The 132,196-nt window shown below is 46.2% G+C and overlaps 4 protein-coding genes across 6 annotated transcripts; 1 reads left to right on the top strand and 3 right to left on the bottom strand.

Moving 5' to 3' along the window:
- Positions 1-29,117: 29,117 nt before the first annotated feature.
- Positions 29,118-71,064, top strand: MACROH2A2 (macroH2A.2 histone). 2 transcript variants are annotated; one of them, XM_079793992.1, is made up of 9 exons: positions 29,123-29,391; positions 51,772-52,002; positions 60,638-60,744; positions 62,937-63,134; positions 64,131-64,241; positions 65,894-65,993; positions 67,288-67,377; positions 69,085-69,259; positions 70,365-71,064. In XM_079793992.1, the coding sequence occupies exons 2-9, from the start codon at positions 51,831-51,833 to the stop codon at positions 70,528-70,530; spliced, it is 1,119 nt and encodes a 372-aa protein (XP_079650118.1). In that variant the 5' UTR covers positions 29,123-29,391; positions 51,772-51,830; the 3' UTR covers positions 70,531-71,064. The 2 variants fall into 2 exon arrangements, with proteins under 2 accessions (XP_079650117.1, XP_079650118.1); XM_079793991.1 differs by lacking the exons at positions 69,085-69,259; positions 70,365-71,064 and having other exon boundaries at positions 29,118-29,391; positions 67,288-67,998.
- A 114-nt stretch (positions 71,065-71,178) lies between these two features.
- Positions 71,179-89,020, bottom strand: AIFM2 (AIF family member 2). 2 transcript variants are annotated; one of them, XM_079793993.1, is made up of 9 exons: positions 88,736-89,020; positions 80,548-80,737; positions 80,075-80,190; positions 78,659-78,778; positions 77,813-77,905; positions 75,873-75,981; positions 74,760-74,912; positions 73,393-73,593; positions 71,180-72,734 (listed from the first exon to the last, which is right to left on the bottom strand). In XM_079793993.1, exons 2-9 carry the CDS (start codon positions 80,723-80,725, stop codon positions 72,583-72,585), a joined length of 1,122 nt encoding a protein of 373 aa, XP_079650119.1. In that variant the 5' UTR covers positions 80,726-80,737; positions 88,736-89,020; the 3' UTR covers positions 71,180-72,582. The 2 variants fall into 2 exon arrangements, with proteins under 2 accessions (XP_079650120.1, XP_079650119.1); XM_079793994.1 differs by lacking the exon at positions 88,736-89,020 and having other exon boundaries at positions 71,179-72,734; positions 80,548-80,734.
- Positions 89,021-90,899: 1,879 nt separating this feature from the next.
- TYSND1 (trypsin like peroxisomal matrix peptidase 1) lies at positions 90,900-99,744 on the bottom strand. Its single transcript, XM_079794241.1, has 4 exons — positions 98,467-99,744; positions 96,460-96,590; positions 95,290-95,475; positions 90,900-92,701 (listed from the first exon to the last, which is right to left on the bottom strand). The coding sequence occupies exons 1-4, from the start codon at positions 99,630-99,632 to the stop codon at positions 92,484-92,486; spliced, it is 1,701 nt and encodes a 566-aa protein (XP_079650367.1). The 5' UTR covers positions 99,633-99,744; the 3' UTR covers positions 90,900-92,483.
- A 3,051-nt stretch (positions 99,745-102,795) lies between these two features.
- SAR1A (secretion associated Ras related GTPase 1A) lies at positions 102,796-120,283 on the bottom strand. The gene is made up of 7 exons (XM_079794242.1): positions 120,159-120,283; positions 114,968-115,041; positions 114,733-114,852; positions 113,803-113,868; positions 110,430-110,533; positions 106,729-106,860; positions 102,796-105,344 (listed from the first exon to the last, which is right to left on the bottom strand). Exons 2-7 carry the CDS (start codon positions 115,023-115,025, stop codon positions 105,228-105,230), a joined length of 597 nt encoding a protein of 198 aa, XP_079650368.1. The 5' UTR covers positions 115,026-115,041; positions 120,159-120,283; the 3' UTR covers positions 102,796-105,227.
- Between the last annotated feature and the right edge of the window lie 11,913 nt (positions 120,284-132,196).

The following is a 132,196-nucleotide window of genomic DNA, read 5'->3' as shown; positions in this document are numbered from 1 at the left end:
GATTGTCTGTACCCACCTCGTCTTGTACAGAAGCGTCTGAGAACTTTCGTGAGTCAGCCAAGATCACGCAACATCATGTTTCCTCCAGCTCATGAGAAAAGCAGCTAGGGACAGCGGGAGGGCGCTGGATCTACAGGTCCTTCTCTGGAGCTGGTCCCTCCCTCTCTTCCTGCTGTTCAAGACGGTGCTCATGGTGGGCAGGTGAAAGGGAACTTGCGTTCATCTTCAGTCACCTACGGCCGCTGTCTTCAGATTAAGGCATCAGAAATACAGTCATTGCATCGGACAGTTTGGAGTCTGGCTGGGGGTATATGGAGCAAAAGCAGAGAGGACTTTTTGGACACTTTAGACAAAACAATATGGAGTCACTGTCAGCCATGACCATTGTCAAGTACTAGGTCTTGACATGGGAACACCTTAGTAGAGGCCCAAAACCACAAGTCTGGACACTTGGATAAGGACTCCCCCTGGACCCTGTATGAGTGGGACCTCCACCCCTTCTGGGCTGTAAGAACTCAGAGCTCTTGACCACACAACACTTGAGCTTGGCTGTACCAGGGGTCACTCTTGGATTCCTGCCGGACCTACACTCCACTGGGCGCATGCCACCACTGTAGCCACCTGGCTTGAGGGGGACACCTACCTGTCCACCTGCGGATGCCGCCAATGACTGGAGCTCACTCGGCTCACGTCTATCCCGTAAGCTCCCCCTCTCTGTGTGTGACTCAGTTGGCTTACTGGGCCGGTCTCCCCCGATAAAGTTGGCTGTGGGAAGACATAAACATGTGTGAGTGACTGCTTCCCGGGACACTTTCTTGCTCACAACAGGAGGGCTTCTAAAAGTTAAGGCTTCTCTCTCCGCTCCTCTTTTTCTGAAGAAAAGGGCAGACCAGGAAATATGGATGCCAGGTCTGGGTCTGCCATGAACTGTGCCATTTCCTGTCCTGAAATGCCTGCACCGGGGTGAGATATATAAAGAGCCTCTTCTGTTTCCAGTTTCCGACGTTTTCTGTCCCACTGCCCTCTCCTACCGCCACCAACTTCTCTCAGCGCCTGGATGCACATTTGGCTCAACAGGTAAGTACTTTAGATTTGTAGGCCTGTGATTTTTAAATCAACAAACCCAACAGTGCTGAAAACAGCATCAAAAAAGAAAAATAAAGGCCTCGGCTGTGTTTTGTTTTAAATGACTGATGTTTAAAAGTTCCAGGGAAGGAATCTCCAGAGCGATGACCTGCAGAACCAGACCTCAGAAAAACAGGGAAGAGGAGAGTGGCTGAACTTTTCCACAAACAACCAAGCTCAGAGAATTTTGTGTTAAAAGATACTGTCAGGCCCGGCCGGTGTGGCTCAGTGGTTGAACCAGGAGGTCATGGTTTGATTCCCAGTCAGGGCACATGCCCAGGTTGCAGCCTCGATCCCCAGTTGAGGCGTGCAGGAGGTGGTCAATCAATGATTCTCTCTCATCATTGAGTTTGCTATCTCTCTCTCCCTCCCTCTCCCTTCCTCTCTGAAATCAATAAAAATATATTTTTTAAAACACACACACAAAGAAAACCATAGAAAATTATGTTTAAAAAGAAATATACTCGTCAGGAAAAGGTAAAAATCTTGACTCTCATGTAGATATAAAAATTAACCCATTTTAAATATTTTATTTGACTCACATGATGAGGGAACATTTACTAGCATATTGTATGAGTTGAAAATGTTTTAACCAGTCCAGGGGAAAAGTCAAAAAAGCACAAATTTATATAGAGTAAAGGCATGTTGAAAGACTTACAAATAGAACAAAGTCAATGATCACTATCACCCAGGATGGAATTTACATATCTACCACTTACCTACAACTTACAAAGCATTGTAAAATAGCTCGGAGACGATGAACAGATCTAGAATCGGACACGCCAGAAGGATCCGCTATAGATGAGGCATAGTTTTCCATTGAAACAGAAGAATATTTTCTACAATTATACAGCAATGCTCTGCTTTATTTAATTCCCAGACCTAGTCCACAGACATGAAAGCCCATCATCATTTTCAACTCATACATTATGCTCGTAAATGTGTAACCAGGAAAACCCTTGAGCAGATATTGATGGAGCCCTGTATCTGAGTATTAACCTTCTGACCCCTGTGAGCTCAGTGCCCTTCCCCTCTCTCTGTTCACTGTCTCTTCACCCCACCCCACCCCCACTTTGCTTGGGGCTAAGAACTCTTGACATAAATAACTAACTCTGCAGAGCTTATCAAAAGCAGATGTAGTGAAGGATGTTGACCCTGGATCTCATAACACTCATCGCTGGAAGAGCAATAAATCTCTACGATTATATGGCTAGAGTCTTACCTCTGAATTAGAGACCCCTGACCCCTCACATTTGTGGCTGTTAACTGGGAAGAACCTCTTTGCTACTGGCCCCTTAATTTAATGTGCTGACAGTTAAGATGCTCTTCGAATAATGAATTGCACTCAGTCTCTCTTTTTTTGACCTCCTAGAGCGCCCTTCAGTAATACTGTATGCATATCACTCACCTGGCCTTTTGAATGCTGGCGAATTCAGAGTCTTAGTCATGGAGACATGAACCATGCCCCTCCCCCTTTTCCAGTATTAATTTAATTAATGTGGCCACTGTATTCTTGCCACTGTTAAATATTCATTTCCTTAGGATTGCTGGATCATCTCAAGTTTAAATAATAAATCAGAATATTAATTCAAGATGTGGCTGTGGCACTAATAAGGTATGTGGCCTTCATTAGTTCTTCACTTCCCAAGGCTTCTACTTCTTCATAAAGTAAAGTCATGAAACCCTAGCTCTCTTCTGATACTACTGTGGCCCACAGTGATAACTGGAGATACATTGTGACCACTGGTATTTTCTATATGATATGAGCATAGTTGCTGTTGACAGCTGTAAGTGTGACTGACAAAAGTCAGTAGACAACCTCTCAGAGATTAGATTTGTAAAGTGGGAATGAGAAGATATTGGTTGAGATAGCACCAAACATAGAGATCACTCTCCCAGCTCATGTTCCATTTGAGAGAGCAGTAAATTCCCCAAAATGAGCTGTTAAATGGTATCTCCAGGGATTCTGAGCTTGAACAGGCCTTGAGGAGTTTGGGTACTGGATGTTCCAAAAGTAGACTTGTTTATCTCCCTGGCTTTTTAAGAGTGAAGTTGGGTTATGCTGCGTTAAAGGCACCCTTGTTCAGTCCTTCTACCTCCAAATTCTAACCAACAACACTGGATGCAGGAATACAATGTAATGGATGGAGATTCAACCAAAACACTGTCCTGTACTCTTCAAAAATATCAATGTCACGTAAGACAAAGAAAGGCTGAGGAACTGACTCAGATTAATGAAGAATAAAGATTAAAGAGACATAAGAACAAAATGAATCCCGGTCCAGAAAGAAAAATGCTATAAATTTCACTATATGGCAATAGGAAACACTTGAATATGGTCTGAAGATTAGATAGTAGTATCGTATCTATGTTAAATTTCCTGATTTTATAATGGCATTGTGGTTATATAAGTGAATACTCTTGCCCTTAGTAAACACTGAAGTATTTAGAAGTCAAGGAGATGAGTATCTACAACTCTCTCTCAAATAGTTTAGAAAAAATAGGAAAGGATAAAGACAAAAATAAAATAATAAACAAATGTGAACATTTGGTAAATCTGGGTGAAGGATATGAAGTTCCTTATACTACTGTAATTGTTCATTGTTTGAAAATTATTTCAAAAGATATAATTAAAAAGAAGATGGTGTAGAGATAATTTCGAAGTTCTGAGACAAAATAATCTCGAACCTAAATTCTATATCCAATCAAACTATCATTTAAGTATTAGAATAAAATAAAGACATGTTCAGATATCTAGAACTCAAAATATTTCTTAGACTATAAACTCTTATTGAAATTATTACTAGAAAGTATACTCCAGCAAAAAGGGCAGCATAGGATATAAGAAACTGGTATGTGCATAGAAATTAGTAAAATGTACAGGTAAGCCTAAATTGTTGTTTTATTGATAGCAATAGAACAAACAGAATTATCAAGTTTGAGAATTTTTTTCTCAACAACAAAAGTGTCAGAGACCTAGGGAAAGAGAAAGTAAAACCATCCCCAGATTATTCCTTATTCTGAATAAGGAGGAAGATAAACTTACTGGTTAACTGTGGACATATACAGGAGATGCTGTGTGCTAAAAATTTTAAGGTATCTATGGTATCAACAGTAAGAAAGGTGGACTAAAGAGATCCAAAAATCCTCTCCCCCATAAAAACAATTAGAAGAATGGCAAAAATTTCAGAATCAACATTTTCAGAACTCTAGAAATTAATTAAAAGTTTACAGCAATCCAAAGAGCATTAATTAAAGAAAACTGGGTGACAACCGACTTGCCTCATTTCCATACCTTCCTCCCCAGCTCAGTGGTGGTCTTGAAAATGAACAACCTAAAATCACAATGAAAATCAGCAGTCTAGCAACTATCTGGGGAGGGAGGTGGTGCAGGGAGTGAGAGGCAGAACCAGATTTGGATTCACTTGAGGCTACATTTGCAGAGAATGTGCATTACCTGACCTGTCTGGCCATTACCTGGAAGGCTCTATTCACAGGTTTATCTTTATTTGACCTGGAGGGGCATTTGTGAGAAACCATCACAGTGGTTTTTTTAACACTGTGGCTCCTGGGTGGTAGATGCCAGCTGGAACAAACAACTGTCTAACCAACAAGTTCTAAAGAGTAAAGCTGGGAAATGAGACTTCCGCAGGAGACTTTTAAAAGCGCCAACATATTCCTGGTAATGTAGAAGGCCACACGCATGCTTAGGCAGTTCACATGCTCAGGAAAACCTGAGAAGGTCCTAGGCAATTACCTTTGACTGACCTTGAGGTCCTCCCTGTATAGCAAGTCAGGGCTAAGGGAGAGCTGTCAAGTACCTGGCTGAGTGTTGAAGGCATGCCCCAACACATACACAGAGACACTTGGCAAAGAATGAAAGACTTATTGGTTCTAGCCATTTGAGAACATTTCTGTCTAATCATTAGCTGATGTCTAAACTAACTGAGCAGAGACTTCAGTGGCCACAAATGACAAATACACACTTTATAGAATTATTCATAAAAGTTAATTTTAAAAAACTGCAACAAGAAAAAGCAACAACAGCAAATTCTGGGGAGAAGGGAGAATCTGATTTCTAGAGATGATATATAATATTATTTAAAGTGTTCTATTTCAAGAAATATATATATATACATATGTATATATATACACGCATAAATAAAAGAAAGAAGATAAGTAGGAAGGAAGGGAGGAAATCCATAAATGGAAAAAACAAAAGTGAGCAATAGAAACTGCCCTTAGACTTAATAGACAAAGACATTAAAATCACTGTATTAGACAGGTTGAAAGAACTTCAGCAAACCATAGCTAAAGAACTAAATGAAAATATGAAACCATGTCTCTTCATATAAAAAATATGAAAAAAATGATAGAAATTATAACACAGAACAAATGGAAATTCTGGGGTTAAAAAATACAACTACAATGAAAAATTTACTAGAGACATTCAACAGCAGATTTGAGCATATAGAAGACAGAGTCAGCACACATGAAGATAGATTAATTGAGATCCAGTCTGAGGAACCAAAAGAATAAAACTAAACAAACTTCGGGGACATGTGGGACATCATCGAGCATGCCAACATGTGCTAATAGGAGTCTCAGAAGGAGAAGAGAGTGAAAGGGACAGAAAAAAATATTTAAATAAACATGTGCAAAAGAGCAGATGTAAATAATACCTTATTAATAATTACCTTAAATATAAATTAATTAAACTTGCCAATCAAAACACAGACATTGTCAGAATGGGTAAAAAATATATAATTAAATATATGCTACCTACAAGAGACACATTTTTAATTCAAAGACATAAATAGGTTGAAAGGAAAATAATGTTAAAAAGATATATCATCCAAATAGTAATCAAAAGAGAACTGGAGTGGCTATACTAATATCAGACAAAATAAACTTTAAGAAAAAAATTGTTACTAGAGACATAGAAGAGTATTTTATAATGATAAAAGGGTCAATCCATCAAAAATATATAAAAATTATAAACATGTATGCCCCTAACAACAGATCCCCAAATACGTAAAGTAAAAACTGACAGAATTGAAAGGTAAAACAGACTATTATAAAATAATTGTTGAAAACATCAATACCTCACTTCCAATAATACATTAAAAGAACATGGTAGCAGGTCAACAACAAAAAAAAGAGAGAGAGAGAACATTTGAGCAATGGTATAAAGTAACAAACCAACCCTAACAGAAATCTATGGAACATTTCATCCAGAAACAACAGAATGCACATTCTTCTGAAGTGCACCTGGAACATTCTTGAGGCTAGACTGTATGTTAGGCCACAAAATAAGTATCAATAAATTTTAAAAGACTGAAATGATACAAACTATGTTTTCTGACTATAATGGAATTAAATTAGAAATCAATAACACAAGGCAATTAGGAAAATTTACAAAAATGAAGAAACTAAACCAACACACTCCTAAATAACCAGTGGGTCAAGAAAAAAAATCATGAGGAAATTAGAAAATACTTTGTGTGACTAAAAATGAAAATACAACATTCCAAAACATAGAGGATCCAGCTAACGCAGTGCTTGGAGAGAAATTTATAGCTGCAAATGCCTATACCTAAAAAGCAAAGAAAGGAAATAAGTCTCAAATCAATAACTTAATTTTTTCCTGAAGAAAACAGAAAAAGAAGGCAAACTAAATACAAAGAAAGCACAAGGACAGAAATAATAAAGACCCAATGAGAAATTAATGAAATTAGAGAACATCAAACAATAAAGAAAACTCACTGATAACAAAAAAATGTGTTCTTCAAAAAAAAAGTTGATTTAGCCAGACTGACAAATAAAGAGAGAATTCAAATTACTAAAACCGAATGAAAGAGAGACTTTATTACTGACCTTACAGAAATAAAAAAAATAATAAAGGAATACTATGAGTTATTGTCTGCCAACAAATTAGATAACATAAAATAAATGAACAAATCTAGAGACACAAATCATCAAACCTGACTGAAGAAGAAATAGAAAATCTGAATATAATTATAACAATTAAAGAGATTAAATTTGTAATTTTAAAACTTCCCAAAAGGAAAAGCTTCATGGTGAATTCTATCTGGTTCCCGACATTGCCCTTTGTACAACTTCAAAATATTTTTCATTATCCTCTGTATATCATAGATCATAATTATATACATATCTATATATTCTACAGATAGAGATATAGAAAAAATACAGATATAGATAATATGTGTATATAAATTTTTTCCCATTATAAATGTGTAATTAGTAGGCATTTTCTTAGAATCAAATTTAAAGGCATGAGATCTGTTATGGACTGAATGTTTGTGTCCTCTCAAAATCCATATGTTGAGGCTTTATCCCCAAATATGATGGTAATTGGAGATGGGGCCTTTGGGAGGGAATTAGATTTAGTTGAGGTCATGAGGGTGGGGCCCCCTGACCCGAGGATCTTTGCTAGAAGAGGAAGAGAGACCACAGTTCTCTCTGCTACGTGAGCTGACAGCAAGAAGGCAGCTGACTACAAGTCAGGAAGAGAGCCTCACCGGGAACCAGATTTGCCAGCACCTTGATCTTGGACTTCCAACCTTCAGAACTGTGAGAAATAAACACGTGTTGTTTAAGGCACAAAACATCTGTTGATATTTTGTTGTAGAACCCAAGCTAAGACAGGATCTAAAAATGCTTTGTAACCTCCTTAAAAACACACCCAGATTAACCAGATTAATTACATTCCAGGGGGAAAAAAATCAATCAAACATTTACAAGTCTGGGGGAAATTAAACAACAGAATGTAGTTTCTTCCTGAATAACAAAATTGTGGGGTTTTTATCATTGAAAATAACATCAGTACAATTGGCAAGGAACCCCAAAAATTATTCAGGAAAATGAATGTAATAATTTATATCAAACCATAAGGCTTTGGAATACAAACAATGCTAATTTATAAGAAAAGCTTTCTACATCCTTTCAACACTTAGAGTAGGAAACCACCACCCACCACAGAATTCCTATGGAGCAAGCTGTGGTCCACGCTGGTTGCTATAGAGCCGTGGTCGGCAAACGGCAGCTCGCGAGCCACATGCGGCTCTTTGGCCCCTTGAGTGTGGCTCTTCCACAAAATACCACGGCCTGGGCGAGTCTATTTTGAAGAAGTGGCATTAGAAGAAGTTTAAGTTTAAAACATTTGGATCTCAAAAGAAATTTCAATCGTTGTACTGTTGATATTTGGCTCTGCTGACTAATGAGTTTGCCGACCACTACCCTAGGGGAACATAAAATGCTCATTTCCATAAAACACTGTCCCCTCTGCCACCTCGTTGAAAAGTCAGCTCACCCAGCACCTCAAGATTTCTAAGAGGACGGATCTGAAATTATTTCTCTTCCCATAAATATCCTGCTCAGAGACTCCTAAAATTCCTAGACATTTTTTCTTTAAAATGATGGATTCCAGCAATCATTTTCATTCTACAACCTCTGTTAAACTTCTCAGCCAATTGCTAAACAATATCATTTGTAGTTTACAGTCTTTCAAACAGATTGCAAACCATGTGACTGTGTTTCTAATTCCAAGGCATCTTAAATTTTACTGGCAAAATTTTCAAACACTGAAATGTGTTGTTAACACATAAGCACATTGCATCTACTGCATCTCCTCTCATTTAAAAGCTATCAAAATAAGCTACAAAACATTGCCTGATATAACTTTTTTCCCTGTTAAACCCTCTGTGCTTAAAACCCATTACTCTGTTCTCTCCAATTCCTTACCATGTATTCAAAAACATCAATGTTAGTTTTAAATATGAATATTCTCAAAATGACACATCTTTGTAACGCATCTTCTCCTTAACTCCCAACAGTCTTCCATCACAGCAAAAGAAAATTCAGAAGTTTCAATGACTAGATGGCTATTCTTTTCCAACCACAACCCGTCACAGGTGGGCCAGGGGTGGGACTTAGGGGTGGCCAAGTGAGTGTATGTAAAGGTCACATCCCAAAATAGTCAAAAGCTGGGAGAGAAGACTAAAGCCAGCATCCCAGGGCAGGGACAGGGAGATGTTCAGCCAGAGAGAACAGTTACCAAAGTCAGTTTCTTTGGGGATAAAAATTGAGAGGTGGATCCAAAGAGTAAGACTGAACAAAACTGAACTGAAGCTCCAGCAATTCCAGAACGACTGAACAGATGGTGGAATCACCTTAATGGGGGCCTGGGAGTTATCTTTATGGGCCAATTGGCATGACATAACAGCATATACTTTAAAAGATGGACAGGGCTAATCTTTAGTATGAATTAGACCTTCTACAACTGATAAGACCTGCTTCACAACTTCATAAATTTTCCTCTCTCCCTTTTTCAAAATTAATTATTCAACCACCTGCCCAATTATAAGCAGTCCAACAACAATAGATCCCTCTTGAGGTAACCTCTCTATCTCCTCCACCACCTCCTCCACCATAAACTCCGCGGAAGCTCACTCAGGTTAAGGCGCTTCAACCCTCCGTCTCATGCCAAGCTGAGAGAAGGCTGCTGCCACTCTGCGGCACTGGCCAGTGCTGTCACACCCATGCTGGGGGGAGTGAGGAATTCTACAACATTTTTGGAAAATTATCTGGCAATAGCTATTGACATTCAAAATGCACATACCTTTGACACAACAGTCCCACTTCTGTGACTATACCTTACAAAAAAAACTGAAAGACTCAGCAAGAATCTTTCTTGCAGTCTTATTGGTAGTGGTAAAAATAGGGACCAGGCTAACTCAATGTATGTTCTAGAGTGATAATATGCTATATTAATCAATTTTTTTAAATATGTTTTTATTGATTTCAGAGAGGAAGGGAGAGGGAGAGAGAAATAGAAACATTGATGAGAGAGAATCATTGATCAGCTGCCTCCTGCACGCCCCTCACTGGGGATTGAGCCTGCAACCCAGGCATGTGCCCTGACTGGGAATGGAATCATGACCTCCTGGTTCGTAGGTCAACACTCAACCACTGAACCATACCGGTCGGGCTATATTAACCAATGTTTAAAAATAATTAGCTAACCTAGAGAGACAGCTCTAAAGCAAGAGAAAAAATTCCAAGAACCAAAAGTAAAAAGATAATTCAAATTAGAATGATAAGAAGGAAGAAAGAGTACGGTGGCATAAAGGGATATTACACTTAAGACATAAGAGTTTGAGGTTGGGATTTTCATGCCCACTGAAGACATGAACAAATGTCTAAGGCTTATATAAGGCAAGAGCTAAAATTTAAAAAACTAACAAAACAACAACAACAACCTTGAATCGCTTTGTCTTTAAAAGAGGGACTAAAGCCCTAACTGGTTTGGCTCAGTGGACAGAGCGTTGGCCTGCAAACTGAAGGGTCCCAGGTTCAATTCTGGTCAAGGGCATGTACCTTGGTTGCGGGCACATTCCCGGTGGGGGGTGTGCAGGAGGCAGCTGATCAATGTTCCTCTCTCATCGATGTTTCTAACTCTCTATCCTTTTCCCTTCCTCTCTGTAAAAATCAATAAGATATATTTTAAAAAATAAATAAATAAAAATAAAAGAGGGACTAAAAAACACTATCCACAGGCCCAGGGATGCAGCAAAAAAATCTGCTGTCCACCTGGGCCTGGGGCTTGGGGCTGGGGCGGGGAGAATGTGCAGTCTGAATTTATGTTATTTGAATGGTAATATAAACTTGGATTTTTTTGTTTTTATGTATAAAATAAAATAAAAATGCATAAAATAATATTCACACCACTTTAAAGTGTACAACTCAGTGGTTTTTTGTTTATCCACAAAGTGGTACAAGCATCAAAACTAATTCAGAACATTTTCACCACCCCAAAAGAAATCCTGTTACTGTTAATAGCAATTCCCATTCCCCCTCTACCTACAACCCTGAAATTAACATTAAAATTGGTTGGAGATAGTAAAACCCCTACAGTATTACCAGAGGCAAATGCAGACTTGTCTATTAGAAAATTTCTACAAACCGTATTAAGAACTCCAACATAATGACTCTTGGTGAAGATTAGTTTGCAATCAAAAATTACAGAACACACGAGGCACAAAGCTTCACACAGGAGAAATAATATCCTAAGAACCAACAATAATAGAAAACTGAAAGATAGAATAAAGACCATCTGCTTAAAATTTTAGAGATATTTTAAGTGCAGAAGCTATATCGAATGAACAAGACACTATGAAACAATCAGACCATTTAAAAAAATAAGCAATTAGAAATGCTAAAAAAAAAAATCATTTAAATATTTACCAAAATTAAAACCCAGTGAAGTAGGTTCTATTCTGAAAATGATAGGCTAGCTTGTTTTGTTCTACTGAAAACAGCTATAAAAGCTACATTAATATTCTTTTTATTTGCTGACTTGAAAACAGCAGCTGAGAGGTGGGGCAGAGCTCTCAGGTGACTCACTGGCTGGGAGAACAGAAATCGAAGTTGAGCCCACCAGGGAGGAAAGACCTTTTAGATGAGACTCTGAAGAGCTAAAGGGAAACGTGAACTCTCTAAGCTGGAGGCACTGACAGGTGGATACAGAGAATCACAACTTCCACAGAACCAGGGTTGGGTAGGAAAACCTGAGCTGTAATTGATGCATTGCTGGAGGCTCAGCGTGGACAGGTCTGAGAGTTAGTAACTCCCGGGAGCCCTCTCCCAGGGTAACCCTCCCACTCTTGTGAGTTTTACCTCCAGGAGCCCTCCAAGGTCCTCAGCACGAGTATCAGAGAAAAATGCCCTGTGCTTAGGGCAGGAAGCGGGGAAAGGAACCATTTTGAAACACCCCAGAGCACGCTGTTCTTTTTAACAAGTCTTGCCCTTAGGAGAGATTATTTTTCCAAAGCCTAACCTGTTGGGTTTTATCAGAGCCTAACCAGCCTGGTGAAAGGGAAATACCCAACTCCAGTTCCCTCTAGCCCTCCACGTAGGGAAAAGGAAATACCTAACTCCAGACCCCTCTAGCATCCTGTCCCGCCTCCAGGTGGGGGGAACTGCCCCTGTGAAGTTCATAGTCCATGGACACAGGCTGACCAAAAGACTGACACTCCCTCATAGACTACAGAGCACTCCTCTTCCCCTGCATCTCACCACTACATTACTAAAGGCCTGTTCCCTGCAGTTCCTTTTACCCCAGACTCCAACCACAGACCCAGAACACGCAGAGAACACTAAGGATGGATGCAAAACACAAATGATAACTACACCCAGGCATATCCTACCCAAATTTCAGAAAATCAAAGTAAAGAAACAATCTTGGAAGAAGAGGGGGTAGAATGCGTTACTTATAGAGGAGCAAAGATGAGAATTACAGCTGACTTCCCAGAAATCATGCAAGCAAATAGGGAATGAACTGAAATATTTAAAGTGTTAAAAGAAAAAATAATGCCAACCTAGAATTCTGTGCCCTGAAAAATTATACTTCAAAATACTTGCTCGGACCAAAAAACAAAAAATTGAAGGAACTTGTTGCCAGCAGACCTGCCTTGCCAAAAATTTTAAAAGTTCGTTCAAGAGAAAGACAATGATATATGTCAGAAACTCAGATCTACATACAGAAAGGAAGAACATCAGAGAATGGATAAGAAAAGCTAAAAAAAAACTTTTATTTCTCTTATTCTTAATTGATATAACAGCTAACAGTTTGTTCAAATAATAATACAATGTATTTGATTATGATAATTATATAGATAAATGCTTAAATTTGCATATGTACAAGTAAAATAAATGACTATCCACGAAGCTGTATAGTCCTATTTTAAAGTGGACTTGAATTAGTTGTAAATGTATATTGCAAACTTTAGAGCAACCACTATAAAAGGTTTTTTTGTAAAGTGTTATGCTGTACTAATAAAGGAGAGAAAGTATCTATACTAATAAAAGGGCAATATGCTAATTAGACCAGGAGACATTCTGGACGTCCTTCCCGACAAAGCCATGGTGGCGGGGCCAAGGCAGAGGCGGTTGGGGGCAATCAGGCCAGGAGGGGAGGGCAGTTGGGGGTGATTAGGCTGGCAGGGGGTTGCAGTAGAGGGCAAGCAGGCCAGCAGGGGGGGCAGTTGGAGGAGAGAAGGCCAGTGGAGGGGGGCAGTTGGGAGCAAGCAGGCGGGCAGGCAGAGTGGTTAGGGGTGATCAGGCAGGCAGGCAAGTGAGCGGTTAGAAGCCAGAAGTCCCAGATTGGAGAGGGTTCAGGCTGGGCTGAGGGACACACAACCATGCATGAATTTCGAGCACCAGGCCACTAGTAATTATATAAAACTAGAGGCCCAGTGCATGAAATTCGTGCATGGAGGGGGGTTGTCCCTCAGCCCAGCCTATACCCTCTCCAATATGGGACCCCTCAAGGGATGTCCGACTGCCCGTTTAGGTCCGATCCAGGATCGGGCCTAAACGGGCAGTCGGACATCCCTCTCACAATACAGGACTGCTGGCTCCCAACTGCTCACCTGCCTGCCTTCCTGATTGCCCCTAACCGCTTCTGCCTGCTAGCCTGATCACCCCCTAACCACTCCGCTGCCAGCCTGTTTGCCCCCAACTTCCCTCCTCTGCCGGCCTGGTCACCCCTAACTGCCCTCTCCTGCAGGGTTGATCACCTCCAACTGCCCTCCCTTGCAGGCCTGGTCCTTCTCAACTGCCCTCCCTTGCAGGCCGGGTGCCTCCCAACTGCCCTCTCCTGCTGGCCATCTTGTGGTGGCCATCCTGTGTCCACATGGGGGCAGGATCTTTGACCACATGGGGGCAGCTATATTGTGTGTTGCAGTGATGATCAATCTGCATATTACTCTTTTATTAGATAGGATGCTCAACTGAAACCACAAAAAGCAAAAATAGGAACAAAGAGCAAGGGCAGCCAAAAGAAAAACAGTAATAAATATAGTAGATATTAATCCAAATATATTATTATTTTTATTCTGCATGTTCCTAAACAATGGATACATGTCATTATACATTTGCTGAAACCACTCCAAGAGTGAACCCAGTGTAAACTATAGACTTTGGATAACAACATGTCAAGATAGTTTCATCACTTGAGACAGAAGTACCATTAAAGGACAGGATGTTGATTATGTGTATGTAGCCAGGGGAGGGGGGGAAGAGGGGGGGGATGTGGGAACACTCTGTACTTTCTACCTAATTTTGCTGTGACCTTAAAAGTGCTCTAATTTCAGAAGTGTGAAAGAAGATTAGAGAAAAAGTAACAAATACTGAATATAGGCAAAGAAGATTCAATATATAAGTTCATAGGAGTCTCCAAAGAGGAAAACTAAAACAAGGAAACAGAATCATTGCCAAAAACTGCAATTCAAAAACACATTTTTTAAATAAAATAAGTTTTGAAACTACATTTTAGAAGAACACACCATGTACCTAAGATTACCAATTCAGAATGACCCACATCACCAAGTATTCTAATGAAATCACTAAACTTTAAAGAAAAAACACTTTGAGCATCCAGTTAAAACAGTAGGTGAGTTATAAGAGAAAGAATTATACTATCATAAAATATTTCTGCACTAATACTTCTCCAGAAGCAAATGGAATGTATTTTTAAGATACTCAAAGATAGAAAATATGAGCCAAGGATTGTATAAACACTAAAAGTGACTTTTAAGTATAAAGAGCAAAAACTGTTATCCATGTGCAAAAATAGATAATTTTGGTCCCGTGAGACCCTCCTTGAGAAATATGCTAATGAATGAGCTTCAGTCAAGCAAAATGACTGAAGAAATATTTAACACAAGGACTAGTGATAAGTAATGAACAAGTAGTTATTTATAGAAATAACACTAAAAGGAAGAGATTTATGCAACAGCGTGCTGTGAAATTCAAACAAGGTAGATACAGCTAATTGTTTTTAAATGGAGGTAGAATGGGGAGACGATATGCAAAAAAGTATTTAGTTGCTCTTAGTGATAACATTGGTGGTAGTAGTATTACAATTATTGTCCCGAGGGTGTTTTGTATGAGTGAGGGATAAAGTAAAATTATGGGTTATTCTAATTATATCATCTCTTGTGTCCTTGAGAATCAAAATTCCTGGTGGAGAAGAGAGGAGATACAGCAATATAGAAAAGGTTGAATTTTACAACTCCGTGGTTACGAATTACAAGTATCAAAATAAACTTATAAGATATTTTCTCTTCTAAAATAAAAAAGTACACACACATAGCCCTGGTCAGTGTGCTCAGTGGTTAGTGTTGGCCCACACACCAAAGTGTGGAAGGTTCGATTCCTAGTCAAGGGCATGTAACTGGATTGTGGGTCTGCTCCCTGGCCCCAAGTGGGGTACTCAAGATAGGCAACCAGTCGATGTGTCTCTCTCACATTGATGTCTCTCTCTCTCTCTCTCTCTCATGCAATTTCCCTCCCTTCCACTCTCTCTGAAAAGAAATGGATAAAATATCCTCAGAAGAGGATTAACAACAACAACAAAAAAGTCCACACACAAGCACACATATAAAATCTTAGTTCTGGGCCCTGGCCAGCTATCTCAGTTGGTGAGCATCATCCAGATACACCAAGGTTGGGGGTTCAATCCCCGGTCAGGGCACATGCAAGAGTCAACCAATAAATGCATGAATGACTGGAACAACAAACTGATGTTTCTTTCTCTCCCCCCTCCCTCCGCCTTCTTCTCTCTCTAAAATACCTATACAATTAAATTTTTAAAAAATCTTAGCTCTGTTCATAAAGAAGCCTGGAAACAATGATGACCTAATAGCAGTGATCATCCATAGCCCTCAGATTGTTTGTAATACCTTTTCCACAGAAAGAAATTAGGGCTTCTCGGGGAAGTTGCTGTTCCTAGTTTGGGGCAGAATTTGTACAAAATGAGCCCAAAACATCTTGTCACACTAGATAAAGAGGCAGCTATCAAGCTACTAAGGTATTAGAAGGACTCAGAGCCAACTTGAAGAGGCTCCCCCGAGCCAGAGAAGGGACAATTTGAGCTTCAAAAAGGATAATTATTGCAATTGATTAAAACCCATCAATCTATGAGTTAAAATATTTAAAATGATTTTTTTAAAAAAACTAATAGGTCATCCTGAGAGAATAATATGAAACCAATTCATTATCTTAAATGAATCGTTTATTCTGCCTTCCCATATAACTGTACCATGGGTAATCAAATAGTAATGAGGTCATGTGACTCTTTATAAAGGTACTCCATCTAATGAATGAAAAAAGAAATTAAAGAGTTAGAATATCACCATTTTACAATCCTCAATCAATTGATAAATTTGGCATTAAGCATTAATGCTAACATCACAAAAAGAGAGTCAACTGACATTATGTGCCTCCTGGTGAAAGAGGACAGAAGCACTGTAATCTCGCCAAAGATATTGAACCCAAGTCTGATCAGACCTCTGGTGCTACCCCACGGCAGGAAACACAAAAGACTAGCGCAATGTGTGAAGGAACTGAGCCACAGATATTCACCAGCAAAATCCAGAGCATGAGAAACCACAGGTCAAACAGTCCAGTTCTTCCACAAATAACATGAAATGAAAACGAAGGATGGAGAAGGATTCTGTATATTAAAATAGACTTAAAAGATATATAATAATTTTTTTAATATTTTTATTGATTTTTTACAGAGAGGAAGGGAGAGGGATAGAGAGTTAGAAACATCGATGAGAGAGAAACATTGATCAGCCGCCTCCTGCACACCCCCCACTGGGGATGTGCCCGCAACCAAGGTACCTGCCCTTGACTGGAATCAAACCCGGGACCCCCCCAGTCTGCAGGCCGACGCTCTATCCACTGAGCCAAACCGGTCAGGGCTGTATAATATTTTTAATGGGCAAGACTAACCTATAATTTCTGGAGATGTACATTTGGGTGATAAAACTCCAAAGTAACTTAAGGAAGTGATCACTATAAAAGTTGGGATAGGGACCACTGCTTCTAACCACAATGGAGTAGCGGGGACCAGATTTACCCTCCTGCATGCAATAAATAAAATACAAGACTAAATGTATTTTAAACACTTGGTTTTAGAAATTGGCTATCTGACTGCCCAAAACAGTGATCCCTGAGAGAGGGGAAACAAATGAGGTGTGTTCTTAAATTGCCCCAGCTTGCTTAAGCCTGGAGAAAATATTCAGGCCAAAACATAGAGAGGAGGAACCCAACTGTCTTCCTGAATTGAGGAGACAAAACTCAGAATTCAAGGAGGCTGTGTGGCTAGAATCCACAGGGCGAAGTACAGGAGCAGCGAGGAGCACACAGAGATCTATCTGCAGAGGGCACTCCTTGAGTACTGATGAGCACATGGACATAAGGAGCTACCCAAATCTGGAGAAGGAACCACTCAACAGGAGCAAGGTGAAAAACATCTAGAGTTCACATAGAACCAGGTGAAGTCTGTGACTGCACCAACTCGAGTAGAGAAGGCTTGTAATTCCTGAGGCATTAGTGAGGCAAAATCAGCCCCAGAACAAAAGCTGCTCTGATCCCATCTGACAAGAGCTTAAAAGAAAGTCTCAAAGGAATCAAACTCTTTCCAATTAACTGAACCCCAGGAATAAACTCAAGAATATTGGTAGGAATGCAAAATATACAGCACCCACAATACCTAGAGCCAATTAAAAAAATTACCAGGAGCCAGGCCAGTGTGGCTCAGTGGTTGAGTATCGACCTATGAACCAGGAGGTCATGGTTCCATTCCCAGTCCGGGCACATGCCTGGGTTGTTGGCTTGATCCCCAGTGTGAGGCATGTAGAACAACTGATCAATCATTCTCTCTCATCACTGATGTTTCACTCTCTCTCTTCCTCTCTGAAATCAATAAAAATATATTTTAAAAAAAGAAACTGCTGAACTATTATATTTAAAAAATTACCAGGAAAATATGATCCATAATAAGAAGATACAGCAATGATATGCATAGAATTAATCAACAAGGACACAAAATCAGTTATTATCATTACAGTCTCTATAGTCTATAAAGCTGAGAAAAGATTGAGCAAGTGGAAATATGAAAGATATATTTTTAAAGACCCAAATGAGCTAGAGGTGAAAACGGCAACATCCGACATTTTATAAACACACTGGATAGGAGGAACAGCATATTAGATATTGCAGAAGAAAAGATTAATGAACTTGAAGACACTACGATAGAAATTATACAAAATAAAACATACAGAGAAAAAAAGACTGAATTATTTTTAACAAACTGAAAACAAAGAAACAAATGAAAAACAGAGCATCAGTGAGCAGTGGGAAAATTTCCAGCAGCCTAAAAATATGCAATTGGAGTCCCTAAAGGGGAGGAAAGAGGAGGGATGGGGCCAAAAAATAATTGAATAAATAATGGCTGAAATTTTTCCAAATTGTATCAAAATTACTAACCCATAGATTCAAGAAGTAAACAAGAAGAAAACTCTACCAAGGCATATCATAATTAAATTGCTTAAAACCAGTGATTAAGATAAAATCTTAGCCCTGCCTGAGTGAATCAGAAGGACTCTGTTCGATTCCCAGCCAGGACACATGCCTGGGTTTCGGGCTGGATCCCTGGTGTGGGGCATGCAGGAGGCAGTTGATTAATGATTCTCTCTCATCATTGGTGTTTCTATCTCTCTCTCCCTTTCCCTTCCTCTCTGAAATCAATAAAAATGTATTAAAAGATAAAAAAGACAGAAAGGATATGAAAAAAAGTGTTAACAATGGTTATTTTATTGATGTTGAGATTAAGAATCATGTCTACTTTTCTGTTTTTCCCAAAATGCCTACAATGAATAATATTCACTTTTGTAATCAGGGAAAAAAAGAAATAAAACCAAAAATAATTAAAATGGAAATACCTTACCCAGAAATTGTATGTTATGGTCCTTGGGGACAAAATGCATACCTTTGGATCCATTTTACTGCTTTTGTTTCTTTGGATTGATTGCATTAGTCCTACCCATTCCTATCCAAATTGCTTCACGGTACGTGCTAACAACCGAAAGTAGGCTTTTCAAATAATTTTATACACAGAACTGAATTAAAGACAGCTAAAATCACATTTTATGAATCTGTTGTTCTAATTAATAATAATATTTGGCTGAGAGTCGGGGGATGATGAACAGTTACTCCAAAGCCAGAGCTGACAATCAGCTACCCTGGAGGTTTCTCTGTGAGGCTCTGATATTGTCCAAGAAATCATGTGATTGTTTTGTAAACAGGGAGACGGAGCTATTGCATTTCAAATTTTGTAGAAAAACCCCTGTGTTCCCAGTATTCCAAACAGAAATATCAAGTGCCTCTAAATTACCTCTGACACAAGCCTTATGCCTGAACTCGCAGCACCCCCAAACAAGAACAAGCCTGAATGAAGACAGCCACAAGCCTCGAACCGCACCCAAACACTGTACACCAAAGAGGAGAATCGGCACAAGGAAAATTCCAAGTGTGACTGGAAATCTGAGGCCCTGAAAAAGGCACAGAGTACTGCACACTTAATTGCTCACAGAGCAAGCAGGAAAGTGAAAAATATACCATGAACATCTGTTGTTTGTGAATGACTGGGGTTGGGTCTAGTAAGATTAACCACACAGAATATCAACCTTATAGTGTTTCCCAAGAAAACACCTCATGCATTCAAAATATTAGCAAAGGAACCACAGTACACATTAAAAAAAAGAATGCCTAGTTTGATTATTGATTTTTTTTTTTTTTTACATTTACAAAAGTGAAAAAAAATGCATTGTGGCACATGGGATGTCTCACTAAGTATAATGCAGAGTTTAGTTTGTGATAACAGAATTCCAAAATTGGGATTTTATCTACCTTTGAAGCAATGTAAGAAAATGTTAAATAGTCCCAGTTGAATTCAATTGAGTCATTAATACCCATAACCATTTTAAGGCTACGTAAGTGTGAGCTAATGGTAACCTGAACACTCATTCTGGCTTGGAAAGTAGAACTATGGACATGTGAGGGTTCGACTACAGAGTTTATTCTTTAAAGAATGAGGGCCTCTGAGAGGTGAGCATTTGCTTCGGTGGGTTATGTACCATAATGTCCCGGACATAATTTTCATTACAAATGACCATATGGGTTACCAACGCAAACATATATATCACTGCAGCACGCTGCAGTAATGTATGCAGTCCCTTAAGCTGACTCCCAAGATGGAGAATGCAGTCCTGGAATCATTTCCTAGACAGGGGACCACTAGCAATAACCCTTAATAACCCCGGGTCCCCGGCGGCACCTTTAGAGCAGGCTTCCTGGAGCCCGCATTTCAGCAGCCACCGTGGAAAGAAAGAAACGCTTTGGAGCAGCGCAGGCAGCCCCGCGGTTCAGAACGGGCTGGTTCTGAGCCCGTGGTTTCTCACCCCGAGGAGCAGCGGCTGCCAGGCCCACTCTGCAGGGATGTTGTTCTGAAAGTTGCTCAGGATCTTAATGGTGACCGTCCCTCTGGCTCTCAGGAAGGTTCTCCTTGCTCGCTTGTCCTATTGTTTGAGAACACGGAATTTTATGATCGTCGGCATAGAACGGAGTGGAGCACACCCTCACGGCGTGAGCTGGATGAAAGGAACCACCAGGGAGAGGGGCGGAATGGTGAGAGACGGAACGGTGAGCCAGAAAGACAACGGGGCCTCCTGGCAAAACTGCTCTCAAAGGACAGGCTGCTGCCACTGTGTACAGAGAGCGTCATCGGGAAACGGTGATGACACAGTCTATCAGTCATAGATCTATGACTATGCCTTTAAGAGTCTAGACAGGGCCATTTAGTACGCCTCTTTAAAGGGTGTCTTTTTATGAAAATAAATGTGTAAATAAAGAGATTGGGCCATTTTTATTTCTCCGCATAAAACCAGTTCCAAACATTCTCACGTTGAAATATTTGGGAGTCTATTCCAGCCTGTGATGTGATATCTCTCTCTCTCTCTCTCTCTCTCACACACACACACACACACACACACACACACACACACACACACACACACACAGGGATGGGGAGTGATTAACTGGGCCAGGGAGCGGGAATGGAAAGAACCTTAGAATCTCCGTCACAAAGCCCGGGTTCTGATGCCTGCCAGGCCACTAACCAGCTGCGTGACTCGGGGGCCCACACAACAAGGTTAGACGACCTTGAAGTAAGGGTGCCTCCTGCCTGCGATATTCTCAGAGAAGGCTGCAAAGGGGAGGGAAGAAGGTGCCCCAGGTAAATTTCAGTGATTGGTTGTGATGGGCTGTTCTTCGTCTTTTCTCGTTCAAAATGCTGATTGTAATGCACATCGCTTAGTTTAAAAAATGTGGCCCGCTCTCTTGTTATACAGTAGGGGAAATCAAAATGCTACCTCCCTGCGGAAAGGGGAAAGTGATTCTGTCGACAGTGGAGCTCAGGGGGGATCCGCTCCAGCAGGTGAGGAAGGGCTGGTCTTTCTGCCCCAGGGTCTCCCCACCACCATCCATAGCGCATGCACCGTTGTCAGGGGAATCTTCCAAAAACGTGGCTCTCAGACTGTCCACTGCCCTATCCAGGAGCAGCTCCAAGACCTCGCTGCTTACTGAAGCCAGTACCAAGCCCTCACCCTCGTTTCAAAGCTCCCCGTATTAGGTCTCCCACCTAACTGCAGGGGGTGCTTTGTGGGAAATGAAGCGGAGTGGCATGAGGCATCTTCAAGGATCCATCAAGAGGTAAAGGGAGGCCCTGGCTGGTGTGCTCAGTGGTTAGAGCACCAGCATCTACCAGTACCTGGGTTGCAGGTTCGCTCTCCGCCCTAGCGCCAAGTGGGAGGCAACCAATCGATGTGTCTCTCTCACCTCTCTCTCTCTCTCTCTCTATCTCTATCTCTATCTCTCTCTCCTCCCCCCTCCCTTCCTCCCTTCCTCTCTCTCTCTGAAAAGCAATGGAAAAAATATTCTCAGGTGAGGATTAACAGAAAAACAAAACAAAGAGGTAAAGGGAGGATCCTCTTATCTCCAGAGCTGGGATCCTGAACTGTCAGCCTGCGAGACAAATGTGCCCGCGAGTCCCTGGCTTTGACTTAAGCCAGGTGAGGCCTTTCCCAGATCTGAGAGGGACCTTTCACAGCCGCATCAGCAGGAGGCCCCGCATGGATCGTGCCTTTGAGCGTCTGAGACCTCAGCAGACAGGAGTACATGTGCTGCCGTACAAACTGTCCCCTTTGGGATTTGAATATTAAGACTCAAATAAGACCTCTAGCCACAAAAAGAAACCTGAGAGAAAAGTACATGCATGGAAGGACAGAAAAAAAACGTAACTTTGGCTACCATGGAGAGGGTGACTGCCCACATGCGGGACACGGGAAAGGACCCCTTAGACCATCTACCTTTCCACCTTTTGATTTGTCTATCATACTCAAGCACTGCCTATTTTTAAATGTCTGGAAAATAATAAATTAAAAGTAAATAAAAAGTAAATAAAATTTAAAAAAAAAAACAGGCGGGAGTACCTGGTTAAACTAGTTTTAAGAGTGCTTTGGAAAACCAAAAGTAAGAATTCGTGTTAACTTAAGAAAAGTGTTCAGTGATTACTCCTGACTCTTGTTAACTTTGTTTATTTTCATCCTCACCGGAAGATATTTTTCCATTGATTGTTAGAGAGAGTAGAAGAGAGGGAGGAGGAGGGGGAGAGAGAAAGAAACATCGACATGACAGAGACACATCTTTGGTTGCCTCCCCTAGGCAATCACTCTTGACCAGGAATTGAACCCGCTACCCTGAGGTCTGTGAGCCGACGCTCTAACCACTGAGTCAAAGCGGCCAGGTGTCTTGTTAACTATTTTTCTTTATTAATTTCAAGGTGATTACTATACCTATTGCCATGTCCTGAGTTATCAGGTAGATTGCAAGTTTCCTGAGAGAAAAGAACATGCCTCTTTGTACCTTTCATGTGATGAGAGTACATATTAAGAAATATTAGATTGCATTACAAAATAAATATTAAAAATAAATAGCCTTAGCTGGTTTTGCTCAGTGGATAGAGCGTCGGTCTGCAGACTGAAGGGTCCCAGGTTCGATTCCGGTCAAGGATACATGCCTGGGTTGTGGGCTCAATCCCCAGTAGGGGGCATGCAGGAGGCAGCCAAATCAATGATTCTCATCATTGATGTTTCTATCTCTCTCTCCCTCTCCCTTTCTCTCTGAAATCAATGAAAATATATTAAAAAAGAATATCTTTAATTAAGACACCTAGGCAATAAATAAATAAACATTCACTCAAGTGTCTCCTTTATGTGTAGGGGGATTGGAAGAGGGATCCTTCCCTTTTCTTCCATTTCTATTTCTTCCAGCCTAGAGTCCTTTTTTTTAGTATCCTATATAATAAAAGGCTAATATGCAAATAGACCGAACAGTGGAACGACCGGTCACTATGACACGCACTGACCACCAGGAGGCAGATGCTCAACGCAGGAGCTCCCGCCACCACCACTGTGCTAAGGATGTCTGACTGACGGCTTAGGCCTGTTCCTAAGCCATCAGTTGGACATCCCCCGAGGGCTCCTAGACTGCCATGCACCGGGCCTCTAGTTAATGATAAGATCTAATTTTTTTAAATATATGTTTATTGATTTCAGAGAGGAAGAGGGAGAGATAGAAACATCAATGATGAGAGAGAATCATTGCTCAGCTGCCTCCTGCACACCCCACACTGGGGATCGAGCTCCAACCCAGACATGTGCCCTGATGAGGAATCAAACTGTGACCTCCTGATTCTTAGGTTGATGCTTATCCACTGAGCCACACTGGCCGGGCAAGATCTAATTTTTAATAAGGGCCATCAATGATGCCTTAGAGATCAAGTGGTCATGGTCATTCAGTGATTCGTCCTCGGTCCTCCAAAAGCGAATTCAGGGCTTGAGTTCAAGCACATGGGCCTATGCCCACCCATCAGAGCACTGAGCTGTCGCGTGGCCAAAGTTCTCTGAATGCTTTTATTTGGATATTTCTTCCAGAAGAAACATGTTTCTTGTGCAGCAATCTTACTAAATGCAACTGGGCTCTATTTCTTGGCTTTGAAGCAATGAAAAATTAATTACCGTACTTTACAAGTAATAGTTTCCACTCACAGCACTCCCTTAGAAGTAAATATATCATAAATAGTTACTATTATACAATGGCTGGTGGATTGGGCAGCCTGTCGTCCATATCGGTTTTCAACAGACATGTTATTTCTTCTGGGGAACAAACAGATTTGTTTTAGATCAGAGAGTCAACTGACAGATGGCCTTTGTAAAAACACACCACTTGTATAAATAAATTATAGTTTTACTATGGTATTCTGCTTTTGTAGATTTGGAGAGTCAATGCCCCCATTCTCTGGAGCTGATCTAAATTATAGAGAGCAATTTGGTTTAGGTGCGAGGCTACACTGCCCAGATCTCCCAACACAGATGCAAAGGTCCAGACTCTCGCGCTGCATGCTGCCACTCCCCAGCACCGAGTTGCAAAGAGCTCTGCCTAGAGGTTGATCTCCCAGAGAGCTCGGCACCGAACAGACCCAGGCACCAACTGGCACACTCCCCTGAGCTCTGGGCTCTGCTTCCATTAAGTTTAATGACATTATGTGCCTTATTTTCCTAACCACAACTTTATGTAATTGGGGGTGACAAGATATTTCTCTTAAAAGCCTAAAACATGTCATTTTCCTTTACAAAATAGTTCATGGGTTAAACACTAAACATTTGGCAGATCCCTTTAAAATCCAAATCAGCCTTAACTCTGAGCCTACTATAGTCTGAGTCGCTATCCATCTTATAAAGTACACACATGTAACATACACATCAAATATTTATTTATTCCTATACAGATGCATATACATAGGTACGCATCTATACACACGTTCCCACTCATTAAATCTCCTTTTCCAGAAACAAAGGGTCAGGACTTAGTATCCAAAGCGCTGTGAGTGGAAACTACCCATGGTAATGTTGTTGTTGTTGTAGTAAAGTGCTTCTTTTGTTAGAGAGGAAGATGTTTATTTTAGCCAGCCACACTAAGAATGGGCTTTGTTAGCATAATGATTGCCTAGGTGTCTTTTCTTTGAGGACATTAATCCTTTCCACAATGAGTAAGATCCTAACGCCACCAGTTCTGATCATGGAAATAAATGTTTAGCGTTAATCATGTTCGCTATTTAAAATATAACAGCAGGAGCCCTGGCCCCGGTAGTTCAGTAGGTTGGAGCATCGTCCAGTGCACCAAAAGGTTGTGGGTTCGATTCCTGGGCATGGCACATACCCAGGTTTCGGGTTATGCTGCGGGTTCGACCCCCCTTTGGGGCATGTATGGGAGGCAGCAGATCAATGTTTCTTTTTCACATCAATATTTCTCTCCCTCCCTCTCTCTCTAAAATCAATAAAAAAGCGTATCTTCCGGTTAGAAAAGACTTTGCATATTTCTAGCTAATAAAAAATGTTAAGTCAGATTGCCTAGTATTTCCCAGACTATACGGTACATTTAGAAGCTGTATTTATGTCTTAGAATAAAAGGGTACCATTTCGCTTGGTGCTTTGTCTGCATTCATAACCTCAGGGCCCCAACTTGCCATCTAGAGTTGTGCCGGTTGGTGCCTTGATGGAATTAATATAACGTCTAGAATTGCCCCAAGTTTGGAGTTGGTGGAAACAACATGAGCTGGGTATGTGGGAATGCACCAGAGCCTCTCCCACGTGGCCTCGGTAAGTCGCTGCACCCACCTGAATACCAGACCTCTCCCTATAACATGAAGCCTTTGAACTCTGTGACCCCTTCTAAGAACAAGAGGATCATGAAGCTGACAGTCTCCTTGATTCTTTACATTCAAAGAAGAGTTTAAACCAATGATCCCCATCTGCTTTTATAATACTCCCAGGAAATCTCAGGTTACTTCAAAGAAGATGAGAAACCTCACATAAAATGAATCTGGATATGTAAATCATATCCACATATGTCAGATATCAATACCTACCCACATGACATAGCCTTTCTGGAAGAGCCAAGGGCCAGGAAATTAATAGGGTGATGGCATAACAGGACTTCAGAAGGGTAAAACGATCACAAATTATAATAGGTGTCACAAATTATATAAAAGTCATTAGGACTAATCATGGAAAATAAAAACCCACTCACTCCACACATCATAAATTTGGATCATGAGAAATAAAAGGTTTGGGGGGACAAAAATCATGAAGCTATTTTTTAAATAGGTGATTTTGTGGATGAATTACTAGTAGACTTAATAGAATATGAATCTAGTTGCATGGTTGATTAATTTGTTCAGTATCTAAATCATGCTGCATGCCTGTCTCTAAGTGGAGAAGAAGTCCATCCTGCATCCCAATAAAATGTTCACTAGACATCCCTGTCGCTAATGGAGTCAACACACAATCAATACATTTATTCATAACATTATGCACACATACAGGTCAAAGGTTAAGGAAGTATTTTCAGTGCAACAGTAATCAAGCAAACATCCTATAATTAGGCTTTCTGCTGACTGCTTCAGGATATGTATTGGGAAAGGTCCAAGGATATGTATATGTAATGGTTCAATAATGTGACTAATCACAAAATTCCTTTGTTTAAACAGAATAAACACATCCATACCACCAGACTAAGGCAGGGATTAAGAGCACTAACCTGCCACTTCCTAACCTTGTAACTGTGAGCACGTTTCTCATCCGTTCTCTGCCTGTTTCTCCACCTGCAAAAGGAAGAAAATAGTGCCCACCCCATAGAGTCGTTGGAAGGATTAAATGAGTTGGTAAGGGGAAAGCTCAGTGCACATGGTAAGTATTCAATACGTGTAAATTCTTATTATCACAATTATTCACCTTGTCAGAGGTTCCCTGAGCTGGAAGCCACTGCAAAACTCAAGATTACTGATGAGTTGATAGTCACGTTGACTATTTTTAATGTATTTTAACTACACATTATTATTTGTGTTAAATTTGGCTCGTGTGTTAAATGTTCAATATTAAATAGCTATAATTTAACTACATCTGCATATTAGGTTGCCTATTTGTCCCATATACATCCTGAGAAGTTTGGAGTTGGTGGAAACGACATTAGCTGGGTATATGAAAATGCACCAGAGTCTCTGCCACTAACTACCCACGTGGCCTTGGGTGAAGTCACTTCACCCACCTGAATACCAGACCTCTCCCTATAACATAAAGCGCTTGAACTCTGTGACCCCTTCTAAGAACAAGAGGATCATGAAGCTGACATTCTCCTTGATTCTCTGAGTTGCAACTATATCATCTATTTGAAGAAACTAACCTGTAGGACATGGGAGACAAGTTTCTTAGACCCAGCTTTTCTCAGAATAGTACTAAACAAAATGCTAGGATGAAACGAGATACATAATATGCACATAAAAATGACCACACCTGTCATTTTTATTGGGAAGTTACAGGGAGAATGTGAATCTAATATATATTGATAAATTATTAAATCATATCTCAGTCAGCCTAGCTGATTGGATCATTTTTCCAGCACTCCCAGAAGGCTCCTGAACCCTCCTGAATGTTGGCCTGGAGGCTAATGCTGATCAAAAGTAGACACCAGAAATCTCTATAAGAAGGGAGGTAGGCGCTTCCTATAGGAAGAGGACCTTGAAACCATTATGAGATGCCCAGGGGATCATTTGAAACCCTTTAATTATAAGTCTTGGGCAAAGAGGGCTTTATCCCAACTAGATTTCTGACCTAGAGAGTACCAGGTCAAAGACAAAGACAGGGAAGTCGTCTAGAGAGAGGGTAAAGAGAGTAGGAAGAAGAGTGCAGGAACCTCACTAAACTGAGACCAGTGAGTCCAGGTGAGTTTGAGAAACCATATGAGATTTAAACAGTGAGAGGTTTACTTACACCTTCACGATACATCCAGGATCTTTGGGTGAGTCAGCTGACTTCCCAGACACTTGTTTAAAATGCACGTGGTCCAAAGCGCTATCTACTAAATACGTCAACAGCCCTGATTAACTGGTATAAATCCAGAAGGCAGTGGGCATCTGGGTTCTTCCCACTCAAGCAATTGCAGGCTCTCAGTCACCCCAAGATTCCCCCTTGCCTAAACATTTATAAATTTATAGGGGCAAATATACACAATTATACACAAATACACACAAATATACACAATACTGCCAAATGGGAGAAGCTTTAAAACACATTTGCTCACTGCTTAGAGAATCGTGGGTTTCTCCTTTGTGGACAAATAAAAATGTTGCCTCTTACAGTCCTTCATCAGGACAAAATCAGAGGAAGTGTGGGTAGCCCATAGCAAGTTAGCATTTCCCACTGAAATTAAACAAATTCCTTTGACTCGCCCCTCGAGCCATAGAGCCCTGGCCAACATCTCGGGTTACAAAGAAGAGACTGGCTTCCAGAAGAAACAGACCAACTACTAATCCCATCACCACACCCGATACTGCCCACCACACGGCCATCAAAAACGTATTTTCTAGAAACTAATAAAAATTGGTCCTTAGGACAATAGCCTTGTGTTAATCTTAGTAAGAGTTGAAATATTACAAATTAACGGACTGTAAAGCAACTGAACTAAAAAATTATGTCCATGCAGTTATAACCACCACAACATACATCTGCTGCTCCAAATATTACGCCACGCTGGATTCTACATCAGTCTTACTTTATGAAAAGCCCACAGGCGTGGGCATAAATTCTCAGTCCTTGTGGCTGTGGCCACCCTGTGCTCTCGTCCCAGCGGTGGGCACAAACGTTAATGTATTTGTTACGATGAAAGGACACGAGGCCATCGCAGGTGGCAATTTTTGCTTTCATCTTCTCAGGCTTTCCCCCAGAGCTGCCCACGATCGCCCACACCTTCTTCCACCAGAGGTGGGTCCTGCAGACTCTGGATCGCGACCATAGCGCCGGTGCCCAGCTCTGGGGAAAGCCTGGCCCTCGCCAGTGGCCCTCGGAGCATCCAGCAGGTCCGCCAGCGACGCGGAGGCCGCGCGCTTCCATCCTTAACGCTCCAGGAGGACAATAGCTCATCAAGCCCCGCGGAAAGCCCTGGACCCGTCGCGGAGCTGGGGCTGGCGGGGGATGAGGCAGAGCAACTCCTCCTAGAGGTGGTTATGTGGAGAAGGAGCAATCCCTTCTCCCTCCTCCTCCTCCCCCCGCTACGATCCGCGGCCCGGAGAACTGCTGCTTGCCGCCATTGACACGCACAGATAGAACCTAAAGAAAGGCGAAGAGTCCTGCCCCGCACCGGCGCCGCGCGGGCCGAACCTGCGCGCGGGGAGCGGCGCGCGGAGGGCACCGGCGCCCGGAGCAGGCGGCGCAGCACCAGGTGAGCCCGCCATGGCGATGGCATTATTGTTCGGGGGTCTTCGGGGTCTGGAAACAAAACCGGCCGCGGGAACAGTGCAGGGGCCCGGGAGAACCCCCCGCCTCTCCCCGCTGCCCAGCCCCTGCGGGTGCACCCGGGATAGTCGACTCTCCCCGCAAAAAGAAACATTTATAAATCAAGCTGCCCAACTTGCTTCCTTAGGAAATAAGGGGGAGGGGGGGCGGCAAAGAAGCGGTAAAATTCCTGCGGCCGGTGAGGAGCCGGGGCATCGTGGGCGAAGAGGGAGGGCGGAGGCGGGGTGCGGGTCCAGCGGCGGGCCCCGGGCGAGGCTGGACGCGGCGGGAGCGGGCGGCTCCCGGGGATGCCGAGTTTGGGGCGCAGGAGGAGGAGGGAGGCGCCCAGCCGGCGCGGGGGGCCGGGGGCTGCGCAGGGGCCGAGGGAGCCCGCAGGGCCGCTCGGGGGCCTCGGGGGGCGCCGGGCCGGGCGCCGGCTTCCCGGGCTGACAATGGAAAGAGCGCGGGGGCGCCGGGCGGAGGGCAGGGGCCGGAGCCCGGGGGGCGAGGACGCCGGAGCCGGGAGCCCGGCCGGCGCGGAGGAGGGCTCGGGGCCGGGCACTCCCCTCCGGTTCCCTTTCCGGGGCGCCCGGTGCCGACGCGCGACGCGCTCTCCCCGGGAAATGGCGGCCCCTGCGCGGCTCGCTGGGGCAGCCCCGGATTCCGGCTTTGCGCGGGAAAAAATGATAATAATCAGGAAAGGGGGGTAAAAGTAAAGTGGCTGCGGTGCGATCGCGGGCGGGGGGCGGGGGGGGCGGCCCGCGGCGGGCGGACCGGCCTGCCGCCCGGGCTCCCAGCCGGCTCTCCAGGAGGTGCGCACCCCACTTCCAGCCTCGCCCGCCGGCTGCATCGTGCCCGTGGTGTCTTTTCCCGCCTCTCCTCGTGGGGGCGCCCTGCGCTCCTGCCCTCTTTGTTCCACACAACAATGGCCAAAAGGGCATTGAGCCCCAGAGAGCCACGTGCCCCTCCTCCAGGAGTTTCCCGTCGCTGATACGGGCCACCATGGGCCTGACTTAGGCCTGTTCGCTGCTGGGGTGTATTGGTAAACGAATTGGGGTGTATCGGTAACAGCTCATCGAAAGGGCAAGGGCCAGGGGACATGGGCTGAGAAACCAAAGCGCGGGTGCACGTGTGTGTGAGGGGTGCAGACGCCTCGCAGGCCCGACGGCAAAGGCCGTCCTGGTGTTCCGACAGCCCTGGGGCTCTGAGGGCTCCCGCCTCCGTCCAGCGCAGGGAATTCAAAGCAGGGCCCCCCCAGACCGCAGGACCCGAGGGGTAGGCAGTCAGTCCACCATCACAAACGCTTTCCTCGCTTTGCGCATTTGTGTTTGCGCTGAGATGCAGTTGTACCCTCGCTGGGCTGCGCAGTTGGTGAGAGAAAAAGAAACATTCCTAAGAGCGGAAATATGTCTTCGCTTATGTTGTTTCTCATCTAGAACCAGTTCCTTTGTGAAACACACACTGAGCTACTCATAATTCTCGATTCGTTCATATGTAATTGAAAGATAACCTCTTACCGTTCTGGAAAACTCGTATTTCCAAGTAATGTTCGGAGTGCCATCATTTGGAATCACGCTCATGGAGTTTTAAAAATGTTTTAGCCCAAGATTATCATAGAAACAAACAAACAAACAAACAAACAAACGCACCGTCATTCACACCTTTAAAAACCTCTCTTTCCTCTCTCTAAACTTCCTTTAAAAATATGCCCAACTCTCCACTCCAGGTTTTCCTACCCTGTCACAGTTCCTCCTCACCTGGATCCATTTATTGCCATGCTTTAGACATTATTAATAGTTTCCTCTCTTTTGAAACTCTATAAAAGAATTTATTTCCTTGGATGCAGAATGTTTCAGGATTCTGACCTTACTCCCTCATCCTCTGCCTTCTGTCTAGTTCCCAGGCATTCTAAGGCGCCTTTAGCCTGCTCTTTCCCAGTGGGTGGGACACCCTGCCATCTATTGTCTGAGAAAACCAGGTCTGTTTTCTCTGCCTCCTGCCAGCAAAGCAGGAGGGGACCCTGTCTTCGGCAACTTTAAATGAAAGATGTCTGTAACTTGTTCAGAGGGAGGTGTGTGCAAAAATTCCACCAGCTTTCTTAAGAATGTTTTTCATTCTTAAGAAATAGCCTCAAAGTTAGATGCGACCTTGGTAAATGCTTTTTGAAAAGTGTGTATTGCACAGAGATGAGCAAAGAACTTATGGTTAGAGATCCTTCAACAAGCATTTATTGAACACCAATTACTAAACACCTCTGAAATACGGGAAGATATGCAAATATGAAGTCATCATGGGTCTGCTCTCAGGGTTTTCAACCCCAAGCCCAGGAGATAAAATATATATGCAGGGAAAACAAGGTAAAAAGTTATTAATATTGGCAAGCTGGTGGGAAAACTGGTCCTTCATATAATGCTGACAGGTGTGTAAATTGGTGTAGTTAAGTTGAAGGGCAGTTTGGCACCATGAAAATTTATAACGTGCACATTCTAGGACCCAGCATTTCCACTTCTTGGTATGTGTCCTAGAGAAGCAGGCTCACACCAGCACAGATTTTGTAATTCCCTTTCATTGCAGAGTTTTGCTAATTCTGAAATTGAAAACATCTAATGGCCAACGATAGGGAATGGCTAAGTAACCTGGTACATCTATCTTCCGGAAAATTAGGCAGCAGTTAAAAAGAATGAAGTAAGTCTGTCTATACGGAGACAGAAAGATCACCAAGACATATAGTATTAATGAAAAAACCACATTGCAGAACCATACATACTGTATAGTACCATTTTAAAAACAAAATAAAACTATGCATTTCTATAAGTACAAACGCATACATAAATGGATAGGGAGTGTGTAGAACGAGATACCCACTCAGAGACAAGAATTGGAGGACTTGTCAAGGAGGCATTTAGTCATATTATTATTCACTAGAAGCCTGATGCATAAAGATTCTTGCAAGAATGGGCCTTCCTTTCCCTGGCTGCCGGCATCACCTTTGCTCTGGCCCCGGAGCCGCCTCTTTCCGCTCCGGCCCTGCCTTCCCACGCTGCCCAGAGGCCCTGAATGGCTGGGGTGGTGCGGAAAACCTGTGTCGTCGCCATGGTGACGACGCAAGCATCCCACCCCACCCCTGGCCGCTGGGTGCCTGTGTATGCAAATTAACCCGCCATCTTTGTTGGGTTGATTTGCATGCTCACTCCTGATTGGCTGGAGGGCGTCGTGAAGGTACAGTCAATTTGCATCTTTCTCTTTTATTAGTGTAGATATCCACCCATAACCATGATTAAAATATTAAAATTTGCATTAATTTATAAGTTGGTTGGATAACAATTAACAACTTAAGAGGGACTAATAATGTGCAATAAAAGTCACAAATAAAATGCTCCAACAATTTTGAAAGGGAGAAGAGAATTCTAGGCTGCAAGCGAGGGCTTGCACTAGGCTTCATAGAGAATGCAGTGAGGAGAGGGACAAGGGACAAGGCAGGTCAAAGGAAGCCTGATGCAGACTCAGAGCTCCAGCTTGTTCCTCCTCTTTCTTCATCAGGTTTATATAAATCCCCTTGCAAGGCTGATTTCTGCCCTTCTAAGGTCCAGATGGAGGCGTGAACTAAGTAAACAGGTCACCATTTCTTGCACGGCGATGATTCTATGGATGTCTTAAATTAGATTTAGAAGAAAAGAATGAGCCAGTAGAATTCTAACAGTGGTATTGGAAGGTGGTGATTTTTAAAAGGAATGGACGGTGTGGCTCAGTGGTTGGGCATGGACCTATGAACCAGGAGGTCATGGTTTGATTCCTGGTCAGGGCACAAGCCCGGGTGAGGCAGCCAGTCAATGTTTCTCTCTCATCATTAATGTTTCTCTCTCTCTCCCTTTCCCTTCCTTTCTGAAATCAATTTAAATATATATATATATGTTTTTAAGAAATGTAGTGAAAACGAGAATGGGGTGTGTTTTTTTTCCTCTTGAATGCACGCTGGGATACATATTGGAAATTAGGCTGCAGAGAAAGATAAGGGTTGAGAAGATAATTCATTTTCCTAAAAAAAAAAGTCTCAAAACTGCTTTTAAAACAAATATTTAAGGCTGGTTTCATTTATTCATTCACTCACTTAAGGAATATTTGTTGAATGTTGATTATGTCCATAACTATGCTGGGTGCCACGGGGGCGTGAAACCACAGCAGAGTACAGGAAAAACAGCCCCAGGCCTAGGGCGCTGGTTCTCGTCTGATCTCACACAGACTGTGTGAGTCCTTAATGACCACTCCCCTCCCAGGCCACACCTTTTATTGTGGCTAAAATTAGGAAGGGAATCCACTGACCACGCAAGTCCCTTTCAATATTAGATTATGATCTTGTGAAATCCTAGGATTCTAACATTGCAATGCTTGTGAATTCTCAGGCGGATGGAATTGGGGGAATATAGGATTAGACGAGGAAGGGCCCAGCAGTGCCCAGCCTTGGGGAAAAACAAAAATATTCGCTGTCATGGACGTTCTCAGTAGATGATGTGTCTCCCCGAGCTTTTCTAGGGTTAAAGCTGCATTATCACCCCGTTACGCCACCCCTAAGATCAGTGGTGTAGAAAGATGTTGCTGAGTTTTAAGTCTCGTGTTCATACACACAATGTCAAGCACTATAACATTATAGTACATTTGACCCTTGAACAATACTGGTTTGAATCCTCTTATATGAGAATTTTTTTTCAATAAATACTGTAAACGTATTTCCTCTGTTGACATAAGAATGTCCACAGCTGTAGAGAATTTTTATAAGAGTTTATTTGAGCCACATAGAGGGCATGCCTGGAAGCAAGAGCTCCACAGTCTGAGAAAATGCTCTGGTCTCACTTCCTTACAATTTTCCTAATAAAATTTTCTTTTCTCTCGCCTACTTTATTGTAAGAATATAGTATATACTACATATAACATACAGAACGTGTTAGTCGACTGCTTATGTTATCAGTAAGGCTTCCGGTCAACAGTAGGCTATTAGTAGTTAAGTTTGGGGGGGAGTAAAAGTTATATGTGATTTTCGACTGTGCTGGGAGGTCAGCACCCCTAACCCTGACATTCGGGGGTCTACTGTAGTGGCTTGTGAAATGGAGGGACAATGTTAGCATTCCCTAAAAATAATTCTCTAAACCTTTATTTTGTGGAAATAAGCCATAATAGCCAATGTTTATTAAATGCCTGCTACCTGCCAGGTACTGTTCCAACCACTTTACATGTATTAACCTATTTAATTCTTATTAACCCTTTGCACTCGATTGCTTTTTTCTCAATTCCTTTATTCTAATGCTAACTGTGTCGAGTCACACTTGACATCCGAGTGCAAAAGGTTAAGTGTACTAAATAAGATGCTTATTAAATAATACCTAGTCCTATAGGTATATACTGTCATAGCCATTTTACAGAAGAGAGGCTAAGAATGTGCCCAAGGTCACCCACCACTCAACTGGTAGGTAGTGGAGTTAGGACTCCAGCCCTGGCACCCTTACTTCTCAGCCCTATGTCCTTCCGTCCATGTGGGGGGAACAAGCCAGCATTCCAGTGACTCTCAAATTCTGTTTAATATTATGCAAACTTTTATCTTAAAATTCCTTATTTGCATCTGTTTTATCTGACTATGCCAAAAGAAAGATAAAGAGCATCAGATTGAGCCACACAGCGCTGTACTTTAAACCGTCTTGTCACAAAGTATTAAGTAAGATAAATTTGGTGGTTTCTCTGAAGGCTTTAATGTTCATTTATCCATCTCACCATCCATCATACTTTGCCCGATTTATTTGACTGACATTGCCAATTTGGACTTGGAATAGAGTAAGTACTTCAAGTCAGAATCCTCTCGCTGTGACAGAAGTGTGTGTGCAAATATGGGCAGGGCCACCAGGCTCGGTACAGGGACGTTTACTTCAGCTGAGGATGTCAGGAGAATTAGCTGCAGCCACCATATTGTTTAGCCCAAAATCGCAACACACGGTCTGAGCCAATATTCAGGGGTTGTTTCTGGATGAGAGGCAGTCCTGATGGCATAGTTTAGGTGCCTAAATTTGGGGCGTTTCCATGACTACAGGACAAAAATATAACAAAAATAAAACCAAACTTACCCTGGAAAACCCAGGCCGTGTGTTTACTGGCCTGCAAATAGTATGTACACAGAATTATGTAACTGGGGTTTTGTCCTGCCTTCATTGCTCAGTAAAATTAAATAGTGGTGGTGGACCACAAAAAGGTGAATTCCAGCAGCTTATAAAATAAGAACATAAACTTTTAGATCAGATGATAATTCACTGGGTTCGCCACCAGAGTGCTAAACTTCCAAATCGATCGGTCTTCCAGAAATTCTTTGAACGCAAGTGTGGCCCCCTTGCTATTAACGTGGATTGTCCCCCCAGCTGCTGTGTAGTAAACAGTGGAGATCATTGTCTCCAGGTGGAGAAGAAGCAGTCCCGTAACAAAATAAAGCAGTTTTCAGGCCCAGTTTTCCTTTTCCCTGGTTATCGTGGGTGATGAAATAGTGACTTCAAAGGAAAGCTCACCTGGATGGGACTGAATTCTACCCGGTTGTTCCATCTCTATGAATGTAGGTTACAGATGGGGGGTCAGGAGGAGTGACATTTTGAGCATCTTCCTAGAAAAGCATCATTTTTCAGGTTGGAAAGGCCCTCCGAGGTCAGCTGGTGCAGCGGTTGTCAGGTGCAGCTCTGCAGAGCTCAGAGTTCCTCAGAGACCCAAGGCAGGAAATGTGGGGACCAAGCCACTGAGGTTCCCAGGCACCTCCCAGCTCCAACCAGCACAGTCCCCTTCCTTCCATCTGCTTGATTAATTAGAGCTCCGGGAAGGTTTTGTTTGAGCAAAAGGGAAGTTCTGAAAAATCAGCTGATTTGCTGGTCAATAGAGAACTGGACCCCTTCCCCCTCCCACACATCTCCGCTCTGGTCCATGGCACCTTCCATTCCCGCACCACGATGCCCCCTAGACGTCTAACCAGTTCCACTCACAGGTGAAATGGCGTGGGATGGCTAGTGGTTGCTTGGTGCAGCTGATTCAGTGAGCCAGGGCCCAGAGGCTCTTGAGGACTCACACGGCCATGACCAGGAGCTGCGCTGCCTGTCACTAGCATAAAACAGTGCAACTGAAGCCACGTCCCCCAGCCACTTGTCTCCACAGTGCACCCACTGCCTGAGGACTGACAGTAAGGAAAGCAGGGTAGGGAGGAGCAGGCAGGCGGAGGGATGAAGAAAGGGGCAGCTGGCTCTGCTTAGAGCACAGTATGTTGTAGCTTTGAGAACCCAAACTGGTCCCACGCCCCCTCCCCCACCCCCCCATATACTCAGTTGCCCAGCAATCATGCTTGTCTCTGGACTGCTGCCTGGTACTGGTACTCACACTCTCACCCCCAAAGGGAGCTCCCAGATCCCCTCATCCCACCTGAGAAGCTCCTCTTAGCTCAGAGAAGCGAGACAGGCCGCTGTTTAGAACAATAAACCTCGCTGTTAATATGAAACTTTGATTTTAAGAAAATAGGTTGCTCACAGTTCCTATTTGCCAATTCCCAAAAAGCAAAAAGACAAGAGACCAGGCTGGACCTAGTGAAGGGTTTTGTCCTTATTTTGTTTTCCATGAATAAATAGATTCAGGAAGGCAAACCCGTTCATTTTCTTCTGGGATGCATTACTATAACTCAGATTCAAGGGGCACTAAAGTTATTTTTATACAGTCATTTCTCATCCAGCTAGTACCATAAGTAGCCAAATATATTTATACTAATACTAGAGGCCCGGTGCATGAATTCGTGCACATTGAAAGGAAATTAATTAGAAGAGATATTTTAGAGGCTGGGGAGGGACCGCAGGAGGTTGGCTCCAGGGCGTGTCTGGCCTGTCTCGCACAGTCCTGATCAGCCAGACCCCAGCAGCAAGCTAATTTACCAGTTGGAGCATCTGCCCCCTGGTGGTCAGTGTGCATCATAGCGACTGGTCGAGAGGTCAACCGCTGGGTCGGATACTTAGCATATTAGGCTTTTATATATATACTAGAGGCCCAGTGCATGATTTAATCATGCACCTGGTGCACCAGCGGGCTGGCTGTCCGCCGGTGCACCAGGCCTTCCGAAAGCCTCCGGGGCGGCGGAGGCTTTCGAAAGGCCTTGTGCCGGAGCAGACAGCCAGCCAGCTCCCCCGCTTTGGCTTTTGATCGCGGGGGAGCTGGCCAGCTGTCCGCCGGTGCACCAGGCCTTCCGAAAGCCTCCGGCGCAGCCATGACACAGACACTGAGCTCGCGGCGCCAGTGGTGCCGCAAGCTCAGCGTCCTGCTGGCCCAATCAGCTACCCCGGCCACCCTGAGTCCCGCCCCCTGCGCCTCCTGCTGGCCCCATCGTGGGCGTAGCGGAGTGATGGTAATTTACATATTACCATTTTATTATGTAGGATAGATTAGAAAATACTATAAGGCTAATAAAAAGGAAACAATATATATCAACAACTTGTACTTTTCTCTTAAGAAACAACAACACACCAACAAAGACAACAAGTGTTAAAGTCACTGCAAAACACACACACACACACACACACAAAGCAAAAAAATAAAACAAAATAAAAATTAAAAATAAAGTCACTGCATACTGCAGTAGCCACAGATAGCCTAAATCCACCCCATATCATAGGCTCCCATCCTACGCTGTGCTGCCTCTAGAATGCCCCTCCCCTCTAAAGGCCCAAGATAGCCACACATTCTCTGCCTCTGTATTAGAAAGAATGTGTCGGGAGTTGAGCTTCCTGCTAGATTATTCCAGGACATGACTTGAAATACTTTTTAAAAAGGGAATGATTTGTAATCCAATGGTATAATTTAAATAAATTGGGTTAATGCTTGGTTCTAACGTTCATGGATGGTTAATTTGGTTAATTTGATCCTCATGTCATTTTGATGAAATTGCATTTGATAGAGCTCTTTACATTATAAATTGTTAATGTGCTTTAACAGATATGACGATAAAATTATTGACTGTTCTCATTCACTTAAAGGTGGCCTTGGAAGAAAATGGTTTGAAAAGGATTACTTGCGCAATAATGATTTGCCCTTGGAGTTCATAAATGGAAATGTAATAGAGCAAGTGATTTAGCTAGTATTACTGAGAATGGCTTTTATAGCTACAAAATAATACTAACAAACTATCATTTTAATACAGCACTTAGGGTAACACACCAAAATATATTAGAATTCTATTAATTGCGAGGCTAAGAGATTTTTTTCATACCCTTTAAAAATATATTTCTACATATAGTGAATATGTTTATATTGAATTCCCTTATGTCTTACCTAGTTTTATTTCATCTCATTTTATTCTCCCTAAGGATAACTTTCAACTGACAAGAGTAAAGATGCTTCATTGCAGTGTCTACTTCATTTTTTCATAAATATTTACAATATAAAATATTCTGAAGCACAATATTATACAGATTAGGGAAATGTCATGGGGACTAAAAATGAATAAATTTCAACAATTTTAAAACAGTACACGAATCCATTGGGGATGACACTATGAATTTCATGTTCGTATACATTTCAGAAAGCAGTAAAGTTCTTTTTAAATTATATCATTAAAAAGCTATAAGACCTGTTATTTCCAGATTTAAGATAATGTATATATGAAAGCCTTAGATTTGTTTACTTCTGAAGAGAATGATCTCAAAGAGAGCTTTAAAATCGTGGTCTTATAGTTCCAGGTCCTTTGTCAAGGTGGGCCATCAGCCCAGCTAAACCGCACCTGTGACTCGCTGGCCTGTAATCACGGCTCTCAGTCTCAAGTGACTGTCTGCTCTCTCTTTTTTTTTAAAGCTGCTTTGCAGCCAGACCATTGTGGCTCAGCTGGTTGAGCATCATCCTGTGCACCGGAAGGTTGCTGGTTGGATTCCAGGTCAGGGCACATGCAGAAGGCAACCAATCGATGTTTCTCTCTCATCGATGTTTCTATCTCTCTCCCTCTCTCTTTCTGAAATCGATAAAAAAAACATTTTAAAATAACAATAATAAATAAATAAATCCTATATAATAAAAGCCTAATATGCTAAGTGTCCAGTCATCTGGTAGGCCATTCACCAATCAAAGCGTAATCCTATATAATAAAAGCCTAATATGCAAATTGACCGAAAAGCAGAACGACCGGTGGCTATGACACGCACTGACCACCAGGGGCCAGATGCTCAATGCAGGAGCTGCCCCCAGCCCGCAGGCCTCAGGCCAGCCAAGGTGGGTGCCAGCGGGGGCCCCGCCAATCACCCCACAGATTGGCCCTGACTGCCAGCCAGGCCTAGGGACCCTACCCGTGCACGAATTTCGGGCACCGGTGCCTCTAGTAAATAAATAAAAGCAGAAGCTTGACGGCAGAAAAATGGTCATTTAAATCAAGATTGCTGGCAACTTCTAACGAACCATCTTGCTGATTGGCTAGGATTTGTCACATTTCTCATCAGTTAAGATCGAATAAAAATTTCAAGAAGTTGTATAAGAGGTTTAAAAAAATAGTTTACTCTTTATCAGCTCTTTATGCTTGAGAAAGAATTTATTGAAATTAAAAGAAAATATGGGTCTAAAGAAGCCAGACTGTTTTGTCTTTTCATGCTGTTTCCCACCAACAGCAATTCATTCAATCATGGCAAATGCTTAAGAGTTTTGCTTTCTTTTCTCTCCTCCCTTATGGCATTACAGTATAATTTTAAATATTGTTTACAGTAATACCATACGCTATAATCAGACAAATACAGAGACACTGAATTTGATTCTATTATATTAATGAGTCTTACATAATCTCTTGATACAAAATTTTATATTCCTCAATTATCTCAAGACCAATTAGTTTCCAGTGACTCACCTGGTAATGAAAGTGATCTAAATTTCTTAATATGACATTATTACTCAATTATAAAACAGTTGAGCGTTTTCTCTTTGCCAGCATACTCATTTCTAGGCTAATTCCCAAATGATGTTTGTTAAGATGTTAAATTAAAATGACACTTTCCGTTTCCAGTTCAAAAATGATGGACTGAACACACGTGCTTCCCATCTCTAGAGCCCGCCCTCAAAAAAAATAATATTAATGGTAAAGAAGCACAAAGAAAATAAATACTTTAAAAGGGAGCAGGAACTGGTGTTCGTCATCAGCAGATGGGAGATTTCAACACATTTGTGGAAGACTGGAAGTGCACAGGACCATGTAGACACTATCACAGGGAAGCCACAACTAAGAATGAAAGCAGGAGGCGCTGCACGGAGGTTGGGCAGGGTGGAAAATGGGGAGTCATTGAAGATCTGTCTGCAGAGCAGCCAGGTGAATTGGCCTCTCTCCCTCCCCTACTCCTAGTTGAGTTTCTGACAATCTGGCATGACTGACATTTATCCCCCAAACTAACAATCTGAGGTTTCCCCTCTAAAGAAATTGGACAACTATAGAGCAGGTCTAGAATTTCTACGATGGATATGGCCCCACAAAGGAAAGCTCCCCATTCTGGCATTCGGGGGCTCTCGGTTCCAACTAATAGGTCACTCTAAGGTGACGCCTGCTCGTTGGCATGTCCTGTGAAAGCACCCAGAGGTCCCACACAGGAACCTGCCTACCCAACAGTAGCTGAGGAGAGCTTTTCTCTCTGCCGGTGATAACCTTGTCTTTCATTCTTAAATATGCATGCACGACCAGAGATCACCAGACGTTTAAGGAAAGCCAAGATGAAAGAGAAAGATGAGAATAAATAGGACAACTGACTGGATAAAATGATTTCGAGAACAGAAGATAACATAACTAGTTTCAGTGAGATTGGAAGATATGGTGCATTCATAAAAGAATAGGATGCTATGGAAGTGGAACAAAGAACAACAAAGAGTTCTTGGAAATTAATCATATGATTACCCAAATTAGATATTCAAAGGACTGAAAAGGTAGAAGGAAAAGTATGAGATTTCAATAAACAATCCAGAAGATCCAACATCTGCCATACAGGCATCCCAGAGAGATAAGTAAAGAGAGAGGTGAGAGGAATCAAGAAATGAGGGAGCCTGGCCGGTGTGGCTCAATGGTTGGGCGTCGACCTATGAACCAGGAGACCACAGTTTGATTCCCAGTCAGGATACATGCTTAGGTTTCAGGCTCAATCCCCGATTCGGGGCATGCAGGAGGCAGCCGATCAATGATTCTCTCTCACCATTGATGTTTCTATGTCTCTCTCCCTCTCCCTTCCTCTCTGAAATCAATAAAATTATTTTTTTAAGATGCAGGAAAATAAATACAAAAACAGAAAGTTTCAGGAGTTACGAAAGAAGTGAATCTTCAAATTAAACAGGCTTATGGCCAAGTGCTGAGCAGGATGAATGAGGTGGGGAGGACCCACACCTAGACATATCCTTGTGCAGTGATAAACGTAAAGAGAAAATCTGAGTGGGTGAAAAAGCTGTGGTCCATTTACACAATGGAATGCTATACAGCTGTGAAACAGAAGGATCTCTTACCCTTTGAGACAGCATGGAGGGACCTGAAGAGTATTATGCTAATTATGAAATAAGCCAGTCAGAGAAAGACAAGTATCACATGATCTCACTTATAGGTGGAATATAATGAACAAAATAAACTGACTAACAAAACAGATCCAGAGACATGAAAGTATGGAATAGGCTGACGAATCTCAGAGGGGAGTGGGGGTCGGGGGAGGGGGGGCAGGAGCGGAGATTAACCAAAAAACTTACATGCAAAACCCATGGACACAGACAGTAGTGAAGGGGGGAGGGGCCAACGGGAGGAAAAAGAGGATATCTGTAATACTTCCAACAATAAAGATAAATTTTAAAAAAAGAAGAAGAAGAAGATCTGGAAGCTTGGGGGGAGGGCACCAAACTTCTCTATAATGCAGGATACTAAAAGCAATGGATCAGTGGCTTCACAGGGTTGAAACAATATGATTTTGATGCTAAAAATTATATACCCCACCAAACTACAATCCAAAGGTCATTCCATAAAAACAGCTCCATTTTGTCAGAAAGCGAAGTTGACTTCTCTGGGCTGTCTCATGACGTGGATGCCAAGGACCCCACGGAGAAAGCCCAGACAGAGGCGGTCCTGGGACAGGGCTGAGCAGGGAAGACAGTTCCCCGAGGACCGCAGGGCAGGACAACCATTCCACACGGCCAGAGGGCAGAGGGCGTCCGGATAAATGTCCCGGGGAAGAAAGTGGTCCCCAAAGAACAATGTGCTTGAGAAGCTGGGTGATACGGTAAAGGCACATTTCTCTTTTGTCAACAAGAACAAAGAAAGTGCATTTGATCCTCATTATTCACGGGTTCCATAGTCTCACATCCCACCTACTCAATAAACTGTGTTTGTAACCCCCAAGTCAATACGCCGCCCCGGGGCCTTTGCTGTCACTCAGGGATGTGCACAGAGCAGCCACACCGGAGCCGTCCATCGCGCACCTTCCCAGCTGAGGCCGGACAAGGCCGCGCTCTCCGCCTTCCTGTTTCGTCTCTCACACTGTAAACTAGTGTCCTGTCATGGTTCACTTAGGTGTCACGTTTTGCACAGTTTTGTGCTTTGTGTTGGTGATCTCGCTGTTTAAAATGGCCCCTGGTGTCGTGCTGACGAGCTGTGTAGGCTCCTGAGCACAGCAGGGCTGGGAGAAAACACGTGTGAGGTAAGGTTTGCTCAGGCCCGAGTTCAATGTTAATGAATCAATAATCCTTATTAAATAAGGTGTCTGTGTATAGAAACACACGTAAAACAAGGTTATGTATCGATCCATTGATGAGGAAGTTGTGACCAGAGGCCCATAGCAACCGAACCCTGTTTCCCCCAGGAGCATCGTTCACTGCTCACCGACCCAGGGCTTCTGGCTCGTGTGTAAACAGAACCACCGCAGTCCCCTCTTATCAACAGAAGATACATGTTTAGGCACAGCAGAGGCCTGACACCGCAGACAGCACTGAACCCTATATATATAGCAGGTCCCACATCACATCATCGATAGGTTCTTGGAAACTGCAACTTTAAGGGTGAGATGAAACCAATCCCACCGCAGGCTACTTGATACAAACAAGAGTTAAGTTCCCACGGCATCTTTCTAGTCACAAAAACATCACCAACTTCTAAACAATGGCCCAAAACACTTCTAATATTAAAAATTGAAATAAGAATGTGAGCTCTATAGATATTTAAGAAAAATGAGTGAAAACAAGATTGTTTTCCAACCCCCTTATTCCAGTTCAGGATTGCAGGTGGCAGAGCCTGTCCCGGTCGCTCAGGGGCACAAGGCAGGCACCTGCCATCACAGGACGCGTCACACCCCACTCGCTCACACCGGGACAGCTTAGATACGCCAGTTCACCCCACGTGCCCATCTTGGGGATGTAGGAAGAAACCAGAGTTCCCTGAGGAAATCCATGTAAAAATGGGGAGAAAGTGCAAACTCCACACAGACAGGGGCCCAGGGCTGGGAATTGATTTTTTTCTCATCAGCGTTAACAGTGAAATGACTTTGAATGAGACGACATTATTCAAGGACCCTGTACTCTGTTTCCCTACACATTAATACCCTTGCTGACGTCTTCGTAGAAGCTCAATGCTTTCTGATGCAACACATTGCCATCAGTTGGGACATGTTTTCTGTTCATATCTCCACCCACAAATTTTTAATAATTATTTATTGTTGAAAGTATTACATATGTCCCCTTTTTCCCCCATTGACCCTCTCCAGCCCGCCCCCACCCAAGCCCTCACCATCCCACTGTCTGTGTCCACGGGCCATGCATATATATGCATACAAGGTCCTTGGTTGATTACATCCCACCCACCCACCCTCCCCTGCCTTTCCTCAGAGATTCCGCACTCTGTCCCATGCTCCATGTCTCTGGGTCCACTCTGTTCATCAGTTTACTATGGTTTCCACATATGAGTGAGATTATGTGATACAAAGAGAATCCACTTCTTGATACTGAGACGCAAGAGCCCTAGAGTTGGACCACAGAGGAGGAAATGCGAGGCTAGTACCCCACTCCCTTCTGAAGGGCGCAGTACTTACAAAGTCCTAATCATGTACGTGCTGCTTATGGGCATTTAATTTCCAAATTAAACCTAGAGACAAAAATGAAGATTTCATTGTGATTACAGAACAAAATATAAATGTTATGAACAATCAAAAGTATAGAAGACAGCCCAGCTGGCGTGGCTCAGTGGTTGAGCATTGATCTATGAACCAGGAGGTCATGGTTCAATTCCTGGTCAGGGCACATGCCTAGGTTGCACACCACTACGGGGTGTGCAGGAGACAGCCGACCAATGATTCTCTCTCATCATTGATGTTTCTATCTCTCCTTGTCTGAAACCAATAAAAAATATATTTTTTAAAAAAAGGTATATTAGAGAGAGATAGAAATAAGGAGGTAGAGAGGAGTGGACCAGAGAAAGATTAAGGGCACACACGTCCGCATCTTCTGTAACAATGACTCAGGAGATTATACCTCCAGTTGGTGGAGTCGGAAATAGAGATTGAAGTGTATTATTTGACATTTCCAAGGTAATCAGCGGGAGATGTAAAAAATGAAAACATACTGTCAACAACTGGAAAAGGGAGGAGGAAAGGGAGTTAAGTTTTCATCCTTAGCATTGATAGACACTCCAAAAGTGAAACTAAATCAGGAAGAAGAGGTATAAACAGTTTTGGAGGTAACCACCAGAACTAAAATTAAAAATTGTTACATGAAATGGCCTCTGGAAGTGAGATTGGGGTAGAAAGAGTAAAGTGAGAAATGGTTGCTTTTTATTTTATGCATTTCTTTTCCTTTTTTATTCACTTTGTTATGTGCAAATATTACTTAGATTTAAAGATAAAATACACTCAAAAATTTAAATAACTTGTTGTTTTCCTTGCTTCAGGGTGACCTGAAGCAAGTCATAATTATATGTTTTAGTTTGTTGTTGGTGGGCACTAATAAAGAAGCTTCCAAACTTTCTCAGTCCGCAGAGGACAAAATGTCTGAGTCATTTCTGGGAGCTCCTAGGCCAAAAGAAATGCCTATTAGTTCTGTTTATTCAGTGATTACGTCCAAACAACTTAATAAGTACATATGTCTTCACAATTTAGTAGCAGTTTAAAACAATATTAACACATGAACTAGAAGAAAAAAAAGAATATTTTTATTCCATTCTTAAATAACCATAATGAATTACAAATAGGATGTGTGCACCCATTGGACACCTCAGTTTCTCAAACCTGAGGATCAGATTGGACCCTGCCACTCTCATTTTCTGTTCCATGTTGATTTTCACCTGACACTTGCTCTTAATCAGAGTGGCAGCCAAAAGCTCAGCTTTACAAAGATATGGCATCATCAAAAGGAAGATAATGCAAACTACCACAAACCACTGGTAGAACCACTGCGAACTGGTAGTTGTGGGGTTCAACAGAGGTTGAGTATCAATGTATTTTTCTTTGAAAGCTTAAACACTCGCTGATGAGTCTCAGGGTGCCTTGGCACACAGTTTGGGAACTGTGTCCCTCTCATCTATTTGAAATTGTGAAACTTTATTGGAAAACATTTGAGGACAAGGGCCATGTATATTCTACAATATCTAATGTAGTTTCTTGTTTAATAAGTGCTCCAGCCCTAGCCGGTTTGGCTCAGTAGATAAGAGCATCAGCCTGTGGACCCAAGAGTCCCAGGTTCAATTCTGGTCAAGGGCATGTACCTCAGTTGCATGCTCCTCTACGGCCCAGGCCCTGGTCAGGGCACATGCAGGAGGCAACCAATTGATGTATTTCTCTCACATCAATATTTCTGTCTTTTCCTCTCTCTTCCACCCTTAAAAAAAATAGAAAAAAAATCAATGGAAAAAAATCCTCAGATAAGGATTAAATAAATAAATAAATAAATGCTCCATAGCCTGGCCAGTGTGGCTCAGTAGTTGAGCATAGACCTATGAACCAGGAGGTCTTGGTTTGATTCCCTGTCAGGACACATGCCCAGGTTATAGGCTCAATCTCCAGGAGGGGGCATGCAGGAGGCAATAGATCAATGATTCCCATCATTGATGTTTCTCTCTTCCTTTCTCTCTGAAATTAATAAACATATTTTTAATAATAAAGTCTCCATAAATACTTTCATTTGAATCTATGATGTCATAGATTACAAGATTCATACTGATTTCTAGAAATAGTAGAATGTTTTAAAAAAACATAAAATCAATAAAATACAGTAGTTATAGACTGTTGTGAGTTTATTGTCCATGTCTGAGTCAGTGCTACAGTTTAATATTTACCCTTGTGATATCTGTAAAGTCAAACTCATCGGTGTCTTTATGGGCTTAAAACCAACCATAGAAATAAATCCTAAAACAATGGAGTTTGACTATGTCGCCTTCCCCAGCACACACAAAACCAGTCTTGTTCTTCCAACTGCTGTACTCTTGGAGGTGAAAGGGACTGAGCAGTCAGCACTGCCTTTCCCCCTTCCTTCCCTGAATTTTGAGTTTTATTTTCCTGTCCCCCACTGTTAACATGTTTCAAACTCTCCCATTCACTTGGCAAGTAATTACAAAACTTGGTATTCTTGGTCCCTCAGATATGAAAGGACAGCTATATTGCAGATCTAGGTTGTATTTTTCTGATCTTATTCCCAATTTCTCCTAAGAAGCCCAAAGTAGCCTGGAGGATGGAGCCACCCAAGCATGGCCACGGGGCCTCCAGGGGGGCCCACATAGTGCCTGTAACCACGCAAAGACCCTATTTTTCAAACATGAAAACAAACATAATGAACTAGAGTCCTTAAGCTTTGCTTAATTAGAGTAAAACTTGCTGCAGAGCAGAAGGTAAATAAATGTAAACATTGAAATATTAATGTTTGGATGGAAAGGGAAGTCGGATAGAAAGAAATTTCGCACTGCAATAGTTCTTTTCTCTTTAGGTGGATAGCCCTTCAAAGATTCAAATTCACAGGAAGCAGATCAAGTTTTTGTCACATGACCTCCCAAGAAAGGATAGAGTCTGGGGAAAGAGTGACTTAGAAAAGAAGGAAGCCAGAGATTATAATTTCTTACAATTCCAAGCAGAGTCCAGTTCAGGCCTTGAGGGGGGGGGGGGAGCGGTCTTCAGAAATCAGGGTCTTCTCTCAAGGAGTTCTGGGAGGCGAGGAGGCAAACACTTCCTTTCATCTGTGGGATCCAGTAGGCGGGATATGTCAGCTCCCTCCAGCATCCTCCCTGCTTCCCCAGGGATTCTGTTATATGGTCCAGTTTTTACAATTACGGGGACCTCCCAGCCCTTGGGTCCTAGGAGTTAAGAGCCTGGTTGCTTTAACTCAGCACAATGTCTGAAAAGATGGGCTCCCCAGGTACAAAGAACTCTCCAGGTCTATTAAACTACATACAACAGCCCTGGCTGGTGTGGCTCGGTTGTGTGTCGTCCCATGCACCAAAGGTTGCCAGTTTGATTCCTGGCCAGAGCACATGCTCAGGTTTCAGGCTCGATCCCCAGTAGGGGGCATGCAGGAGGCAGCCGTTCAGTGTTTCTCTCTCTTCCTTTCCCCTTCCCTCTCCAAAAATCAGTTTTTTTTTTAATGCATTAAAAGCACAGGCAACAGTCAGTGTCACACTTAGACTTCAAATGGAGCTGCATCTTCACTCAGTCTTGAGGCCCTAACATAGAGGAGAGTCTGGGAGCCAAAGAAAGAGTCTTGTTATACACGCTGTGCTTGGGGTGACCCCTACATGTTATAAATATCCAGCTGATATGTTTGTCTATTTGATCTAACCCTGGTTTTCCTTACTTGACTGTTTTATAGTCATGAGTGTTTCTGGCATCAATCCCCAGATGTCACCTGTTCTTCTGTTGCTGGTCCTAATTCCCAGTTGTTAAGGATGTGTGTGACTCCTCTTGACTGGCATTGGGAAAGCCCCTCGCCTTATCCTGCACACCTACTCACTCTCTGGCCATTTTCATTTGAGAAAAATGAAAGAGAAGGAGGGAGGTCCTGCCCTTGTGGCCTTTGTCCTCTGTGCATGGTTCTCTGTTGGCAGGAGAGATGTGACCAGCCAGCATGCACCTATCCACAGGGCATGTCCACCCTGGGATGCACTTTTTAGGTGGTTCCTTGGCAACCAGACCTACTAATCCTTCCCCTCCCTCCACTTACCAGTAACTAGAAAGAGCACAAAATTGGCTTAGTGGAGCCACCAGTACTAACACATTGTTATGAACATGCACAGGCTCTTTACATTCCAGAACTCATTTTCTTGTTTTTGGTGGTGTTTTTTCTTTTGTGGGTTTTTTGTTGTTGTTGTTGTGTGTGTTTTTTTTAAGAGGAAGGAGAGGGAGAGAGAAGAATCAATGATGAAGAGAGAATCATTGATCTGCTGCCTCCTGCACGCCCCCTACTGGGGATCGAGCCTGAATGCAGGAGCTGCCCGCTGGTGGTCAGGGGGAGTGCCACTCAGCCATGGCTGGTGAGTGGCTCATGGCTGGTGAGTGCAGTGGTGGCAGGAGCCTCTCCTGCCTCCACAGCAGCGCTAAGGATCTCCCAACTGATGGTTTAGGGGAGCGGGCCTAAGCCATCAGTTGGACATCCCCCAAGGGCTCCCGGACTGCAAGAGGGTGCAGGCCAGGCTGAGAGACACACCCCCAAAGTGCACTAATTTCGTGCACTGGGCCTCTAGTCTATCTATAAGTCTACTTCTGAGAGTTAGCAGCCTTGAACAGCCGAAGCACGGACAGTGTAGCTCTAAAAATGGTGATATTATTTTATTGCCGCGTCTTACTGTGAAAGGGATAATAATCTAAGACTGACTGCTCTTTTTAGAATGAATACCTACATCTTTTGGTGGCAAAATGACACATATAGGGGGAACCTAGTAAATACACAGATGCATTTGAAATTAATGTATGTGAGGTATGTAATAATATGCCTCAAACTCGCATCCTTTAACTTGGGGATGGGAGGGTGTTGAGAATGGGGTTTGTTGCTAATTCCATAGTTTCATATAAAACTCCTCAGTCATAACAGAGCAATCAGATACTTTAGAAAATTGAACACTATGTTCATTCTTCCATCTGGATTAAATAAATCCCAGTTTTGTAGCTTTCACACTAGCCATGCATTCATTTAGAGCTTTCTTCCATCATACTGTATTCTTGGCCACTTTCTTAGGCCTTTTCGTTGCCATCTTGGCTGTTAGTAAGCTGACCTAACCAAAATGTGAAATGGCTGTCTCCACAGGTAGAACCAATTTCACCTTAGCTTTGACTTTCTCATTGTCCATCCCCAAACGAAATGGCCACATAGAATGGTGTTGCCTTTGGGGCAGAGCGCTTTGATTCGCTGAAACATTTCCTACAAGTTTTCTGGCTTCTTTTCTTTGGTCCTGCTTGCTTGCCCTTTATAATTTGCTTTTATTTATTCTGAATTATATTCTATTTTTTGGTCACAGTACTCCCTCGGCCAACAAGTTAAGCTCTATTACAATTCTCTGAGTTAGTGTTAGCCTTTTAGAGACTCTTACAGAAGCATAGAATTGTTTTATCTTCACACAAAAATAGCTCCCTGAAATTCACATGTCTGGGGGCATTGTATTGAAGTCACCTCTTCCTGCTGATTCTGAAGTTTCTCCCCCAAATTCCAAGGAGCAGAAGCTTGGGCTGCATTCTCACGTTTAATTCGCGGTGTTTGGTTACTATGCATTAACATGTTCAATAAAGTGGCCTCTTCTGGCATGTTTCGGTTTTTAAGAATTATTGGAAATCAGCCGTGAGCTGTAGGTCAAGGCTATGAATAAAGTACTATGTATTAAAATAGGCAGAAGCAAATCAGAGAAAAGAGGAATATGTTAGTTTTGTTATTGCTGCTATAACAAATCATCCTCAAATTTAGTGGCTTAAAACAAAACAGACTGACTCACAGTCTGGAAGTCAGAAGTCCTTATACTGGGCTATAATGGCACCAGCAGCCTCAGCCGGCTGGGCTCATTGGATACAGCATTGGCCTTTGGACTGAAGGGTCCCGGGTTCAATTCCCATCAAGGGCACATGCCCGGGTTGCGGGCTCCATCCCCAGCAGGGGGCGCACAGGAGGCAGCTGATCAATGATTCTTTCTCATACTTAAGAAAATTAATTAATTCTTTAATTCTTTATTCTTTTTTTATAATAAATCTTTATTGTTCAGATTATTACAGGTGTTCCTCTTCCCCCCCCCCCGCATACCTCCCCTCCACCTGATTCCCCACCCCATACCCTTACCCCCCACCACTGTCTTCATCCATAGGTGTAAGATTTTTGTCCAATCTCTTCCTGCACCCCTCACACCCCCTTCCCCCTGAGAATTGTCTGTCGCCTCCCTTTCTATGTCCCTGATTCTATTATATTCACCAGTCCATTCTGTTCTTCAGATTTTTTTTATTCACTTGATTTTTAGGTTCACTTGTTGGTAGGTATGTATTTGATGTCTTTTTGTTGTTCATGATTTTTACCTTTACTTTTTTTTTATTAATTCTTTTATTTATTCTGAATTATATTCTATTTTTTGGTCACAGTACTCCCTCGACCCACAAGTTAAGCTCTATTACAATTCTCCGAGTTAGTGTTAGCCTTTTAGAGACTCTTTCAGAAGCATAGAATTGTTTTATCTTCACACAAAAATAGCTTCCTGAAATACACAAAGATCAATGATTCTTTCTCATCATTGATGTTTCTCTCTCTTCCTCTCTCTTCCTCTCTGAAATCAATAAAAAAATTTTTAAAAAACATTAAAATAAAATGGCATCGGCAGGTCTGGTCCTTTCTGGAGGCTCTGAGGGGAGAATTCGTTTCCTTCCTTCATATTGCTCCTCACTCTCATCTCCTGCCTCCCTTTTGGAAGGACCTTTGCAATTACATTAGAGCCGCCCAGACAATCCAGGATAGGCTCCCCAGCTCAGGACCCTGAACTTCATCACATCTGCAGGGTCCCTTTTGCCATATAAGGCTACACATCGCAAATGGTTCTGGGGTGATGAAGTGGACATCTTTGGAAACCATTATTCGCTGACTGAAAGGCCATGGCCTCTCCCTAGTGACAGAGTCTTTGGCCTCTCGTATTGAGGTTGGGCTGGCTTGATGGGGTGGGGAGAGGTTTGTGGGTGGGCCTGCCGACGGCCTGCCAAGACCCCACGCCCCGCTGCCTGCCTGCAGCACCCTGCGGTGGCAGCCAGGCTCAGCCACCTCCCAGGACCGTCAGGCACGTCACGTAGTGCTCTAGGACCGCTCACTGTTCCCAAGATGCTCTCCAGCCACCCTTCCTCACCCTGGTTTCTTTCCTTTTCAGCCTTGTGCTAGCGCCAGGAAGCCACTGTATCAGCAAGCTGAGAGGGAAACTGAGGCAAGATGTCGGGCCGGAGCGGGAAGAAGAAAATGTCCAAGCTGTCCCGTTCAGCCAGGGCCGGTGTCATCTTCCCGGTGGGGAGGCTGATGCGTTACCTGAAGAAAGGGACATTCAAGTACCGGATCAGCGTGGGTGCTCCCGTGTACATGGCGGCCGTCATCGAGTACCTGGCAGGTAATGTGACCCCGAGGGCAGGTAACCCGCCCCCAGATTGCACCGTCCGCTCGGCCCCCCTCACACAGGCTGGCAGGGGTGCTGTCTCAAGGCTACTGTGGGTGGCAGCTGGGTGGCGGCGTGCCTGCCTGCTAACCAGTTTCCGCAGGCTTTAGGGGAGAGGAAGGGGCATAAGACGGACAGGTGAGCAGCACGGGAGAGTGGCTTTTCCAGCCCGGCCCTGAAAAAGCTGTGTCTTGCGTAGGGAGATGCAATGCGTGAGAATCTCGGGTCCCAAAGAAGAGAGTCTACAGGAGGATGGGGGTTGCTGTTCGTTTTGTAAAAGGGGGTCTTCACTTTACATAAAGTCCCATTACCCATCGGTTCTCCGGGGTATGAGACTGTGACTCAGTGTCCATACACAGCGTTGACCAGAGCATCAGAGGCATCTTCAGTGGGTTCCACGAAGCCAACATTCTAATCCTGCCCCTTTACAGAGGTGGCTCTCTGTCTACAGTGGGTCCGTAGGAAATCGTTTCCCATATTGGTTGTTAAAATTACTTTTTTTACTAAGAGATGAGAGTTTTGCTGCATGGGTTCTTTATGTATTTGGGAAATTTTTACTTCGTTTTTGTTCTTGTACTCTTATGTCGTAAACAGAAGATATACTTCACAATTTCAAGGATACTTTAAAATATATATATATATATATATATATATATATATATATATATATCCTATCTAATAATAGAGTAACATGTAAATTACCATCACTCCGCTACGCCCACGATTGGGCAGCGGGAGGCTGGGGGGCGGGACTCGGGGTGGCCTATCTGGCCATTGAGAGGCACGGATCCGCTGCCACTGAGGGGGGCTACCCTGCTGTTGAGAGGCGCAGGGGGCAGGACTCCCGCCCCCTGCGCCTCTCAACGGCCAGATCCGCGGCCGCTGAGGGGGCCTGCCGCGGACACCCAGCTGCGCCTCTCAACAGCAGGGCAGCCAGGTGTCCGTGGCAGCGCCTCTCAACAGCAGGGTAGCCCCCCTCAGCGGCCGCGGACCATCAAAAGCGTGGGAGCTGGGTGCCTGTCTGCTCCGGCACCAGTGGACAGGCATCCAGCTCCACCGCGAAAAGCGAAAGCGTGTAGGGGACCCTACACGTGCATGATTCAATCATGCACTGGGCCTCTAGTATGTATATATATATATATATATATATAGAGAGAGAGAGAGAGAGAGAGAGAGAGAGAGAGAGAGAGCCAGGCCAGTGTTGCTCAGTGGGTTGAACCAGGAGGTCACAGTTCAATTCCGGTCAGGGCACAGGCCCGGGTTGCAGACTTGATCCCCCAGTAGAGGACGTGCAGGAGGCAACTGATCAATGATTCTTTCTCGTCATTGATGTTTCTATCTCCCTCTTCTTTTCCCTCTCTGAAATCAGTTTTATTTTTTTTTTAATTTTTAAGATATATAAAAATACAAATCTATATAAATAAGTGTGGTTAGTTCATTGAAGGGGTCCTCTTAGTCATTGGCAATCATGTCTTGGACTCTGCCCATGGGGATTCCCTAGACACCAAATCCTTGGAAAGTAAACCAGGGAGAAAAGCAAACTTCCCCAAACCATCTCCCTGGGAGCTGAGCCCCTTGCAGCCACAGCATGAAAACCCCCGGCGGGCAGGGCTGGACCCAGTTTCTCTCCCAGCTCCCTCTTCCCCTCCTGCTTCTCCCTCAAGCGCAATCTCTTCCTCCTTAAATGTACGGTCCTGTTCTGCCCTCCTGGTCCCCATCACTCACCGAGCACCGTTACCGATGAAAGGTTTGCCTTGATCCATTCGTGGAAACTTCTCCCCCTGGACCTTCTGTCGGGCATACAGACCTCGGCACCATGAGCCTGTCCCTTATTGTGAAATAAAAGCCCTCCTGAGCAAAACATTTTTCAGGGGGATCCTTTAGGACAGTGGTCAGCAAACCGCGGCTCGCAAGCCACATGCGGCTCTTTGGCCCCTTGAGTGTGGCTCTTCCACGTGCGGGCGCGCACGTACAGTGCAATTGAAACTTCGTGGCCCATGCGCAGAAGTCAGTTTTCGGCTCTCAAAAGAAATTTCAATCGTTGTACTGTTGATATTTGGCTCTGTTGACTACTTTTTTATTTGTTGATATTTGCCGACCACTGCTTTAGGAGGTGGGAGAGGGGCTGGAGGGCTCTGAAAGTCGACTGAGTCCAGGGAGATAGAGCAGTGCTTTTCAAGGTGGGGTCACCTGGGATCTTGTTAACAAGGGCCGGGTGGCGCCTGAGACTCCGCCTTCCTAACGAGCTCCCAGGTGATGCCCATGCTGCTGGCTCCAGGACCGCTCGGAGGAGCCAGGTGGTAGCCAGTCTCTCAGCAGCAGGCCTACAGGCTTGGGGGATGCTTGTTCAAAATGCAAGTTCCTGTCTGCGCCCCTCCCGGTGGCCTGATTCCCTGGGTCTGGGGTAGAACCCAGAATCCTGATGGGAAACCTGCTGGCTCTGGGATGCTGGCTTCGAGAAAGATGAATGAAACTTTAAAACAACCTGCTAAACTCCTGTCACCCACTGAGACTGGAAACCACTTGGGTGACCCAGAGATCCCAGAGCCTCCCAGCAGGAGCTGGGCTTCCCTGAGACCCTCCGACCCCAAGCTGTGCACTTTCTGCTACCCCACCCTGACCCATTACATTGTGTGTATAATCAAAGTAATTAAATACCTTCTACGTCTCCGCTTGGCCAAAGTCACACTTTGTGCATAATAAAACACAATTTGGCCTTTTGAATCACAGGCATCTCTGTTCATCTTTGGTTCAGATAAAAGCTTACATTTTCCCATCTATTTATTCGACACATATCTGTTAAGCATCTGCATGTCAGTACACACACTAAGTTCTCCTCAGGCTGCTCTCTGATCATAGAATTGGACCGTTGCTAGGATTTTTCATGTGTCTTGGATTAGAGCCCCCAGCCTGCACAGCAATCACACTGTGACTTTGAGCCAGCGGGTCTTTAAGGACCTATAGTACCTCCCAGAGTAGAGCGTCCTTCTGTTTCTCAGTGGAGTTCTCACAAACAGTTATTGAACACCTGCTGTGGGCCAGGTGTTGTAGATGCTGAGGATAGAGCCTAGACCAGGGCAGACAGGAATCCCTCCCTCAGCAGAATGCATTCCTGAGGGAGAAGCAAGCACACAAGTGGAGGGTGTGCTGCATCAGGCGTGCTAAGTGCTGGGGACAAATAAAGTGGCTTCTGCTGATAGGGTGTTCCAGGAAAGGGAGGGGGAGGGGAGTTGTAAAATAGAGCCACCCAGCAAGGCCCATCTGAAGGAAACCCGGGAGTGGGCCTGCAGATGTCTGGGGGTGGGTGCCCTAGCCTGAGGGAAGGCAGGTGCTGGGAGTGTTGGGGGAACAGCAGTGGGGCCAGAGGGCTACAGCGGGGGAGGGGGTTTGGACTGTAAATGAGGCCCAAGGGAGAAGGGGCTGGGATTGGAGGCGGGGAGCGGGGATAAGAGCTAGCAATAGCGGCTCTGCAGGGTTTGGAGTGGAGGCGGAAGGGATCTGATCCTGGGGGAGGGGTACAGGGTGGAAGCAGGAGAAGCAGCTGGAAGGCTACAGCAGAGGTCCAGTGAGTGGGCAGTGAAGGCACCGAGGAAGAGTAGAGTACTGATACATTTTGAAGGCAACGTCAACAGGATTTGCTCATGAGTTGCACATGAAATAGAAGAGAGGTTGAGCACCTAGAAGGAAGGCATCACCATTAATATCCGGCCCCCTCTCTCCAGCCAGTCCCAGCATCCAGCATCTTCCTCAATCAGATGAAGAAGGCGAGCCTGCCCGGTGGTGCTCAGTGGTTGAGCGTAGACCTGTGAACCAGGAGGTCAGGGTTCGATTCCCGGTCAGGGCACATGCCCGGGTTGCGGGCTCGATCCCCAGTGGAGCACGTGCAAGAGGCAGCCAATCAATGATGTTTCCTCTTTCATCAGTGTTTCTATCTCTCTATCCCTCTCCTTTCCTGATGCCTGGGTCTCACCCCCAGAAATTCTGGGGTATGTTCTGGGCATCAGGGTTTTTCAAAGCTCCCCCAAATGATTCTGATGGACAACAGAGTTGGGAATTGGTAGGAATTACCAGATTCAGATGGGAGGGGTTGAGCTGGGGGAGATTGCCAGGTTGGGAGGAACAAGGATGAAGTTTAGAGGAAGTATGTAACACTTCCAGAAACTAGAGGAAGTTCTGTCTTCCAGGAACAAGCTGGGAAATGGCAGGGCCGGCGGTTGGGGGTGGGAATGAGATGGGGGACGGGGGGGACCATGGAGGACCACGATGAGCTATTGAGAATGAATAATTTACCTTTTATGTTGGGAAAATGTTTTATGATATAGTTTTAATTGAGAGGACAAATAAGTCTTAAAGCAGGGTTGAATTTCAGGGCACCTCATGAAATCATTGTGTAACATAGGAACTCATCATTTACACATCATTTCCAGACAACAGGGTCTATCTATTTAACACCAAGCATTTTTATCTAATGATTTTTACTTACTGCATTTGTGCTTTGAAGAGCTCACTTTGGCAGCCAGAGCCACACGCGTGGTTGTGCAGATTGTACGCTGCGCAAGGACACACATTTAAGTGACTGCCATTCACATCATGGACCTCAAATAACTATATTTATTATGAGCATTTCCAGCAGGTGGCAGTAAAGGGTCTTGTTCAAAGTACTAAATCAGGGCAGTCCAGTGTCTTGAGGAAGGGGCATCTTTTTCTAATTTGCACAAAGGCACCTTTGGCCTAGCGGTGGCCTTGTTGGCATGGATCTGGAGGAGGACAAAACGGGGACAGGGAAACCATTTCGACAGTCACTACTGTTTTCTGGGCCGGAAGAGAAGAGAGCCTTAACTCGGATAATGGCAACAGGCGTGGAGAAGAGGGGCAAAGGCGTGTGAGCTTGAGGCCGGGGGGAGGAGAGAGGGCGAGGGGGAGGAGAGAATGGCTCTAAGGTCTGTGTGGAGCTGCCAGTCCCAAGGGCGATGGGAGGAGCAGGTTTGGGAAGGGGGTGATATGATGGGGGAGTTTGATTTACCTGTGGAACACCCAGGTGAGGAGGCCCAGGTGACATCTCAGCAGAGCTGGAGGTGCAGATCTGACCACACAGGAAGGTAGGTGGAAGCTGGAGCCACGAGGGGATGGGGTTCCCCCAAAAGACTCAGGGCCTGAGCAGAGCAAAGGGCCCAGACAGAGCCCAGGGGCCCCATCATCTAGCGGGCAGGTGTGCAAGCAGGTGTTCCAACCCTCCATTTAATGTGCTATTTCCCCTCTGCTGGGGCCAGGATATCCGGTGTTGATTCAGTTCGTGTACAAAATGAGAGGACACAAGCTCTTCCAAAATAATGTGCAACATCCCTTTTGGCTACAGAAATCTTTTTTTTTTTTTTTTTTTACTACCAGATACTCAGGTGCGTGCCAGATGGTTACTATTGCTGGAAATCAGACTTCCAAGAAGTTAGAGGTTTGCTAGGGAAGTCTATGAACTTCCAGGGAAGTCTCCACCACTTAATGGAATAGTGCTCTCCCCACAGAATTTCCAGTGAAACAAATGTGTGCCACATAAACCCAGTTTTCCTACTGATTGCCAAGAGAAAGAGACTTGTGTTCCCAAGATCAATAAAGTCACTCAACAATGTAGCAACTATAACGTGGAAACGATGTGAGAATGAATTTGCAGTGATGTAGCGCTTTTCATTATGGAAATGCCCTATAAATATTTAATGTTAATGCTTATTTTATAATCCACATGAATGCATCTGTCGGAACGGCATTTGAAAATATTAATAATGATTAATGTTATTTCACACATTTAAATGGTGGCATCTCTGTCGCAAGGAATGTTCAGATGAAACATTCAACAGAGAAAAGAACTCCTTGGTCTCGATTTTCTGGTGTGTATCATTAAGTTTCCCGCTTTAAAGAAAAAATAAATAAATAAAGCTCTACCTTTGCTTTTTCACTGGAGCACAGGATCAAGGTTTCCTCTCTAGAACGGACTTTGGAAGGGCTAGTCCGGGAGCTGAGTCGCACGCGAGCCTCGCCCTGTGCCCGGCTCCGTGCCGCCTGCAGAGTCACTGCGGTCACTCTCTCCTGAGCCGCATTTAATTCTGGCAGATTCCCCGTCTGTGAATCTCATGTCTGTGCATCTCTCTGTCCAGCTGAACATTACCTGACCTTCAGGGGCTTCTTGCAGGCTCCAAGCATGGAGGGTTTCCCATTAGCCCTGCTTCTCCTGCTGACGACTAAGTTAATGAACTTGGGAGGGTGCTTAACTTCTTCCTCTAAATGCAGGTGACAGAGGCAGGAGAGTGATGGGCCAACATGCTAAATTAAATCTGATTTCTCAGAAGCTTAAAATTGGGAGGCTCCTTGGCCCCTACACCCACCTAGAAAAAAGGGTGAGTGGAGTGCACCTTCTTCCCAGGCCTGGGGCCCCCGAGATGAGCAAGGGCAGGAAACTCCGTTTTATTGCGCACAGTGGGAAGCTGCACATTTTAACCTAGAGTCATACTGCAGGTCTATTTTTTTAAAATAACATTTTTACTGATTTCAGAGAGAGGAAGGGAAAGAGAGAGAGAGAGAGAGAGAGAGACATCAAAGATGAGAATCATTGATTGGTTGCCTCCTGCACGCACCCTACTGGAGATCAAGCCTACAACCTGGACTTGTGCTCTGATGGGGAATCAAACCGTGACTTCCTGGTTCATGGATCAATGCTCAACCACTGAGCCACACCAGCTGGGCCAGCAAGCCTATTAGTGAAAGCTTTGTGACTGCGTTTCTTTTTGATGGGTACACTTTTTTAAATAAAGAAAGGGTTGGGCAGCAGTTTGAATGCAGCACATCAGATTATCCAATATGGCATTAATTTCAAATACTCTGTCCCATTGTCTCAACAAATATGCCTATACTTCTCAAACTACAGTGCCCCCTCAATCTTTGATTCAGAAAACATAACTACTGTATAAATGAATAGTTGGTAAACACAGTATTCATTGCTTAATAACCTAGAAGGGATGCTATGAGATGAATTTGCAGTGATTTAGCACTTTTCATTATGGAAATGCCATATAAATATTTAACTCTAATGATAATTTTATTGTAATTTTTGTTAATTACATTTGCTTAATTAATATGGCATACTTATGCCAAGTTTTTATTTTATTGCCATATATTTTATAAGTGATGGCAATTTCATGTGCTGTTTTATTTGAAATTAGGTTGATTGTAAAGACATACAGAATCCCCTGTTAATTTTAGGATTTAATATTTATGCCATTATACCGGCAAATCCCCAACACACACAAACACACACACACACACACACACACGCCTGTGCAAACACTTCACAACAAATTTATGCACACATGCACATACGTACACTTTTCCCCCCACGTATTGGTGAAACAATTTAATGGCACATTGTTGTTAGCTTTCTAAGGGAAGGAATTTTTCTTTGTAGGCTCATTCATACTTTTAAAAGCAGACAAGTTTGATTTAGCAGAACATCCTAACATTGAGGAAGAAGGAAAAATAACAAAATAAGAGGAGAAAGGAGAAAGCATACAGATGGTATAAAACAATTCTATAGATTTTTTTTTTCAACTTGACTCAAAAATTTGGTAGCAGGTGAAGTAGTATTAGGAAAATTCCTTTCTGTCAGTTCTTTCACATTTACCACGTAACATGTTTTAAACTCAGAGCCATGCTTAGGCTCTGAGGGGTTTGAGGAAACCCCTGGGCCCCAACATCCCTTCCTTGGCAGATCTCATCGGTCTCCCCATAGGAATTCACCTCTCGGGTTGAGCATTACCTCATCCCTTAGTGTAAGTGAGTTCTTCCCGTCCACTTTCCTTTAGGACAAGAGGGACCTGGGGCATCAAGTGAAGCAGAAAAGGGGATTATGGAAGGGGTCCCACTGGGTACCAAAGACAGACATCACCTACATCACTATTCTCTTCAGAGATGCCCTGCTGTCAGTAGGCTGAAAGGAGCTCAGGTCCCATGCTAGGGTTTAAACAAGAGTTTATTTCTCTCTCATACAAAAGAAGTCTATAGAACATAGCCCAGGTTGGTAAGGAAGCTCCACAGCCATAAGATACCTCAGTTCCTTCTGTCTTGTTACTCCATCATCCGCAGCTTCTTCATGGTCAAATCCCAGCCATCACATCCCCAGTCCAGTCCAGCAGTAGAAAAGGAAGGGGTACCATACAACACGACTGCTTGCCTTTCACTGGCCGGAACTTAGTCACATGACCACACTTATCGACAAGGGAGGTTGGGAAACACTGTCTTCATTCCTTCCCATGGATATGGGCTCAGCAAAAAAATCAGATCCATATGCCAAGGAAGATGGGGAGGAATTCATGTCAAGGGACAACTAGAAGACTTCGTTACAGGATCATATGTCAGGTCTTGTTAAAATATCTTACTTGTCTAGGACCTGAATTCTTTTCAGCTTTCTGGATTTCTTTCCAGGCCCAGACTTAAAAATCACAAGTGAATCAGTGTGGTCAAACTCAAAGACCATTCCCAAGGAAAAGCTGCAGGAAGCTCAGACCCCACTCTGTGACTGCCTATTAACTCCCCCTTGTGATTGCAGCGGAGATTCTAGAATTGGCTGGCAATGCTGCGAGGGACAACAAGAAGGCCCGGATAGCCCCGAGACACATCCTGCTGGCAGTTGCCAATGATGAGGAGCTCAATCAGGTACCTCTGCCCCACGGACATGTGCCCCCAATTGGGTTCGTCAAACACACGACTGCATGGGACCCAGCTGGCTGCAATCATGCCTGCTGTAGTTCCCAGTCACATTTACACCAAAAGAGATCTTTTAGATCATAAAAGAGAAGAATCAGTTCTGCTAGCATATCATTCAGCTTCAAAATAAAATTGCCTCTGGAGTAGATCCTATTATATATTCTGGGTCTGGCCAGACCTTCTTTTCCTCAAAGGAGTGCGGAGACCACTGGTCTGCTGGGCCTAGCCCCAGCTTTGACCTTTGAACTTCATTTTGTCAAGCTGCACTCCCCGTGTGTGAGGCTCTTTATCCTCTGTTATGTCTGGAATTCCAGAGCCCTCGGCAACATCGCCGGTGTCAGCCTCTGTACCCTTTCATTTTGCTTTGCTTGTTGTGTTTTCTGCACAAGATCACAGGGGCCTTAATACCTATGGAGATACTCTCTGTGAGAGAAACAGGAAAAGCTGATTAGACTGTGTATTATGTAACTTAAGGGAAACAAAGGCCAGATCTAACCTTGTTTTGCCAACAGTTGGAACTGTATTCAATCCAGAGTCAGCAAGCTCTTAGTCGTCTGAACTAGGCTCATTCATACTTTTAAAAGCAGACAAGTTTGATTTAGCAGAACATCCTAACATTGAGGAAGAAGGAAAAATCCTATCTAATAATAGAGTAATATGCAAATCATCACTCTGCTACACTCACAAGCCACGCCCACCAGCCACGCCCCAGCCACGCCCACCATCCAATCAGAGTGAGTATGCAATTAAACTGAAAACATGGCGGAAGCCCCGCCCCCCAGCCTCTCCAGGTCTCTGGGAGTAGGAGAAGTCAGGTGCCAGCGCCTGAGGCTGGCTGCAGCCAAGGAGACCAAGAAGCCGCCTGCCCCATGATCCCAGGCCTCAGCCAGCCTCAGAAGCCTCAGGTCCGCCTGCCTCATGTCAGCCTGCCCCACGTCCCGGGGAGACGGAGAAACCAGGCCCCCACACCTGAGGCTGGGTGCGGCCAGGAGACAAAGAAGCCCCATGATCCCAGGCTGCAGCCAGCCTCAGAAGCCTCAGGTCCACCCACCCCACCTCCTGGGGAGATCGGGCCCCAGTGCCTGAAGCTGGCTGCAGCCACAGAGACCAAGAAGCTGCCTGCCCCGTGATCTCAGGCCTCAGCCAGCTGGAGAAGCGGTTCACCCCACTTCCTGGGGGAGACAAGAAACCAGGTGCCAGCACCTGAGGGTGGATGCGATCTGGGAGACGAAGAAGCCGCCTGCCCTATAAGCCCAGGCTACAGCCAGCTGGAGAAGCCACCCACCCCATGTCCACCCGCCCTACGTCCTGGGGGAGATGGAGAAACCGGGCCCCAGTACCTGAGGCTGGCTGCAGCCTGGGAGATGGAGAAGCCGCCCACCCTTCGGTCCTGGGTACCAGCACCTGCGGCTGGCTGTGGCCTGGGAGACAGAGAAGCCGCCCACCCTGCAGTCCTGGGCACCAGTACCTGTGGCTGGCTGTGGCCTGGGAGACAGAGAAGCCACCCATCCTGCGGTCCAGGTGCCAGCACCTGCAGCTGGCTACAGCCTGGTAGATGGAGAAGCTGCCCACCCTGCAGTCCCGGGCACCAGCACCTGTGGCTGGCTGTGGCCTGGGAGACAAAGAAGCCGCCCACCCTGTGGTCCTGGGCGCCAGCACTTGCAGCTGCAGCACAGGCAAAGCCCCCAGTCCACCATCCCCTGAGGCTGCAGCCAGCCTGGGTGCCTATGGCTGACCAGAGGGAGGGAAGCCCGGATCCTGGGTGCCTGTGGTCAGCTGAAGGAGGGAATCCTGGGTACCAGGTGCGGGCCGAGGCAGAGGTGGTTAGGGGCAATCAAGCCAGCAGGGGAGCAGTTAGGGACAATCAGGCTGGTAGGCAGAAACAGTTAGGGGCAATCAGGCAGGCAGGTGAGCGGTTAGGAGCCAGCAGTTCTGAATTGTGAGAGGGATGTCCAACTGCTGGTTATCCCATGAGGGGTCCCAGATTGGAGAGGGTGCAGGCCAGGCTGAGGGACACCCTCCCCGCTGCCCCCCGTGCACGAATTTTGTGCACCGGGCCTCTAGTAACAAAATAAGAGGAAAAAGAAGAAAGCATACAGATGGTATAAAACAATTCTATAGATTTGCGTTTCTCTCTTCAGCTGCTAAAAGGAGTGACCATTGCCAGCGGAGGCGTCCTGCCCAGAATCCATCCCGAACTGCTGGCCAAAAAGCGAGGGACCAAAGGCAAGTCGGAAACTATCCTCTCCCCTCCCCCTGAGAAAAGAGGAAGGAAGGCCACCTCAGGCAAGAAGGGGGGCAAGAAATCCAAGGCTGCCAAACCACGGACGTCCAAAAAGGTGAGCCAGGCTGCGTCTGTGAGCCAGGGCCTCTCGGAACAGCAGGAAAGTTGAACCATCAAAGATGGAGGTGTAGCCACGTCTCCAAAAATGGGGGACTCCACAGCGTGGTGCTGGGAGAAATGCCAAGCATGAGCTCCAGTCGTCAGGCGGGGTCCACCAGAGGTTTCCAAAGCGTGGGTGGTTCTCATGTTTCCAGATCCCTGCCACTGCCCCCTTAACACCTTACGGGAGAGCCCACGGGAGAGCCGACAGCCTGGCAGGCTGCCTTTCACTTCTCCAGCGCTCCATGTTGCCACTGAAATATCTCTAGTCTCCCCTAGAGAGGCCCCTAGGGCCGGCCGATGGCATGTCAGGTGGCGGATAACCGGACACGCGAGCAGCTACAGCCAGAGGTGCCGTTTGCAGAGTGATGCTTTCAGGTGCTGCCCAGCACAGTAACTGCTCTCCACGTGCGGTTCTTTCCGTTTGCGTTTAACTTAATTAAATCAGATTTAAAAGTGTTTTCTCGGTTGCACGAGCTCAGTGCTCCGTTGCCCTGAGCAGCACAGACGCAGGACGTTTCCACAATCACGGGACGTTCTGTGGGACAGCGCAGCGTCAGAGGCTGTCAGTTCCCCTCCCCAGACCTTCATGACAACACAGAGGTCATGTGAGAGCTCCCTCCTGCCTCGGTGCCCCAGGGACAAGGTGGTGGAGCAGTGTGCTAGAATGACCCTCCCGGGTTCTGATGCTTGTCATCATGAGAAGAGCGAGAATCACACAGCTGTGTGCGGGCTTGAGTGAGAACTACAGGTGCACGTGAACCCTTGAACACGTCGTATTTTTGGCAGCTCCCTTTTCTTGTCCTGATATTGCTACCCTTTGCTTCCCTCCATCAAGAGCAGTAGAATATACGCTAACCACTGCCTTCGTGCCCACGGTGGTGGCCATGGGAAGAGCTTTGGCCTTTTTCTCGAATGACTGCCCACCTGTTCCTCTGATTTCTACCCACAGTCCAAACCAAAGGACAGCGATAAAGAAGGGACTTCGAATTCCACCTCTGAAGACGGGCCAGGAGATGGGTTCACCATCTTGTCTTCTAAGAGCCTCGTTCTAGGGCAGAAGGTACTGAAGAGAATTGTGCTGTGCTGTAGTGAAACATGATTGCATTTTTAAATCCTCACCTGAGGATATGTTTATTGACTTTTAGAGAGAGGAGGGGAAAGAGAAAGAGAGAAACATCAGTCGATTGCCTCCCATACTTGCTCTGACTGGGGATGGAATCCACAACCTAGGTTTGTGTCCTGACCAGGGATCAAGCCCGCAGCCTTTTGGTGCATGGGATGACACCACAACCAACTGAGCCTCCCCCCAGGGCCATGGTTACATTTTTATAACCTACTGTTTACAAGCAGTGATGCCTCCTTCATCCCCAGTTCCCCTAATCTGACTTTCGCTCTGGCCTTGAACTAAAGAGTAAACAAGTTCTTTCGTGCTGAGAATTGTTCATGCTGACGTTGGTCGGCCAAAGGTAAGCATAGAGAGTAGATAGTTGGTCAGTAGATAGGATGGCATTACTGGTTTTGCTGGAAATGGCCCAAGCCCGTTATTTCTGTGCTCACCAAAATACTCATAGCTAACGTTCCCAAGCAGGTTTGGGAGGTCCACGTTACATGGCTCACTGTAATTCATCAGAGAAAGAAAATAGAAATATGGTTCCTGGAAACCCCTGGTGTTAGAAATGAATTATTTGCCAATCATTTCGTCGGCCTGCCTTTCTCAGCTGCAGGAAGAAACCAACAGGCCAGACACATGAACAGTCTCCAGCAGCACAGCGGCGGCCCAGCCAGACATGCAAATAATTCGTTCCCCCAGCATAAAAGTTTACCAAACAGACAACTATCAGATCAACTGGGGCTGAAATAAGATCCACAAGGAGCAGTTGATCAGATCTCTGGTAGCGCAGTGTTTGCAGCCTGACAACAGTACAGTGTGAATCTCGATTGAGGCGGTTGGGACGAGCATGTGTGGGAAGAGTAAATGTGGCAGGTTCCTCAGGCATCGCTGATGGAAGCCCAGAGCAAAGAGGTGGAATTCATGTTCCCTCCAGGGGCCGTCCGCAGTCACAAGGCGATTAGCTTTCTCTCACTTCTTGAGGGGATCGTGAAGTTCTTGCTCACATGGGGAGGCAGTGGACAATGCCTCCATTCCACTAAGCCCTGTGCACGCATGGCAGCATTTCACAAGTGTAGCCCCAAGAATGTGGTCCACTACAGGCGAGGTGGCCAGACATAGGCAGGTCAGGGTCCTGGAGCCCATCGCGTCACTCAAGCAAGGTCAGCAGCTTTGCGACCCTGCCCCACAGGTCTGCATTGCTCTGGGAAGGATGGAGGAAATGGAAGGCAGAGGAGAGAGTGAGCCCCGGGCTTCCCTTGCAGAAGCTACTCAGAGACTCTGTCACCGACCAGCAAGGCTGCCAGGATTGGGAAAGGCAGACATAGGCTGTAGGGACAGGAGAAGAGGGGAGGTCCCGTTTCTGCTCCTGGAAGGGGAGATGTGTGCAAGCTGCTAACCTCAAAGAGAAAATCAAATCCACTGAGCTCCAGAGCCTGTGGAAAACCAAACACCTGGGAACCTTGAGACATTGCTCCATGGACAGCCCTTTGCGTTGACATTCGGTATTAGTAACTGAGAGAGTTAACAGATATGATGTTAAATATGAAGCTGTCTAACAGGATCTAATCTTTCCCACACTCCATCCTTTCTTCCCAATGCAGCTGTCCCTGACCCAGAGTGACATCAGCCATATTGGCTCCATGAGAGTGGAGGGCATTGTCCACCCAACCACAGCCGAAATTGACCTCAAAGAAGACATAGGTAAGGTCCCCGGACTTGAGTAGAGGTGCCACAGGATAGCCCGCTGTTCAGGCACGCTCTTGTGAGGTTGGTCCTTGTCAGCTGGCTGTCCCCTGCTTGGGGTGCCTACCTTTGTATGTAGCTGAACAGCATTCCTAGAGAGTAACTAATTTTGTTTTAAATCTGCATATATTTTTGAAATTTTCATTGAAATGTTATATAAAAACAGATCATTCGTGCACAGCTTGGTGAATTTTTCTTAAAGTGAGTACATCTTTGCAACCAGCACCTCAGAAGTCCCCTTCTCCCCACTCCCAGTCACCATTCCCTCCAAGGGTGACCACTATCTTGTCTTCTGACAGCACAGCTGGCGTCATCTGCTTTGGAGTCTTTATAAATGAAATCATGCAGTATGTCTTCTTTTGTGTCTGCCTCCTTTTGCTCAACTTGGTATTTGTGAAGTTCACTCATATTGTTGAGTATGGTTGTAGTCCGTTCATTTTTCTTTGCTGTATAGTATTCCACTATAGGAATCTATCCCAATTTGTTGATCCATTCTACCATTGGTGGCATTTGGGTGGTTTTGGGTTTAGATAATAATGAGTAATACTGCTACAAACATTGTTGTACATGTTTTGGGTAAAATTCTACATATATTTAAAACTTAAATATTGAGAAAACCATTGATAAAAAGGAAATGGACACCTAGGAAAAGTTCATAGTCTTTAAGGCAGGAGGTGTTACCAGGCTAGGTAGAGGAGCTTGGGAAGGGAAGCTATGAAGGCACGAGAAAGAACAGCATACTCAGTGGTCACCATCTCAGCCCCGGCCGGTGTGGCTCCGTTGGTTGGGTGTCGCCCCTTGCATCTAAAGATGGCCAGCTCGATTCCCAGTCAGGGCACATGCCCAGGTTGTGGGCTCAATCCCCAGTAGGTGGTCATCAAATCAAGGCATTGAATTAAATGAACACAACAGGTACTGAGCCCAGAAAACAGAACACTGGAGCCTCAATTAAAAAAAAAAAAATCAACTTCAGGATTCCTGTCAGGAGACACGTTATGGTCAAATCACCCCCTAAGAAGGTCCTTGAAGAGTCTGTTAGAATCTAAGTCCCGATGGACAGAAGCCAGACCCTGCCCCAGGTGACCACTGGAAAACCAGGATGTCAGTTGCAAAGTTTTATTCCGACTTTCTAAGTACGGGTTTGTTTGTTTGTTTGCTTGCTTGCTTGCTCTGGCCAGTGAAAGCGTGTCTAACAGTGTGGTTGGTGGCATTGAAAATAGCCACAGTGGCTCCCGCCTGTTCTCCTTCACAGGGAAGGCCTTGGAAAAGGCTGGGGGCAAAGAGTTCTTGGACACGGTGAAGGAGCTCCGCAAGTCCCAGGGCCCTTTGGAAGTGGCGGAAGGTGAGTGTGGAACTGGGCCATGTTCCCAGCACAGCCTCGCCACCTCCCTCTCCAGCAGTACATGCTTCCCACACGCTCACTTTGCAAAGGAAAATATGCCGTACCTAATCAGAAGGCTATTTCTTAATTTGAAGAGTCGCAGGTGGATCCTGTCATGTCCTTCGGGGGCCATAAAGTATCTGGATAGTTCAAGTCAGTTTGCTTCAGGTCACCCAAAAATGGTCCGGAGCTCTTGGGTAACTTCAAGTCATTCTCCTCCCTCGGCCGCTGGCAGCCGTCAGTCTGCCTCTGTCTGTGGATTTGCCTGTTCTAGACATGTCATACAAATGGAGTCATACGATATGGGACATTTTGTGTCTGACTTCTTTCACAAATAATTTCTTCGCGGTTCATCATATTGTAGCAGGTATCAGAACTTCATTCCTTTTTTATGGCTGAATAATATTCCATTTTGCTTATCCATTCATCACTCAGATTGTTTCCACCTTTAGCTATTGTGAATAGAGCTGCTATAAACATTTGTGCACAAGTTTTTGTTTGACACCTGTCTTCAAGACAATTGGGTCATTTTTGATGGATGTGTTCAGCTTCAGATCTGTGTCCCCACCCACATCACCCCCCCCCCCCCAATGACCATCTGGTCAGTGCCAGGTGCTGCCCTGATGCTAGGGCCCCAAAGGCGTGGCTCTTGACTTACGGAGGATCTGGTCACTAGCACAGGCCCGCACCAGACCTGCTGAGTCGGGATCTCAGGGTGGGGATGGACATGTCTATTGGTCAGTCTAAAAGCCATTGTATTGGTTTCCTATCGCTGCTATAAAAAATTACCACAAGCCCTAGTCGATGTGGCTCAGAAGATAGTGTCGACCTGCGGACCAAAGGGTCCCAGGTTTGATTCCGGTCAAGGGCACATGCCCGGGTTGCAGGCTCGATCCCCAGTAGGGGGCATGCAGGAGGCAACCAACCCATGATTCTCTCTCATCATTGATGTTTCTCTCTCTCTGTCTCCCCTTTCCCTTCTGAAATAAAAAATATATTTTTAAAAAATTACCACAGATTTCGTGGCTTCAGACAACACCGATCTATTCTCTATGAGCTCTGGAGGTCAGAAGCCCACAGGCTCCTGAGCCAAGGTGCTAGCAGTGCTGGTTCCAGTCCTGGGCTGCCATGTTCCTTGGCTCCTGGACGCCGCTCTCCCATCTCTGCTTCATCATCACATCATCCTCTCCTACCTTGACCTTCCTGCTCCCTCTTGAAAGGATTGTGTTCCCATCTCAATATCCCTCACTCAATCCCATCGCAAAGCCCCTTATGCCATGTAGGTAACATGCACAGCTTCCAGGGATTCGGATGTGGACATCTGGGGAGGCCATTCCGCAGCCTCCCACAGCCCCAGAGGTGACCCTGATGTGCACCTTGGATCGGGAACCCTGGTGAATAGGTAGCCTCACCCGGTGACTAGTTGGCAGGACACAGGAAGTCCGGTGGTGCCACATCAGCTTTAACGGAGCTTGTGCCACTGTCAGAGCCATGCCGCACAGCTCCTGCTCTGTAAACCTGCCATCCCCTTCGAAGGTTGTCCAGTCAACTTCTCTGTCGCCTCCTTGTCCCCACACATCTAACAGGTGTATGCGGGGTTCGGCCTAACCCCCTGGCTTAAGGTGAAGGCTAGGGAATAACCTGCAGCATTTCTCTCCCATGTCCCAGCTGCCGTCAGCCAATCCAGCGGACTTGCAGCCAAATTTGTCATCCACTGTCACATCCCTCAGTGGGGCTCCGACAAATGTGAAGAGCAGCTTGAAGAGACCATCAAAAACTGCCTGTCGGCAGCTGAGGACAAGAAGCTAAAGTCTGTGGCCTTCCCACCCTTCCCCAGTGGCAGGTAGGAGGGGCTTCTCCGGGCGGCAGGGAGGTTCTGAGTCCAGCCTTCTCCCTGGGAACCAGTGCGCTCCACTCACACATCCACTCTGAAAGGCTGCCTTTAGCCTCTGACCAGCTAGTCAGTGCCAGGTGCTGCCCTGATGCCAGGGCCCCAAAGGCAATAAATCCCTCTCCTGCCCACAAGCACCAGACAGCCTAAGAGGCGAGACGGACTCAATAGTGGGGCCCAGCGGACTGCAGAGCCCACCCTCATGCAGACAGGACCAGAGGCTGCCAGCGCAGCAAGCGTGCTGACCAGGTGATAGGGCAAGAAACCCAGCCTCCGTCCTTCAGAACACTCGGAGAGAGGCAGCTTTGGGGAGAAGTGAGAGGCAGAAAACACCAGGCTTTGAAGGCCTTGCTACTCATGGGGATCCTGTGCTGCTTTTGGGAGTGGGGAGTGTCGGAAGGAAGGCCAGGGGGCCAAGGCTGTGACATGCACACCCAGAGAAAGGAAAAGCTCTCACCGAGGGTTTGCTTTCGGGGGTTAGAAGAGGGGAGGTCCCGTTTCTGTCAGTCACTGCTGCTGAAATGACATCCGCACATCTGTCTGTGTTGATGAGAGGAACATTAAGTGCATGAAAAGGAAGTATGAACACAAGCTTTTGAGCATCTATTTTTGCCCTTTAATAAACCATCTACCATGTAAACTGGTTTTGAGGGAGCTAATGAAACCTTTATGTGCTGTTTTGAAGACCAGGTGTTTGAAATGCTGAATTGGTAGTGTTTTTTAAAGCCAAGCTTGACTTAAGTCGGGCTACATATTCAAGCCCAGGGCACCGCTCACTGGTCCGTCCTATGATCTTGGCTAAAACCTGTGCCTGCGTCAGTGTGGCACCTGTAAGGGGATGATGTGGGTCCCCTGCTTCCCCCTCACACCCGGCTGTTGCTCTGACTCGCACCAAAGGAGATCGTGCTGGACCAGCCTGCACGTGGTTAGACCCCGTGCGATGGCAGTCAGCGCCCGGGGCCAAGATAAGGAGGGCCTGCTTTGTCCCGCCCTGGGCTGTTACTCCGTGGGTCCCAGGGACCGAAGTGACACGGGCTCTTCCTTTCCTTCGGCACAGAAACTGCTTCCCCAAACAGACGGCCGCTCAGGTGACCCTCAAAGCCATCTCGGCCCACTTTGACGACTCGAGCGCGTCCTCGCTGAAGAACGTCTACTTCCTGCTCTTCGACAGCGAGAGCATCGGCATCTACGTGCAGGAGATGGCCAAGCTCGACACCAAGTAGCCGCGCGGCTGCACTTGCCAACAGGAGTTGCAGGAGGATCGGTCACAGGAGCAGGTTTTATTTTTTAAAAGGAGAGAGAAAGGGAGTGTTGGGCGGCTGAAGGGAAGTGGGTGGCAGAGGCTGCGGGAGCAGGTCCCGCCCACGGAAGGAGCCTCTGCGTTTTATATTCTCGTTAAAAAGAGCCTCCGTCCTAAAAACCAGGTCTCCATGAGGGGTTCTTTCCATGTGTTTTCTTCCTGTTGTTTTAGAACTTTTTAAAAAAACAGACTTCATTTTAGATTTATAGCATTGACTTTTACACACACAAAGAAAATCCTTTCAAAATTCTTGTCTTCTGTTTCTCCTTTTGCAAGGGAGGAGGGCATACAAGTGTCCCGGGCTCTGCTCAGAGGCTTTCTGTGTTCCGTGATGGAGGAGAAAATTAGAAAGGCATCTCACTGGTGCTTTATCTTTCTTAGTGCCCCGCCATCCCCCTGCCCCCTTATACCTGTAACTACTCCTAAAAAGGATTTACTTCAGGCTTTTTTCTGTTTTGTTTTGTTTTTTAAAGAAAAAGAAAATGAAAGGAAAAAAATAAAAGATTCAGTGTCTTTCTTACAACATATTCTTTTATTGCAACATTTTCCTGTTTGGAAAACTGTCCCCATGGGTGTGGGCACGTCTAGAATGTTATAAACAGAACAAGGCCTGTCTCCAATGGGCTTTGGCTCCCGCCATGCTAGGTAGGCCCCAGGTCAGACAGCACAGAAGGGCCTGTTTCTCAGGCATCGGGTCCTGCTTCCAGAAGGGGGGCCTCGTTGGCCTTGGTCCACAGGAACTCAGCCCTGGGCGATGCCCCAGTGGGGAAGCCATGCTTGGGGGAGAGGCGCATGTCTCATTAGCCCAGGCCACAGCCCACACGGGATGGAGTGAGAGCCCCCGTGAGGCTGGTGTCCAAGGACTCTGGCCAAGTATCCAGAGGCCACATCAAAGGTAAGCAGGGAGGGGCAGGCTGGGCAGGGCCAGAACCTGAGTTTATTCGGATGAACTGATCAACCACTTCTGCTGTAGAGTGAACTTACGGGGTCCAAAATAGGCTCCTCCAGATTGAAGTTCTCTCCCAAGCAGAGGAGTCAGTACACCCTTAACATAGCTGCTGGCAGGCATCCTCCCTACCAGGCCGCGTCTCCAGGTAAGTGACATTAGGGTTGGCCAAGAAACCAGAAGCACAAAACCACAAAGGAGTTTTTTCACTTGTAACTCTGCTCATGACAGCAGCCTGGAAGCACACAGGGGCTCGTCTGCTCCCTGGATGTTAACCGATGGCGACCCATCCACAGGTCACACAGCTCGGCTGCCTCCCCTTAAACACCTCCAGCAGCTGGCAGGCCAGGTCTCGGTCTTAACTTCCCTTAGCTTAGTAAAAACTCACTGTTAGCATGGACTAACCAACAGGGAAATTTTTATCTCTTTCTTCTTAAATATAACCTATGATATATAATCATAGTATATATGGTATAAAAATTGAAATATAGAAAGTTTCGTTAAGATTAAAGACTATAGGGACTAACAGTTTAAAATCAGCCTCCCACTAACAACTGGAGTATTGCAGGATGTGTGGGCTTCCCCACCCTCTGAACGACGGGCAAGACTGGGGTGCAAGACCCCCTTCCTTAGCTGGTCTCACTTGGCAGGCCCTCCTTCCTGCCCTCCAGACAGGAAGCCAGCCCTCAGGAGACCCAGCGCCGGCACACGCACACACATCCAAGGGGAGCTGTTATGCAGAAGGCTGGCTTCGCACTCCCAGGACCGAGTGAAGCATTCGGCCTTGCCAAACCCAGAAAGAATCCTCTAGGGGGTGTCTTTTTAGTCTCTCTCTTTCTCTCTCTCTCCCTTTCTGTTTCTCTCTCTCCTCTCCATTTTTGCTTTTCAGTAAGTTGTGTTTCTGGTGAGTACATCAGTGGCATCTTACTCCAGAAAGAGTGCCCTTTGACAGCTGTCAGGCGGGTACCACTTGTCAGGCAATCCGTTCCCAGGTGACGGTGGTACCTCGTCTCCCGCCCAGCCTCCTCGTCAGGGTGGAGACTGCCGCATGGTTTTCCAGCTCGTGGAGACGAACAGGTCCCGGCTCTTGGCCAGCCGAACCATGAACCGCCCCACATAGAAGCCGCTGATCTGGCCCACACCGTCATTTCTCCCCATGGCCAAGAGGAACGTCAGTGCACCTGTGGAGCAGAGGCACAAACGAGTCCTGCTCACCATCGGTGGCAGGCAATTCCCAGATTTATTGATTAATTACAAATTATTAAAGCGCTCTAGGGAGTGTTTCTGTCGCCAGCTTTAAAAGTTTGTCCTAGCCCTGGCCGTTGGGGTTGGATGTCGTCCTGTGCACCAGAAGGTTGCCGGTTCGATTCCCAGTCAGGGTACTTGCCGGGCTTTCGGGCTCAGTGCCCGGTAGGAGGCGTGCAGAAGGCAGCCAATCGATGTTTTGCTCTCACATCGATGTTTCTCTCTCTCTCCTTCTCCCATAATTAATAAAAAAATTTTAAAAAGAAAAAAAATGTTGGTACTAGTGGTCAGTCATCTCAAAGACTCTGACCATGATTAACCCCTACTCATTTAAAACTGAAGCAAAAGTTGCCCTAGTTGGTTTGGCTCAGTGGATAGAGCCTCGACCTGCAGACTGAAGGGTCCCAGGTATGATTCCAGTCAAGGGCATGTGCTCGGGTTGCAGGCTCGATCCCCAGTAGGGGGCGTGCAGGAGGCAGCCAATGAATGATTCTCTCTCATCATTGATGTTTCTATCTCCCTCTCCCCCTTCCTCTCTGAAATCAATAAAAATATATTTTTTTAAAAACTGTGAAGCACATGGGACTCCCTCACCTGGTTTATAGGCCTTGAAGGGCCTCTGTTTCATGGAGTTGATGATATTGGCCACGGCGATGTTGGCGTGGAGGCCAGCATGATAGGCCATCTTGGGCTCCTTCACGTCGGCACAGTCGCCGATGGCGTAGATGTGGCTGTAGCCCTCCACCTGGAGGTACTCGTTCACCTTCAGGGCACCATTGCTGGCCAGTCCACTATCTGCCAGGCAAAACCAACAGGAAACCAAAACCCTAAGCTGCCATGTGAAGTGGCCCCCGGAGCACAGAGAAGAGGAGCTCTGGTGCCGGTCAAGCCACCACAAGAGGCACATTCTCCGAGGCACGCCGCCCCCCCAGTTGATCCGCTCAGAGCCCCACCGCAGAACTCCTCTGCAGAGGCAAGGTCACCATTCCAGGGTGGAAACTGACCAGAAAGACGGCCAGGGCCATTCTCTGTAACGTGCATGCCTCTGTAAGTTACCATGACTAACACGGTGCTTACGTTCACAACTTGGCCAACTCTTGAATTTTCTTTTGAACGTGGATCAGCTTTTTAAAATAAATACAGGGCTTTAATAAATGATAAACTTTTCATTTTAAGGGACTTTTATCTTTGAAGTATATCATTAGGACAATTAGGTGTTAAATTTTGGGCTCTCTGTCCATTAACCCGCAGTTCCACACACATGCCTGGCCTGGACTAGCTTCCTTCCTCTGGGATGGATAAGTCTTTGCTGCAGGCACAGAGGAGGCGCTCCCCGGGCAGGAGTGGGACTCAGGAATCAATGAGGGAACCTGAGGACACAGCGACATGGGGCCTGACCAACAAGGAGCCACTGAGTCTCCATTCACACATGGAGGCCTGAGTCCATCAGCTCGATGTTTCAATCAGCTCGATGGTCCAATATTGAGCTTTAAGGACAAGAGGCCACAATATTGCCCCCACTTCCCAAATGGTCATCCCAGCCCAAGTGGCCACACACCTGGGTCAGGGTTTGGGGAGAGCAGCACACCTGTGGACAGAGAAAGGCCTGACCCCAGAATTTCCTCTGCATCCGTGATCCAAGGACAGGAAGAGAAAGCAGACCTTTTCCAGCTCTCTGAAACCTGTTCTCGTCTCTTGCTGCTTGGGGGCGGGCCCCCATTTTGGAAGAGTCTCATCTTGAGCTAAATCATTATCACAGCTGAGGAAAGGACAGCAAGAGTGAACCTGAACCTAAATTTAAAGTTTGATGTCACCATTCAGAGGAGACGAAAGAGCTGCTGGGATGGAGGGGAAAAGTAGGGGGTGCCGATTCCTGGGGGAAAGGCCTGAGGGGCCTTGGACACTGGGCAGTGAGGAGGAGGCAACCTGAGGTGTGGACAGTGGCTCTGCCACCTGCTTACCAAATGCACGGTGGTAGGCAAAGCTGTTGATCTTGATGCCGTTGCAGACAATCACCAGGTTGGTGGCCACCTCAGTGCCTTTGTCCGTCTGTACACTGATGCACTCGCGATACTCATTGAAAGGCAACTCTGCCATGTTGCTCACCCGCTCACCTGTCAAGGGAGGTCTGTGACCAGGAGGCTGGCAGAGGGTGGACAAGACTGGTCCACGCCAAAGCTGACCTGGGGAAGTCTGGAGACCCATGAGGCCCCAGGAAAGGCCTGGAGGCTGTAGCCCAATTAGGCAATGACTCCACTCCCCCTTCCCACCCTGCTCCTCCCCCAGTCCACCTGCTACCCCCACAAGCACAATCTGGACACCAGGCCCCAAGGGATACGATGGGAGGAAAGTTCCAAGAAGCAATTTGAGGCTGAGTTTCCCAAGTTCTGGGAAAAGCTATTTGAGGAAGACCTCCAACATGCCTCCCCGACGGTGAGCTATGCCAACCTGCCCAGGCAGGACAGGCCCTCCAGACAAAGGTGAAGCCAGCCTACCCTCCTCACTGCCTGAAAGTAGAGGTGATCACAGTACTGCAGAGCCAGGAGCGAGGAGACAAGTGCCAGCCTGGCTTTCATAGAGCAGACACCACCCCCTCCCTGAATAAAACAAAGAGCTGAGCCCCCGAAGTGAGGAGGACACCCTGGGGTTAGAGCCCACTCGCTAGCTGCTGGGTGGTTCTCCTCCCTCTTGCTCTGGACAAAAGCCACACTCTCACCACCCTCAAGATACAAACCAAAAAACCTATTCTCTCCACCACAGAGACATCATAATCCAGGTCAAATCCTTTAGATGATTTTTTAAAAATCATTCAACAAATAGGTACCACCTGCACTTTGTCCAAACCAACAGCCAGGACAGTGCTGGTCCGTGACATAAAATCCTGTAAGTATGAGGGCTTCTGTCCTGCCCGAGGGCAGACACAACCTCCTCGGACATCAGGGCTCAAATGGGCTTTGATGCTCAACCCCAGGACTCAGAGAACGTGGCCACCCTCTAGCTGAGGGCAGTGACCCAGCCTCGAGCCCAATCGCACTGGGCCAGGGGGAGGGCAGGGCCGGGGGAACGGCACGTACTCAGCAGCAGCTGCACGCCTTTCTGGAGCAGGATCTCCTTCGCCTCCTGCCGGACACAGGGCAGGAGCTCCTTGTCAGCCAGGGCCGTTTGGGAGTGAATAAGAGTGACCTGGGGACAAACGACCATAGGACAGAGGAGCCACTGAGCCTCCTGCACACAGTAAGGGGCTCAAAAACACGCAGCCTGCCTCCCCCACCTCCTCCCCTACCTCAGGTCACAGGTTTGGGAACTGGGGCCCAAGTGAAGCAATTTGCTCAACACTGGAACCAGCTCACGGCAAGCTGGGCTGGAGCCCACGTTCCCGGTCCAGGACTCTCAGAATGGGCCAGCAGGCCACAACCACACGGAGCGCCACGTGGAAAATTACTTCGAACGTCCTTGGGCACTTATGGTCACACAGTCTATATATAAGCCATTGACATTGTAACTGTACGTCAACCTGACATTTACATTAAAGCTGGTTCTAAAACTAGCACTTCCTGGCATGTGGGTCAGCACAGGGAAGCGAGAGGCAGCCTGGAACGGTGTTCAAAGCCTGGACTTTGGAATCAGACTGCCTGGGTTGAAATCCCATCTTGGATACTCACCTGGACACTACCTGACAACTCAGTAAGACGGATCGCGGTCCCACTCCTAGAAATGTTGGAATGATGGGGGCAGGGATTGGGGGTTGAGGGGGTCAATGGAGAAAAAAAAAAAAAAAAACCAAAGGGGATATCTGTAATACTTTCGACAATAAAGATAAATTTAAGCCCTAGCTGGTTTGGCTCAGTGTATAGAGGGTCGACCTGCGGACTGAAGGGTCCCAGGTTAAATTCCGGTCAAGGGCACATGCCCGGGTTGCGGGCTCCATCCCCAGTACGGGGCGTGCAGGAGGCAGCCGATTAGTGATCTCTCTCATCACTGATGTTTCTATCTCTCTCTCTCTCTCCCTTCCTCTCTGAAATCAATAAAAATATTTTTTAAAGATAAATTTTAAAAAAGAAATGTAATGAAATGAGCATGTGTGTATAAAGCACATAACAGCACGGTGGCTGTTATTACTGTTATGTGTCTACTGATCATAAACATACGGAAGTTTTCCTGAGTTACTTCTTACTTCAGACTGGTCTTTACCCCATAAATCAAAATTAATGAACTTTTACATCAATTATTCATAATAATTTCCAACAATTTGTCAGAGAACAACTGTATAATTAAATTAGCCCATATTGATCTCACTTTTCAAAACCAACGTGCCTTTCCCTCGGGAAAGAGAAGCAGCCACAGGCTCCACGCGGCTCTCAGAAGCGGATCTGGCATCAGCTGCAAGCATGCTCTTGCCTCCGTAATTACCAATCATCGCTCAGCCCTCAGCTGAGCCTTCGCAGCTGCCAGGATGTGTGTTTTCTCTCCAGGGTGCCAGCCAGATGCTCTATCCCTCCATCATTAAAAGGGAACAGGGCCACCCTCCCGTGGGCAGAAGGCAGTGCCGGCCAGTCCTTGGTGAGGGGCTGCACCACAGGCTCCCCCTGAGCTGTCCAGGGCAAGGGCTACCGTCTCTTCAAGACCAAAAAAACAACTAAAGGTACTTGTGACCAAGCTAGTTGCCCCAAAAAGAGGCAGTAAAGTCTATGTTCAGATCACAAAGCTGGGACATTGAGGGGACACAGGAGTTAATCTTTGTAAGGGGTCTCCCCTGGCCTTGATTCTCCTGGTTGGACCAGAAGGCAGGACCCCTCACTGAACTAGGACACATCCTGGCTGTCCAGGAAAATTCCCATCAGAAAGGGACTTTAAGGGATCCCTCAGTGCAGAGAGCAGGAGATGGGAAACACAGACTCCCACTGTGTGTTAAGGGAGCTCCACCTCCCAGGCCTTGAGCAAATTCCTGATTTTCCTTCGACAACACAGAAAGAAGCCGGCCACTGAGAGGTCAAAGCCAAGGCCGCTTGCCCACCTCTTTCTCGGGGTACTCGGTTTTAATCTCCGCTGCCATCTCCACTCCAGCAGAGCCTCCGCCCACCACCACGATGGACTGTGAGCACTGGACCTGGAGCAGAAGCAAATGTGAAAACACCCCCTCAAATTCACCCTGCCTCAAGGGGCAGCACTGGGGTCGGGGGGAGGCAGGGGTCCTTGCCAAAAGAGTAGAGAACTCTTTCCAAATGTGAGGTCTAAAGTGCTTCCTCGGGGCCTAGCACTTGCTGGGTGTCTCCCTGCATTTTCTCATTTGATGCTCACTCACAACAGCCCCAAGAGGCAGGTATCATACTACCTGCCCAGCCTTCAGATGACCATGGCCCAGGTCTGTCTGAGTTCAAAGCCGGGCTCCTAACCTCTACACGAGTGTCTTTTCTCCCGGCTTCTCAGAGCTGTGCAGAGAGGGGAACACCTGGCCAAGTCAGGTAGCAGCACTCACCCCGAGATCCTCCCCTGTCTCCACTCCTCATCACTTCGAAGGGGACAGAGCACCCACCCGCTCTCAGGACTGCTGTGAGAGCTGACTGAGGGCATGGACCAAGCCTGCTCTATAAACCTCAAGGCCCTGTGCCACCAGGAGCCCCGAGAGAGGAGGTGGGATCCCCAGTCGCTACGTGAGCAGGTCTGGGTGCTCATGTCCAGACACTGATGACAGATCCAAAGGTCTCCTCCCAGGAGTCTCTCTAATAACTCTCCATCTTTGTAGCCACTGTCACAGCCCTGAACACCTCCTAGGGCCTCCCTGTTGTCCCCCCAGTTGTTCTGCTCTCCAGGGGCCACCCAGTCTGCGCTCACTGCCCTGCCCGGGGCCAGGGGCGCTCACCTGCTTCACCATGTTCTCGTAGGCCTGAATGGCCTCCTGCTGGCTGAAAACCTGGTTCAACTTGCCGGGGAAGAACCCAGTGCTGCCCGTGGCCAGGATAAGATGCGAGAAGGGCAGAGCCTGTGAGGGGCAAGGAAAGAAAGGTGAGGGCAAGCCCGGGTTCCTCATCCAACCCCAGGCCCACGGGTACTGAGCCCTCTGGGCACTGAGGCAGCCCTCCTCGGTGGGGAGCAAAACCATCACATGGTTAAGCCAAGGGGGGGCGGGCGGTGCTAGAATCCAGGAGAACCTAGAGAAGCAGACTTGCCTCCTGCCAGAGCCCCCAGCATGGAAATGAGAGGGCTGAGCTCTCCACAGGGGGGGGGGGGGGGGGGGGGCAGGGAAGCTGGAAACGGGAAACTACCTGTGGGGAATAAGGGGGATTCCAGCTTCCAATGGGGAATTAGTTTAGACTCTCATAGGTATTTTAGAAGAAATTGCCCCCTGCACCCCCAAAACAAAGGAAAGGAGGGAGGGAGGGAGATCCTGCTTGGAGCCTAAATATATCAAGTTGACAAAACCAGTGCTGCTCTGATGGGAGGAGGACGGGAGGTCTGCATCCCGCCTGGCCCCCTCTTCCCATGGACCCTCATGGACCCTCCAGGGCTCTGAAAAGTCTGGCCCGAAACCACAGAACAAGGCGACTCTCAGCAATCTTTCCAACCGAGAGATTCCCGGCCCTAAAATTAATCCAAGTAGGATTGATTCACACCAAATCAAAGGACAGACATTGCATCCCCTTTTTCCAATTCCCCTTCAGTTTTGGATAAAGCAGAGGGCAATTAGTGACCCTCAACAGGACGATTGGGCTGGTGGCAGCTCATGGGTGGAGCTCACGTCACTGCAGGTGTATACCAGGCGCCGAGCTACTACCCGGGCTGAGGAACAGGAAGAGGAATGGAGGAAAAGTCTGCCCCCATGACTTCCCAATCCAGGGATGTGGATCCAGTGTGTGCCTACCCTTTGATTCCAGTGGGCGCGGAGGTTGGCCAGGCCTGGGGCTGGTCCAGGACACTGGCTTTCTGAGCGTGGGCTCTGGGAGGAAACTGCCTGAGTTCAAATCCCGGCTGAGTATCTTCCTGGCTGTGGGATCCCGGGAGAGCCACTTATCCCCACGTGACAGGAGGATACGCCACTTCCCCGAGTCATGGCGGGCATCACAGGAGACCGTGTAAAGCTTAAGCCAGTGCCCGGGTACAGGAAAGGCTCAGGAAATGTCTGCCCCCACACTCCGTGGCTGCTGCAGTCAGGCCTCTGCTTATGAGGAAGCTGCTCTCAGCGCCAGGCAGGGCTGGGGGCCAGAGGCCGCTCACCCCCGTGAGGCCTGCCAGGTAGACCTGCCCAGGTCTCCCACCAGCAGCTGTCAGCCCTGCTCACCTCGCCATCCTCCAGCAGCACCGTCTGATTCTTCAGATCGATCTCAACCACCACGCCCTGCCGGAAGCTATTCTTGAAGCTCTTCGAGTAGGAAATGAATGTCTTTCTGGCAAACCCTGGGAGTGGACACAGAGGAGGTCACAGTGTAAAACTGGGCTGCCCACAGGAGACAGAATAACCCAGAACCTCTCCTGAACTGCATACCAACAGGGGTGCCCCTGACCACACATCTGGGCCAGTGGTGTACCCAGGGTATCCACCACCCCAAAGTGCCAGTCTGGGCCCAGGGGCCTCAGGGAAGCTCAAGTTCTTACTCTAGGGCCTTGATATGGTAGCTGCTTAAGGCCAATGACCTTTAGATTCTCCAGAATTTGTCTAGCGGTTGAATCTAGGTACCGTGCCCTAAGTCGAGAAAACCGCCCCAGGCCCACAGTGTGGTAAGACCAAGAAAGCCCCAGAAAGGAGCCCGTTACCGCTCTCCACGGAGGCCCGGAGGGCTGCCACGTTGTGGTGGAAGGAGTCCTTCATGTCCACCAGCGTGAAGGAGATGTTCAGTGCCTGCAACTGGCTGGCGGCCGTTATCCCGCCAAAGCCCCCGCCTACGATCACCACATGCACACCTCTCACTTCCATGGAGACCTGGGACCCCATCTCGAACCGCCACTGCAGGGATAGAAGGAGAGACCACATCGGAGTCAGGGGAAGCTCAAGGCTGGGAGGGCAGGGTGAGCCCACAGCAAGAAAGGCCTCAAATGCTGAGACTTGACCTTTTTAATTTATGTCATCGTTAAGATTTTAATTGTAAAATCTGAATTCCAAAGGAACAGGGGTATCATAATTCCACCCCATCCCCCAACCACACAGTTCCGTTCTCCACTGCATCCATGTTACCAAGTTTATATGAGTCCTTCGGAGATTTTCTGTGTACCTACAATCGTAATTGTTTTTGCACACATTAAACTATTCTGCATTTTTCCCCATTCAATATATTTGCTCACTCGTCAACGTAACTTAAATGAGCTCCTGCTCTTTGATGTGCCCTGTGCTGTGGATCCTGGGGTCAGAGACAGACAGACAGATGTCAGAGACAGACAGGCAGATATGGTCCCTGCCCTTGCGAAGGAGGGGCTTACAGACCGAAGGGCAGGAGGAGGATGCGGACCTGGGAAGCTGGTCAGGTGCACAGTAACAGAGACGGCGGGCACACCTGTGGGGAGCTGCAAGCACGGGCCACGTCACAGGAACGGAATAACATTCTTAAGCCCCAAGCTAAGCAAACACTCGGACCAGATTCTGCCCACTCAGGTCACCAGCTTGAGCCCCAGGTCTAAGGAGATCAAGGGACAGGTTTTGACCATCAACCTGCAAAATAGGATGCGGTGTGACTGGGCCGTGACCGTGGGGCAGGGAGGAGAGGCCTGCAGTGGGCAGGTCATTCCCCGAGCATTCCTGGGCCAGGGGCTGTACACCAGGACTGCTGGGCAGCCTCCCCGGAGACATGGGGCCAGAAGAGACGTCTGCTGCGAGAAGAAACAGTGCTGGTTAAAGACTGCGAAGGAATTGAGAAGGACGGTAGGGAGCAGTGCTGATCGTGAGGGATCCAGTGAGGGGGAGAGGGGAGCAAGCACCTGCTTGATGCCAGGGACAGTGTCTGCAGAGGGTGGAGGGCCAGGACTGCAGGCCACCTGTGCCCCAGGCCCACACTCACACCTGGACTGGTGCAGCTGGACCAGGGTCCAGCAGACTGAGCAAACCCTGGTTGAGTTCCTGAGGAGCTGAAATTCAAAAACCCTTGGCCCAGAGCATGACACTGGAGGACATCTGAGGCAGAGGACAGCCCTGGGCTGAGTCAGCACAGAGGGAAAAGGAAGAGGTGGCGAAGCTTGCCTGGTGCCCCCAGCCAGCCTGAGAAGCAATCTATCAGGCTCACCATCCAAAGAGCCTGGGTCCCCTGGCGCATCCCAGAGTCTGTCCGAGGGCTGAGAAGCTGGCCTGGGGCTGCAGACAGAGGCCTTACCCCAGTCCAGCTTAACCCCAGAGAAGGCTGCTCATGGTGCGGGGCCTCCGGCTCTCCAGTGTGGGAGCCCAGCTACCTGGGGAGCCACCTGGACTGCAGCTGAGATCCTGAGAGCAGTGAGGGGTTGTTGGGAGATGCTGGCTGGAGGCAACAGGCAATCACACCTCCTCCTGGCCTGTGCCGGGCTCTCAGGAGGCAGAAATAAAGCAGGCTGCCGAGGAGAGACACTCAAGGACGGCAAAGCTGACATGCACAGAAAGCAGCAAGAGAGGCCCAACAGCGGCCGTGGGCATCAGGGATGGAGGTTCACAGTGGGGGCGGCAGGGGGTGGCAAGGAGGAGGATGTGGACTCGGGTCAACCTTGAAGGGCAGACAGCTTCCCCTTGATGGGGAAGCGTGCTCCAGCCGGCCTGGGGCCCTCTCGGGCAGCACCCCAGCAGCTGGAAGACTACCCCACTGTCCTAGGCCCACCCCTCCCCCCCTGGCCTCCATTTACCCCCTGTAATGTGAGGGGGCACCCTAAGATGTCCTTGCACACATAGGTTTCCAAAACATGGTGGCCCCACAAATGGTCCCCACACTTATAGGGGCAGCTTATGGTTGGAGCTCCAGGCACTGTTCTTGTTGGTATTCAAATGTCCACTGCCTAATTTGTCCCCTGGGGGAGGGAGAACCTGGTGGGGGAGGGAGAACCTGGTGAGGGAGGGAGAACCTGGTGAGGGAGGGAGAACCTGATGAAGGAGGGAGAACCTGGTGGGGGAGGGAGAAGCTGGTGGGGGAGGGAGAAGCTGGTGGAGGAGGGAGAAGCTGGTGGGGGAGGGAGAAGCTGGTGGAGGAGGGAGAAGCTGGTGGAGGAGGGAGAAGCTGGTGGGGGAGAAGCTGATGGAGGAGGGAGAACCTGGTGGGGGAGGTAGATCTGACAGAGAAGATTGGAGGGGATTTTGTTTCTCACTGGCTAAATGGTCCCCAACTCATTGAGGCTTGTGCATTCTGCCCATTTACAGATGAGGAAAGAGCCCTCAGCAGTGCTGAGCCCAGGACGAGTCCCCAGCAGGCAGTGCCACCTTCACTGCTCCAGGCCCTCAGAAAGGTCGTCCTGAGTGTTCATCGGGCTGAATCTGCCAACTGGGCCAGAAGGAGAATGTCTCCTGGGAGCCAAAACCGAAGAGGGCCCAGGGCCCCGTCCGAGGTCAGGAGTAAACACCAGGAGCTGAGCAGAGGCTGGGAATAAGGCAGGCGATGGAAGGGGTGTGTCACCTCCCCTCAGCACGGCCCCCTCTGTGCCAGCCTGCCTTTGGGTCCAGCAGCCCACACGGTCAGGGAAAGGCCAGAGCTCTGCTTCCAAGCCGGCTGGGCAAAGGCCGGGAGAGGCTGCCCAGCTGGTTAGGGGCGGGCCACCATGGTCAGGTCACACTGCACCACCTAGGGGAGCTCAGGAGGAGCCTTAGAAAATACCTGCGACCTTCTCCACGGAGGATGGAGTTTGGGCCAAGAAGTCCGGTGGCAGAAAGGGAGGCTGAAGATGAGCTCAGGGAACAAGGTGGGTGGCCAGGAGGGCAGGTGACAGGGGCCAGCACGCACAGGGTGCCTGTCACACCTACATGCTCACCAGTTCTGACCACCAGGCCTGCCCTGGGCCCTTCCCGGGGAGGAGAGTAAGCCCAGCAACCCCAGTGCAGGCCTGGGGGGCAGCAAACTGGCCCAGGATCAACTGGCTTCCCCAAAGGGCAAACCCTGGCCCACCCAACCAGGTACACCCTCAATGAAGGCAAGGTGCTTCTCTGGAGCTCCAGTGAGCAGAGTTCCAGGGTCTGGGCCTGAGGGCGCCCCACCATGAGGGGCTGGATGAGGCGACGAGGAGGTCCTGAAGCCCCTCCTGGAATCTGCTCTTCTCTCTCCTCCACTGACCTCTGACACCCTCACTTGGGGGATGGTGGGCTGGCGGCTCTCCAGCTGATCCACCCTTCCTCCTCTGCAGCCTCCCTTGCCCAACATTCTTGCACACCCGGGTCTGCCTTGGCCAATTCTTTTTTTTTTTATTATCCTCACTGGAGGATATGTTTACTGATTTGAGAGAGAGAGAGAGGAAGGGAGAGAGAAAGAAACACTGATGTGAGAGAGAAACATCGATCAGTTGCTTCCCATACATGCCCCGACCAAGGATTAAACCCACAACCTAGGTATGTATCCTGACCAGAAATCAAACCTGGAAACTTTCAGTGTATAGGACGGCGCTCCAACCAACTGAGCCACCCAGCCACGGCCCAGTGCCAGTTCTTGCTTGGCCCCTGAGGCCACTATCCACTCTGTAAGATACCTAAACCAGGTACTCAAGCCACAGAGCTGCTTCCCAGCCACACACCCTGTAGGTGCTCAAAAAGCACATATAGCCCTGGCCAATGTGGCTCAGTGGTTAGAGCATCAGCCTGTGCACCAAAGGCTCACAGGTTCGATTCCCCATCAAGGGCATGTACCTGGGTTGCAGGTTCGAGCCCCGGCCCTGGTCAGGGTGTGGGAAGCAACCAATTGATGGTTTCTCTTATATCGATGTTTCTCGAGCTCTCTCTGTCTCTCTCTCTCTTCCTCTCTCTCTCTTTCCCCCCTCCCTCCCTTTCACTCTCTCTAAAAATCAATGGAAAAAATATCCAGCCTCAATCAATGGGAGACCCCATCAACAGAAGACTACAGGATACACTGTTATACACACATACAATGGAATATTCTGGAGCCATTCAATTTTAGAGGGGATGCTTTTTACATGAAATGCGTGTCCACGATTTGTCCACACCCATACGATGTACAAGACCAAGAATGAATCTTAACGTAAATTATGGTCTTTGGGTGACTGTGTCAATGCATGTTCATCAACTGTAACAAGTGTACCACTCTGGCGGGGGATGGTGATAATGGGGGAGGCTGTGCATGTGTGAGGACAGGGGACATATGAAAAATCTTCTGTACCTTGCCCTCAGTTTTGCTATGAACTAAAACTACTCCACAAAAATAAAGTCCTTAGAAAACAAAGTTTGTTACCTGGCCAGTGTGGCTCAGTGGTTGAGTCAACCTATGAACCAGGAGGCCACTGCACAGTTTGATTCCCACTCAGGGCACATGCCCGGGTTACGGGGGCAATCCCCAGTGGGGAGGGGGAGGCGTGCAGGAGGCAACTGATCAATCATTCTCTCTCATTATTGATGTTTCTATCTCTCTCCCTCTCCCTTCCTCTCTGAAATCAATAAAAATATGCAACAAAAACAAAGTTTGTCCATGAAAAAGTCAGGTAATAGAACAGCCTAATCCCACTATGGGCAATCAGACATGTGTACTAGCTACATATAAACATATACATGTAATAATTACAACAGCTAGCATTCATTGCCTTTTTATCTGTGAGTTGTTCTCTCCATTTTTGATAGAAAGTCAGTAACTTGCCCAAGGTCAAGCCTCACAGTCTGACAGACCTGAGCTCTGGTCTGTGTGGCTCAGTGGTTGAGTCAACCTATGAACCAGGAGGTCACTGCACAGTTTGATTCCCACTCAAGGCACATGCCCGGGTTACGGGCGCAATCCCCAGTGGGGGGGGGAGGGGGGAGGACGTGCAGGAGGCAACGGTCCCAGATGACGTTTCTACTTTCTTCTTTGAGTTTGTTTTTGGGTTTGTTTGTTTTTTGTATTGTTTGAATATTTTTAATATATTTTATTGATTTTTTACAGAGAGGAAAGGAGAGGGACAGAGAGCTAGAAACGTCGATGAGAGAGAAACATCGACCAGCTGCCTCTTGCACACCCCCCACCGGGGATGTGCCCGCAACCAATGTACATGCCCTTGACCGGAATCGAACCTGGGACCTTTCAGTCCGCAGACCGACGCTCTATCCACTGAGCCAAACCGGTTTCGGCAAATATATTTTATTGATTTTTTACAGAGAGGAAGAGAGAGGGATAGAGAGTTAGAAACATCGATGGGAGAGAAACAACGATCAGCTGCCTCTTGCACACCCCCTACTGGGGATGTGCCCGCAACCAAGGCACATGCCCTTGACCGGAATCGAACCTGGGACCCTTGAGTCCGCAGGCCGACGCTCTATCCACTGAGCCAAACCGGCTTCGGCTTGAATATTTTTAAATGAGTGTGTCATTTTTACAGAAATAATAAAGCTTTAAAAACAGGGCAGACCTCCTACCAACTAATTTTTTAAATTGAGATATTAGTCATATAAAATTCACTATTTTGAAGTGTACAATTCAGTGGTTCCTAGGACACTCATAAAATTGTACAACCATCACCACGATTAAATCCAGAACATTTTCAACGCCCTAAAAAAAAAAAAGAAAGAAAAAACTCATCCATTAGCAGTCATTCCCCATTCCCTCCTCCTGCAGCCCCTGGGAGCCACTAATCTCTGTCAGTCTCTACACATTTGCCCATTCCATACCTTTTGTCTGGTTTCTTTCACTTAGCATAATGTTTTCAAGATTCAGCCAAGCTGTAGCATGTATAGTATTTCATTCCTTTCTATGGCTGAGTGATAGTGCATTGTATGGAGGTACATTTTGTTTATCCGTCAGCTGATGTACATTTGGGTTGTTTCCACCTTTTGGCTCTTGTGAATAATGCTGCTACGAACATTCATACACAAGTTTTTGTGTGAACGTATGTTTTTAACTCTCTTGAGTATATACCTAGGAGTGGCATTGCTGGGGCCTATGGTAAGTCTGGATTTAACTGTTTGAAGAACTGCCAAACCCACCATCTGATTCTGAATTGAACATCAAGCCAAAGGAGAGAGCACAGAGAGTCTTAACGCAATCTGCCCAGATTCAGGAAGGTTCGCTTAAGAGAAGGTCCAAGAGAACAAACCCTAATTGTCCAGGGACTCCTAAGGAAATTTACCTTTGCCCTTCCCCCAACACATTCATGCTCGTGCCCACACATATATACGTACACACACACACAAATCTGATGTACAATGGAATTTTCTCAGTAAATCCTGTTTCTACCAAGGAGACCCAGCCTGACCCCCGGCGAGGGAGGGGAGGGTGTTAGTCTCTAATAATACAAACAATACAAACAGAGGCTTTTAGGAATCTACTGAAAAAGAAGCAAGTTACATGTATGCCGAAGTTGTAGAGCGGTCACGCCTCAGAACACATACAGCAGGAACCACATGGGTTCCAATCAATGCAAGGACATCGTCCAGGATTGCTTCACAGAGATTACAAATGAAACGAAGTCTGGCGTCCTCAGTGGTTATGCCCAGGGTAAATTTCTACAGCCACGTTTCCAGAGTGGCCATCCTGTTTGAGAGGGCCTCTAGGTGTGACTCCAAGCACCACGAATGTCCCCTATCCAGCCGGGGACAGGCCGAGAGTAGGCCTTCCATGGCCCATTCCCCAGGGAATGCATGCTAAATATAACCCCAAAATACCAATTTCTGAAAGGGACTCAGAGTCTGACAAAGGAGCTATCCTTTCACGCCCCAGGAGAGGGCAGCTCTGGGCAGACAGGCTCATTCCAGTGGCCTGCACACTCCCCTACCACAAACATGTGCCTCTGCCAGTCACCAGTGGCTTAGCGATTCCCAAAACATCCCCGTGGTCTGCTCACTTCCTGTGTCTGGACCCTCCTGGCTTTCTTATTTCACCACCAGCCAAACACCAGCCAGGCCCTGGCGCACACCAGCCCTGGTCAGCTCTACTGCTGAACTGCTGTCCTGAACAAGGCCAGGCCCAACTGGGAGCAGTCTCCCCCTGGAATGGAGGCCCTCCAGATGAGGGGTTACACACAGTGCTCTTAAAGGGCTTCTCTCTAGGGGCTGGGGTGAGGGTGGGTGGGTCTGCGAGCTTAGTGCTTGCACAGGGGCATACTGGAGCACACACACACACACACAGTGGAGTCTGAGCAGGCCTCCTTGATAGTTTACACATTTACATATTTTACAATGGCCTTGAACACGAGACACACACCTGGGATGCCGGGTAAGCCCTCCCCAAACTATGTCTGCCCCCCAGCTCTGTGCCAGTCCTCTGTGAGATCATCGGGCCCAAGTGCCTCTCCCCTCCCCACCCTCAGACACAGCCAGGGGTCAAAGGGACACTTGTTGGAGGGGACAGGCAGGGTGTGTTTGGTGGGTGGGGCTGGAAGGAAAGCGCCCACCGTCACCCACTACAAGCAGCTCCCCGGGAATTTCAGGCGTCCTGGGCTCCCCAGCCCCATCCGTTAGTCCGGCGCCCGCGGAAGCGGGGCTTCGTGGAAAGGAGAGGTGGACCTCCTAGCGCAGTGGTCGGCAAACTCATTAGTCAGCAGAGCCAGATATCAACAGTACAACGATTGAAATTTCTTTTGAGAGCCACATTTTTTAAACTTAAACTATATAGGTAGGTACACCGTTATTAACTTAATGAGGGTACTCCTAAGCTGGCCTAAGAGCCACACTCAAGGGGCCAAAGAGCCGCATGTGGCTCGCGAGCCGCGGTTTGCTGACCACTGTCCTAGTGTAACCCGGAGCCTGTGGGCCCTGAGCCCCCGGCAGGTCCCTCCTGGAGCCGGAGGCTTTCCTCCTTCCCCGGGACACCGGCTTCAACCAGCGGCGGCCTCGGGCCGGAGGGTGGGGGTTAGGGGCTGAATGGGGCACCCTCCTTACCTGGGCAGACTTGGCCGGCACTTCGGGGGCGGCCGGGTAAACCCCCCTGTTGTGTTTTGGGGAAAGTGGGGTGGTGCAGGCGCCCGCGTCCCAGACGACCGCCCCCTCCTCCTAAGGCCACAACTCCGCGCACCGACTTCCGCCGCAGCCCGTCGCGTTCCGCGGGCCCCGGCGGGTCCCTGTTGGGGAGTCTGCGGGGGGCCCTGCGGGCGCCGGGCAGCCCGAGAGCGCGCCTCCCGCCTCGGCGCCGCGGGCGGTGCGGGTCGCCCCGGGACCACGGCCCCTCCCGGCCCACGTGACTCGGGCGCCCTCTGGCCACGCCCCGGCCACGCCCCCGCGGGCTCCCGGGTTGGATTTCTGCGGGCACTCCCCGCCCGCCTTCCCCTTCGCCTCCCGCCCTCTAGCGGATGGGAGCGCCCCCTCTCCCCCCCCCCACCCCCACCCCCACCCCCCCATCCCGTGAAACTGACGCCCCCTGAGATCGAGGTCGCCTGGCCCTGCGCGAGCCCCGGGGACTCTGATCAAAGTTTGGCCCGACTTTCTGCCAGAAGCTGCCGGACTTCAGAGCGCGGGCTCTCGGGCACCCGCTGTGCCGCCCGGGGCAGATGACCAACCTCCTGCCTTGGAGCCCTCTGTATGCCCGGCCCTGTGCTAGGAGCTGGGAGATAACATGGAGAACAAGCTGGCCTGGTTTCTGCTTACCGTCTGATTGGGTGATAGTCTGGGGAAAGACAATATATTACACATCTCTCTCTCATTGAAGGAAGAAAAACTGGGAGCAAAGAAGGCCTTTCTCCAAGGATGAGAAGGAGTTAATCTTGGGCAGAGAGGAGGCAAGTGTGCTCTGGGTGTGCAAAGACCTAGGCAGGACCGATTGCTGGCGGTGATACAGGCCCGGGGGCCTGGTGAAGACTGGCCTGTCACCCCAAGGGCAGTGGGATTTGCCACCGCAGGATTTTAAGCAGAAGAGTGACAGCACTGAGTTATGCTCTGTGGTGAAAGGATGGGGAAGTAGGAGGGCTGCTGAAAATGAGGGAACTATTTAGAAAAAAAGAAGAAAAAAGAGCTTGGACTAAGTAGGATATGTAAGGAAACGGACTGATGCAAGCTACAACCTGGCAGTCGGGTCAAGCTAATGAGGTGACAGAGATGACATCTATTTAAACAAATATTAGCACCTACCCTAAGAGTTTTGAAAAAGATTCACCGAGATCCTTCACGTGGAGTGTCTTAGTTGGTGTCTGGCACACAGCAGCCAGCTTGCCCAAGGCCGTGCAGTGCCTGGCAGCCTCCTGGCGCCCACCCAGCGCTCTGTTGAATACTGCCCTTCACCTTCCCGGTTTTCACAAATGTCTAAGTAGAAGTGGCCCTTTCTGTGCCTCTTCCGAAGGCTGTGGTCAAAGACTTTGTATCCAATACCCCTGGCATAGGAGCCACGTGATCAACTGCCTGTAGAAGTTGGTGCTCAGATTCGTCTCGAGCTGGGAGAAAAGCTGGGGTACTCCTGTGAGCACCACAATCGCACCTACGAAGCCCAGGCTGCATCTTCCTCTTCTCTGGAACCTTCGCCTCTCCTCCTATCCCCGCTGATGCTCTGCCCCATGAATGTAGGCTGAAGGGGGGATACAGTGAGAGGTGTGGGAGCCTCCACCTCCTTCTCTCAGCCACGGGGGACCCGGAAGAACAATGGTGCCAGAGTGGGTGCAGAGAGCCCATGGGCCCCGCCCAGCCTGAACCGTCTCATAGGGAACCATCAGAGCCATGGGTAGGATCTGATGCTTCAGGCACAGCACTCCTTGCATTTGTCCTGGACTTTGCAAACTTTCAAACAGTTTTTATCTCTCTTTTTTTTTTTCTCCTGAAACCCCTCCAGGAAAGTAGGGTGGGGATTAAACTCTGACCCCGAGGACAACAACAACCACCCTTGACCAGCTCTTTGGGGCAGAGACCTCACTCTGCTGGACTTTGGGTCTCTAGCATCTGGCCCTGACCCAGCACTGGGTTCCTCAGAGTTCACAAATGTTTGCTTCCCATAAAATTCACTCTTCTAACATGTACAGTTCAGTAATGTGAAGGTTGTGCAACCATCACCAGTTTCTAACACCATTCTTCCCTGCATTTTTGATTAAACAATCTGACCAGTCTAGAAAAACAGTGGCTAATATTTATTGAAAACAAACTGTTTTGGATAGCTTCTCAAAATTTACACGGGTCCTCCAAGGTAAGTTTTATTCATCTCCATCTCACAGATGAGCAAAGTGAGGCTCACAGGCTAAGAATTTAGGCAAATTCACAGCTAGTAAAGCCAAGGAGCTGGAGGACCTTCACCCTAAAGCCAGGAAACCCCTCAGCAGGGCATCATTCCTCAGGGGGCCAGAGGTCACAGCAGGCAAAGGAGAGTCTCAACTGTGAGTCAAACAAGCATTGGAAATTTACTGGGCACATGCCCTGGCCCTGTGGGAGACGGAGAGCTACAGCGAGTGCTCCCGCCTGCCCTGGGGCTTGGGAAGGTCAAGGAAGATTGATTGAAAGCTCTGGGCCTCCACCGATGAGTTCCAATGGGCAGGGTGCAAAGGCAGGACGCTAAAATCACAGCACAGACCTGAAGCCGGGGAGAGGAGAGGTGTATAGTGGCCCCACACTGGGCTTGGGGCATGGCTTATCAGAGCTGGTGGCCCATCTCCAAAGATCTACCCCAAACCATGAACCCGGGAAGATTCTGTCTGTCATTCAACACTTTGGCAACCAGACACCTTGATCCAAAAGAGGGAAGAGGGGCTCAGTGCAACCCCTCATGCCCTTTCCGAGGAAGTTCACCCCACTCAACAGGGCCTATCGCTCTGGAAGTGAACTTCAGGGCCCCTGGCCTAACAAAGGACTGTCGTCTGAATTTCCAGGGGCCAGAGGTAGCGGAAGGGCCAGTTCGGCAGGAGAATATCCTGTGAGAGCAAACGGCACTGAGAAAGCCGCACAGAGAAGGTGTTTCTGTGCCTGGTGCTTGTTATTCCCAATTCCACTCTCAAAACAGAAAGGGGGGAAAGAATCTGATTCATACAAGTATACAGTTCCTTCCACAGGTTCTGTTTATTCCCAAACCCCAACCAGACACCTTAGAATCCTCTCCCCACCTCCCGCCAAGATCCCTGAGACCCATTGTATGGGCTGGAAAATGAAGGCACTGTGGCAGAGTGCCCCTGTGGGTCATGGACACGACATGTGGAGACCCAGGAGTCCTGACTTTCAGGGACTCTGTCTCCCCAAAGGTCTGGCAGAGCAGGGAGATAGATGTCGCTCTCCTTTCCCTCTGGTCTCCAGAGCAGAGCCTCTGTGCCGAGGTTTTCTGAGGAAGCGCCAGTGCTCTGTCAGCTGCTGATTCTGACGGAGAGCAGGGAAGCCAGTGCCCATCAGGAGACGGGGAGACTCGAACCCAGGGCTGGACCTGCCTGCCAGCCAACATGTCTGTCAGGACCAAGACTCTGGGCAGCTGTGCTGGGCCCCCCCAGATGGGGAACAACAGAGCTGTGTCTACTGCCAGGGAGCAGAGGGGGTGAAGGCTGGAGAGAAGGGCCTACTGGCTTGGAGGCCCATGGGGCTGAGGAGAAATTGATCCAGACTCCAGAGCCAAGCCCGGCGGGTGCTGATGGGGGGACCGCCCAGCTGGGTTGCCGTGTCAGGATCCGAGGCTGCCATCACCTTCGCACCTCCTACGGCACAGAATGGCCGCTCCTCTCACGAGGGTGACACAGGCTCAGAGCTTGCTCCGCGGGGCCTCTGCCAGGGGCCGCTGCAGCCGCCACACCACCCTCACTGGCTCAGCCGTGTGGTCCAGCTCTCGGAGCCCGCCCATGTCGCCCGTCTGGCTGTACCGCTGCAGGGCCGGCTGGAGCACCGTGATGGGAATGCTGAAGTTCAGGTGCGGGTAGGTGGCCCCAGTGTTATTGTCCCGGGTGTTGCTGGCGACAATCCCTGTGGAGGAGTCAGAGAGGAAACGAGGGTGTGAACCAGGACACAGACGGATGGGGAGGGAGGCCCATCTCCACCTTGGAGGTCCTAGGCCTACGGTGGGCTTGAAGCCCCCCAGAGTGACTGATACCAGGCTTTCTTTCAGGGACACCGACTCCACAAACCCTGGTCCCCCTTCCCGCCTTAACTTTCTCCACAACACTGTCAGTATCTAACACTGTTTCACTTATTCTGTTATCCTTCTCTCCAACTAGTGTGGGATCCACAAGGGCAGGGCTTTTGTGTTTTGTTCACGCGGCCTCCCCAGACCTAGACAGCGCCCAGCACAGAGGCGGCACTCATAAATACTTGCTGAGTGGGTGAATCAAGGAATCAAACTCAGACACATTTTGTTTGGCCTGCTTAGTGTGCGCATGTATTTTTTCAGACAATTTTAGACTTACAGAAGACTTGCCAAAACAGTACAAAGTTCCTGTATATCCTTCATCCAGCTTTCCTTTCTATTAATATTTTATGTCACCATAGAACACTGACTAAGCCCTGACTGGTTTGCTCAGTCACGTGTTCAATTCCTGGTCAAGGGCACAAACCTCAGTTGTAGGTTCTCCAGCCCAGGTAGGAGTGTATGCGGGAGGCAACCAATTGAGGTCTCTCTCCCGCTGATGTTTCTCACTCTCTCCCTCTCCTCCCTTTGTTCCACTCTCTCTAGAAATCAATGGAAAAAATTATCCTTGGGTGAGGATTAAAAACAAAACAAAACAAAACAAATCAAAACACTGATCAGAACCAACAATTAACCAATGCTATTAACTGAAGCACAGAACTCATTTGGATTTCACCAATGTTTCCACTAATGTTCTCTTTCCGTTTTGGATGCAACCAGTATCCCACACAGCATTTAGTTGTTGCCTCTCCTACGTCTCCTCCAATCTGGGCCAGTTCCCCAGTCTTTCCTCATCTTTTGTGGCCTTGACACTTTGAAGAATGCAGGCCAGTTATTTTGTAGAATGTCCCTCAGTTAGAGTTTACCTGATGTTTTCTCAGGACCAGATCGAGGTTATGCATTATTGAGAACACGGTAGAAGCAGCGTGTCCTCAGTGCTTCCGAAGGAGGTGTATGATGTCTATAAGAATGACTTGATCACTTGGCTACGGGTTATCTCCCAGGTTCCTCCACTGTAGACTTACTATTTTCCCCTGTGTAAAGTGCTAAATAGTTTAGGGTTAGGCAAATATCCTATTTCTATTTAAACTATCGCCCACTGCTTTCAGCATCCATCGGTGGATCCTGTCTGCAGCAATTCCTACTGTGGTAAACCAGTAGTGATTTCCCATTTCCCTCATTTCTTCTGCATTTATTAATTGCAAATCTTCTGTAAGAAAGAGCTGTTGCTTGTCTCCATTTTAAGATTTACCTGGTTATTTATTTGGACACAGGGATATTCATTCTTCCTTTGGGCGATCATCCAATACTATTGCTATTTGTTTTGTTGCTCCAGTTGCTCCCACGGGAGCTCCTTCAAGTCAGCTCTTAGTTCTTTCAACATTTGACATGTCCCATCACTTGGTTGTTTTGTTAACATTTCCTTCCTTTCCAGCACCACGAGAGCCGGTTTTCCCTGTCCTGATCCTGGTATCAGCCAGTTCCTTTCATTAGAGATCTGGTTCTCCGCATGCTCACTGCAACTGGGCTGTCCCAGCGGACAGAGCCAGGGTATATATATTTACATTAACTACTGCATACATATCCGTACACATCCATGTTTCTTTCTGTATGCATTTGTCTGTATATATATTTTTAAGGTCATGGTTGCTTGACTTTATTTGCACAGTGCCGTTGAAGAACTAAGTAAATCTATTGTAGCGAGAAAGAGCAAGGTCTCTCACGATGGCGGAAAGCAGTCAGAAATAAGAGAAGGGCAGCACACGTGAGCCCCGGGTGCGGGACTACAGTTGGGCAGCTGGAGGTGTCCATATGGATTCCTGTTGTCTTGTGTTTTTGTTTTAATAAACAGACTTTTGTTAAAAACCTGAATTAGTTACCAAAAATTTAAAATTGAAAGGTTTAACAACCATATATTTGGGGGGAAAAAGAAGAAGAAGAAGGTTCACAGCTTCTTGTGAAAAACTGGAGGTCAGCCAGTGTTCGCTCACATTCCTTCGTGATGTGGCAACAATGTGCTGCAGCTGAGTGGTGTTCACCCCAGCTCACCCTTGACCTTCCACTGCATACTGTCTCCACTCACTTATTCAATCCCTTGACCTTCCAGCCTCTGTAAGCGATGGAGTCTGTGACCCCTGGACTAATCCAACTCCTGACTCTCACAGGTTGACTGAGGTTGGGGGATTTCCCTAAGGTTGCACTGTGGCTCAGTGGCAGAGAAGCAACCAGAACCCAGATGTCTTTCCTTGCAGCTCAGCATCCGTCCCTTTCTACCCTCAGGAGCAGAACAAGCCTGAAACCTTGGCTAACTACTTCCCGGGCACAATGACACTACCTTCCCAGACAGGGGGTGAACACCAAGCCCTCACCAACTGGGACTGGGGCTCTAGCAAGGGGAAGGCTGGGAGAGGGCCACGGAGCTGCTTACCCAGGAGGTCCCCTGAGCAGGTGGAGAAGAGGGGTCCCCCACTGGAGCCGCCATGCACAGCACATGTGGTCTGCAGCATCACCGGTGCGTCATCCACCTGCACCACAGCCGACAGGATGCCCGAGGTCACCGAGGGCCCGCAAGCCTGGCCAAAAACGCCGAAGCCCACCACGCTGACAGCCTCGCCTGCCAGAAAGGGAAGAAGGATGAAGCAGCAAAGCCTCTTCCTCTGTCTGGCAGGACACATCCTCCCCACCCCCAACCCTGCCCTCTCCAAAGTTCCCATCACTCTGCCCTTGGAGTTTCTGCTCAGACACTCCTGCCTTCCGAGAGCCTCCCTAGGTCCCCAAAGGAAGAGGCCGCGACCTGCACTGAGCTCCCAGCACTGCACCTGCTCAAGCACTTCTCAGTGTCAGGCTGTGCCCCAGCCCTCCGGCCCCAGCTAGATTGGGTAGTCACTTTTTGGAGTTCCTAAGACCTGGCTAGGTGCTCAGGAAACGTTTACAGAATTAACACCCACCTCCTCCTGGGACTAGTAAGTAGTCTCTTGGTAAAAAAAAAAAAAAAAAAAGTGGTGATGACCACAAAATCTTCCTTTACCAAGTGTTTGAATGCACAGGGCATGGGGCTGAGTGCTTTACAGGCCACATCTCACCCATGCCTCACAACACCCAGGAGTGGGAAGGCATCCATTTACATAGGTGGAGACCGCGGCAGAGAACATCACGTTGCCTGTCCAAGGACACAGGGCTAGTGAGTGGCAAGAGAGAGGCCAGCTGGGAGAGCTCGTGCTCTCTGTGGTTACATCACACTGCACGCACCAAGTCGGCCGCCAGCGGCAACTTCTGTGGCAGCATCACAAAGCCTTCTACTCAAATCATACCACTGCGGCCTTACGGGAGCAACCCCTCTCTGACCAGCCTGCAGGTCCCACCTGCCTCCCAGCACCTCGGGCGTGCTGGGCACAAGAAGGGAAGTGTCCAAGAGCAAAAGCACTGTACCCGGGATGATTTCATGCCAGCTGGGTGCCACCCTGACTTATTAGTCCAGCAGGAGCGGGAAGGGGGTTGGCCGGGGGGACTGGCTCTCTGATCTGCAGGGTTTGAGTGTCCAACACTGACTTTCCTTCCTGAGGTCCACCCCAGAGCAGAGGGCCCCTCTGCCCTTTACCTTCGTAGAAATGCTCAGTGGGCACAGGCACAGGGACACCCTCTAGTTCTTCCTCCAGGCTCACCACTGCTATGTCATACGGAGACGTCTCCTGGGTGGCAAACACCACACGTCCCCAGATCTTGGCACTCCTGGGAGCAAGGGAAACAAACAGACAGGCTAGCGTTCCGACCCTTCAGTGCTGGGAGGAAGCAAATGGATGAGTGACAGTGAAAGGCATGGACTTGGGAGTCAAAAGATCTGGTGTCAGTCCTGCAACCTACGGGGCTGGCAACTCTGGGCATGCCCTTTAACCGTCCCGTGGTGTTATTTCCAAACAGCTTTACCAACTGCAAAGCTTCCTGCACGTCACCGTGATCACAAATACCCGACACCTAGCGAGCACTGTGGGCCAGGCCTAGTGTTCACACTCCATGGACATCATTCACTAAGTATCACAGAATCCCTGTGAACTAGGCACTGATGTTACCTCCGTGTTAGGTGGTGCATTTGAGACCCAGAGAGGCTGACTAACGTTCCCAAGATTACATAATGCGTGAGTGGCAGGAGCCAGAGCCAGCGTGCCCAGCTTTTTCCTTCGCTGCCTCATTTAATAGGGACAATCCTGTCCATGGGTGGGGCAGGCGTGATAGGATTTCCACCCTCTGGGTCCTTGTGTACGTAAGTGCTAGCATTTCTACGGCACTTACTGTGTGCCAGGCTCTGGTCCAAGGCTGCACATGTCGCCTCAAGGCGAGGCAGCTTAGACAGCGTCCTGCTGCGCACTGCAGGGGGTGCTTCCAGCAGACCTGGTGGTTTCTTAGGAGCAAGCGTGGGGTGGGGTGGGGTGAGGTATCTGGGACCACACAGGCAGGGAAATTCTCATCAGTCATGGTTGTCCCGAAGGCCACCAGCGGCAAAGCCAGGCTGGGTTGATCTCGGAAATCCAGTAGGATTTTGAAAGGCTTCGTTGAGCCAGGTACAGGAGAACATCAGGCATTGACACCAAGGTGCTATCCTGCTTTGTTTTGGCTTAAGTTAAGCACCTGAAAACTACAGAGGAAAACAGAAAGAACTTGTACTAGAAAATCAAGCCAGGAAGCCAAGGCCACTGTCCCCACTGCCAGAGCAAGGGCAAGGAGGGCAAGTGCTTTTCCCTGCAGAGAGGGAACAAACGACTGTCTCAAGTCCCAACCTGGCCCTAGCTGGTTTGGCTCAGTGGATAGAGCCTCGGCCTGAGAACTGAAGGGTCCCAGGTTCGATTCTGGTCAAGGGCACATGCCTGGGTTGTAGGCTCAATCCCCAGTGGGGAACTTGCAAGGAGGCAGCCGATCCATGATTCTCTCTCATCATAGATGGATGTTTCTATCTCTCTCTCCCTCTTCCTTCCTCTCTGAAATCAATAAAAATATATTTTAAATATATATATAAATAAATTCCCAACCTGGCTGCCCACCAGGATCACCTAAAGATTGTGCAAAATCTACCGGCCTGGCCCCACTCCCACATTCTAATTAGGTAGAACGCCACGTCTATGGTTTTGATCCAGATGGGAAGCTCTGGTTAAGATCTACAAGATAAATTAAATAGGATGAACAGGTCCAACCATTATCCTAGGAGCACAGCATCCTGGGCCCTGAGGCTTCACTACCACTATCAGGGAAATGGGGACAGGGTTAGGAAGTCTCCATTCAAAGGCCCAGTGGTGTGTGAGTGCAGAGAAGTTGCTCAGAAGGAAATCAGACTGGGAGAGGAAGGTCAAAGATGCCCAGGCAGGGCTGCAGGTGCAACCTATAGTTCCCAAATCTGGAGTTGCTTGGCATCTTGCCCAAGCCTCACTCAGCCCCTGCCAGGAGGCCCAGCATCCCCGACACTGGCGTTCTGGGTGCCAAGGATGAGAGGAGGGCCCCAAATCATCTGCGTGATGCCAAAAGGCCTCCATAATTCCAAGGATTAAGACCTGAGATGTAAGATCCAGATTTTAGACCTGCTGAAGGGGTAGAGTGGGAGCACCCTTGCGGGTCTTACTTGGGGGTGGTGGGGCGCACCAGGACTCTGGCCGTCTCGCATTGGGCCACATGCCGGCAGGTCACCACGAGGCGGGGCGCCACGACCACTCCGGAGCCCCAGACGGTGCCACACTCCACCAGCACGGCCGCAGCTGCCCACGGGGGCCCAGGGTCTCGGAGGGGCAGGCCCCACGGGGCGCCCACCTCGGGCGGCAGGAGAGCGGCCAGGGAAGCGGCATCGGGGCACAGGCGGCCGAGGCCGGCGCGGGCGGCGCGGAGGAGAGGCGCGGCCGCGCAGAGCAGCGTGAGGCCCACCCACTCGCGGGCCTTCCAACAGAGGGGCGCCGCCACCAGCGCCACCAGGGCCCCCGCGGGTCGCACCGCGAACACGCCGCCGCCCTCGGTACCGGGCAGGCAGCGCGCATCGGTGAGCAGGAGCGGGCCCGCCGCGTTGCTGAGGACGCCGCGGCTGAGCGTGTTGAGGAAGATGTCGGGGCAGAAGGACCCGAACGGGGAGCCACAGGCCAGCAGCGACGCGCCCTTGGGCACGGCCCCGAGCGGCGCCACGGCCAGCGCCGTCCCGCGCCCGTCCGCCTCCTCCTCGGGGTCGTGCCTCACGCGCAGCAGCGCGAACCAGCCCAGCGCTCGCAGCTGATCCTCCTCCTCGTCCTCCGACACTTCCTCGTCCGGCGCCGCGCTCGCGAAGCGCCACTGCTCGGCCGGCTCGCTCCCGAAGAGGCGCGCGAAGTGGGCCCGGAAGGCCGGGCAGCTCAGCAGCAGCAGCAGCTCGGCGGGGCGCGGGGGCCGCAGGGGCTGCCCGCGGGGCCGGGCCGGCGGGCCGGGCTCCAGGCCCGCACACTGGGGCGTGCACAGCCCAGGGCGGCCCCGCTCCGCGCGACCCGCGGGACTCGCGGCCGTTGGGCTCCACTGCACGTGCAGGCGCAGGTCGTCGCTACAACTGTCGCCGGGCAGGAAGGCGGCGCCGGCCGCAGTCAGCGCCCCGCTGCCGGCCCGCAGAAAGGGGGTGAAGATGCCCCCGTGGCACAGCACCAGGCCCGGGCTGCGGCTCAGGATCACCCCGCTGCAGCTCCAGGAGTCCGCCTCGGGCTGCCCGGCCCGGGAGGCGCTCACCACGCAGCCCGCCTGCTCGGCTGCCCTCATGGCGGGCCCCCACTGTCGCCCCATGCCTCAGGGACGGTGCACCCCGGCTTCCCGGAGAACCGGGGAGCTAGCGAGAACCCCGACCGGCCCCTGCGGACCCCACACAGCGCCGCCTAGAGCTGGAAGCGAGCGGCGCAAACGCTGACTCCGGCCTTCCGCGTCCGGCGCGATTGGCTGAGCCCCACTGGCCCGGCGCGATTGGCTGGACCCGGGGCCAAGCCCTGATTGGCTGCTGAGGCCGACCTCCCCTTGCTCCTCCCCTGTGGGTCGTGCCACCCGTGCGGCGTAGAGGGCGCAGCAGTCCCAAGGATGAGTCCCAGGAAAGCGGGTGCGGTTCACCGAGAGATAGCGGGAGGGGCAGGGGGCGGATCCCTCGGAACCTTAGTCTGGTCTCTGTTCGTTGGGCTTCAGGAAAGGGAAGAGAAATGAGCGCTGACGTGGCTAGATTTTCCTAAGCCATGACAGCACCTGTCAGCATCTGCCTAGCTGGAGGTGACATTCGACCTCTGATGGGGATAATAAGGCAAAGAAATCCTTGGCCATTTCAATATTTTAAAAATTTTTGTTACGTAAACCATATAGCAATCCACTAGGGGGCATGGAGCGCACAATATTGCACATCAGGTCTTTTTAAAAATATACGTTTATTTCGGAGAGGAAGAGAGAGAAACATCAATGATCAGCTGTCTCCTGCACGCCCCACACTGGGGATGGAGCCGGCAACCCGGGCATGTGCCCTGACTGGGAATTGAACCCTGACCTCCTGATTCATAGCTCCACGCTCAACCACTGAGCCACACTGGCTGGGCACATCTTGGGTCTTTTGATGCCAAAGCCCAACACTACAAATCCCATGAAAACTGAATTTGCTACAAATAAAAGTGCCCTTTAAAATGGACTATGAACACTGGTTGAAGTAAAACATTTTAATTTTATAAGCCTATATTTTACAGTATGCACATTTCACATAATAACCCCCCAGAATTTATCTAGGTCAGGGGCCAAATGCCATTTCTGTAAGAAGCCAGAGTGCAGTTCAGTTCTTGTGGGCCATACATTGCTTCGAATACTCAACTCTGCAGTCCTAGCATGCAAAACCCAAAGGAACGGGAAGGCTGTGTCCCAACAAAACTTTATGGCCACTAAAATTGGAATTTCATATAATTTTCATGTCACAAAATAACATTCTTTTTTTCCTTCACAGACCAAAAATAGGCAGAAAGCCAGATTTAGCCCAGGGGGCAGTTTGTCATCTTTGATCCAAGCCAGTGGTCGGCAAACTCATTAGTCAACAGAGCCAAATATCAACAGTACAACGATTGAAATTTCTTTTGAGCGCCAAATTTTTTAAACTTCTTCTAACACCACTTCTTCAAAATAGACTCGCCCAGGCCGTGGTATTTTGTGGAAGAGGCACACTCAAGGGGCCAAAGAGCCTCATGTGGCTCGCGAGCCGCAGTTTGCCGACCACGGATCTAAGCAAACACAAAATATCCCTTCTGTTCCAAAGAAATATCTTTGAGGATAAGGAACATGAATAAGTATGTTTGTGGGGAAAGGGTTCAGGAGATCCCCAAAGCAGCCACAAGCTAGACATTTATCACCGTATCTCTAAAATACACATTTTAATAAGTTTATTTTAGGACATATTTGTTAGCATTAATGAAAAATATTCAATTTCTAAAGTACTACATTTCTGTCTCAAATTTTTGAATAAAACTAGTAACACAGGGTAATGCTCAGTGTTCCCAGTAACGAAGTTGTTGGAGAACAGGAAACGATGATCCATTTTAGTATAAGGCAGGATTGCAATTAGCAGTCTTACCATAGCACACACTATTTTTTTTGTTTTCTTTCTGGGTTCTGTGACAAACATGCTTGAGTACAACAAAATCTCTCAGTTGTCCCAACTTCCTAGCAATTGAGTTTCTTTCTCTCTCGTCCAGTGATTCTCTCTTTAATGACTCTCACACCTCCAGCATGTTCTGTCAGGTTTTTCTGTTGATGGCACATCACAGTATAGAGTCCCAAGTCACAGCCAACAGCCAAGGTGAGACCCCTTGAATATTGGGCTCATTGACTCAGCCTTTAATTCTCATGTTCCATTCCATCTCAAAAAACACAAATGAATATGAACATAGAACCCATGGCCTCCTATCATAAACATGGACATTAGTTTCAATCACAGGATGCCTCCAATTTGAATACGTACTTGGTCAAAAAGAACCTGTTGAGCCCAACCGGCATGGCTCAGTGGTTGAATGTCGACCTATGAACCAGGAGGTCATGGTTAGAGTCCCGGTCAGGGCACATGCCTGGGTTGCGGGCTCCATCCTGTGTGGGGCATGCAGGAGGCAGCCGATCAATGATTCTCATCACTGATGTTTCTCTCTCCCTCTCCCTTCCTGAAATCAATATATTTAAAAAAAGAACCTGTTGCATTTTGTTTCCCATTATATTCATGCTGGTACTTTTTAGTTTTAGAATCTCATTTGGGATTTTCTAAAAGCAGGTCTTCCTACAAGCCTAGTAAATGCACAAGGTTTCATTTTTTTCTATTTTGCCAAATGTAGCATTCAACTGGATCTCTCCAATTTTGTATAAAATGATGAAACACAGCTAAAGATGAATCCAGTCCTTGCTAGCATATTTTTTTTGTTTAAATTTCTTTATTAAGGTATCACATATTTGTCCTCACCCCCCCATTCCCATCCCACACCCCTCCCCACGCATGCCCCCACACCCCTATTGTCCTTGACCACTGGTTAGGCTCATATGTATGCACACAAGTCCTTTGGTTGATCTCTCCCCTTTATCCCTACCCTCCCCTACCTTCCCTCTGAGGTCCGACAGTCTGATCCATGCCTCCTTGTCTCTGGGTCTGTTCTTGTTCATCAGTCTATGTTGTTCATCATTTCCCCTAGATGAGTGAGATCATGTCCTACTAGAAATACCCTTATAAGAACCGAAAATGAGACAAGCAATAATGGTTATGCTGAAAGGCAAATGAATCAGTCTGTAGTGCCTTGCTAGCATATTAATACAAGATTTTGTTCAAGTCTTCCCTATTCTCTCGCAGAGATTACCACCAATCCTGGGACCACTGCATGTTCCAAGGCGCTCAAACAGTACTAAATTCATTATTTCTAGCGGAAAGGGTAAATTGGCTTAGCCTTTTTCTCTCCCCTGGTAGCAAAATTTAAGTCTCTCACATCCATTGTATATATTCCTTCCAAGTAGGAAAGAACTTTTGCTTTCCCCAGCACAAATCTTGTGATATGTTCAAACTCAAAATCATTGCAAAAAAAAAAAAAAAGCAAGACAGCAAGTTTATTTTAACTTTTTATTAAAATGCTTATGATACAGACTGACTTCCTTTTGTAAATGACTGCTTTACTTTTCCTGAAATAGGACCTCTATGCGCTCTGATAAAACAGAGTGAAAAGTCTCAGTTCCTGGGAGTTCCTGCCCAAAGCTCAGACCCTCACTGTTAGAGCCAAGCTCCTCACGGCTGCTGCTTTCTGCTGTCACTACAGGACAGTGTTGTACGTGGGGCAACAGACAGACGGATGCCACTCGGCTTTTCGACCCCCCCTTTCTCCAGCGGCCAAAATAAACCACGTTCACCGGGAGCTGCCCTGCACAGAACCCATCGTTTTCTAGCTTGCCACAAAGTGAGGAGGGGAAAGAGGGAAAAGGAGAAAAACAAGAAAACTAGCACTGAAGTGATCATACTCTCCTGTCTCTGGATGGAGAAGGATAGATTACCTTTAGCCAAAGTAAATTAAAAGTATGCAAGTTAATTCACCATTAGCTAGATTTGTTAACGCTTTAACCCCTTTCCAAACCAGCAATTGTCTTAATCCAGCTATGCTTGCTCATCAACGAGTCATGCTCATTCCAGACTTATACTCCACTGAGCCTCCGCATTTGGTACCTGGCAGTGAAAAAGTATGCTATCCTTATAGTACTGAAGGTATCGTTAACAACGAGAAATCCAACTAAAGAACAATACTCTCTCACCCCAAAAATATGTTATCCACACTTTCCCTACCTTCTTATTAGAAGCAAGAATCCACTGAATTCAATCATCTGCATATCGGCATCATCACAATTTTTCAATTTTGAGGAAACTACCTCTAATTTTTCATTAAAGGAAAAATGAATGAAGGTATTTTCCCACCTTAAGACCACCTCCCATCCTGTCATCTTTTACTGCAAGGGTAGAAAATTGGTTAAGATCAAGAAAATCCAATTTCACCCACGGCATTAAGAAAATGGAAAGCTATAAACACCAACCCCATCACTCTGCTGGGGATGTGGCGGCTTCTGTATCGAGTGCTTGCTGACAATAAGTGATGCTGGCTCAGCAGGGAAAGCCCTACACGAAGTTCTTGAATTAAGAGTCCCCCCAGCTTATTTCTGGAATGGAGAAAGGCAATGCCATAAAAATAAAATTCTGGAAAAGATGGTAACCTTTAAACACCAAAACAATTGATAACTGATTTAAAAGGGGGGAAAAAAGCTCATGAAAAGTCCAAAGAGACCAAATGCTGCAAGTGGAAAATTTCTAGTCCACTGAGTAAATCCCTCCCAGATTCAACCAAATGCTACAATACCAGATTTTTAAGTTCTCAAATCACAGAATTAAGAGCCCTTAAGCTGTTACCTGTGTCCTGTGTGGCTCTCCTATTTGGAAAAATCCCCCCTAAAATCTGTGCAAAAGTAACTGACACACTTGCAGTATGGTACAACATGGGAGATGGTCTCAACTCTATTCTGAGGCAAAAGTCACCTTCTATAACTGAAAAGAAAAGTGCTACAAAGAGAAATGAAACCACAACTCAAAGCAGAGACTGGCTGACATTTGTAACTTTATAGGTAATGATAATAGCAATGACCCGCTGAATAATGACCTCCCCTGCAGTGAACAATCTGCTGTGCACTCCGTGAGGAGGAACAGCCCCAGCTGGCCACAGTAGGAACCTACTGCAACTGCGAGGCCAGGCCTGCCCTTTTCCGGTTCTCTGTGCCCAAGGTGATGCCACCTACTCCAGGCAGTTAGGCAGGGGAGCTTCTCCCACCAACTGCTACCTCAACAGCAGTGAGTTCACTTGACTGAGCTCTGGACACCAACATGTACCTCTGAATAATTTTATGAAGTATCTATATGCCATTCACTAGATTAAAAAAAAAAAGGAATAGAAAACTCTGGACCAAGTAAATTGTAAACTCAAAAAGTTAGAAGGGAAACCAATTACATAAACAACACTTTCTTTAAAAAATAGAATTGCTTTCTTTTGAAATCAACCTCAGTGGTGAGACGTGTTTTTCTGTTCAGGTGCCCCAGGATGGCGCACAGCTTTTCCCGGCAAACCCTGCCAGCTTCCAAGTCCTGGGATGCTGACTGCACCAGCACATGGGGCAGCGTGACCTCCCGACAGCGTGAAGAGCACATGTCACCACTGGGAGAAGAGAGAGCTGACAGAGACTCTTGGCTTCTCAACGCCAGACATGGTTGTGGAGAGCTTTCCTTGTTCTATTAGAAAAGTTCATGAGGAAGCTGTGAATAGGATCAGTCCAGAGAAGTAAAACTCTTTTATTTTCACTGTCCAAACATCAGTCAATATACTGGGAGAGCCAGCGGAAGCCCTCGCCGTAGCCTTGCCTCTTGAGCACACTGCACATGAACACTTCCATGGGGCGGGCGTTCAGCTCCTTCAGGGTCACATTTCCCTAAGGGAGGCAAAGTCAAGAAAGGCCTGTTAGCACCTTCCTGGTGGAAAAGTTCGAAAGGGTGATCACAAAAATCACTTTCCCCATCCTCAAAAGCAAATCTCAGGAGGGATTAATTAAAAAAGTGTGGTCCAGGCCATACAAATGGCTTCCCCAGGGCTTCATACTTTCAGGATAGAGTAAGTAGCACAGTCCTACTCCCAGCCTCTCCCTAGGAAGAGCATTTGCTTTGAATACACCAACATTCACTGGCCAGCTATGGCAGCAAACCAAGAAAAAGGCCACTGGGACCCAGAGAACCAGCATGCTCTCTGATGGACAAAAGCCTGGGACTTTTTAGAATATTCTCATTGATGCAAACATTCAGAAAGATACACTAACAACAGGTTACATTGAAGAAATTAAGAATTTGTGTGTGTAGCCGAAACCGGTTTGGCTCAGTGGATAGAGCGTCGGCCTGCGGACTCAAGGGTCCCAGGTTCAATTCCGGTCAGGGGCGTGTACCTTGGTTGTGGGCACATACCCAGTAGGGGGTGTGCAGGAGGCAGCTGATCGATGTTTCTCTCTCATCGATGTTTCTAACTCTCTATCCCTCTCTCTTCCTCTCTGTGAAAAATCAAAAAATATATTTAAAAAAATTATCTTTAAAAAAAAAAAAAGAATTTGTGTGTGTAATACTCACGCAAGAGAGGGAAACTAAACAGATTAGAGAAAGCATTTCGTAAAGAAATAGGTAGCCCAGGGGCAAGACTAAAGAACCATCTAAAAAAAGTAAAAAAAAAATGATTACAGGTTAAATATGCCAAAATCCTGAGCTGAAAAGGCCAGGATTCAGGCTTAATTATAGTTGATTTAAATTTTCTCTCTCAAGCATACTTTTCTTCTTTAAACTGGAGACAACATGATCTATTGATCTAGAAGACTTGGGTCCTACTCCTGCTTTTATTACTGACTTGCTGTGAAAACCTAAACAAATCACTGTCAGAGTTTCATCTTCAGAATGGGGATAACAGTCCAAGAATCCAATGCTTAGAAACTGATATATCTATAAATGAACACTCTTCTTTATAACCTGAAATCTCCAGTCAAAAAAATTGATTTCTGGCTTATAAAACGTTCTTTCAAATGAGATTTCTAAGAATTGAATTTGAAAGATAGTAAAAAAAAAATTCTTAAAATATTAAGTTTGCCATTTGTACCATTTCCTTCATTCTCATGTATCACATTAGAAAATAGTTAAAGAACATGTTCCAGCCTTCATAGTCTACAAATTACCTGTAATGCAACAAATCCTAAATCCAGTTAAACTTTAGAAAAACAAGTAAATTCTAGATAGCAAAGCTTTGAATTCCCTTTGTATGTCCTCTGAAGATTTTTCTCTTACCTTCCCTGTGGTCTGTCCATAAAGCCCAAATATCTCACGGAGTTTTTCTTCACTAATTGCATCTGCTCTGTCAATTTTGTTACCCAAGATAAGGATTGGCACATTGGATATTGTTTCATCAGTCATTAAAGCCTGAAGACAAGATAAAAGAGTGAGGATCCAGAAAAGCCACCAGATAATGAAAATCACTTTGACTTTCATTTGTCTAAAAGGCAGCAAATGTAAAGTGAAAATCTAATCATCTTTACACTTGAGTGATTAACTCAAAGTTTATTCTGGACATTATATACAACACTCTTAATATTAGGTAAAAAGCCCCTAAAATACTTTGACATTAGGCAAAAATCCCCCAATGGCTTCAAAACAATGGCAACTTAAGGCTGTGTCTGTTTACAAAGAGCAGAACTGCCCCAACCGTAGCTCGCACAGACCATCCTTGGGCTATCCACTGAGCAGTTCTAGTTGAGGCTCAAAAATGACTACAGGAACTCCCCAGGTATACACTGAGTGCCCAATGTGTGCAAAATGTACTGACGGATACAAAAGGGAGGGTAAGACACATGCCCCTGGCCTCAAGAAATCCTCACTCTATGTTCACACATCTGTCAACAAAGCAAGGCAAGTGCATGATTAAGTGTCACAATGAATGGGGACAGAATATAAATTCTGAAAGGCAATCAGGGAAATAAAATGCTGATGTGGGCTTGAGGAGTCTTAGCAGGATGTAGAACCTAACTTAGGCTCTGAAGGAGGGACAGGAACCCTAGCTGATTTGGCTCAGTGAAGGAGAGACAGGACTAGAATAGGTGAAAAAGAGGAAGAATAATATAAGCAATGGCTTTACAGTAGGAAAAGAATTCAGGAAGCTTTATGGACTATCATCTGGCTGGGTTAACACATTTATGTTGACATGCAGTGACAGAGTAAATGGGAAGGCAAGGGATAACCAACATTATGGTGCCAGTCTGAGAGGCTAACTGCAGTAGACCGTAAAGACCCCAAATCCAGAAGTTACAGAGAGAATCTATATACTTTTAGTGCAATGAATTCACAAACAGTATCTACCCGTAGAGCTCAGGTATGAGATAATGATCTAGCCTAAGGTGGCAGCATATAATGAACAGTGCAGCAGGAATTTTGGAGTAAAGAGACTGAAGTTTGAATGATAAAAGACAAAAGAGGAGTCAAAGCTGGCAGAGATTTCAAGAATGGGTGAACAGGTCTTGTACCTAGTGCAATGTGAGGGGACATCATTTATTAGAATTGTTTAACACACAATTTTCGGTACGCCAGCTTGGTGTCCTACAATTCAACTCAATTCTACATTATCTACCTGGAGATAAGCATCAGATTTCACAAGTTAAGGGTTCAGTCCTACAACACTCCCACTCCTCTTCAGATACCAGTAGCAAGTCCAGGTTAGTACTTGTACTTCTGACCAACTGGATATAAATCAGAGGTTCCCATAACCCCCCTTTGGGTTTAATTTGTTAGAATGACTCACAGAACTCAGAGAACCATTTTACTTACTGGATTATTGGTTTACTATAAAAGGCCAGATAAAAGAGATGCATAGGGCAAGGTATGGGGAAAGGGCATGGAACGTCCATGTCCTCGCCAGGTGTACCACTCTCCCCAAATCTCCAGTGTTCACCAACCCAGAAGCTCTCTAGGTTTTTATAGAGGCTTTATTACATAGTCATGATTGATTAAATCCTTGGCCACTAGCAACTGATTCATCCGCCAGCCCCTCTCCTCCCTGGGGGTCAGGAGCTGGGGCTGAAAGTTCCCACCTCTGACTGGTTCGGTCTCCTGGCAATCAGTTTCATCCATAGGTGAGGTCTAAAAGCTACCTCATTAACATAACCAAAGATATCTATGTGGCTCCCCTCACTTAGAAAATTCCAGGAACTGTATGCCAGGAACTATGGATAAAGATCAAATATATATGAAAAACATATTTGGTCATTCAGATGATCAAAATATATTTCTGAATTACCAAATATATATTTTTTATAAATCACAATATTACACTGGGAATCTAGTTCTTACTGAAAGGAAAAGCTAGGATATACTAGAGTTGAATGGATAAACAGGAACATGCTTTGACCATTTAAGTTCCAGGAAATGACAAAATCAGAGTAAGGAAGTCATTCATTCATGCTAACAAAGTGCCTCTGTGTCCTATGTTTTGCTAGGTGCAGGGGTTTCGCAAAGAAGTAAGACAAGGTCTCTACCATTTAAGTTCACAGTCTGGTGGGAAAGACCAATAAAAAAACCCAGGAAAGACAACAGACACTGATGAGGTGGAGAGTCTAACAATCTGAGAAGGAAAAGAAGGATTCCTAGAAGTGGTCATGCCTGAACTCTGAATTCTCTTCAAGGACATTTTCAAATTTACCAGCAAAAGGAGGTAGGGGGTCAGGTAAGAAATCCAGGCAGGATAGCCACTTCTGTATACTAGAGAAAGGGCAAATTGTTTGGTATGTAGCTCAAGGTAAGCAACAGAAAAGTAGTTAGTGAAATAAACAGAAGCATGCTCTTGAAAGAGTTTATGTGCTATGAAGATTTGTAGATTTTGTTCTGAAGATGACAGAGATCTATTAATGGATATTAAGTAAGGCAATGATAAGTCTTGAGAAAGTTCCTTCTAGCATTACTACAGTGTATGGCAGGGTGGTGGTAAAATCTACAGTAATTCACAGGATTCTGGACTACATGTCCAGATAGAAGGGGAGGAAGATCAATAGTTCCATTTCAGAACAGAATTGGTAGGATGAGTTGTCTAATAGGCAGCATTATGTATGAGGCTGGAGCTCAAGAGAGGTATAGTCCAAAGAAATCCATTTGGGAGTCACTGTGGCAAATGAAGGAATGGGAGTAGGCTGGACCAGCCTAGAAGCAAGTCTAGACCCTGGGGAAAAAACCAAGAATGTAAAGAGGAGTTTACACAGAGAGAGTGGCCAGTGCCAAGGAGTTAAGTAAGGGAAGGACTGCCCTGTAGGCGGTTTTACATGACACAAGAGTATAGATTTGAGAACCGTACTTACAAATAAACTTGAGACATGTTCAAATTGCCAGGAACAAGAAGGGACAGTTATAAATAAAAGAGAAAGAAGAGGCACAGGGCAAAGCAGTAAAAATAACAAAGGCAACATTATAGAAATTGTCAAGCCAAGAAAATGCAATACTGAGAAAGGAGAAAACTTGAAGCGAGTCCTTAACAGTACCAAACCCTGCACGTTACCAAAACTGAAGACTGAGAACAGACTATTACGGTCTGGCAAGTCATTCAGTGCCAAGGTGGGTAGGCACAACCTGAGAAGGCAGACTCAAAATGTGAAGAACTAATGCTAATCCCTTTAAGGTATCACTATGCCGATACTGCATAAAGAGTGACCATATGTAGTATGTGAAAGGGAATGGCGTTAATTATGATGAGACAATAGGCATACACTGGGAAGTGTCCTGAGCAAACTGGACATAGAGTCACCCTATGATAGATATAAACAAAATTAATTTACTCAAGTGCAAGCTGAGTATCCTTAGGACATTGAAAAGCAATGTTGTAGATTTTAAGACACTTTCTTCCCTAACTAGGACCTTTATCAAATGTTAACTGGAATGTTTAAGTATAGGCACCACTGAGCTGTATTCCTTAAAAGAAATACAGGCCACGAGAGGAAAAAATATCAACATACATTAAGTTCAACTTTGGATTCCATGAGGCGAGGTTGATCTGCACAATCCACCAGAAAGACAATCCCATTAATTGCTGGGAGATAATTTTTCCAAACCCGACGTGCTAAAAAGACAAAGTTCACAGTTGCATCAATAAAAAATATCCATTTTGAAAATGAATAATCTAATGATCTATGAAATGGTCAAATCTTGGCCAGGTTTCAGTAGCATTAAACTCCATATGATTTTCCAACTCTAGCCATTATTAAAAGTCAGAACAGAGACCTAGCTGGTTTGGCTCAGTGGATAGAGCGTCAGCCTGCGGACTGAAGGGTCCCAGGTTCGATTCTAGTCAAGGGCACATGCCCGGGTTGCGGGCTTGATCCCCAGTGGGGAGAAGAGGCAGCCGATCAATGATTCTTGTTGCTGTTTCTAACTCACTCACTCACTCACTCTCTCTCTCTCTCTCTCTCCCTCTCTCTCCCTCTCTCTCCCTTCTTCTCTGATATCAATAAAAATATTAAATAAAAAAAAAGTTAGAACAGAAGGTATAAACTGATGGTCCATGAACTAAATGATTTTAAAACTCAAAAACTAGGGGTTTTTGCATAATTTTCTCCAAGACTGCAACATCTGGCAACCCCATGCCCACCTACCCAATGCCCCTTTGGATAAGGTCTGGGCTGCTGAGTTTGTCAAAGTTCCCACCATTCCTTACTGTCTTACACCCAGTTCATTTCACTCACTTAAATCACCTTCCTTGCCCCTCGAGCCATTTTAGTTAGCAGCCTCTGAGTTAAAATATCATGACAATTACTTGTCCATAGAATTTCAGTCCCAAGTTAGTTCCCAACTGATGTGTAAGTGTAGTGACATAATCATCGGCTCAGCCCGCAGGGAGACTGGGCTGACAAGTGGTCCAAGTTTCCAGGCCAATCACCTCAGTCTCCCCCATTCAACCCAGTGTGTTTATAATCTCTTTTTATTTGCTTATGATATAAAATGATAATGGTTTAGGAAGCAATGCTTTAATTATATTGTCATTTCTAAGCCATTCGTTTCTAGCTCTTTCAATGGGATAACTAAGGACGCATCTCTACACCACACAGTTAATACTGGTCACCTCGGAAGAGGGGCTGGGAAGCAGCTTGGGGAAGCCTTCCCTTTTACTTTCCATCTGTGTGTGCTGACTGTATACTAAATTTGTTACACCGAGTCTAGACTACTTTTATAATAGTTAGGTTTTTTAAGTTACATATATATAAAGGAAACTTCCAAATGTACAGTATTTTAGTAACTTCTGTATAATAGTGGCTAGGTTATTATGAAAAACTGCTTCTGTTAAGTAAATTTTCCTCAGTCAAACAAACCTATGTACATGAACACATTTGTCTTCTTTATCAAAACCTGAAAGCTAAATTATCACACCAAATAATACACAATTCCCACTTCAGGTGTCTAAAAACACCTACTGTTCCGTATTCTCCAGATGGCCTCAGTTCAGCTTATAACTATTACCTCAGAATATAAATTTGTAAGCAGTTACAAATCTTTTTAAAAAGAAGCAGAAAATACACCATATACCCTTTTGAACCAAATGAAAGTAATACAAGCTCACTGTAGGGGGGGGAAAGCCCTGGCTGGTGCTCAGTGGTTAGAGCGTTGGTCTGCACATTGGTCTGAGTTTGATTCCCAGTCAAGGGCATGTACCTGGGTTACAGGCCCAATTCCAGCCTGGGTCCAGGCATATGCAGGAGGTAACCCATGTGTCTCTCTCACACAGATGTTTCTCTTTCTTTCTCTCTCTCTCTCTCTCTCTCTCTCTCTCTCTCTCTCTCTCTCTCTCCTCCCCCCCTCCCTCCCTCCCTTCCACTCTCTCTAAAAAATCAATGGAAAAAAAAAAAATCCTCAGGTAAGGATTAATGAAACAAAAAAACCCAAACAAACAAACAAACAAATCAAGATAATCTACAATCCTCCATCAAAACACACACACTGCTATTTTATATGATTGCGTCCATGCTACATATATGCCTTGGTAGCATATAAGTATTAATAAAATACATATAATTATATGCTAATGAAATCTGACTATAAAATTATTTGGACTGCTTCCCGGCCTTTTGGTTAACATTTTTTAGCTGAACAATTAAAGTTACCAATACTCTATTTATTTATCTGTTTTAGTTAATCCTCACCAGAGGTTATTTTTTCATTGCTCTTTAGAGAAGGTGGAAGAGAGAGAAGGAGGGGCAGAAAGAGGAAGAAAAAGAGAGAGAAAGAGAAACATCAAATGATTGCCTCCCACACACACCCACAGGGGCCAAGGATCAAACCTGCCACCCACGTACGTGCCCTTGATCAGGAATCAAACCCATGACCCTTCAGTGTGTGGGCCAACGCTCTAACCACTAAGCCCACTGGCCAGGGCCCAAGATTCTATTTTTTAACTAGACTTTTAAAAAGCCATATTAGAGTCTAACATAATGCTCCAAAAGAAAACTTCTCAATAGGTTCTTTCTCCCACCTTCCCAGGATATTTATTCCCACATCTTAAAAGTCTTACTCCTAAGCCTAGAGTCTTGCCAAATGTAAAGTAGTGTGCATCAGATAAACATGGCCCATTCTGTATACCTCTAAAACACATATAAGACACCTGATAGGAATCTGGGAACCAAACAGACAGACCAATACTGTATTGGATTATGTTTCAAAGGAAAAATGCTATAAATGAGATTAGGACAATTGACACACACACCCCTCAAAAAAAGAAATACACACTATAGAGTAGATAAAAATAAAACTTCCTGGATTTGATAACTATTAAGATCAGATAAGGGAATATTCTTGTTCTTAGGAAATATACATTAAATATTAAGGAATACAAGACCATGATGGCCCTAGCCAGAATAGAGCATCAGGCCCATGGACTGAGGGGTCCTGAGTTCGATTCCTGTCAAGGGCACGTACCTCGGTTGCAGGCTTGGTCCCTGGTCAGGGCCCAATCGAGAGGCAACCAATCGATGTTTCTCTCTCCTCCCACCCCTTCCTTCCACTCTCTCTAAAAATCAATAGAAAAATAACCTCAGGTGAAGATTAACAACAACAACAAAAAGAGCATGATGGACTCACAAATGGTTAAAGAAAAATAAGTATTAATATGTATTATATAGAGAGGGAGAGCAATCGAGTTCTCTATTATTTTTGAAACTTTTCACAATTTGGAAATTACTTAAAAGAGTAAGGGAATAAACCAACTTCATTAAAGTAATAAGATTTCAATCCTAAATGCAAGCAATTTAAAAGGTAAAAATGACAAACTGCTTTTAAAAAAAAAGGGGGTACAAAATGAACCATAAGTCAATACCATCTTTTCAGTGAATCATTTCTTACCTTGCTCATGCCCACCAAGATCAAAAGTTGTAAAAGTCATTCCAGCAATTGTCAGCTCTTCTGATGCTGAAAAATTATCAAAAAGGAGAAAGAAATCAACTTCTCCTTCCACACAAGGCCCAGCTATGAGTATTATAAGCCAATACAAAAGCAAAACTTAGTAAAGCTTTCACCTTGTAAAGAAAAGAATACAAGTGTGAAAACATTCTTAAATTAGTTTTAAAAGACAAGTTTCTTTTTCTCCAATGTGTCTGCTGCTTCTTAGAAGTAGATATGAGAGATGTGCCCCGTTATAGGACTAGTGGGAATAGAGAGTGACAAAGTTCCAGAGGCTCAGATTTATAAGTATGTGACCTGAGTGTGTCCTATAGAGAATTTTTTTTCAAGTGAGCTGTCTTTTGGGACCTCAGTTAAGAAAGTAACTAGTCCTAGCTAGTTTGGCTCAGTGGATAGTGTGTCGGCCTGCAGACTGAAGGGTCACAGGTTCGACTGCGGTCAAGGGCACGTGCCTGGGTAGGGGGCGTGTAGGAGGCAGCCAATCAGTGATTCTCTCTCATCACTGATATTTCTCTCTCTCTCCCTCTCCCTTCCTCTCGGAAATGAATAAAAATATATTAAAAAAGAAAAGAACTACATTGCCCAGCCAGTGTAGCTAAGTGGTTGAGTGTCAACCCAGGAACCAAGAGGTCACCAGCTTGATTCTCAGTCAAGGCACATGCTCAGTAGGGAGTGTGTAGAAGGCAGCCGATCAATGATTCTCTCTCATCGATGTTTCTATCTCTTTATCCTTCTCCCTTCCTCTCTCTCTAAAATCAATAAAAACATGTCTTTAAAAAAGAAAGAGAAGAACTACTTCAATTGGGGATTCATCCTCCAACCCTGATATTGACCTTTAAATATCAAAAGGTCATCTGGTATTTTCAAACCTACTCGGATGTAATGTTGGAACATGTTGGCCCAATCTGTCATCTTTGAGCATATGTAGAAGAGTGGTTTTGCCTGCATTGTCCAAACCCAAGAATACAAGTTTCCCAGATTTCTTGTAGAGTCCTAAAAAAGAAAAAAAAGAACTTTAACATTTTTTTCTCTACATATCAAAGGCTGCTGCTGGAGGAAATGCAGAAAGTTTGAAACCTATGATATATTTCAAGGAAATTGGCTTTACCTAGGAACTGGAGCACACTGCTGAAGCCATTGTAGATCCACTCAAAGATGAAAGACATTATTAATGCTTACTACCTGTATAAAATATGAAAACAGCAAACATTAGCTTTCCGAATGCCATATAGTTCCGGAGAAGTTAACTCTTATTCCCTGGCCCTGATGCATGTTTACAGTCCCAAAAGAAACAAAGGATTTTACACCCCGGAGGGAAGTCTCTGGGGCAAGCATGTCAAACTCACAGCCTACAACGAATATTTTTGTGGCACAGCCAATATATCCATATGTAAGAAACGTTTCAATAAAAGTTTTGTAACTTAATTTTTACAATATCCTGTTATACATAATTATTAATAACGAACTACAACGTTCACTAATGACTAATCACTATAATCGTGTTGCATTCATTTCCAGGCACACCACTTCTCTCCACTAAGACCAGCAGCGAATATTTTAGCAGCCGATTGCCACGTCATTAGTCTTGTACTGACTTGTTTGGTGTATGCAACAGATAATATTTTGCTTTCGGAGAATAAGAAAAATAGGCTTATTTGCATTGCACTTATTAATCTGTGCAGTTATTCAGTGTCTGGTAAGTTAATGTTCAAGAAAATAAATTAATTTTTATTAAAATGTTCTATTATTTTATGTTAATGATTACTCATTTATTTCAGCCCTTTGTATTCAGCATGCCTCTATCAAAATAAACCTACGTTTCTATGAAAATTGAAGCTTTTGTTTTTTGGTGGCCCACATAAACTTAACCTTGTTTATTTGGCCCGTGTTAGTCTTTTGAGTTTGACATGCTTGCTCTGGGGTTTTCAGATCTACACAAACTCCCGATTTTCTAACAGTTTTCAACCTACAATATACTTTCCTCTTTGAGTGTTACTCACTCCTCCAGAAAGCTGCTCATTCCTATTCCCTAGATACACCATTGCTGTCTACCAGTTAACAAAACCTGTAGAAAATCTGTCCCATCAATTATCTGCATCAAAATTTCACATCAATTCATTAAGTAGAAATTGAGGGGAAAAAAGGGCATATTAACCAGAATGAAAAGCATATTAACCCATCCTTGTAAACTGCTCTGAAAAACATAGTCACGGCCCTGGCCAGGTAGCTCAGTTGGTTAGAGCATCATCCCAATATGCCAAGGTTGCAGGTTTGATCCCCTGTCAGGACACAGAAAGGAGCAACCAATGAATGCATAAATAAATGGAACAACTCTCTCTCTCTCTCTCTCTCTCTCTCTCTCAGAAAGGAGCAACCAATGAATGCATAAATAAGTGGAATATCTCTCTCTCTCTCTCTCTCTCTCTCTCTCTCTCTCTCTCTCTCAGAAAGGAGCAACCAATGAATGCATAAATAAGTGGAATATCTCTCTCTATCTCTCTCTCTCTCTCTCTCTCAGAAAGGAGCAACCAATGAATGCATAAATAAGTGGAATATCTCTCTCTATCTCTCTCTCTCTCTCTCTCTCTCTCTCAGAAAGGAGCAACCAATGAATGCATAAATAAGTGGAATATCTCTCTCTATCTCTCTCTCTCTCTCTCTCTCTCTCTCAAATCAACAAATAATTTTTTTTAATTTCTTAAAAAAAACAAACACAAACAAAGCATAGTCACAATTTGCCCTGCTGCATTTATCAATGTTGTCTCTTTTTTGTCTGTTTGGGTTTTTTTTAATCTTGCTTTCATTTTCTTTTTGCTATCTCTTCTTAAACAGTATTTGTTTAGCCCCTCTTGCAAATAAGTATCTCAACTTACAAGAGATACCACTATTTTGGAGAGCCATGTAGCAGTAAGAAGAGTACAAGTATGGATTTTCTTAAAATGAGAATACTCAGAGGACATTGAGGTAGGTTCCCAGCCAAGTACATACCTTAATTAGTACTGATATTAACATCACTTTTTCTACTGTTTCTCATAGGCCTAGACAAAGCTAAATTCAGTACTGATATTAACATCACTTTTTCTACTGTTTCTCATAGGCCTAGACAAGGCTACAAGAAGGTCTACATACACTGGTGATAAGCAAAAGGACCTCTGAATGAAGTTAAGAGGACCTAGAGCCCATGGTAGGTGTTAAGGTTTCTCACCTAGTCAGCATTTCCTGGTCACACTGAACTTTTGCCTCAATGTCACAGATTTGGTAAAGAGAAAGATTCCCCATTTTCCCTCCTGTCCATCATCAAAAGCATGTGAACACAGGGCTTTATAACAGATGTGACCAACTGCTTTCAAGTAACACTTTCATGAAGTTTTATTTTAAAAAATAAACAAAAGATTGGTTGCATTACTTTTACTACTAACTTGTAAAACCTATCTATAGCCCTAGCCTGTTTGGTTCGGTGGATAGAGGGTCAACCTGCAGACTTGATCCCCAGTAGGGGGCGTGCAGGACACAGACGATCAATGATTCTCTCTCATTATTGATGTTTCTCTCTCTCTCCCTCTCCCTCCCTCTCTGAAATCAATAAAGTTTATTTTTAAAAAAGCACAATTAAAAAAATAAAACCCTATCTATATTCTTCCTCCAAAGAATGCTAGGTGAAGAAATTGAAAAATTGAGATAATGTGTGTTAATTTTCTTTTTCATACAATTACTAGTTTTTGTGTTTGTTATTTTAAAATGAAGCCGTGGCCTCACCTATAAACTGTAGGGGCTGCTTAATGCTTATTTTCTATGGCTCTGAACATAAAATGGCCAAAAGAAGGGTGTGAGTTTGAGTAGGTTGGAGACTGAAGGCAAAAACTAAATATGAAAAGATACTAAGGTTTTTTCCCTTTCAGTAACATCAATATATATTTTGGCAGAAAGAACAAATTTAGCATGTTAAATAACAGTTTTGTCTGGAAACTTGTCCTGCACTTTAAGAAGTCCAGTGACTTAACACACTTACAAAGATCCTGTGCTTAACTTTCCACCGTAGTAAGTAAAAGGACAATGTGCCACGCCTCTCAACCCCACAGTCATCCTCCCCTACTTTGCTGTCTACCGCTTGGAGAAGTGCAGGTCCCCTTCGGAAAGCACCCCTCCTTTAGGTCACTTCCACCCTGATCGCTCCTTTAGAACCCAGCACATCATTCATTTGTACCACACTGGTTTACAGTCAGGACTTTACAGTCTCTTGGTCAAGTTTTAGCACATCACTTTAGAACTCCCAACTAAATGAATTCTCAGAAGGTGACAAGGGGAAAACCCCTTTTAAAGGAATTCTTCATTTTAAATGAACTACTTTGATTTTCCAATTCATTTTCCCTTGACATAACCTGCTTTAAAAGTTCCATAATTCTTCCCATCAGAATGATCTATGGAGTGAAGAAACCCTTCGGGTGATGTTAAAAGAAGAAAAAAAAAAAACCCTATTGGACACAAAGCATTGTGTTGCGTTACTACTCTCACTTCATGGCACCTCCATTCTTGAGATCTTAGGGTCTGTATCCCTTTGTGAGCAGTTTTATAGTTTATGCAATGCCTGCACATACATCTCATTTCAACCTCACACCAATCCTACTGGGCAGGAATCCTTGGCCTCACTTAACATCATGAGGATGCTGACACTCCAAGGTTAGCTGGTTTAACAAAGACTGCTCAGCTGAAAAAGTAACAGTGCCAGAACTTAAACCTTCCTCTTTTAATGCCAAAGTCACCACTCTTCCTGTTAATATCACACAAAATTCAAATTGAAATCACAAAATGCTTTTAAAAAAATCAAACTTCCTCAACCCACCAATTACACTCACGATAATCTTCTAAAGTTTTCTTCCGTACAATGCATCACACCTTCTGAATGGTATGTTAACCAGCATTGATCTATCCTTGATCCCCTTTACCACCCTATGGCATCTTATAGCAAATTAGAGTACTCCACAACTTAAGGACTCTGAACTACCAACAAAAGCACTGTCAACGTACCCCAAACTAAAATTTGCAAATTTCATTTACAATTAAAATTGGAAAAAATTTACAAATTTCAAGACTGATTGATCAAATAAATAAAAAGGAAAGGCACTAGACTGATCATTAGCCAATAAAGAGTCTATGCATCCCTCACTTCCTATACATACTCATTACTCCTACACATACTCAGAGCAACTTGGAAACACCATTCCAAACTGATCTGGGGTAGCTAAGAAGCCTGCTTAGCCCTAGCTGGTTTAGCTCAGTGGATAGAGCTTCGGCCTTCGGACTGAAGGGTCCCAGGTTCGATTCCCGCCAAGGGCACATGCCTGGGTTGCGGGCTCAATCCCCAGTAGGGGTTGTGCAGGAGGCAGCCGATCAATGATTCTCTCTCATCATTGATGTTTCTATCTCTCTCTCCTTCTCCCTTCCTCTCTGAAATCAATATACTTAAAAAAAAAAAAAAAGAAACCTGCTTAGCTGCAGGGGGGCTTAGCTGCAGGGGGTATGTGTCAAAGGCCAGACCCATTGCAAAGCTCCATCATAAGCCCCCCGTCACAACCCAAGCAAATAGGTCAAGTCAGGAGCAAGAGAGAATACTAACAGGCAATTGGGTATCGACGCTCCCTAGAGTACTCCTGGCCGCTCAGCTAGAATCGTGAACTAAACGTTCATCTATACCAACTAAAGTGAAGAAATTTTGCCATGAAATGAAGACAGAGGGGAGCTAGAAGAGGGAGACATAAGGACATCAGATGATAACAGAGCTGAAGTGTGTGTGGGGGGGGCGGGGGGGGGAAGCCCGGGACTGGGAGGCAGGAGAACAGGTTCCAACGCTCACACTTGCTACCTCTGGGGCCTTGGCCAATTCCCTGTGCCCGGCGAGCCTCAGTCCCCGAGTCTGTAAAACAAGGGTAATCATCAAGGTCCCTCGCCCGCCTCGCCGAGGGCTGTAAAGCAAGGCTCTTCTGAGACAGGGACAGACGAAGCCGTTTCGTAAACCAGAGCGCCCAGGACAGACGAGAACACTGTTATCCCGCCCAGCAGCTGCAAGACCCCCGAGCGGAATGCAGATCGACCCGATACCCCAAGAGGCAGGCACGGGACCGAGCGGACCCGGCCGAGTCGGCCCATCCCCGCCCAGAACCAGTCCCACGGCCCCACAGAACCGCCTGCGTGTCACTTCCCCCCCCTTCCCCGCCTGCGCCGGCCTCCGCCCCGACCCTTCAGTCGTCCGCCCCGACCTGTCCGCCCCCGGCTCCCTCCCTCGAGGCAGCCGCCAGACTTACGGCCCAACAGGCTCCTCCGGCGGCGGCGGCGGCGGCGGGCGGCTTCGACCCTCCTCTGAGCACACAGCCCAGCAGCACCCGGGACCGCCAGCTACTCGCCGGATATACGTAACACCCCTCCCCCGGGACTTCCGGGCGCGTGATTGCCCCGCCCCTTCTAGCGTCGAGGAGCTCTGCAGACGCGGGGCGCCCTACTGGCGTCTCCAGCCGCGGAGGGGCGGGCCTCAGGCGTGACGACACGCGCTTGGGGCGGGGCCAGAGATGGCCACGCCTCCTCCCGTGAGGAGGGCGGGACGCGCGAGACGTGGCAGCGCGGTGGCCCAGAGGGTGGGGGCGGTCTCCTGGCGCCTGGCCGGGGACCCAGACGCTCGGCAGCGCGGCTCCAATTCCGACTCCCTTCCCAGGCGCAAGGGGAAAACTGGAAGGGGTGACGATTAGGTAGGTTCTCGGAAAGAAGAACGGACCTGAGAGCCCTCGACCTAAGGTGGATCCCCGCAAGGTTTTGCTTTAAGTCACGTTGCCCTGTGATAGCCTGTCTTTTAGACGAACAGCTAATATTTTTGGAGAAGTTACGTTCCAGGCCGTGCACCGAGCACTCGGAACGCCTCATCTCATTCGACCCTCGTCCAGCCCAATGAAGGAGACACCGTCGTTACCTCCAGTTTACAAATGAGAGAACCGAAGGGACGAAGCCCAAGTTCATACGCCAGGAAGGGCAAAGCAACACGGTGACTCTACTGTCTTGTCCTTCATATGAATTTTCTCACTGAATTCTATGAGATGGGTATGATTACCCCCATTTTACAAATAAGAAAGCTGAGTCAGATGGAAAGATGAATATTTTGGGATGGGAAAACTCAATATCACAAAGATCTAAATTATCTACGTGAAATGGTAACGTTAACAGAATTCATATAAAAGTGCTAATAGAATGAATAGGTTATGTGTGTGTGTTTTAAACCACCCTGTTTGTTCCTAAAATTCAAATGGAAAAATAACACTGGTCAGGAAACAAGGCCTGAAAAGGAAGACCGAGAAGGGAGGAACTAGCACTATCAGATAGTAGAGCAGATGATAGGTCCTCAGTAATTAAACCAGTTTGGTGCTAGTGCACAAAAAGCCAATCAAACCAATGGACAAAGTACAGAAATAGACCCAAATACATACAGAAATGAAATGAAAGTGGCAATACTCAGAGGGGCCTGGATGGGCAAGCTCACCACCTTCTCTCCTTTTATCCTGTGGGTCTTCCACAGAAAGGGATCAGTCCATGCTCTGAGAATTCTCACCAGCTTTGGCTAAACCAGGGGAACTGTGTCCATAGGGCTGGGAACCCCACTGTGTACATCCTGAAACAGGGCTGCCCCAGTACTGGCCAGTGCATTAGATTACTGTCCCTGATAGAAGTCTGGCTGCAAGAAGTGGGAGGTTCCCAAACCATAAGGATGATTGGGCGGCTGGGGAGGAAGGAGCACACTGGCAAATTCTCAGATCAGCAAACACCAGCTGGGCAGCCTTGGGCGATTTGACAAGTGCCCCAGGCTACAGTGTCCCCACCTCTAAGATGGGTGAAAGAGGCATTGTCCATGTTGGCAGTGTTTTTAGAGTATTCTATATAATAAAAGCCTAATATGCAAATTGTCCCCTCAGGCGGTACGTGCGCTCACCACCAGGGGGCGGCTTTGAACATGGCGGGCTTCAGCGACATGGTGCTGTCAGTAGGTGGCAGTGGAGGTGCTGTCAGCCCTCATGGGCCCCGATGAGAGCGGGACTGTGGCAGGATGGTGGAGCAGGTGAGCGGGCGGCGCCAGGCCAAGGTGGGTGCGAGCAGGGGTCCAATTGCCCTGCAGATGGCAACCAGCAGTGGGATGGTGGAGCAGGTGAGGGGGCGGTGCCAGGCCAAGGCAGGGTGCCAGGCGGGGCTGCGGGGCTGTGAGGCTAGGGGCATGAGCTGGGGCACGAGCTGGGGCCTGATCTCTGCAGGCCACCTGGAGGGACCCTGCCCATGCATGAATTCATGCATCAGGCCTCTAGTGTTTTCAATAAATGTTTCAATTATGTGTTTAAAAATAAATAAATAATAAAAGGGTTGGGACAATTGGGTAGTCAAAAAACCTAAAAGGTGAATTTATAAATCCCATACTACACCAAGTAAGTTCCAAGTGATTAAAAGGTTTGTATATTTTTAATTGATACCATAAAAGTACTAGAAAAATAGAAGAAAACATGGATGAGTTCCTTATATTCGGGGAATGGAGAAGACCTTTCTGGTTTGGATTGAAAATCCAGAAGCCATAAAAGATTGACAAATGTAACTACAGAAATATAGGAAACTTTTATATTAAAACAACAATGATGCCACCATAAACTCAACAGATAACAAGCTGAGGAAATATATATGTAATCACATCCAAGGCAAGTGAAAAATTAATATGAAAAAGACTATTGTTAAAAAATGGGCAAAGATTAGGACCAGACAATTCACAGTAAAGGAACTATAAATGGCTCTTAAACACATAAACTAATAATAGAAATATAGTAGAGATTACAGATTACACAGTGGGGCAAAAGTAGGTTTACAGTTGTATGTGAAACACAGAGTTTATTCTTATATTATTATTTATTAATCATGTATTATTTTCCATATGAACAACTGTAAGCCTACTTTTGCCCCACCCTGTATATACATGTAGAAAATAATAAAAGATAAATAAATAAACTGAGATACCATTTTCATTCATCAGGTTGGCAAAAGTCCACCTGTTTACTGGTGACAAGGCTATGTTAAACAGAGTAGTCAAGGAAAACCCCACTAAGGTGTCATTTAGACAAGACCTGAAGGACGTCTGGGGGTCAAATGTTTCAGGCTGACAGCAGAGCCATGTGCAAAGGCCCTGAGGCAGGAGTGTGCTTGACAGGTTCCAGGAACAGCTGGGAGACCAGTGCAGCTAGACAGGTGACAAGGGAAGGCATAGCAGATGAGGTGAGAGAGGTGAGGGGGTAGGCAGTTAAGAACTGGGAATGTTCTGAGATTTTACCTCACTTGCAAGCTAACAACCTAGTCTAGTATGCTTCAGCGGATGCTGACAGAGACACCTGACTCCTAGGGCAGAGACAAAGGATTTTATTACCTCAAGCATAGCAAGTAGCATGAGCTTCATGTTTGTGTCTTTTCCACTTGCCTCCCTGCCCACCCAAGTGCTTTGGGGGTGTCAGAGCACAGCCCAGTGATGCTAACCCTCAGCGTTTAGGGAACTCAAGTCTTTCATAATGGACTGCAAGCAAAGCTGCCTGACCTTTGACCCAGAAGGAGACATTATTACAATGAACAGTAAACCTGTCCCCATGCCCCAGACAGTCTGTCTTCCAAGGCTGTTCCTAAAATATATAAAATCCTTGAAAAGGTAGTCCAAATAAAGGCAGCCAGTACTTCTGCTCCAGAAGAGCAGAAATGGAAGAGATTGTGGAGAATTGCCTCTCAATGGGGAGCAAAGCTTAGAGCCTTAGGCCACTGTGAGGACTTTAGCTTTCATTGGGAATGCTCTGGAGAGCCAACAGAGGGTCTGAGCAGAGGAGTTTTATGTAATTCTTCTCTCCACTCTATTCTGTTCCCCTACACATGCTCAACATTAGCTAGACATGCACTCAGAAATTAAAATGGAGACTGAAAAGCAATTGCGTTAGGGTTCTGCAGAGAAACAGAACCAATAGAATCTAAATGGATGGATCTAAGAGAAAATTTATTAAAGGAATTGGCTCACACGGTTATGGAGGCTAAAAGGTCCCATGGTCTGCTGTCTGCAAGCTGGAGAACCAGGAAAGTCTGTGGTATGATTTAGTCCAAGTCTGAAGTCCTGAGAACGGGGCAGGGGAGTGAGGGGGTTGCTGCTGATGTAAGTCCTGGGGTCAGAAGGCCTGAGAACCAGGAGCTCTGATGTCCAAGGGCAGGAAAGCTGAATGTCTCAGCTCAAAGAGAGAGAACTTGTCCTTCTTTTGTGTTTTTGTTCCATTTGGGCCCTCGGTGGATTGGATGAAGCCATCCCACATTGGTGAAGGCTGATCTCTTTACTTCATCAACTGAATCAAATGCTAAACTCTTCCAGAATCGCCCTCACACACACACACCCAGAAATAATGTTTTACTGGGGTGTCCAGTATCTTTGCTGTACACATCTTTGTCATAGACATCTCTGCTGCAAGCATTTTTGTCACATTTTTGCTGCATAACTAATGGGCTATAAGGCAATTTTGCCCTAAGAAAGATAAAAATCAAAGAAATAAAAAGAGGCATTAAAAAGGAAATAGCAAAATTTAAAACTTTATTATAAAGTACAAAATATTTGAATTCATTTAAAATGTATGTAGATTCATGGCACTACTACATGAATAGCTGATTTTATTTTGTGGATTGTACCCAAGCAGGTGTCTTCATTCTGTGGGAAATGTGAATTCAGCTCTGCGTTCTCAAAGGGCCCTCAGCCTCTCTACTCCCAAGGTAGTGTGTTTTACAATAAGACGACTCTTGGGGCAAATCATCATCTTCTGGAAGAATTGCTAACTATTTTAAGACCAGCAGCACGTCTGCTTGTCACTGTGTAGGCCATTTTGAGGACTAGCTGAATTTATATGGAATATAAAACTGGGAGTAACTGAGAAGTTCGTCAGTGGAGAAATGAAAGCTAACTGACAACTAGCTTAAGTACGTTAAATGTGTCGGAGGCCGTGGATCCGGCAATGGAGAAATGAAGCCTAACTGAAAACTGGCTTAATTAAACACATTAAATCCGCGGGAGGCAGTTGATGAGTCAGTGGAGAAATGAACCCAACCAAACAACCAACCAAGCTGTCAGCCATTTATTTTATCATTTTTACAGCAAAATTGCCTCACGGCCAGTTAGTTACGTGGCTAAAACTGTCTGTAGCAAAGATGCTATGGTCAAAGGACCTCTCAGCCAGGTGAGAGTTGAACATCCACAGTGACACATCACGTTGATAGCATGTGCCCTGCGTAAGATATGATGACAATGGCTCTTTTCCTCTAGGATCTTCCTCCCCTGAACACATCACCCCAGTCTAATCATGAGAAAAACATCAGACAAATCCCAAGGGAGAGACATTCTACAAAATACCTGACCAGTACTCCCCAAAACTGTCAAGGTCATGAAAACCAAGAAATGTCTGAGAAATTGTCACAGCCAAGAGGAACCAAAGGAAACAGGACAGCTAGATGCAATATGGGATCCCGAAACAAAAATATATTTTTGGGTAAAAAGGAAATCTAAATAAAGTGAGGGATTTAGTTAATAATGTTTCAATATTGATTCATCAATTGTAACAAATGTACTATAGTAATGAAAGCTGTTAATAATATGGAAACGGGTTATAAGGTATATAGGATCCCCAGGAGGGGGGCATGTAGGAGGCAACCAATCAGTGATTCTCTCTCATCATTGATGTTTCTATCTCTCTCTCCTTCTCCCTTCCTCTCTGAAATCAATAAACATATATTTTAAAAAAAAGAAAGAAACACATTTTCAGGTTCCACTACAGACCTAAGAAAGCAGGATCTCTGGGGGTGGGACTAGCAGTCGGTTTTAACAAGCCCTCTGAAGTTTGAGAAACACAAGGTTTGAACATTCTTTTGAGGATTAATTAGACATTACTAGGAAGAAAGAGAAAGCACATTTAATAAACTAAGAGATATTTTTTATCACATTAAAGAACCTGAGGTTTGAGGCACTTTTCTAAGCAGTGGGCAAGAAGGCAAACATAAGCTCTTTCTGGAGGGCAGTTGAGCACATATTCGAAATCTTTGGAAATCTGCATACTCATAGTTGCCCTTCTAGGAATGTATCCTTAGGAAAAAATCAGACATTTTCTGAGATTTATTTATGAAAACGTTCATTCATTGTAGCAATAATTTAAAATTGGAAATAAACCAAAAGGCAAATCATAGGTGATTAGTGAACTATTATATATCTTCATTATGTAATTGAGTCATTTTATATAGTGTTGAATGCTTTTATAAAAGGAGAAAAGTTTACATTAAGCTGAAATAGCAGATTACAAAGGTGTAAGTCAACTTTCCCAATTTTGTTTTATAAATATACATATATATACGTAGACATGTGTATCTATATTCAGCTGCTTCTCATTATTCGCAGTAGTTATGTTCTATAAATTCACCCCCAACACTGAGTTAGCCTATACTGAACCATTGCTGGTGGGGGAAATGCAGAAGCAAGTTCTTGCAATCCTCTGTTCACAATGTTTTCAATATGTAACCTTATTTTATGTGTGTTTCTGCTTAAAGACTGCTTATTTAATATATTTTGTTGATTCATTAACATTGAACTCATGGCCAACAGGAGTATAATTCATGTCTGAGCAAAGCTTATATAGTACATGTATTTTCTCCCTACAACACAGCACAGCCTTTGCTTAGGAACACTAGAGAGCACTGCACCACACTTGGGGGCTATTTAAACAGCGAAATCACCAATAGAAAGCACACAGAGGGGAAAAACTAGACCCCAAGAGGACACTTGTTTACAATATGAGAGCTGGAACAAGAAGGCAGTGTCCCCTTGTTTGACCTCAGCTGGGAATGTGCACATCAGGTGACAGATTTTTTCGCCACTCTGCATGTCTGTAAATGACCATAAAAGCACCGTAAGTGTTGAGTTTGGGGTTACAGGTAAATTTTAGAGAGTAGGCAAATTCATAAATTTGGAATCTGCAAACAATGAGAAATAATGAAGACAGGCTATCTATTTATCTATCTATCTATCTATCTATCTATCTATCTATCTTATCTATCATATACACTGAGTGGCCAGATTATTATGATCTCTGAACGCATAATAATCTGGCCACTCAGTGTATATCCTATATACTAAAAGGCTAATATGCAAATTGTCCCCTTGACCAGGAGTTCGACCAGCAGGCAGGCCAGCCAACCGCCCATGTCCCCTCGCCCTGTCCAGGCTGGCCGGACCCCCACCCATGCACGAATTCATGCACCGGGGCATATATATATATATATACATATATATATATATATATATATATATATATATATATATATGTGTATATATATATATATATATACACATATATATATATGTATATATACACACACACACACACACACACACTGAGTGACCAGATTATTATGTGTTCAGAGATCATAATAATCTGGCCACTCAGTGTATATGTGTATATGTATATGTTCCACTGTTAAGCACATTTGTGTGTGTTTTCCAATTTTTTTTGTTCCACTGTTAAGCACATTGTGTGTGTTTTCCAATTTTTCTAAAATAAATTAGTACTATTTATGGAATCCTCTTTCCCTAAGTACTGCAACACCGTTATCACCACCCACCAAAAGAAAAGGAAAAAAGCTTAACTATTATGTTTTTGAAATCTGTGGTTTGACTGTGTTGCTTGCACACAAATACAGAAAGTGGTGTATACAAGTTCACCGTCTTTTTCTGGCTGCATCCCTGGACATCAGTGCCTGGCACCTAGTGCTCATGTGCAGCTTTGATGTAAAAGGGAAGAGATCCATCTCTCCTAGTGACTCCCCACTCAAATCCTTCCAGTAGATTCCTTTTCTTTTCTTTTCTTTTCTTTTCTTTTCTTTTCTTTTCTTTTCTTTTCTTTTCTTTTCGGACTCCTACTCTGTATGATACTATCATGATGGATGTGTTGGCAACAGTGAGAACAGCACCAAGTGTTAGACTGGTGGAGTCAGACCTGACCTGGGTTCAGCAACCTCAGTGCTTAAGTTCTGGCTAAGAAAGAATTAAAAGGCAAGACTCAAACTATAAGAGAAAGTTTATTTAGAAAGTCACAGAGGTAGAAGAAATGGGCTCAGGAAACAAGTTATAGAAGTAAAAGAAGGGCCCTTGGAGCTTAGGGGGGGGAGGGGGAGAGAGAGAGAGAGAGAGAGAGAGAGAGAGAGAGAGAGAGAGAGAGAGAGAGGGAGAGAGAGAGAGAGAGGGGGAGAGAGAGAGAGAGAGAGAGAGAGAGAGAGAGAGAGAGAGAGAGAGAGAGAGAGAGGCACCTGGGGGAAAGGGGAGGGGGTAGGCGCAGGTGAGCTCCCATAGAGAGATGCCCCTTTCCTGTTCCTCGGAGAGACGGCATAGCTGGCAAATGAGAATAAAGCCCAAGCAGACTGGGTTTCCAAAGGTCCCCTCCTCAACCCCGAGGGCTCATTCTTGTGACTTCCACCCACACCTTTAACTTTCTGTCACTGTAGACTCTCCCTTGGCAGGAAGTGGGAGGAAAGCCAAAGCCGACCCAGCATACCATCTTAATGAGGCTGCACCTCAGGTTCCAACTTGTGTGCCACATCCTCCAAGAGAAGCTATGACCGTATCCTGACACAGCAAACGCTCGTGACCATTCTTTGTGGTCTGCAGGTTCAAGTTCAGAATCATGCAAATGTGGCTTGAGTTTTAATATCAGTCTCCCAACCACCCACCTTGTTCCCTTCAGTCACAGAAAGGACTTTTTTCTACCTCATCCCTGCTCAACTGGATTAAAAAAACAACAACAACTCAACTATATGATACTTAGAAGAACTTACTTCAAATTCAACAACATATGTAGGTTGAAAAATAAAATAATAGAAAAAGATAGAACTTGCCAACATTAATTTAAAAAGTGGCTATATTAATCTCTGATAAGGTAGACTACAGAAGAAAATTACTAAAGACAAAGAGGAACATTACATAATGATATAAGAATCAATCCACCAGGAAGACATAGAGATCTAATGTGTGTGCACACCAAACAACAGAGCCTCAAAATACATGAAAACACACACGCCCTGATAGAGCCGGAAAGGGAAAGACAAATCTACAGTCATCACTGAGGACTTCAACACCTTCCTTTCAGCAACTGATAAAACTAATAAAAATCAAGGATACAGAAGATCTGAACACTACCACCAATCAACAGGAGTTAGTTAACATAAATGTAATATTCCACCCAACACCATCAAAATACACATTTTTTTTCTAATCACCCGCGGAACATTCCCAAAATCAGACCACATTCTGGGCCATAAAACAACCTTAACAATATATTGAAATCATACAGAGTGTGTTTTCTGATCTTAATGGAATCAAATTAGAAATCGCTAACAGAAACACACTAAGAAAGTAAGCACATGGCTAAAATTGATCTATCATAATCTCAGCAAGATTTTTTATCTTCCATAGGCATCAACAATAGACATAGGAAAATTTTATTTTAAAATTTATAATGAGGCCTGGCCAGTGTGGTTCAGTGGTTGAGCTTCCACCTATGGACCAGGAAGTCAGGGTTCGATTCTTAGTCAGGACACATGACTGGATTGCAGGCTCAATCCCCAGTCAGGAGAGTGAAGGAGGCAGCTAATGATTCTCTCTCATCATGGATGTTTCTATCTCTCCTTTCTCTCTCCCCTCTCTCTCCCTTCCTCTCTGAAATCAATATATATATATTTTAAATTAGCCCTAGCTGGTTTGGCTCAGTGGATAGAGCGTTGGCCTGCAGACCGAAGGGTCCCTGGTTCGATTCAGGTCAAGATCACGTAACTTGGTTGCAGGGTCCTCCCTGCCTGGATCCTGGTCAGGGTGTGTGCAGGAGGCAACCAATCGATGTGTTCCTCTCACATCAGTGTTTTCTCTTTGTCTTTTCCTCTCTCTTCCACTCTCTCTAAAAATCAATGGAAAAATATCCTTGAGTGAGGATAATAAATAGAGAAGATAGAAAAAAATTTTAAATGAGAAGGCACATTTAAACAACTAGTTAAACAATTCTTGATAGAGACTAAAGTGGGAGGAAGTACTCTATGTGGCTGTAAGGCTTACCATGTAGCTACAGAAGTCCAGAGAGTGTGGTACTGACAGAGGGACAAACACATAGATCAGTGGAACAAACAGAGGACCCAGAAACAGATATTTACCAGAATCACAAAACCAATTTAATGAAGAATAACCTTGCAACAAATAGTACTGAAGCACCTGAACGTCCATAGAAAGGAAAAACAAAAACAAAAACTGACTTAAACCTTAACACTTTATACAACAAACTCAAAATGGACCATAGACTTAAATATAACACTGTAACACTTTTAGAGAAAAACATAGGAAAGAACCAGTATCTTGTAGGATGCAAGAACTTACATAGGTGATTAACTTGTATAAAACAATATATCATTCAAATGAGTATAAAACTGGGAAATCCTAATAGGATCGATGGATTGTATAAAAGCCAATGTCCTGGCTGTGATATACTAGTTTTACAAAATCTTACCTTTGGGGGAATCTAGGCAAGGTATAGAGAGAATCTCTCTACTATTTCTTACTGCTGCCTGTGACACAATGATCTCATTAAAGATTTCAAAGTGTTTGAATGCTTAATACATAATGTGAATCACATCTCTTCACTTTTAAAAAATATATATTTTTATTGATTTCAGAGAGGAAGGGAGAGGGAGAGATAGGTAAAAACATCAAAGAAGAGAATCATTGATTGGCTGCCACCTGCACGCCCTACACTGGGGATTGAGCCGGCAACCCAGGCATATACCCAAACTGGGAATCGAACCGTGACCTCCTGGTTCACAGGTCGATGCTCAACCACTGAGCCATGCCAGCCAGGCTCATCTCTTCACTTTTACAAATGAAGGAACGGAAGTTGGGTGGGAACTGACCTAAGATTACAGAATTAATAAGTAGATGGGCTAGGATTAAAAATTCAGGTCTGGCCCTAACCGGTTTGGCTCAGTGGATAGAGCATCAGCCTGCGGACTGAAGGGTCCCAGGTTTGATTCCGGTCAAGGGCATGTACCTTGGTTGTGGGCACATCCCCAGTAGGGGTGTGCAGGAGGCAGCTGATCAATGTTTCTCTCTCATCAATGTTTCTAACTCCCTATTCCTCGCTGTAAAAAATCAATAAAATACATATTTTAAAAAAAATCAGGTCTGTATAGGTCCACAGCCCATGAACTTAATCACAAAGCTATTCTGGCTGATAACTCAAAGAATAATGTAAATAACTTAAGAGTTCAATTAGCTGCCTAGAGAAGTAAAGAAGGTAACTATATCACTTCAAAAGCTGAGTAATATTGCCGGACATTGGGCACCATTTAACGCCGGTGGTCTTGATCCGGCATCTAGAAGGGTTCAGCAATCTGGAGAAGGGGCTGTGCGTAAATTAATAAAGAGTCCAGAGACGAAACATAATTTTGAAAGGCATTGCGGGGCGGGGGGGGGGGGGGGGGGGAGGGGGGGAGGGGCAGAGGAGCTTGGCTGAAGAAAACAAGTTCTTGTCTCAGGACCCCTTGCTTTTTATTAATACAAACTAGAGGCCCGGTGCATGAAATTCATGCATGGGGGGAGTGTCCCTCAGCCCAGCCTGCACCCTCTCCAGTCTGGGACTCCTTGAGGGCAGTTGGACATCCCTCTCACAATCCAGGACTGCTATCTCCCAACTGCTCGCCTGCCTGCCTGATTGCCCCTAACCGCTTCTGTCTGCCAGCCTAATCACCCCCTAACCACACCCCTGCTGGCCCGATTGTCCCTAACTTCCCTCCCCTGCCAGCCTGGTCGCTCCTAACTGCCCTCCCCTGCCAGCCTGGTCGCTCCTAACTGCCCTCCCCTGCCAGCCTGGTTGCCCCTAACTGTCCTCCCCTGCAGGCCTGGTCACCCCCAACTGCCCTCCTCTGCTGGCCCGGTCACCCCTAACTGCCCTCCCCTGCAGGCTTGATAACCCCCAACTGCTCTCCCTTGCAGGACTGTTCCCTCCCAACTGCCCTCCCCTGCTGGCCTGATCACCCACAATTGCCCTCCCCTGCCGGCCATCTTGTTTCCACATGGGGGCGGCCATCTTGTGTGTTGGGGTGATGGTCAATTTGCATATTACTCTTTTATTAGAAAGGACTGTCCTAAGGCAAGGTGGATATATACACATCAAAGGGTAGGGTTTGGTACAGAATCCATTGTTAGATTGGGGAATTGCCTATGGCTGTTCAGGTGTTTGGC

The sequence above is a fragment of the Cnephaeus nilssonii genome, assembly GCF_951640355.1.
Source record: "Cnephaeus nilssonii genome assembly, chromosome: 16".
NCBI classification, from domain to species: domain Eukaryota; kingdom Metazoa; phylum Chordata; class Mammalia; order Chiroptera; family Vespertilionidae; genus Cnephaeus; species Cnephaeus nilssonii.
Note: the sequence above shows the minus strand (reverse complement) of the source record. Positions and strands in the feature narration are given on the sequence as shown.

Excerpts from the sequence above, each read along its gene's own strand:
- MACROH2A2 (XM_079793991.1), top strand. The coding sequence starts at position 51,831 with ATGTCGGGCCGGAGCGGGAAGAAGAAAATGTCCAAGCTGTCCCGTTCA. Across the intron at positions 64,242-65,893 it reads GCCTCGTTCTAGGGCAGAAG|CTGTCCCTGACCCAGAGTGA; the intron begins GTACTGAAGAGA and ends TTCCCAATGCAG. Across the intron at positions 65,994-67,287 it reads TGACCTCAAAGAAGACATAG|GGAAGGCCTTGGAAAAGGCT; the intron begins GTAAGGTCCCCG and ends TCTCCTTCACAG.
- AIFM2 (XM_079793993.1), bottom strand. The coding sequence starts at position 80,725 with ATGGGGTCCCAGGTCTCCATGGAAGTGAGAGGTGTGCATGTGGTGATC. Across the intron at positions 78,779-80,074 it reads TGCTGCTGGAGGATGGCGAG|GCTCTGCCCTTCTCGCATCT; the intron begins GTGAGCAGGGCT and ends TGCCCCTCACAG. Across the intron at positions 73,594-74,759 it reads TGCCTACCACCGTGCATTTG|ATAGTGGACTGGCCAGCAAT; the intron begins GTAAGCAGGTGG and ends TTTGCCTGGCAG.
- TYSND1 (XM_079794241.1), bottom strand. The coding sequence starts at position 99,632 with ATGGGGCGACAGTGGGGGCCCGCCATGAGGGCAGCCGAGCAGGCGGGC. Across the intron at positions 96,591-98,466 it reads GTGCGCCCCACCACCCCCAA|GAGTGCCAAGATCTGGGGAC; the intron begins GTAAGACCCGCA and ends CCTTGCTCCCAG. Across the intron at positions 92,702-95,289 it reads CTGCTCAGGGGACCTCCTGG|GGATTGTCGCCAGCAACACC; the intron begins GTAAGCAGCTCC and ends ACTCCTCCACAG.
- SAR1A (XM_079794242.1), bottom strand. The coding sequence starts at position 115,025 with ATGTCTTTCATCTTTGAGTGGATCTACAATGGCTTCAGCAGTGTGCTC. Across the intron at positions 113,869-114,732 it reads TGTTCCAACATTACATCCGA|CATCAGAAGAGCTGACAATT; the intron begins GTAGGTTTGAAA and ends ATAATTTTTCAG. Across the intron at positions 106,861-110,429 it reads AATCCAAAGTTGAACTTAAT|GCTTTAATGACTGATGAAAC; the intron begins GTATGTTGATAT and ends TCTTGTCTTCAG.